This window comes from Equus quagga, chromosome 15, assembly GCF_021613505.1.
Source record: "Equus quagga isolate Etosha38 chromosome 15, UCLA_HA_Equagga_1.0, whole genome shotgun sequence".
Classification (NCBI taxonomy): Eukaryota; Metazoa; Chordata; class Mammalia; order Perissodactyla; family Equidae; genus Equus; species Equus quagga.
This window is the reverse complement of record NC_060281.1, coordinates 59,040,149-59,184,327: the sequence shown is the minus strand read 5'-3', so window position 1 is coordinate 59,184,327 and position 144,179 is coordinate 59,040,149. Positions and strand designations below refer to the sequence as shown.

Below are 144,179 nucleotides of genomic sequence, written 5' to 3'. Positions count from 1 at the left end.
AACACCCTGTTTTTACGTCTTCTCTGTACTCCTCACGGCCCTGTTTGTTAGTCTTGTTGGCGTTTTTCTTTTCTGTCTCATACCTGTAGAATGTAAACCTCTCTGAGGGCAGGGGCCTTGCCTGTCTAGTTCACTGCTGTGTCCCCATCCCTTTCAAACTGTGCTGGCCACGTGGTGGGAGCACCATAAACACAGGTGAATGCGGGTAAGATCAGCATAGGCCTCCTCGGAGCTCCCTCCTGGGTTCTCTCCTCCTTCAGACTGTTCATACTGCTGCTCTGAAACACAGACCTGCTCTAATGCCCTCGTAATGCCAAAGAATAAACTCCAGATTCCGCAGCCAGGCTCGAAGCGTCAGCTCCTCACCTTTCTGGTGCCTATTACGTGGCAGACACGCCAGGCACTTTGCATTTTACTAAACACTCTCCTTCAAGACATACGTCATTTTTACTTTTCTTATGATAGCTCCTCCTTTTTATCTCCTCCCTCTTTTTATCAGCCTAGGTAAGTCCTGTTTATAGAGATCTAGCTCACAAATCATCATTCCTGACCCCTCAGGAAAAGTAAATTGCTACCTCCTCCAAGATCCCTATTTTGGGTTTATATGTATATGATTTGTTTACAATTCCTAACTCACTGTTACGTTATAATTATTGATTTACAGTATCTCACTCATTATCTTTACATGCCTTGAAGGCAAGACCTGGCCTTACTCTATCTAGCAGAGTGCTAGCACATCATGGGCACTCAATAAATCTTTGAGCTAATTTAATTGCTCAAAAAATAGCGTTTGCTAGAGTGTATGGTGTGGTTCCTATGTGCCAGGCATAATGCTGAACATTTTACGCAGATTAATCTATTTAATACTCGTAACACAAAGAAGTTGGTACTACCGTTATTCCTATTGTATAAATGAGTAACTTGAGCCTTAAATATATTAAGTAACTTTTCCCAACCTAAAATTACTTGAAAAATAGTGAATTGGTTAAATATTGGGGTCCACATATTTCCAGCTAACACTTTCTACAAATATATCTAGCTGGGAAATGGTTTTCTGTTCTCTGGAAAAGAGATAAACATTAGGTGTGTCTATGTGCACGAGTGTGCATTTCACATGTCTAGCTTACACATCTCCCATCTTCTTTGCTTTTTCTTTCTGTTTATGCTTTTTCCTGTCATTTCAGAACTTGAGCTGGTTCCTGATCCCTTAAAGTCCCTCTCAGAACTTTTTGTCGTCCGTAAATATATCGTCTAAGATTTTCTTTTTTTCCTTGACAGAAGATATTCCTAAGAATCTTCCTTTCCTATTGTCATCCCTGCTTGACTCTTTTTCCTTCCTCTGGAGACTTTGTGAATGCTATGACATCAGCATCAAAATCAAGCCTCCACCCCTGCCCCTCAGCCCCGCCATCACGCGTTGAATTGATAAATTTTTAGTATTACAGGTTTAAAACCACAGTGACAGCATAGTCCGTGTACAGTATTTACAGGGGGCATCTAGTCTAAGTGGCGAGGAGACAAGGTTTGGAGAGAGAAGAACTCAGTGTGAAATGTTCCGGTGGTGTGAAATAGAAAGGAAACAATGAGAATGATACCCTCTCCAAACCCTGGGGTCTGGTTTGGCTCTAGTCCAGGGGGTTAGCTGGACCGTGAGCCGTTTCCATAGCAGCTCAGGTTCAGCTCTAACATCAGTCTCCACCGAGACCCGAGAGAATGCACTTTCCTTCTAGGCCATCCCAAGGCCACTCCACGGATTCAGTTTTGAGTGGTAGCCTCTGGCTCACCCTGCTTTAACCTTGTATCTCTTTAGCTAATCCAGTGAAGGAGGGTAAGGTAGAGGCCCACTGTCTCATGACCTTTAACAAGCTCTTCCATTAATTGCAATGGAGGTGGTCTGAATTGGTGGGAAGAAGGAAGCCTTGGGCCAGTCACTTAGTGGGTAAGCATGCCTTTCTGCCCACCTGAGTTTCTCCTACTATGACAATGGGTGACAATATTGACATTAGATAACTAGTTTGGAAAGCGGTTTTGTATACATTCCATTTCATTGTCCAGGGTTATGCAAGGAAATGTCAGTAACAACATTGTTTAGCTTCTATTTATTCTGGAGGGAAAAGGCTTCCATTTTCATGTTGTTACATTGCCCTGCCTTTGCCTCCCCCTCCCTCTGTCTTTCCCTGCAGGGCTGCCGAGGTCATGGCTGGTCATGTGCTACCACAGGATCTTATTCAGTGTAATTGTGTAAATATCTTCAGAAAGTCAATTAATATTTTCTAACTAATATTATGCCTTTTTGTTTTCAAATAAAGATGTGAAGTCCGTGGGAAACATTTCAATTCAATTATGGGCAATTTGTATTTAGACCATAGTTCAGCTAACTAGCCTTTCTTTCCCTTTGCCAGATTCTGCTTTGTCTTTCAGTAATGGTCAATTGTATTTATGCCCGATTTAGCACTCCATTTGTCTTAAATATCTCAACTTTCTTGTGTTTGTATAATTCCTTTTAAAGAAATATGTATGAAAGCATTTATAGTTTGAAGCTGTGTTTTTTGTTTTAAAAATGAACCTTTAACACTTTGCTCCCTTAGCACTGTCTTATTTGGGAGGCCACCGTTTTGTGGCAAAAATACAAGAAATCTTGTTTTAAATCTATTTATTCCTAGAATAAAAGTGATAGTATTGTATAGGAATATATTCCCCAAAGTAAGATAAACACATACATTAGTAAATTCCACATCTGCATATGTTGCAGCTAGTACTTTTGAATAATTCTCAATTATATATTTCTACCCTCATTTTGATTTTTCTGCAAGACTTGCTTTCTGCAGTTTGAATTGCTTTATAAGTCGTCCTGTCCTTCAGATGCCTATAGCTTGGAGCTGGCATTTTCTTAGCCTGTCATCACGAATTCATGTGAACTTTTGGCCTGAGTTTCAGGATCAGAACTTACTTTCTGGGGCTGGGAAAGCTGCAGCCTGGATCGTCCTTCTGGTCATCGGGACCCTCCCACCTCATCTGCTTTGAACGGAACACTCTCTTTAGAATGCTTTCTTTAAGAAACTTGGAGATGATCTTTTCTCTTTGAACGTTACTGAATATTTTGCCTTCTGGAAGCCAGCTGATCTTGTCACATCCACCGTGGCAGAGGGGAAGGGGAAGGAGTTCCGGAGACACAACAGCCCTCTTCGGAACAAAGAAAAGAAATTGTTGTTTACTTAAAAGTCGGGAACTGGATAAACACCCAGACTCCTGCAGCTGCTCTGCTGGGGGATCAGTTCAGCTGGGAACGCTCTGCTGGTGTCTCAGCGGCACCACAGGCCCTTGATTAGCAGCTTGTCCTCGCAGTACGAGGAGCGCTGGCCAGGGAGGGTGCTTTGCTTGCTATGCTTTTCTTGTGAGAAAATAATAATACATTACAAACACGGTTTTGAAAAGGTAAGTACATTGGTCATTGAAGAATAGAATTGGAAATAAGTGGAATCCAAAACGGAAGGATTTGTTTCATCAAAGAACATTAGCACCGAAGCCTGAGACCTGGCCGGCTGTGATCTTGAAGATCACACAGCTAGTTAGCAGCAGGGCGCTGCCAGCCTCCCTTCGCAACGCTTAACTCCCGTCCTGAACAGTGTTCTTTCCACCACACCGTAATAAAAAAAATGGAGGACACTGCTGCCTTGAAGAAGTCTTACCCACTGCAAAAAGCATTTATCCATCAGATACTTTATTTAAAAATAAACTGTAATAATTGTGGCCGACTTCTGATTTCAGCCAAGGTCAATAAACTTCAGATAGCTGGAACCATTCCATCAGTTGCTATTTAAAGCAACGAGTAAGAACATATGGGTCAATGTACATGGAGTGTAAAGAATCACATTTTAATAGATCACTTCCTTGGCCAGTTGAATGCTTTAAAACATGGTTTGCTCTTTCCTATTTATATAAATGAGGATACACTGAAATTTGCTTGGAAGAAAGAAGCCTCTGGCTATCAGAATACTCTACCCCCTTTACTCCCACCAATTCCCTTCTCTTCCCAAAAACACCTGTGAAATTATGAGAATCACATATATTCAAGTGGTTCTGCTTAATTCTATAGCATATTTTAAATATATTTGTATTTAAAGTATACTTTTTTATTTTTAAAAATTTTACGTTTTAGGTTTGCAGTTGAAAATTAAGACGTGGAATTTTATATCTCCTGCTCTGGACACTGATGTATCATATCGTATAATCGTGTTTTTATAGTCTTGGCCACGGGTTTTAAGTTTGGTAAAGTGCTGGTGAACACTCTCGGCCTTTGCCAGCGTACACTTGGCCCACAGAGCTTTCCTTGCTTCTCTCCACTTTGCTGTGTGACTCCCCAGCCAGTTCACAGGGTAGAACAATTACGGTGGATCTGGCTCTGTTGACGGAGCATGTTGCGATTAAGGAGTAGCTATAACAAACCTTATTATTTGCACTTTTGCCCCCAAAATCTGGGAGTAGTTTTTGGCAGCTTCTGTCTTGCTCAGGGCTGTCTATCAAATTTGGTGGTTTAAGGTTATTTAGTGCTTTTTCTGTCCTCTGCACTGGGTTCACAATGAAGAATGTCTTCTATCAGTAAAGCTCAAGTTGAGCATTTTTGTTTTTTAGCTTTGTTTCCTCGGTGCTAGTTTGGATAAGAGAAATAAGAAGCAATCTGGCTTCTTACCTGTGTTAATCTGGACATTTCTCAGTTTGGATGATGAAGCTCTTTCCTCAGGTCTGCCGCAGGACTGTGCTGATGTAACTACTGTCCCTCAGGGCCTAGTAGGTCTGTGGAGTCCTACTTACGTTCACACGGGGTTCAAGGTCTCTACTCAGTGCCAGATGGGAAAGTAACACTGGGTGTGTGCACGCCGTGTTTCCCCTCTTTCCTAGGAAAGGGGAAACTCCACACTGCCTTCCTCAGATGTTGTCCATGTTCACACAGGAAACTAGAGTTCCTGCCTAAAACCCCTCTAAGACTTGTCAGGATATTTTCAATGGCCTGATTTCCACTGGTTTGAAGGTGCAGGATGAGCACTCAGGGTTCCAGGCTAAGATCTGGGCCATTGTGACTCTCAGAATGCTAAGGAATGAGAGACCAGAAAATAGATTCCACGCTATCTTCTTGGAGATGGAGGAAAGCTTATAGAAAGAACAATTGCAACGGTCTCCACTCTTCAGATCCTCTATTTGTTCTTCTCTGTAACTCAGTGAGTCATCATGGGGACAGCCAGGAATGATAAGACTGTACTAAAACTTCCAGTCCTTGAGAAATGTAAGACTCCGAAAGACTATGACCATCCTGACGTTCTGCGTCACACCTTTGAGACTCTATCTAACCTTCACGAGCTGCTTCCAAATCATCTGATGGAGCTGTTGTATTCCTACAAGAGTGAGGAGGACCGAGAAAAATGTATGTGGGTAGAGCGTGGGGGTGAAGTGTAAGCACACACTTGATCTTGATACACACTGCCGCTCCTTTCAGCCATAAGTGAGCACTTATTCTCTATCTTGCAGATGTGGTCAGTCCTCAAGTCTCCTGGCCCCCTTTGTACTAATTGTGCTGTAGGGGCCCAAGCACCGACTCACCATCACTTCTTCGTGTTCCTTTTGTTTAAGAAGTCCTTCATGAACCAAGATAGGTCTAACTGTCACTCTTCTTTAGGTAAAGCATACCAGTGGAAAGACGGAAAGCAGATTCAAAGTGGAAAATATCCCACTAAAATTACAATTTCAGCTGTCAATTTGATTTCACAATTAGTGAGAGAACTTCCAAGTTGAAGGTCAGGCTTTGAAGTTTATTCTTCGCTCTATTTCCTACCACTCTTTTCGCCTTTGCCAGGATTATGCCACCCCAGAGAGAAGCTGGGCATTTCCCCTGAGGGTTATAAGCAGCCTTCACTTTTTGCAGTTTGGAGTAGCTCACCACTCCGGGCATTCCGCCAGGACAGTTGGTAACTGGACTGATTTGCAGAATTGGGTGGAGCCTGTCTCCTGTGTTGTTCTTGTTTAAGTAAAGGGCAAAGGTAGGTGGCAGCCACTTGTGTTCATGAACTTAGGAAGCAAAGTAGTGGCTGCTACAGTGATGAAGACTTGAGTCCTGGTGGGAAGGCGGGTACTGGGCCAGTGATTTTAAAACATTATGGCAAATTTGACCGTTGACATTTTGATTACTCCCTATCCCTGAATCCACAGTATTGTGAATCAATCCCAATATGCAGATTACATAAAAATCATCAAGAAAAATATAAGCAACCTAATAGAACAGGTGAATGTTACAGACAGGCAGTTCACAAGGTGAAATACAAATCGTCGGTAAGCATGAAAGATGTTCAAACACTCTGGAAATGAAGAAAATAAAAGATAAATCAGGAGATATTTTTAGTTCATCATACTGGTCAAATTTAAAATGATCAGTAACGATGAACATGTGGGGAAATTAATACCCTCACAAACTATGGATGGCATGTTAATTGGTTAAGGCTTTTTTGAGAATAATTTGAAAGTCTTTGTAAACATTTTAAATATATGTTATTGGCTTATTGAATGAGTTGAACTTGATAAAGAGTAAGCAGAAAATAATTTTTATTATTTTTATTTTTTCACAACTTTCCTCTTTGACCCATTCTGTTTATCTTCTCTCCTCAGCTTTGGGTGAGATTACGAGCAGATCTCATAGCTTTCCTGGTCGTATTCAGATAATAAAAAGTGCATTCTAATATCCAAACTCTACCACCATTACCCAGTTTAAAACCTCTCTCCTCCCCACCGCTCTGGCCTGATTGAGACTCAGAAGCTGGGAGTGAGGGCCTGGCAGTGTGCTGGGTTTCTTTTCTCTTTCTTTCTTCTCTTCTCCCTCACTGGCTACTGTTACAGTGACAAGGTAGGGTGGAGGAGTTGAAAAGCTCTTCCTTGACTGGTAAAATATCAGATTGTGACCTGGCATTCGTGCTCTCTGGGTTGGCAGCTTTTAAAAGCTGACCTTTTCTCTCCGGGGGCATTTGTGGGTTCTTTGGCAATTCCCCCTTGCTGGAGGTCTCTCACTTACACAGGTTCCTGCTGACACTTCCCCTCCTCCGTCCCCACTCCTGCCCCAGCTTTTGTATGGTACACTTCCATCCTGTTGCAACTGAGATTGCCTCACCCTTTGACAGAAGCCCTCTTGAGATCCTATTAAGATGACTCAAAACCAACTACTTTCCAGGGGGTTTACATATAACCCATAGAAAATGTGCACCCCTGTCCTCCATACCTTCAGCCAGTTGGTAAAGTACAACTGGCTTACAACACTGACCTGTTTTCTCTGTGGCCACTTCCCCCTACACTTTTCCAGGTATTAAGGCTTGAATTGTGTCCTCCAAAAAGGTATGTGGAAGTCCTAACCATCCCCGCCCCGCCCCCTGTGCCCCAGGACGTGACCTTATTTGGAAATAGGCTCTTCACAGAGGTGCTGACATAGTTAAGTTAAAATGAAGTCATACTGGAGTAGGGTGGGTTTTTAATTCAATATAACTGGTGCTTAAAAGAAGAGAGAGACACACGGGGAGATGACAACAGAGGCAGAGATTGGAGCAATGCATGTGTAAGTCAAGGAACACGACGTATCACTAGCAAACACTCGAGGTTTCAGAGGAAGCATGGCCCTGATGACACCTTGATTTTGGACTCCTAGTCTCCAGAAGTGTGAGACAATAAATTTGCTGTTTGGAGTCACCCAGTTTGTGGTGCTATGTTATGACAGCCCTAGGAAACTAATGCATCAGGTGCTAGGGCACACAGCCCAGTTCCCCAGGCAGTTCTCTTAAAGTACCTTCATTTGCCAGGGGGAGGAGAGATGCTATACTACACAGCACTACAACAACTCTGCCTAAAGAAATCTTCAAGTGCCTTAAAGAACATTTAGCTTTTCCTTATATAGGCAGGTATGTTATGCATAGGTGGGTATGTGGCACCTACCGGATTTTTCTCAGATTGTGTGGCCTTAGGGCAAAACAGACAAAAGAAAAATTCTTATTTTTTTTTTTTTTTAAAGATTTTATTTTTTCCTTTTTCTCCCCAAAGCCCCCCGGTACATAGTTGTGTATTCTTCGTTGTGGGTTCTTCTAGTTGTGGCATGTGGGATGCTGCCTCAGCGTGGTCTGACGAGCAGTGCCATGTCCGCGCCCAGGATTCGAACCAACGAAACACTGGGCCGCCTGCAGCGGAGCGCGCGAACTTAACCACTCGGCCACGGGGCCAGCCCCAAGAAAAATTCTTATTTTAACATTCCATTACATATACATGTTCTTCAACTTAGCAATTCTACCTCGAGTTAGTATCCTAGAGAAATGCTCACACCTGTGTACTCAGATGCATGAAGGAAGATGTGCACTGCAGCATTGTTTATAATGGTGGGAACTGTAAACAGCCTAATGTCATTCAATAGCAGAATGATTAAATAAACTGCATCCATACTGTGGAATGCTATTAAAAACAAAGTTGACATTAAAATATCTACAAAACATACTGTCAAGTTTTAATAAACAAGCTGTGGAATAAGAACCAATGATTCCATTTATGCCAAAGGAAGACTGTGTATTTGTATGTACTAACTTAATGAGCAAATTCACCTGTTATTTTTCTCTCAAAATGAGTTTATTCAGGAATAGCCAAAAGAATTGCAATTCAGGATGCGCATGCTATGGTGAACCATGGACAAGTCTGGAGAACAAAGGGGAGCTGCCTTTATAGAGAAAAAGGGGGAGTGGGAGGGGCTGTTCTAAAGGAAAGTCCATTGGAGGAAAGTAACAGTTCAGGGCAGCAACAGCTTCTCATTGGCTGAGCTGCAGTGTTTCTGATTGGCTGAGCTGAGGCATTTCTTATTGGCTGAGCTGTGGTGTTTCTCATTGGCTGAGCTGAGGCATTTCTCATTGGCTGAGCTGTGGCATTTCTCATTGGCTGGTGTGTTGCTAGGCAGGGAAAGAAGTCTTCCTTCCTAGTAAAGTAGTTGCACTTCCTGTCAGATGCAAGATATTTCTCTTTCTGGTTGGACTAATTGATGATGTGTGATAAAACGTGGGAGCTCTCCCTACAGGCCTTCCTGATCCAATTTAAAGTTCCTTTTATTAAGAGGAACAGTACAAATATGTATGTAATTGCATAGAAAAGAGTTCTGGAAAGAGACACTCAAAATTCAGGATGGTGGCTACCTCTGGAGAAAGAATAGAGATTAAAAGAAGAAAGATGTTCCTTCTATGTATACTTCTTTAAGTTGTTTGATTTTATTTATTCCAATGAAGATCTTTTCATGTATTTTTGTAAATAAAGTGAAATTGTAAAATGGAAAATGCAGGGAGTGTTTATGTGAAGTGGGTTTGATTTTCTAGTGATTTTACAGTTATATTTTGGTTTAGATTTTGTTCCCTGAGCATCCCAATGTAGGCATTAATAGATATTGAAAATCCTTTAGCAACCAGTAGTGTTCCTGCCATGTAAAACTGCTGCCCGTTATTGTTGAGGTGCCTTTGTTTCAGAGGTGTTTGGCCACAATGATTCTTTGCTATGGTTGGAAACAATGGAAAGAGTTGCAGGATGCACCTGATGTGAACTGCGTTCGCTGTTTGGGAGGAGGAAGCGTTTGCTCTGAGTCCTGAGTCTGTGCTTTGGAGGATCTGGGCCTGAGGCAGAATCCAGTCAGTGAGGGGATGTTAGCCTTTGAGGTCCTGAATTCTTCACTAAAAGGCTGCTTTCTTTCCAAAATACCATTTCCAAATGTTCAGTGATTGCCTTGAAACTGCATCCTGAAGTGACCCTATTTCACACTCTCATCTGTCAGATTATGAATTTGATAACAGATATGCGTGTCTCACTGTCGCTGTGTCTAAAGCCTTCCTTCTAGCAGAAATTTCATCTGACCTTAAACACAGGGCCCTGCCCCCTGCCATCCCCCGCTCCATCTGCAGGGCAGCTCTGCCTGGATTAGACTATATTTGTTACACAGAGCAATTACAAGGACAAAGAAAAAGAACCAAAGATTTATAGCTAAAACCCAAGGCTTTTCTTCTATATGTTAAATAAAAGCAAGTTAAGTCATAAGAACAACATAAAACTAAGAGATGAGGATCCATTATATTATCTGAGTAAAGATATACTGCTGTCCAGACAATTGTCTTCAAATCATCACAAGCCTCTGTGAGAGGTCCTCCTCCTCCTGCCCGTGCCCCAGTGCAGCCACGTGCGGCTTATCCTGAGAGCTCCTTAGCACTTGTTCTATGATGTTTAATACCTTCTCCATACCAGTTCCCTAAAGGACTGACTGGCGCCAAACCAAAAAATAGGAAGTGTGAGGAAGTTTAAAGTTTTGTTTGTTATTTTTAATGCTTAAGAAGATGCCTCTCTTGGTTAATTCACTGCTTTTTCCCACCAAATACTTTGGGAAATTGCCTAACTGGATGGTGGGGACATCCAGGGAGAGGCGGGGTGGGCAGGAAGGGTGGTTTCCACAGATCAAGTGGGCTTGAGGAGGAGGCCCAGGGGGCCATTTCAGAAGCAGTGTGTGCGGTTCCCGTGCCGGCAGTCCACCAATGGCCACAAAAGTCCCTAACTTTCGTTTACACATTGAAGAAGACAAACCATCTTAAAGCCCAAAGTTTTAAGTTACTTATTTTTACTGTCTGTAGTAAACACACACACACGGTGGCTTGTGTACTGGTTTATACACCTTATCTATGCTGGTTTGTATTGTGATTACTAATTCATCCATCCATTTGTCCGTCCATCCATCCATCAAACTTGTATTGCATTCAACGCATTAAAATAAGAAATTGAAAAAAAACATACAAGCAGTTTACAGTCCACTATCTCCAAAATCTCAACTATAAATTTACAATCAATGTTATTTTACTTCCAATAATTTCTTGAGGCTTTCCTATGCTCATTGTACTTTCTTTCAAAACCAGAAAACTTGCTTATAATTTCAGATGAGGCTGGCCATAAGACCCAATTAAATATTCAAATTGAGTTCTGAGTCTTTATCTTATTTTGGTGTGCAGTACTAAATATAATTATTCATACTGGAGAATATGAGAATTTGTAATTTTTGTTAAATGTTATTCTATCTAATTTATCCATAGCTGCTTACAAAAAGGATTTGAGGCAGTTTACAATGTTAAAATATGTGTATACAATAAGGCAATCAAAACCAATTCATTTGAAGCAAAAAAGAAATAAAATTTAGTTGGATGTCACCAAATACCCAAATTGAGTTAAGTAATTTAACTGAATATTAAATTTAGTTTTGAAATTCTGACAACCAAAGCAAACTCTATGCGATTCCCATTGTTTGAATGTGCCTGTGAGAGCTTCTCGGTGCCCGGGGGTGTGACGGTGCTGCTCACAGCAGGGCGTGGAAGCCGTCTGGGCTCAGCCCTAGACTAGTGGGCAGGAGCCCCGGAGTCCAGCCCTGTTCCTGACTCATCCGGTGGTTTTCAGGTCTCTAAGGATCAATTTATTCATCGAGTCATTACACGTTTAGTCAGATTGCCATGTTATGATCCCTTGAGCCAATTCTTGGTTCTTTGGGGTCTCTAACAGTTGCTCCGTCTGGGAGGAATCATCAGTGGTCCAGCCTGACAATAACAGGGACTGGCGAGTGCTGATCCAATTCCTATGGAGGGTCACACTGAATCTCTCTGAGGCTTAGCTTCTCTTCCTGCATTCGGTTTATGACAGCTCTCTTATTTTCTACGGCACCCACATGGATTACAGAGCTACTCACAATGTAGCCTGCAGACTGGCTTTGGTTCTCAAATTTACCAGCTGGCAAAGAGATAAGAAGCTTCCACTACAATATAAGTCAGCTGTGTCCCTAAACACACTATGTAGTTCAACCGACTCTCCTTTCTTCCCTTCTTCCTTCTTTTGTAGCAAGATCGTTTTGATGAAGGAAGCAGTGTATTGAATTACATTCTGGCACAAGCTCTTTGTCTCATTGCAGGTGGGCAATTTGCTTAGGGCCAGTTGAGGTCACTGTGAAGCAGTGGATGTGATGTAAATGCAGAGTGTGGCTAATACCTCTGAAGACAAAAATAATGGCACAGTAATGTGCCATTAGTTTGAGAATCATGCACAAATTCCACAGATAACCTTCAGTATTTCTGGTGGTACCAGCAAATCTGTTTGCTCATTCATTCATTCATTTATTGCCGTGCATCTATAAGATGTCTAGGACCAAGCTAAGGTCTACATGTTACTCAGTAATATTTTTGGAATGAAGGAATGGCAAGAGCTAAATAGCAATTATTAAGTGGCATAAATATTCTTTCTCAAATTAATGCTATGTCACTCTTGCTGTGCAAAGATGGAAAGGAATGCTGAATTGCATTAATGCTTATTCTACTACTAGGTGAGAAGAATTCTGAACTCTCTGGCTTAGAAAGGATCTTAGCAAGACATAAGTTTCCAAAAGAGATTAATCTGACCCCAAAGCCAAGCAATATGCCCCTGTGGAAAAGAAAAGCTGTCAACAATGTAAGTCATGGGTGGAAGAAATGCTACTTGTGGAATAAAAACACAAAGGACCCTCCATTGTCAACCATAGTTGTCCGGTAGGTGTGTAATCTTGTCCCCTCTTTATGTCTTAGCTAAAAAGTGACTTAATGTGGTCTTTGAGATATATGGTCAGCGTGAAAACAAGCACTGCTCTGTATAAAAGCACACGAGCCCTATTTTCACACACCTCAAGTGTCTGGAGGACCCCTCATTAGGAGAAAACTCATGGAGACAGGAGCAGATGTGTGGGTCCCCCAGAGGCCATTGCATTCTAGGTTAGTGAGATCCAGCAGGGCTGGAGTGGGATTTTTGGAGAGGGACCCAACCACTGAGCTGTGGAGCTTTTATGCTGTATGCGTCAGGAAGCACCAGCGCACCCCTAGCATGACCAGGGGCCTAGGATACAATCCTATGAATGGTAGAACCTCGGCTTTATCTCTAGTCTGCCAGATTTTACACTGACAGAAATGGGAGGCCATTGCAGGGTCTTAAAAAGAGGGATGACACCTCCTGACTTGAATCCTCCCTGGCCTCTAGGGGAGCAAGGATGGAAGCAGGAGCGGGATCCTGGCCTCTGGACCAGGCAGTAACAGTGGGGCTGTGGAATTGGTTGGATTCTGGCACTCAAAGCTATAAGCTTTGGTTCCTTGGCAAGTTATCTTTGTTGGTACACTTCCTTCCCCGATTATGCCAGACAGATGGTGTTTCTATGTTTGTTTTAGTGTTGCTACATGTATTGTTGTACAATACCTAATAAGTGCTTCCTACATTTTGCACATAGTAGGTATTCAAAACATGTTGCTGCCAGGCTGACAGGAGGAATGTATAATTAGCTATAAAGACAGTGTTCTTTCTGCTTTGAAGGTAACAAACACAGGGAGAGAATTCCAGCTCATGAATTTGCCTGTACCGGAAGCACCCACTGGGGTCATTGCTCCACTGAAATAATTTCCATGTCTACTTTTTTTTCAGTGTCCTCAGTGGCATAATTTGACAATTCGATTTAAAAATCTGTATTTAAAGAAGGGAAAGACATGTTATAAAAGAATTAGAACCATATATTTTCTTCTTAGACAATGCAAGGCACTGAATCTTTGTCCAGATTAAAGGTAGAAGTTATTTTAAACAATGATCCCTGACTACTCAAGCTAAAATTATTTGACCATACTTTGGAGACCTATAAATAAAGAAAAAATAGGTGAAGTTTCACAACCACAGAAAGTTTATACACCTCAATTTCAGACCATAATGTCTTCACATGAACAAATATATCTTACTTTACATCCTGCTTTGTTTCTGAAAATATAGCTAGGTTGTTAGAACATAAGAAACAATACTTATTTACTCATATTTCCTTCTACAAACATTTATTTTCTTTCTTTAAAAGTGAGGCTGGTAAAAGTAGGCACCCTTGACTTGTTCTCAATCTCAGGGGGAAATAGCTCAGTATTATGTTGGCCATAGGTTTTTGTAGATCATCAGTTTGAAGAAGTTCACTACTGTTGCTAGTTTGCTTAGTTTTTATCATGAATGGATATTGAATTTCGACAAATGCTTTCTCTGTATCCATTAAGTTGGTCGTATTTATCTTTTCTATTAATATGGTGAATCATATTGCTTTTTAAAAATATTTTTTATCACGGTAAAATGTACATAAAATTTCCCATTGTACCCAGTTTTTAAAGTGTACAGTTCGGTGGCATTAAGTCCATTCACATTGTGCAACCATCACCACCACCCATCTCCAGAACCTTTTCATCTTCCCATTAAACAATAACTTTCTATTCTCTCATCCCCCCAGAGCCTGCAACCACCATTCTACTTTCTGTCTCTATGAATTTGCCTATTCTAAGTACCCCAAATAAGTGAAATCATACAATATTTGTCCTTTTGTGTCTAGCTTATTTCATTTAGCATAACGTCTTCAAGTTTCATCCATGTTGTAGCATGCATCAGAATTTCATTCCTTTTTTAGGCTGAATGCTGTTCCATTGCATGTATGTGCCACATTTTGTTTGATCCATTCTATGGACATTTGGGTTGCTTCCACCTTTTGGCTATTTTGAATAATGCTGATATAAACATGAGTGTGCAAAGATCTGTTTGAGTGTTTACTTTCAATTCTTTTGAGTATATACCCAGAAGTGGAATTGCTGAATCATATGGTAATTCTACATGTAATTTTTTGAGTAACTGCCATACTGTTACCCACAGTGGCTGCGCATCTTCCATTCCCATAAGCAATGCACAAGGGTTCACATTTTTTACATCCTTGCCAACATGTGTTACTTTCTGGATTTTTTTGATTATTTGTTTTTGTTTTTGATAATAGTCATCCTTATGGGTTTCAAATAATATCTTGTTGTTTCAATTTGCATTTCCCTAATGATTAGTGATGTTGATCTTCTTTTCATGTGCTTATTTACCATTTGTGTATCTTCTTTGGAGAAATGTGAATTCAAGTCCTTTGCCTGTTGTTTAATTGGGTTGTTTATTTTTTCTTGTTGTTGAGCTGTAGGAGTTCTTTATATATTCTGGATATTAATCTCGTATCAGACACATTGGCAAATATTCCCTCCCATTCTGTGGGTTTTCACTTTGTTGATAGTATCCTTTAATGAACAAAAGTTTTTAATTTTGATGAAGTTCAATTCACCTATTTTTTGTTGTTGCTTCTGTTTTTGGTGTCATATCCAAGAAATCATTGCCAAATCCAATGTCATGAAGTTTTTCCTAAGAAAACTTCTAAAGAGTTTTTTTGCTAAGAATTTTATACTTTTATCTCTCTTACTTTTAAGTCTTTGATCCATTTTGAGTTAACTTTTTTATATGGTGTAAAGAGTCCAACTTCATTCTTTTGCATGTGGATATCTAGTTTTCCTAGCACCATTTATTAAAAATACCATCCTTTCCCTATTGAATGGTCTTGGCACCCTTGTTGAAAATCATCTGCTTATATATGCAAAGGTTTATTTTGAGTTTTCTGTTCTATTCCATTGGTTTATATGTCTACCTTTATGCTGGTACCACATTATTTTGATTATTGTAGCTTTATAGTAAGTTTTGAAATCAGGAAGTGTGTCTACCAACTTTGTTTTGTTTTTTCAAGACTGTTCTGGCAATTTGGGGTCCCTTGAGATTCCATATAAATTTTGGATGGATTTTTATATTTCTGTAAAAACACACCATTGGAATTTTGATTGATTGCATTAAATTTGTAGCTCACCTTGGGTAGTATTAATATCTCAATATTAAGTCTTCCAATCCATGAACATGGGATATCTTTCCTTTTATTTATGTCTTACTTAATTTCTTCCAGCATGTTTTATAATTTTCATTATACAAATCTTTTGTCTCCTTGGTTAAATTTTTTCCGAAGTATATTCTTTTTGATACCATTGTAAATTGAACAGTTTTCTCAATTCCCTTTTTGGATTGTTGATTGCTAGTGTATAGAAATGCAACTGATTTTTGTGTGTAGATTTTTTTTCTCCCCAAAGCCCCAGTACATAGTTGTATGCCCTAGTTGTGAGTCATTCTAGTTCTTCTATGTGGGATGCCGCCGCAGCATGGCTTGAAGAGCAGTGCTGGATCCACACCCAGGATCCAAACCAGAAAACCACAGGCAGCTGAAATGAGGTGTGCAAACTTAACCACTCGGCCACAAGGCCAACCCCTGTGTGTGGATTTTGTATCCTGCAATTTTGATAAATTTATTTATTAGTTCTGTCTTTTTTTGGTGGAATCTTTAGGGTTTTCTACATACAAGATCATGTTACCTGCAAACAGAGATAATTTTATTTCTTCCTTTCCAATTTGAATGCCTTTTATTTCTTTTTCTTAATTTCTCTGGTTAGAACTTCTAGTACTATGTTGAATAGAAGTAGTGAACGCAGGCACCCTTGTTTTGCTTCTGATCTGAGAAGGAAAGGTTTCAGTCTCAGAAAGATGTCATCTTGTTGGGGTGCTGATCTCTAGTGTTTTCTGTTTGCGGGGGTGAGGAATGCATTCACAGAAACTTTTCGTTAGATATACTTAAAGCTCCAAGGGTGGTATGGCCCAAAGGTGAGTGCATGACAAGGTTGGCCTTGGGAACAGCTGGCTACTGACTTTCCCCTCTGAATTTCCCTCTAGAATGAAGGTTGTTCAGTAGTAATGTTTTGCACCAGATTTAAAAAAAATTAAGTATAAAACCAAAGTATGATTTTAACCATGGATGAGTATGATGTTACTTGTGGGTTTTTCATAGATGGCCTATATTATGTTGAGGTAGTTTCCATCTATTCCTAGTTTGTTGAGTGTTTTTATCATGAAAGGGTGTTGAATTTTATCACGTTTTTGCAGCATCAAGTGAGATGATCATGTGTTTTTTTCTCTTCATTCTGTTAATGTGGTATATTACATTGATTGATTTTCATATGTTGAACCATCCTTGCATTCCAAGACTAAATCTTACTTGGTCATAGTGTATAATCTTTTAATATGCTTTTATATTTGGGTTTTATAGTTATTTTGTTGAGGATTTTGCATCAATATTAATAAGGGATATTGGTCTGTAGTTTTCTTGTAGGGTCTTTGCCTGGCTTTGGTATTAGAGTAATGCTGGCCTCATAAAATGAGTTAGGAAGTATTCCCTTCTCTTCAGTGTTTTGGGAGAGTTTGAAAAGGACTGGTGTTAATTCTTTTTTAAATGTTTTGTAGACTTCTCCAGTGAAGCCAGCTGATCCTGGGGCTTTCTTTGGGAGGTTTTTAATTATTGATTCAATCTCCTTATTAGTTATAGCCTACTCAGATTTCCCATTTCTTCATTATTCAGTCTTGGTAGGTTGTGTGTCTAGGAATTTGTCCATTTCATCTGGGCTATCCAATTTTTTGGCATACAGTTGTTCATAGTAACCTTTTGTATTTCCATGAAATTGGTAGTAATGTCCCCTCTTTCATTTCTGATTTTAGTTATTTAAGTCTTCTGTTTTTCTTGGTCAGTCTAGCTAATAGTTTGTCATTTTTGTTGCCCTTTTCAAAGAACTAACTTAGTTTTGTTGATTTTCTCTGTTGCTTTTCTATTCTCTTTCTTTGCTTTAATCTATATATTTTTTTCCTTCCTTCTGCTAGCTTTGGGTTAAGTTTGTTCTTCTTTTACTAGTTTCTTGGGGTGTAAAGCTAAGTTGTTGATTTGAGATCTTTCTGTTTTTTTTAATGTAAGCACATACAGCTATAAATTTCCCTCTTAGCACTAATGTTTTTCATCTCATAAGTTTTGGTGTCTTGTGTTTTCATTTGTCTCAAGATATATTCTAATTTCCCTTGTGATTTCTTTGATCTGTTTGTTGTTTAAAAGTGTGTTATTTAATTTTTACATATTTGTGGATTTTCCAATTTTCTTTCTGCTGTTAATTTCTAGTTTCAGTCCACTGTGATTAGAAAAGATATTTTTCATGATTTGAATCTTTTAAAATTTATTAAGACTTGTTCTGTGGCCTAACATATAATCTCTCCTGAAGAATGTTCCATGTGAACTTGAGAAAAATGTGTATTCTGTTGTAGCTGGGTAGTGTTCTGTATACGTCTGTTAGGTCCAATTGGTCTATAGTGTTGTTCAAGTCCTTTATTTTCTTATTGAGCTTCTGTCTGATTTTCTATCCACTACTGAAAGTAGGGTATTGAAAGTAGGGTATTGAAGTCTCCTACTATTATTGTAGGGCTATTTCTTTTTTCAATTCTGCCAATGTTTGCTTATATATATTGACATTCTAATATTTGGTGTGTAAATGTTTATAATTGTTATATCTTCTTTCTGTATTGACCCTTTGTTCATTATATTATGTCCTTATCTCTTATAACAGTTTTTGAGTCTATTTTGCCTGATATTGGTATAGCCATCCCTGCTCTCTTTTGATTACTATTTGCATGGAATCTTCTTTTTCATCCTTTTACTTTTAACCTATTCATGTCCCTAGATGTAAAGTGAGACACTTGTAGGCAGTATATAGTTGAATTCTGATTTTTTAATTCTATTCTGTCAATCTGTGTTTTTTTGATTGGAGAGTTTAATCTATTTACACTTAATTACTGATAAAGAAGCACTTACTTTTGCTATTTTGTTTTCTGTATGTCTTATATTGTATTTTTTGTCCCTTATTTCCTCCATTACTGATTTCCTTTGTGTTTAGTTGATTTTTGGCAGTGACGCATTTTGATCCCCTTATTTCTTTCTGTGTATTGTCTATGGATATTTTCTTTGTGGCTTCTATGAGGATTACATATAACATCCTAAAGTCACGATGATCTGTCTTAAATTGTTACCAACTTATCTTCAACTGCATACAAAAACTACTCTTTACAGCTCTGCACCTCCACTTACCTTATTAATGTCACAAATTATATTTTTGTATATTGTATACCCATTAACATAGATTTATATCTTATGCATTTGTTTTTTAAATCCTGTAGAAAGTGAAAAGTGGAGCATTTAGCATTTCTTATGGGGCAGGTCTAGTGGTAATGAATTACCCTAGCTTTTGTATAGGAATCTATTAAATTTTTCCCTCATTTTTGAAGGACAGTTTTCCCAGATGTAGAGATACCAGTTGATGATTTTTTTTCTTTCAGCACTTTAAATATATCATCCCACTGCCTTCTGGCCTGCAAGGTTTCTGAGGAGGAATCTGCTGATAGTCTTATTGGGGAATCCCTTCTATGTGATGAGTTGCTTTTCTCTTGCTGCTTTCAAGATTCACTCTTTGTCTTTATCTTTGACAGATTTGATTACAATATGTCTCAATGTAAGCATCTGTGTTTTTCCTACTTATGGTTCATTGAACTTCTTGAATTTCTATATCCATGTCTTTCCTGAAATTTGATAAGTGTTCAGCCATTATTTCTTCAAATACTTGCTCTGTCCCTTTCCTTCCTCCTCCTGGGACTCCCATCGTGTGTACATTGGTCTGCGTAATGGTGTTCCATAAGTCCCTTCAGCTCTGTTCACTTTTCATTCTTCTTTTTGCTCCTCAAGCTCAATAATTTTAAATGACCTCTCTAAGTTTGCTGATTCTTCCTTTTACCTATTCAAGTATGCTGTTGAACGCCTCTAGTGAATTTTTAAATTCAGTTATTGTAATTTTCAGCTACAGAATGTTTTTTACATCTTTGTTGGTATTCTTGTCTGTTCATATATTGTTTTCCTGATTCCTTTATTTCTTTGCCCATATTTTCCTTTAGCGCTTTTGAACATATTTGACAGCTGTTTTAAAGGCTTTGTCTAAAAAGTCTGATGCCTGTGTTTCTTCAGGGACTGTTTCTGGAGATTTTTTCCCTTTCAATGGGCCATGTTTCCCTGTTTCTTTACTTGTCTTATGACATTCGTTGAAAATTGGGCATTTGATAAAACAGTCCTCTCTCCCAGTGTTGGCACACTGGTGTGTAAGACCTTCTCTAATTAATGGGCCCATGAACCTTGAGATCCACCCAAGCCTTCCCATGTCTTTTCTGGGCATGCTCCTTTCTAGGCCTGTGTGTATATTTTATTTTTTATTTTCCCCTGTTTGCAAATGTCTTAATTTCCTGAAGAATCTCACTCCAGCTTTTCCTCAGGGCCTTAAATGCTCTATTGTATTCCTCTGCTTGTAATCTCTTTTTCTGCAATTAGCTTGTACTTTTCATGTGTTTCATTGCCTGCCACTACTCTCTGTGGTTTCTAGCCTGAGGTTCAAACTTTGCCAATGTTTCCTGTCTGAACTTTGAGTCAGGCGAGATATCAATCACTCCCTCAGACAGCCCAGAGGCAGCATTTGGGCAATGCTGCAAACGAGCTCCATTCTGCTCCTATGTCCCAAGGGAGGCAGCCAGGAATGGGGCCGATTCTTCCCAACCACACCACACAGGGCAGTGGGGAGGGCAAGAGTGAGTGAAAACAACACAAAATTTCCTGTGACTTTTAACATGATTTTTTTCTCAATTGGACATTGGCTTGCTGTAGATGTTTGACTGGTTCCTGTAGTTGTTTACTTAATGTTTCTATGGGGGAAATGAGGGCCTGAAACTTCCTAGCTCACCATCTTGCTGATATCACTGTTTATTCATCTTTTCTCAATGTTTTTTTTCTGTTCTTCACATTGTTTAGTTTCTATTGATTTATCTTCCACGGTGACTCCTTCCTTTGTCTAGATTCTCTCATGAGTCCCTCCATAATTTTTTTTAATTTCAGATTTTCAGTTGTAAATTTATTTGGTTCTCTTTTTGAGGTTTGTGTTTCTCTGAGAATTCATATACTTTTAATCATTTCAAGTGTGTTTTTCTCTACTACATGGAGCACAGGTATAAGAATTGCTCTAAAGTATTTGTGTGACAATTCTAACAACTAGGTCATCTCAAGATTGACCGGTCTTGTCTTTTTTCATCTGAGAGTGTTCATTTTATGGTCTTTTGTATGTCAAATAATTTTAGATTGCATTATGGGCATTGGGAATATTATATTCCATGGACCCTGAGTCCTGTTAAAATCTGGAGAATATTGATGTTTTTGTGGGTCCTCTTACAATTGTCAGGAAAATGTTGATATTTTTGTTTTAGCAAGTAATCAACCTGATTAGGTTCAGACTATAAGCTCTGTCTTGATCTTGTATAGGTGGTGGTGAAAATCCCAGTTCAGTTCTCGAAGGCTTTACTATGGTGATTTGAGTTTGTCTCACTCGTGAACCTTAGACTTGCACAGGCTCTTAGACAAAATCAGGGGAACGTCTCTCTCTCTCTCTCTGCTCTGGGATTTTCCTGTCACTTTCACTCTTTAATCCCCAGGGGATTCTTTTGCTGGTTAAAAAGATGTTTTTCTTTACCTCGAATTTTATTTAGCCACCTATGCCATGGCCATCACTGCACTGCTCCACAACGGAGGTCTACCCTTGAGGCATAAGTCACATGTTCAGGAAAGAGATCCCAGCAAGTGTCTCCTTATTTCCCACAATCTGAGAAACTCAGCCCTGCACAGCTGCTTCTCCATACTCTGATGCCTTAACATGATCCATCTGCTTTTGTTTAGTTTTAGCATCATCAAGTAGCTGTTTTTCATATTCTGTGCAGAGATTTTAGTTGAAGTTAGTGGGAAGGATGGGCAGTAGTTGTTAGCTCATGGTGACACAGTGGAACTGGAACTCTGTGCAACAACAACACAAGCTGGGAGTTTGACTCTGGAAAAGCTACTCAAATCTCTATGCCTCTGGATCCCTGCTTGTAAAATGGTAGTTGCAACAGTACCTACCTCATTTTTAATTTTTGGTGGTGTTTATTGAGGATAAAATGTGATTATGGGCATTGAGTACTAATAAGAAACAGTAAGTGCTCAATAAACATTAATGGTTACTACTATTCATATATTTTTCTATGAGACTGAACATTTTGGATTGAGATTACTGAAATAAAAAAATTAAGAACTAAAAAGTTAGAGGTTTGAAGGGTTGGCTACTTGGATGCTGACGCTTGAAGGAAAGGTTAAAAAGGAAGGAGGAGGGGCCAGTCCTGTGGCCAAGTGGTTAAGTTCAGCATGCTCCACTTTGGTGGCCCAAGTTTGGTTCCTGGGCAGGGACCTGCACCACTCACTGGCAGCCATGCTGTGGCAGTGACCCACATACAAAATAGAGGACGATTAGCACAGATGTTAGTTAAGGGCAAATCTTCCTCAGGGTCGGGGGGAAAGGATATTTAGAAGAGCAAAATATTCCATGCCAATTATGTAGCCATGGAATTACCCCCTCATCCTTGTCAACTGATACATATAGCAGTAATCAAAACAGAAAGTTGCAAGGACAGTTAAGGCAGCTTACAGGTATGCCTTTTATAAAATACATTAAACAAGAATGAAAACTACTTAATAAATAAGGAGAGACTTACCAATACAGAGCATTGCTGTCCAATGAAATGACCCAATTCTCCCTTCATGCCTTTTTATTAAATTATGGGGAAAAAATGAAACTATGATTCTTATTTATTTTCTAGTATTACTCCTCCTGTCATTTTCTCCCTTGCTAGGTGGCTGAATAAGAACATGCAACCTAGTGAAGATCTGGAGTCGATAACCGAGAGGCTGTCAGTGTTTGGACCAATTCAGTCAGTTACCCTTTGTGGCCGGCAAAGTGCTGTAGTGGTGTTTGAAGACACGATTTCAGCTTGTAATGCTGTGAATGCTTTGCAAAGCAGGATCCCAGGCACAATGTTTCAGTGCTCCTGGCAACAACGATTCATGTCAAAAGACGTAAGACTCCCTATTACCAAAAACCTATATAAATTCTTAAAGCTTGTTTTACATAATTTGTTTTTAATCAGGACTCTAGTGAAATATGATCATCACAGATGATATTTTAGCACTGACAAAAGGCATAGTAGAGTATATTTAGATCAAGTATTGGAAATCAGGAATAAGGGCACATCCCTTCCTTGGAGACGCTTTACTCTGCTGCAGGAGGCATCACAGCTTTGCTCTTTTGGATAAGAAGTTCATGACTGCGTTCACGGCTTCATCGGACAGCACTGTTCCCTGGAGGACACTGCTTTCTTCAACATTAACAGAATGTAGCTTTTCTTTCTCCCTATTTCTGATGACCTGTTTTGAAATTCTCAAGACCTGTCAAAACAAAACCAACAATAAGGTTAAGAGGTATTCTGACAGGAGTGGGTTGTTTTATAATTCTGATTCTCGTTTCTCTATTGTTCATTTACCCTTGTTACACCTTAAGATGTATGTGTGATATAAGACAGTAGTTCTCAAACTTTAATGTGCATACAAATAATCCCAGCACGTGTGGGAAGAGCTTGTGATCACACATTTCTAAAAGCTCCACATAGATACTAAAGCTTCTGGTTCCAGGACCATATTTTGAGCAGCGAGAATATAAAAGCAATCAGTCACTAGCTTCACATACAAAACCTCAAGTGCCATATGGTAGGAATCTCCAAAAAGTCAACCTCGCTGGTTCTCACTGGCTTCAAGAATAAAAGCGCTCAGCAAACACTGCCTACCACCCCCCTCAAAGTCATCCCCAGGAAGAACTGTCCCTCTGTCTTCATGTCACAGAAATGAAATGACTATTTGATAAGTTTTGTAAAAATCAGTATTTCTAATATTATTATGGTTATTTTTAATATCAAATTTAGATGTACTTAAAGTCAACCCAGATATGTCTTGGTTTTCTAATTGCTTATGCTCTTAAGGCAAATAAGTTATTTCCATGCCTCCTACAAGTAAAGAAAATGAATCCTAACATTTGAGGGGAGCTTTGCATATGCTTTCAGTCTGGTCCAAACTTCTTTCTGAAAAGTACGATCAGGAAAAACTTCAGTAACAAGTCCTTGAGCACATGCTTCTTCTGCTGTTAACTTCTTTCCAAAAATAAGCATCTCTGTTGCCTGAAATGAAAAGCACGATTAGGACATTACCTTAATTAAACAAGGCTCAGTTAAATTCAGAATTAACTAAATTTCAGTAGACATAGGGAAATTTACTTATGGCTTTTGAGTATTTCTCATGAAGGGAGAAATTAATGACTTCAATAGGCAATGGTGTGTGCTGAGACCATCTTAGGCTCCTAGCAGGTTTGGAGGCTTGTTGCCTCTGTGGGTGTCTGCGTTGGAGAGGCAAGAGTAGGGAGCCTGGGGCAGAAATGACCTGAAGCAGATGCTGATGCTATAGCCCCTGGCAGCTGTGATTTTCCATCTTATACACTATAAACAATTATAAAAGAAGAAACAAAAATCATCATCATAAGGAATGCCACTCCACTTTTAGAAACACTAGCCTTCAAAATCCGCTAGGCATTCTACCCAGTGGTCCAGCGCTGACAGTTTTCTTTACCTGCACGGGTACTCAGGTTAGTTCTACTTGACCAAAGGAAAGGGAAAAAGACTAACGTTCAGTTTCTAACAAAACCGAGGTCATTAGGTGGATATCCTTCTCTACATTTGCAATTTCTCGTCCAGAAAAGTAAAGACTATTTCAGAGCCAAATGCTCTAAGCCTTAGAGTTGGTTCTGCCCAAACTTTCAAAGTTAAATCTGTATAACAATTCAGGGTAGGTGACAGAATAGATATTTAAAATGTATATATTTTCAACAAAAACCTAATAGCAATGAAAATAGGCTCAATTCCCACTCTCCCCTTTCAGATCTCAAAGAGCATCTTCCCCCAGCCCCTGGCTCTCCAGTCTTGTCATGATCCCCTTGGAGTCATGCACACACAGCCTGGGCAACTAGGTTTCCATGAACACAGTGACAGATCCGAACAGCCACTTAACCACTCCGGGAGCCTTAATACGGCAGTCAGACAGGCTGGTGGAAAGGCTGTAGTGACTGGGAGTGGCTTCAGAAGTGGTAGACGTCCATGAGGCCTCACATCTACTGGTACTTCACATGACTCTGGAAGTCAAGATGTCCTCATATCACTTTCAAATGGATGCTGCTCATCCATAAGGAAATTAAGTGGACGAATGAGCTCAGCAGACTATGGAGGCTGGCACAGCCCTGGTCCTTCAACTGACTAACGCCACACAGCTGTAGCGGATGAGGCCCATGCTGCTCACAACGCAGCTGCCCTGGGCACAGCTTCAAGAGCAGCATCCCAGTTTCGGGAGTTGCAGAGAGTTTTTAATTCTCCCTCATACTAGACATTTCCCATAGCCCAGCTCCTCTATACTTCAAACGAAGCCTAGAGTTAGGGAGCAAATAATTCACTTCTCTCTCTTTTGTCTACATTATTGAAGGAAAGAAAACTAGTAGGGATTACTTTTGGAACAGAGATGACTTATGAAAATTTATTCTTAAGGCTTCCAAAGGTTACCTTGGTTGGGCCCATTATCTTCGGAAAAGTGTAAGAGGAGCATCCTTCTGGATGTAAGCCTAAGCGACTAAAAGGAGTATGAAATGTTGCCTATTTGGAGAAAAGAAAGGAGAGAAAAGAAAATCATCTTTTCACATGTGATTTTTAAAAATCACTATTTGTCTATATCTTCACAATACTTAATTGAACAATACTTTTTAAGAATCATGATTATTGTGGTATTATTATATATACACAAAATTCACTCTCTTAAAGTATGCAGTTTGATGAGTTTTAACATATGTATTCAGTTATGCAATCACCACCATAATCAAGATGGAGAATATTTCCATCACCCCAAAAAGTTCCCTTGTGTCCCTCTGCAGTCAGTCCCGTCCTCTCACCCGCAAGCAACCACTGATGTGCTTTCTGTCCCTATGGTTTTGCCTTTTCTAGAATGTCATATAAATGGAATCACACCTTCTGTAGTCTTTTGTCCTTTTGTAGGCTTCTCTCCTTAGTGTAAGGCTTCTGAGGCCCCAGGCTGCTGCATGCATTAGTAGTTTGTTCCTGGTTATTTCTGAGTAGTATTTCATTGTATGGATGTGTCACAATTTGTTCATGCACTCACCAGTTGATGTCATTGGTATTATTTCCAGTATTTTGGCTATCACAAGTAGGGCTGTTATGATAATTTGCGTATATGTCTCTGCAAGAACCTATGTTTTCAATTCTCTTGGGTAAACACCTAGGGGTGGAAGTGCTGAGTTGTGTGTAAATGTAACATTTAACTTTATAAGAAACTGCCAAACTATATTCCAAAGTGGGGTACCATTTAACATTCCCACCAGCCGTGTATGCATTCCAATTGCTCCACATCCTTGCTAAACCTTGTTATCATCAGTCTTTTTAATTTTAACCATTGTAGTAGGTGTGTAGTGGTGTCTCACTATGGTTTGAATTTACGTTTCCCTATTGATTAATAGGGTTGAGCATCTTTTCATGTACTTATTAGCCATTTGTATATCTTCTTTGGTGAAGCAACTGTTACAATACTTTATGCGCTATTTTTAAGTTACATTGGTTATACTTTTATTATGGAGTTGTAAGAGTTCTCTATATATTCTGGTTTCAGGTCATCTTCTTAATGGTGTCTTTCTCATACGTGTTTAAGAGCCATTTATACATATTATCTGTGGCCTATTTATTCCTCTCCATTGCTCATTTTTATGTTAAGGTGTTGATCTTATCACTTTATAGATGTAGTTTAAAAAATATGTTAGCGAGATTAACTTTATTATATTAGTTGAAAAATTGTTTCCTCAATCTGTCATTTGTCTTGATTTTGCCCCAGAGGTTAATTGGCTTTAAATACTAGAATCTACCTCAATATTAGTTATTTAGAATATAAAGTCATTTTCAGCTTTTTCTAGATTTAAGAAATATTTTTGTGTGCCTTGATGAATAAAAAGTCTTTATGAAAGGAAATTAATTTATAATTGACAATATGTAACTAATATGTATTCATTTCCGATAATCAGATATGGTGTTATTTTGCAATTAATATTGTTAAAAGATATAAATACATCATGTATGCAGCAAATAAATCAAAATAATAAAAATATAAAGTTATTAATGTCACCTATCTTCTTTTTTTCCCCCCAAAGAAAGCTTATTCAAGAAACCATACTAAGAAATCACAGCCTAAGGAACATAAGCAGGAAACTGGAAAAAAATGCCGACATTAGATATGGGGCCACAAGCAAGTACATACAAAGCCGACAATAAGCAGCATTTAACTTATTTATAAGCATTATTGTAAGTAGGCATTTAGCTTATTTCAGAAATAGAGCAGTAGATGCTCTGGCATCAGACTGCTTGGTGACTGCGAATTTCTTCACCCCTCTGTGCCACAGTGTCCTCATCGGTAAAATGGGGATGAGAGTGCTATCTCATAGGGCTGTCGTGTGCATTAAGTGAATATTCATACTGTGCATCAGTGGAGTGCCTGGGACACAGTGAGCGCTCAAATATTCATGATGCTTGTGATTTCCACCTTTTTATTAACTCACAGAGGAAATGTACCATTTGTTGACAGAGAAGCTAACAGGCATTAACTATCGTCCACAATAAAGAATAGTGCGGTTATATGGGTTAAATGTTAACCTACCTTTAATACGGTATTTATTCATGAAGCCAATAATGGTAAATCCTGTAAATGAATTCCTCTTCACATGTTCCTTCTTCTGCATCTTTCTCTGATTTTACATTGAACTTTGGTTTAATTCAGTTGGGTGAACTCCTATCAGTGGTCACTATTTGTCAACTATTTTCTTTGGGCCAATCTTTTAGCATTTAAACTATATATGTATATATATATATATATTTTTTTTTTCTCTCTGGTTTCAATTTTAACTCCAAATTGTAACATAAGATAGAAGTCCTAGAAATCTTTAAAAGGATGATGTATATGACAGGCATTTTGAATTCAGTGGGAGAACCAGGGCAAGGTTCAAATAAGATAATATTTACTCTCCAAGTACCGAAGAATGAGACCCCCAAGTTCAGTTTGGGAACTCCTACTCCTGTTCACACCAGGTCACTTAATCTGTCAGCTAACACACAGACTGTGACCAAAGACTACTGATTTCTCCCTTTGAGCAGAAATGTCCACCTATCAAGGTTAGTTGGCCTGACACCTAGAATCTCATTTGCTATTTTTATGGGAAAATTATTAATAAGAAATTCGATCTGACAACATTGCCAATCTGATCGAACGGAATCCAGAACTCTAATTTCTGGTCCTGTCTATCATTGGGGAAAATATCTCTAAACAAAATTAGGAATCTCTTCAGCAGTAAAAACTAAATGTTTCCCACAAGGCTGAAGATCAGCCAGTTTTATCACCACATAAGCAAGAGTCGCTCTAAGAATCTGATAAGCCTACAGGCGGGATGAGTTCGACAGCAGAAGTTCTGGGCTGAAAGTTCTAAGATGAATGTTCGTCACCCCTTTGTTTATAATGACAAAAACGGGAAACAGCCTAGGCTGCCTGCAGTTGGGCCTGGTGAAGTTAGGTAGGTTAAATAACCCAAATGCTAGCACTGGTTAGCTCTGAGTGTAGGAGAAGGAGTGATTTTTAACTTAATTTTTCTCTTTGTACTTTGTCATATTTTTCAAAATTTTATTTTCTACTATGACATATATTACTACTGAGTAAGAAGAGAAATTAAAATCTATTAATTCAGTGGTGAACACAAGGCTGAATTGTTTTTTGGGCAAGTAACTTCTCTGAGCTTCAGGTTTCTTACCGGAAAAGAGGCAGTGAGAGTAGATTATGCTCGAAAGTCCCTTCTCATTCTAAAATTCTAAATTCCAGAATTCATTTACTTGGAAAAAAGTATCAAATAGTCCACTTGCATAACCTGCAAAGTTATTTCTTTCTCCTTGATAACAGGCTTTCAAGGTCCTTCATATTTTAGAGTAATATGAAAATTGAATAACTATTGTGTAATTTGGTTAGAATCTAGAACCAAAGGAGTTGGGAACAATGTTCACTACACTACTGGTGTTTAGGAAAATGCAAGTTAATAATGAAGGAAAAAATAAAATGAGTCAAATTAGTTAGACTAATTCTTTGGGAAAAATTTAAATTTAGTCCATCCTACCATGAGCCATACCTAATCCATTTGCTACAGGCAACAGTAAAGGAGACGTCAAAGGATCTCATTTTCAATTGCATGACTTGATAAGTTTCTGGGAGCTCACTTACCCTGTCGGATGCATACACGATATCAAACAGCCCAAGAAGGGTGACGGCGATTCCCACAGCTGGACCATTCACCACTGCGATCAGAGGCTTAGGGAAATCTATAAAACAGCCTACGAATTCCCTACAGAAATGGAAATATAAAAGCAAGTTTAAATATTCCCAAGCAGCACTCCTGAAGTACAGGCAAGACAGTAAGAGTCTGAAACAAACTCTTCTGGGCGGGCGGGCCGTTTCCTCTACATGGAGCAGCCGTGCTCCCTGTCTCGCCACCTCCCTGGTCTCCCACGGAGGATGCATGCAGGACGCTCGCCGAACGGCACTTGATGGAAGCTCATAGAGTGAGTCCTGCAGTTCTGCCTTGGCTCAGATCTTGTATTCTAGGCAGTGAGGTCAGCGCTGTAAGCCAGCTGGACTTAGAGATCAGGATGGCTGACCGAGCACATGCTGCAGTGGTACAGCTCAGTGGGAAGCCGAGACTCAGCAGGGGTAAACGAGAGGGGAAGAGAGAGGCCTTCAGGACCTGGGCGTGGTCTGAGACTACTTCGTCTCCCTCCCCGGCAGCCGCGGAAGTCATGCCCTCTTCTGGCTGGACGGGAACGTGCTCAATTCCTCTGCCTCAATACCAGCGAATTTCACTTATAACTGTAGTTTGCTTTTACGCTTTCCAATCAAATCTTATGGAAAGCAGCAGGATGAACAGGTAACAGAAGTTAAAGGGATAGAATGAATGCCCCCGTATTGATAAGAGGCAGTTTGGAGAAATATGCTTGTTCAAAGTCACAATTAATTACACTGACCCAAATATTTATTTTACTTTTGCTCAACTAAATATCACTTTGATGAATAAGGATGAGCCCTCCGAGATCAGACAAATGTCACTCTTACCTCACTAAAATGAGACTATTTTTAGCTTTCTCCTGTATTTCGCCAGGGTGAGTATTAGTGAAGTTGGTCAGGTCATTCCCACTGGAGTAATAGTCACCATTTCCTGTAAATAAAATCAACAGACTTACCATCGACCCATCCTATAATTACCGAGTACCCACTATGTGCCAGGCTCTATGCACGTCCTGGAAACGCACGGGTGAACCAGCTATGGCTCTTGCCCGAACTTATGGTTTAAAACACACGAGGAAATGTAGGCAGCACAACTATGACAGAAAGGAGACGTGCAGGTGCTGATGTGCGAGTGCTAACGGCGTTTGCTCTAATCAGCGAGTTCAGGGAGGCACTTTCCTCAGGAAGGGACAACAGAACTGAGGCCTGAAGGACAGGCAAGGTTAGCTAGAAAAAGAGGGTTGGGAAGAATATTCAGGCAGAGGGAACAGCACGTGCAAAGTTCTCTGGAGGGGGGGTAACCCTGGTGTGTATGACGAGCTGAGCAGCGCCACTGTGCCAGAGTAGAAAAGCCTGGGAGAGGAAGCTGCTGCAGGACGAGCACAGGCAGGACAGACCACGGGTTTGTCTGTTAGGAAGTTTTGCCTTTATTCTAAAACCCACTGAAAGTGTTTTGTTTTAAATTAAATTATAATTTACATACAATAAAATGACCAGTTTTAACACTTGGTTCAATGATTTTTCATAACTGTAAATATTCATGTGATCACAATCCAAAACAAGATAAAGAACATTTCCATCATCCCAGAAAGTTCCCGATCCCCTTTTCGCCACCCTCCACACCCCACAAGATCACTTTCTGACTTCAATCACCAGAGATTAATTTTGTCTATTTTAGAGCTTTATCTAAATGGAATCATGCAATAATGTACTCTTTTGTCTGTCTTCTTTTGCTGAACTATGTTTCAAAGATTCACCATGTTCTTATATGTATCATTTATTTATTCCTTTTTATTTCTGAGTAGCATTCCATCATATGAATGGTCAATAACTCATTTATTCATCCGTCTATTAATGGACATTTGGACTTGTCCTGTTCTGGCTGTGACTCAAGCCACCATGCCTGTTCTTGCACAAGCGGTTTTAGGAACGAATGTTCAACGCATCTTGAGTAACTGGTGTGTCGTGGAGCTGATGTATGTTGAACTCCATAACACGTTGCCAAATGTTTCTCCAGAGTGTTCTCATATCAGAATTGTATGAGAGTTCCAGTTGTTCACATCATCACCAATACTTGGCAGCCTCTGTTTTTGGATTTTAGCCATCTTAGTGGGTGAAGTATCTCACTGTGGTTTTAATTTGCATTTCTTTGAAGACCATGACGGGGAGCACTTTTTTGTGTTTATTGGCAATTCACACATCTTCTTTTATGAAGTGTCCCAGTCTTTTATCTAGTTTTTTTTTTTTTTTTTTAAAGATTTTATTTTTTCCTTTTTCTCCCCAAAGCCCCCCTGGTACATAGTTGTGTATTCTTCGTTGTGGGTCCTTCTAGTTGTGGCATGTGGGACGCTGCCTCAGCGTGGTCTGATGAGCAGTGCCATGTCCGCGCCCAGGATTCGAACCGACGAAACACTGGGCCGCCTGCAGCGGAGTGCGTGAACTTAACCACTCGGCCACGGGGCCAGCCCCTCTTTTATCTAGTTTTTAAATGTGGGTGTTTATCTTATTAATTTGTAGGAGTTCTTTATATATTCTGGAATATTAGTCCGTAATCAGCCTTATGTAGGGCAAGTATTTTTTTCCCAGCCTGTGGCTTACATATTCATTTTCTTTTGGTAAAGCAGACATTTAAAATTTTCATGAAGTCTAAGTTGTAAATTGTTTCTTTTATGGTTAATGTTTTTTGTGTCCTGTCCAAGAAATCCCTGCCTACTCCAAGGTCACAAAGATATGCTATGGTATCTTCTAGAAGCTGTATCTTTCTGGGTTTAATGCTTAGATAACTTTTGAGTTAATTTTTGTGTGGTATAAGATGGGATTGAAGTTCCCCTATGGATATTCAGTTGCCCTGGCACTACTTGTTGAAACATTTTTCAACAGATTTCTCTACTGAATTATTTTGGTGCCACTGAAGAGTTTTCAATGGGGGAGAAATAAAATTTTTTTTGAAAAAAAATTATGTTGGATGTAGTGAGGAGACTGGACCGGGCATGGGAGAAAGGAGATGTGGACAGATTTGATAAGGGCTTATTTAAGTTCAGAAAAGAGTCCACAGTGGCTTGGACCAGTGCAGAGGAGACAGGAAAAAAAGGACTGATTTCAGAGATATTGATGGAGTGAAATGGGATTAGACTGCACATGGGAGGTAAGAGAGGGACAAGTGTCTATAATGAATATTAGGATTCTGATCTACATACCAGCGGATGGGGAGTCACCCACTGTGATTTGGAACACTGAAGAAGGTCCAGAGAGAGAGATGTGGAGGTGACACCCATGAGGAGGTGCCAAGTGGGTACACCAGTCTGGAACTCCCTGAAGCGTCCTGAAGATGCAAACGTGGGAATCACTGCCATGTGGACTTTTGCTGAGTGGCAGACATGGATGAGAGGGTCCGGGGAGAGCATAGGGTGAGAAGAGAGGAGTGCTTAGGACTACGCCTTCAGGAACTCTCCCATTCGATGGCCACAGAGAGGATGAATCTGCAAAGGGGATCAGAGCAGCCAGAGCCAGGAGGAAAACCAGGGGCAAGCTGTGCCCTGGAACCTAGAGATGTTTAAGAAGGAGGGAAAGTCAGGTGAGGCCTGAAAAATGCCTCTGGATTTAATGATATGAGGTCAGTGGGGGCCTGTGCAAAAAGGAGAAACCACACTGGAATGGCGTCCACGGCAAATTTCAAAGGAAAAATTCAAAGGACGTGTTTGTTTTGTAGTAGGCCTTTGGACAGTCATATTTAGGGTATTGAGAAACATGGAGGTATATTCTATTTCAGCAGTATTTTTACGCAACAGATTTGTTAATTTTTCCTATATTTTTACCAGGAGCAAACAGTGTCATAAATACTATTTTCAATAACTTTATGAGCTATGAAACTTTGTTTCTAAACAAATTCTTATGCAGGTCCTCAATATATATAAAACATATTAAGAGCTGAGCTGTCCTGTGAAAGATGGCTCAAAATAGAAGTGACGGGCAACAAAAACAGCCTGAGAGAGGGTGGGGAAAAAATGAAAGAAAACCATAACCATTAAAGAAATGATGCTGGGGCCGGCCCAGTGGTGTAGGGGTTAAGTTCACACACTCTCCTTCCATGGTACGGGATTTGCGGGTTTGGATCTTGGGCGTGACCTACACGCCACTCATCAAGCCATGCTGTGGTGGCATCTCACATACAAAAAATAGAGGAAGATGGGCACAAATGTTAGCTCAGAGACAATCTTCTTCACCAAAATAAAAAGAAAAAAGAGATGATGCCATTATAAGCAGTAAAAAGAAAAGACATTGCTAAAAACACAATCAGTAACCTAGAGTACAGGATTGAGACAACTGAGCAAAATAAATGAGTTATTAAACTCTATTAGAAAATAGAGTTAAGAATTCAGAGAAAATAATGGATAATAGTCCCAGCAGACCAGACATTTCTTTTCCATAACTAGAATTTCTTTGAAAGAGAACAGATCAATTGAAACAAAAATATTGAGAGGTATTATCAAAGAATACTTAAAATAAGGCCTTAATAATCAGTTTAAAGAGGATATGCATTTCCTAGGGAAAAGTGATAATGTGAAAGTAACCCTTGGTCTTCCAGGGAAAAAAATGATCTGATAAAGGTGCTGAAAACAAAAATAATGATAGTGAAACCGAAGACAGGGGAGTTCAAGTTTCCCTGGATTAGGGTGAAATTGTACTGGTATCTACAAGGTTCATGTGGGAAACAAAGTAATCAAGTTTCTGAGCTTGCCTTGCAGGAGAGCAGGAGGACCACTGAAGAGAGAGGGGCTTGCTGACAGCCCCTGACTAACCAAGCATCGCAGAGGGGCACGGAGAAGCTAAAATGACCGAGCATAAATTTTAGATGTCACAGACTAAAAGTCCACTGTATGCAATACAAAGACACCCCCCCACCCCTGGGAATTTGCACACGTGACCCATGAAGAAATCTGAAAGACAGTCAACGCCTGTGCAGAGGACTCTTAAAACTTTAGCCCTGAAGGCCACATGCTCCCCTCTCCCCTACCTAAAACTCCAAATAAAAACCCTTCCTTGTAGCTTTTCAGGGAGTTTGGGATTACAACGTTAGCTGCCCATTCTCCTTGCTCAGCACTTGGCAATAAAATCCCTACTTTCTTCCACTACACTCAGCGTCAGAGACTGGCTTGCTGCGCAAAGGTGAGTGAACTCACCTTAGGTTCGGTAACAGTAGCCTCAAACTTCTCCTGCAACATCCGACACTAGAAGATAATGGAGCTCCACTTAACAGACTACACACTTGGAAGAGAGATGTGAGGGGTGTCAGAAATTCATGCTAACCTCCTCACCTTTCACAAGGGAAACCCACAGACACTGTGCCAGGGAGTAATACAAGGTGGAGACATCAGTGTGCACCATATGAAGCTATAAAAGTAATTCCTAAAAGCAGTAAAAAAACTTCCAAAGTATGAGAAATAAAACACACAGAAACAAAACAAGGAAAATACAGTCTATGATGTAAAAATAATCAAAGGAAGCATTGTAAATAGAAAGCATGAAAGATGCCAAACTAAAACCTAGCCTATGCATCATATACATATAGCTAAGCAGGGAAACAGATCTTTACAAGAAAAACTCAGGCTGGAGCAAAGGGGGAAGATCCATATTTGTGCTGTATGAGACACAGCCAATAAAAAAATAATTTGATAAAGCAGGAAAAAAAAACCCCACAACTAGAAGGACCTGCAACTAAGATATACAACTGTGTACAGGTGGGGTTTGGGGAGATAAAGCAGAGAAAAAAAAAATAATAATAATTCAAAAGGCATAAAGCTAAAAGGATGGGTAAAGCTTTTCCAGACAAGTGCAAAGAGTACTGAAGCAGGTGTTATGGTATTAATATTTGATAAGGGTGATTTCAAGGCAAGAGCGTTAAATGAGACCAAGACGGCCATTTTGTAACAAAGGATAAAATACACAGTAAAGGCCTACCTACTCATAAATCTTCCAGTGCCAATAAGATCAACACGTGCTTTAAGGCAAAATTTTTTTTGACACTAAGGAGAAACTGACAGAAACACCATAGTAACAGATGCCTTTAATTTACTTTTTTTCAGTCCAAGACAGATTAATTAGAAAAAAAACCAGAATTTGACCAATTGAAATAACATAAATTAGAAAGGTAAGTCTAAGATATATTTTTAACTCTACACCTTAAAAATAAAGAATGAACTTACTTTTGAAGTGTTCCTGGATGATATAAAAAAAATTGGCCATTTTCCAATTCTTTATCCTCAAGGTAGGGATTTCAATATATAGCAATATACACAAAATTTTAATAGATTCTTAAAAAGTAAAATTAGTAAGACTGGTAACCTCTGATTATAATACAGTAAAGCTAGGAATTAATAACCGAAATGAAAAACCAAAGAAAAAACCTCTTTCTGGAAATTAAAGGAACTATTATTATTATTATATAACGCTTAGATGAAAGAGGAAATGGAAACCAAAAAGTGAAAAATACATGGAAAATAACTATAGTAAAAGCACCATTTATCAAAATTTAATCATTCAGTTTTTCTCACCTGTAAGATAGGAGTAATAGGGTCTAACTTCATGGGGTTGTTGTGTGAAAGTTTAGAAAAATTAACAATTATAAAAAGCTTTAAAAAGAATTAAAGTGCTTAGAACAGTGCTAGGCAAAGTATTTTACAAATGTCATCCACTATTATCATTATTATTAAACTCAGCAGTTTTACTTCTAGGAATGGACCCTGCAGATATATTTGCGTGTCAGCTGAAAGGCGTACATCTAAGGATACTCACTGCAGCATCCTTTTAACAGCAAAAGAGAGTGAGTACAACCTATGTGCTCATCAACAGCGGGATGACGAACTCAATCGTGGAATCAAAAAAATGTAATACTTTGTAGTCCTGAAGAGAACAACTTAGATGGAAACAATTTTTCAGGACATGTTGTTAAGGAAGGAAGGTGGGTATAACATGTGTGTATTATATGCTTCCTTTTCTGTTTTAAAGAAAGTAGAGGGAGACAAGCACACATGTGGGCAGTTACACAGACAGCTTCTGGATGGCATCAGTGAAAACGGAATTTGTCTAGGGAGCAGGACTGGGGTTCCAAGGAGAGTGAGATTCAGTTCTGTTATGCACCTTTTCAGATTCTTTGGATTTTTTTAAATTCATGTGCCTATATTATACTTTTAGTTAAAAAATAGTTAATAAAAAAACATAAAACATTCTTCTCCTGTACAAATTAAATCAATGCCACTTCTCGGCCACTGTTTTTGTTATCTCATTCTCCTAAATTACCTAGGTGTATACAGGAGATCCCAGGGCATCTTCAATTCCTCCCTCCCTCATGCCCACGAATCAGCCATAGACTTCTCTCTCTCCTCCACTGTCTTTTTTTACTAAAAGCTATCTGATACCTCTCTATATTATTTATGTTACAAATTTAATGAATATTAAAAGAAAATAAAATCACCCCTGCTTCTGCCATGCCAACACTCAGTAACAGCTGCCATCTCTCAAGTGCCTGCCGTGTGCCAGGCCCCCAACCTGCACTATCTCATGGCATCACTCGGCCACTCAACAGGGTTAGTAAAACACTGTCTTCTCCACGCAGGAAGCAGAGGTCGTCTACAAGTAGTAAGGAGTGAAGCCAGGATTTATACGCAAGTTGATCTGAGTCCTGAGCCTAAGTCGTAACCGCTATACAGAGTGCCTCTTCTGATTCCAATGATTTTCATTTGCCAGGTTCTCATTAGTCCAGGTCCATGGGCACCCAGAATATTTGCCAGTTAAAATGACAGTACTGATATAATTTTTAATAATTTTTTATTATAGCTTAAACATTTCCTATATTGTCTGTCTTCACAAGGATAATTTTTAATGCCTGTGAAATATATACTCTAGTGGATGTTCTCTAATTTTCTTTATTATTCTATTATGGCAACATATTTAGAATGTTTTAACATTTTTACAACTATATGAAATGCTGCAATAATTATCTTTATTGCATAAGACCTTTCCTTTTTCTTGCTTAATTTCTCTAAAATAAATTCCCATAAATGGGATTCCTGTGACAAAGGATGTGTACATTTTATATATTGCCAAAGGCCCTTTTCTTTAGCTATTTACACTTTTTATAGCCATTTACACTGCTGTCAGCAAGGTATCAGAAGCATTTATTCTACCATAACCTTGTCAAAACTGGGTATAATTAAAAATGTTACTAATTTAGATAAGAACAAGCTGGCATCTCATCATTTTGATTTGTATTTGTGATTATTAATGAGGTTGCATTTTCCTTGTTTGTTTAATACCGGGACTTTCTCATAGAAATTGTCTATTTGGTTTACTCACTGATTTATCTAGTAGGTCTTAATACTTTTGTTCCTAATTTGTGTCTGCTTTTTACAGGATAAAGATATCAATCCTGTTTCTATCATATTTTGTATATATTTAAGAATTAGAGTATCTCAGTACTGGAAAAGATCTTAGAACTTATTTACTCCATTTCTTATCTAGTAGGAAATCCCCCAAAATAGAAATTTAATTAAGAAATTCAACAAAATGTCTTACCTGTTAGAACAGTTATGGTTGAGTCATCCTGGCTTGCAGCTTTAAGTGCAAGTATGATTTCTTGATACATCTATGTAAAGAGGGAAGACAAGGAAAAGCAAACAACTCTGAAAATGGTAACCATCACCCAGTGGGTTCCCCAAATGAGCATCTGCAAGCCTGCTCTCTGCAAAGTGCCAAACATCTATGCTGGTTGTATTTATATAACCAAAAAGGTGGCCCTATGCACTGGAGAAGACTTCCAGTCCTTCAAGAATTATGTGGTGTGCATTATGTACCCAGTGCTACAGCAGATGCTGGAGGATATATATATTCACGTTTTCCAAGTGAACAAACTGGACAAGACCCTTGAGCTTTTGGAATTAAGAGAGGGGGTTAGCTCTAAAGTGGGTGGAAAGCACAAAGCAGAAGGCAGCTCGGAGGAGGTACTGATGCTTCTCTAGGGCGGGTAGGATGGGAGGTGGCCAGAGAAAGCTTTCCATCAAGAAAGAAAGCAGCATTTCGGTTGGGACCTCAAGAAAGAGCACAAGTGTCACAGGCAGTCTGGGAAGTGTGAGTGTTAAAAGGCTGGGATTTCCAAGAGGGCAATGGGCCTCATATTGGAAATCAGCAACATCTCTAAAAATCTTGGACATGTAGCTGTTATAGCTTTTAATGCATTTAAAACAGGTACACTTCCTACCTTAGATGCGACTCCAATATGGGAGAGAATGATGCAGAGGGCTGATATTTACAGACACAGAGACACTGAAAAAATAAATCAATGGACTCTACATAATATATAATATATGAATAAGATGAAATCGTTTCCACTGAGGGAGGGACAAAGGAAGTAATTCATTATTATTACCGTTATGATGACATAGCATGACAGGGTAATGGCAAGAGCCAGGGTTAGGAGACGGACAATCAGAATTTCGACTTAGGTTTTCCTGCTTATTAGTTATGTGAATTTGAGCAAGTTACTACTTAGCCTATTTTACTGTTAAATAATAATAACGTAGGCTTTTTGTGGAATTAAATCTCTGCATGGCAAGTGCTGACACACATTAGGCACTCTAAGGAGTGGTGACTATTTTTTTTACCATGATTACATAGAAATGAGTCGGGGAAAAGGAAATAAAGTTTTGAGAATCAAATGCTTCATTAATTGAATGTCACAGCTTCTATGGACTTCTTATCTAAGACTATTATAAGTTAGCATATTCCTTCTACTAAATGCAGATGATAAACCCAATGGAAGGGGTTAGAGACCTCTCGAATTTTACTCCTCGTTCAGCAGCAAGCATCCAATTAATTCCCTATAATTTTCAAGGGGAAAGGGCTGAAAGGGTTATTTTTTAATTGTGATTTTTTAATTGAAGTATAATCGACATATAACATTATATTAGTTTCAGGCACTCAATGATTCGATATTTGTATATATTGCAAAATGATCACGACAATAAGTCTAGTTAACATCCATCATGGTACATAGTTACAAAAATTTTTTTCTTGTGATGAGAACTTCTAAGATCTACTCTCTTAGCAACTTTTGAATATGCAGTACAGTATTATTAACTATTGCCACCATGCTGTATATTGCATCCCCACTACTTACTTATTTTATACCTGGAAGTTTGTACATTTTGATCCTCTTCACCCATTTTGCCCACCCCCCGCCCCCCTCACCTCTGGCAACCACCAATCTGTTCTCTGTATGTATGAGCTTGGTTTTGTTTTGTTTTAGATTCCACATAAAAAGGAGATCATAAGGTATTTGTCTTTCTCTGTGTGACTTATTTCACTTGGCACAAAGCCCTCAGGATCTATCCATATTGTCACAAAGGGCAAGATTTCCTTCTTTTTATGGCTGAGTAGTACTCCATTGTGTGTGTGCACCTATACACCACGTTTTTTTAATCCATCCATCGATGGACACTTAGGTGGCTGAAGTGGTTATTTTTATTTTCATCCCAGTTCAGTGACAGATTGAACTAGCAGACTAGTTGCCTCTGCAAAACAGCTCATTTCAAGCAGAGCTGGGTCATGATCTATTTAAGATAAAGTCCTTATCCTTCCTCCCTCTACTCGTACAAAATAAAGCTCCACGCAAGCAGAGTAGTGCTCACTCTCAAGTCTAAGGGACATGAAGATACTTCCAGGGACAGTCAATACCAACCTTAGAGAACCTCTACCCAGATTCTCTTTTATCAATGTATGTTTCATTTGTGTTCATTTCTTTGTGCTTCCATCATTAGGAAAGTTGCAGTGCCTTTTGGGCATGTAGGACCCACCTGAAGCTCACAAATTCTAAATAATGAATACAAGTTTTGTATGAAGAAGTATCCACAATTACTGATCTTCCTGCACAAATCAAACGAGATATCAGAAAAATAGGAATGATGTGGAAACACTATAGCTTTTGAGAGAAAGAAAAGAAAAGCAGGACAAACCTCCAGGGTAGCTAATGTTACCTGAAGGTTGACTGCATTCTTTTTGGTGGGCCGGTTCAACATGATCTTTGTGATGCCGTCTTCAGAGGTCACCACCAGGGTTTCATACCTCGGTTGTTCCCTGTCTGCTCCAGGCTTCCCTTGGCTAGAGGACTCAGATGAAGAACACAAACTGGACACTAAATCCACATAATTCTGCCTGGCAGTTTCCTGAAGAGAAGATGACAAATCGCTTCAGCCAATGGTCAACGGACAAGTATCTTAAGAAACCTCCTATGCTAATAAATAGCACCTTGCAATGAAGAGAGAACAGAGGTGCTGATTCAGCAGAGGCACCTCAAGATCCCGAAGGCTCCAGTTATCATCACTTGATAACGAGAAGCACCCAACGTCCTTTACGAGTACAGCCAGTAAAACAAACTCAAAGTAACAAGTAAATTTACCTTGGGCAGGTTGCCAAGAGTATTCCATGCTTCCCATTTGGCCTTCCTGATCAAGTCATAGATGCCTGGTTTGGGCATGTTACAAAGTCCTTCAGTGGCCTGTGAAAAGGAGAGGGGCAATTACCGGTCAATGCGAACTGGAGCCTTACCCATCTAAGATCCATAAGACGCGCAGGGGAAGCATGAACGCGCCTTCCCCTCCCAAACACTGTCACAAGGCACGGACCTTGGTCTGAGCTTTCCCCTTGCCCTCTCTTTCATGCTGTTGCTAAATATGCAGAAACAACAGGAGAAAGACTGGAGAAACAAAATATGCTATCAGCTGTCGATCCCTAAAATAAGTTATAACTGCCTGCATATGACAATAATGCAAGATATGGGTTTTGGGAAAGCACTTTTTAAAAAATTCTAATAGCTCATTAGTTTTATATTGATGATCACATTTTTCACACACAATCAAAATATTCAAGCCAACAATCATCACAGGTAACTAGGCAACAAACATTTGGGACCCAAAGCATATTCTGAAAGCCACTCAGAGCTGCAAACACCCACCACTACTTCAATGGCCGATTTCTGGTAACTGAGCACAGAGCTGTGGCTGGGGAGCAGGGCGGGGCTGTCAGGGCCGCTGGCCCTTAGGGGACTTGACTGAGGGACCCGCAAATAGAAAGCAAAGTGCGACTAAAGTTTACTTGTTTGAGGGTAGGTGGAGTGAGTGTTTTGAGATGAATAAAATATCCCACTCAGTTACTGTTTAGAAATGGCAATTTAAAACTCCACTTAATAACCACACTGCAAATTTTTTAATTTTGTAATATAATTAGCCACCTCTGAAAAACAAAGGCAGTAAAGGAAGCTGAGACTTTCCAAAGACAAAGAGACAAGAGTCACCTGCAGGAGCTAGCCCCTGAGAAAACAGAGGCAGCACAAGCCACGAGACTCGCCCACGTCTGATGCCACATGGCAGGCCAAGGGTTTCTGAGACCACCCTCGGGTTCATCATCTGCTCGAGTGACTCACAGAAAGCTGTTTTACTCACAATTATGGTTTGTTATGGGGAAAAGATACAGATTAACATCAGCAAAGGAGGAGATGCATACGGGAGTCCGAGGAAGTAAGCCCCTCCACACTCAGAGTCAGGACAGAGGATGTCTCAGGATGAAGGTGTGGCAACGCACACGGAGTACTGCCCCCCAGGGAAGCCCATGCAAGCCTCAGCATTCAGAGTTTTCACTGGAGCTTCATCACTCAGGCATGCCTGACTGGGTAACCCCAAGCCCCACCCTAAACCACACTGTTGCCCCCTGGTGCAGGCAGCCCCACCCTAAATCACACTGTTGCCCCCTGGTGCGGGCAGGCCCACCCTAAATCACACTGTTGCCCCCTGGTGCGGGCAGGCCCACCCTAAATCACACTGTTAGACGGTCCAGGCAAACACACACACTCCCACCAGGCGTGGTGTCTCAAGGGCTCAGAGAGCACCTCCCAGAAGCCAAAGGGCAAAGGCCAGACCTCTTCTTGGGCAAAGTTAAATTCTTTACACACCCTTATAAAAGTAAAAGAGGTTCATACCAATAGGCAGAGAAAAACAGGTAAATACACAGGAGCCGAGAGGGGCTGACTTCCCAGGGTAGTCTTTAGACATTACAACTTAAAAACTTAAGTTTTAGAACTTTGTTATAAAATTCTACAAAAGTAGAATATGATAATGAATTCCCAATACTCATCACCAACTTCGACTACTATCATTTTTTGCCATACTTGCTTCATCCATTCTTCTTTCTTTTTTTGCTTAATTATTTTAGTCATCCCCAACACCACACTATTGCACCCCTGCATACTTAGTATGCCTTCCTAAAATGTCAACATTTTCTTATATAACCATGATGCCCTTTACAGTAATTCCTAGGTATTATCTAACACTCAGTCCATCTTCAAATTTCCCCAATTGTCTCAAAATACCTTTTTCAGTTGATTTATTCCAATCAGCAACCAAATAAGGTCTACACATTTGGTTGTTTCAAAAATCTTTTAAGTCTGTTTTACTCTGGAATGATCCTGAGGGGTTACTTTTTGCCTTAATAGTATTTCAAAGTCTAATATACAAAACTCTCATGTATACACTCTTTAGAGGAAAGGGAACAATACAAACCCTAAAAATATTAAAGCTGCATTTTAGTAAAACACGGAGCAAAGCTATGTGAGGAGTCATCAGCCTCAAATGTCTCTAAATTATATCAGACCTTAGACATTTACCTGCTTATATAGCGCATACAGTTTCAGCTTCACTTCATTTCCTGGATCCTTCTTCAAGAGTTTCATCTGATTCACTGCATTTTCCAAGTCCTTCTGACTGGCTCTCATTGCTGTTCCACCCACGTGCAGCTTAAGTGCTGGGAAACGAGCGTCCTGCACAGGACTGGAAACAGGGAGACTGGTTTCTAATTGTTCCCAGCCCCTACCTTCAAAATGCTATGTTGCTCTATAAATATTTTCCCTATACTTACCCCAGCAAGCTGGCTGCTGATGGTTAGTGGTTTCCCGAATGATCCCTAGATAAGAAACCAATACGGAACCTAACTGTAGTAATTTTTAAATAAAGAAAAAGAAAGCTGCAACCCAGCACGGTTGGGTTGTAAGTCGAATTACATATAGATAAAAGCAGCCAGTACTGGAATGTCCACATAAATTTTGGCTCACTCAAAAAGTAGACGAAGTGTGTGCAACAGAGACGTGAGCAGGAGACTGAGAGCACAGGGTAAACTGCACAGAAAGAAGCTAGTCATGATCCAAACTCCAGAAACAGCTTCTGCGTTTACTGATTAACAAAGTATAAACTATTATCAGGTCAATGTTTTTCTCTCTGCTCAGAAAGACATGTGTCCCAACATATACACAGGTGGAAGGAGGGGAGACGGGTGAAGATATTAGAAGTGTTCAAAAGGACAGAGGAGTAGTTGCTGGCATTCCACACAAGGACCTTAGCAAGGTGGGGGACCTACCTGGGGGAAATCGACCTGCTGTGGACGCTAGTCTGTGATGCCAGCTGAGCAGACATACCCAATCCTCACCCCACAATGTTTAACCAGCCAGGAAGAGAGCAGAAACAGCAAGCACGCCCAGGTAAGTCAGTTTTTAAGCACACACAGTAAGCAGAAGGGAGGGGAAAACTTCAAATCATAGTGCTGAGCTCACAAGCAAAACCTGAATTTTCACAGTGATGTCTCAATAATAAAGCTAATGACATTGTGGGGCCCAGGGCAGGCCACCCCAAAACATCCCACAACGACATATTGATTATTTGGAATTAAAGTTACTTGAGAAGCAAAAAGGGCATTCTGACCCTCTTGTCTCTGTTCCACCTGAAAGCAGGAAATGAATCTCCCACCAAGAGGGGTTCTCCCTGCCTCAACACAGAGCTGGGGACTCAGGGCAGAGAGGCTGTGTGAACAAACCTTGCTCGCTCACCCTCTCAGACCTAAACTCTGTCTAAATTCCTCACTAATTACCTACCCTACACCTAAGTTGGTCTTGACAATTCCTCACAACATTATTTCTTTGTGTAAAAAGATACACAGACTGTCTGCTTCGTTCACTCTCTGAGTATCGTTTTCATGATTCTCTTGTGGGCATATAATTAAATTGGGTTTTTTCCCGTTAATTGGGTTTTGTGTATTAGTCCAGCCAGAAGAACACAAGAAGAGTGGAAGGGGATTTCCCCCACCCCAACAGCATCAAAGATGATTAAAATGACACAGGTAGAGGTCAGCCTAACAAATGTATCACCTTTTCTGCAATTATGTAACTTTCAAAGAGTACAATGGACTCTAGGTTCAAACCTTGAAATATTAGTGTGTAATTCAATAAAATCAGCTTTCAATAAGCTTAATATTAGGTAATTGAATTAGGTTTTTTTCCCCCCAAAAGGGAAAAACTCTGCATCCTACATGAATTTGACACCTGGCAAGTTCCAAGTAGAAAACCGAAAGGAAAATTAACATCCATTGAAAGCCTAAATGCAAATGTGCAAGTTCTCACAAAATGTGGTGCAAACTTATTTATTTCAAAATAAAGTGAGTTAAATACAAAACACAACCATTTAATATATAAAATAGGGAACATTGCTCGTAAGTCCACCACCTCAAGGCAACTGATGTGGATTAAGGCTGCCCCAGCTAGAGAAGCCCAAGGTGACCTGGCCTACATGCCAAACTATATGACCCAGTGGACTTTTTTTATGGTATGAATTAGGGCTGCCCCAGGGAGAGAAGCCCAGGGCATACTCACCTACATGCCGATCTATATGGCCAGATTCGTATCTAAAGTTATATGACCGCACAATAACCAGACCCCATCTGCACTGAAATCATTTAATGACTTTTCACATCATCTTTTCTGTTTTCCAGTAAAAATAAGTCACGTACCCATGCCTTATAAAATTAGCCCTAACCCTCAATTCAGGGCAGCAGCAGGAGCTCTGACTGCCCATGGGTCCTGTCCCCATGCAGCAGCAGCAGCAGCTCTTCACTGCCCATGGGTCCTGTCCCCATGCAGCAGCAGCAGCTCTGACTGCCCATGGGTCCTGTCCCCATGCAGCAGCAGCAGCTCTGACTGCCCATGGGTCCTGTCCCCATGCAGCAGCAGAAGCTCTGACTGCCCGTGGGTCCTGTCGCCATGCAGCAGCAGCAGAAGCTCTGAATAAAAAGAGCACTACTGCCAGATCTAGAGAGTCCAAGAAACCTTTCTTTCAACTCCTTGGCTCACCGACCCCGCATCAGCAGCCACCAAGTTCCAGGGCTTTCTTGTTCCCTATGCATAGATTCGATTTTGGTTTCTGATGAGGATTTTTAGGCTGCTTAATTTTAAAACGGTTTATGATGAGGATTTTTAGGCTGATTACTTTTTAAACTACAGATAAGAAGCAGGCTCCAAGGAGTGGAATTTGCTTGCCCTTTGATCAGAGACAGTTGCATTTGTGAACAAATCTCCATGCCTCCCTCTCTGCGCCAGGAGGAAGGGGGGATGGCCTTATTTCTGGAAGCTCTTAATGGGGAAGGCAAGAACTTAAGTTGTTTACTGTCTGGCAACCTCATGTAACTGACCTCCCCACCCCAAAATCCTCTTTTGTCTTTAGTTGAAGATAATATTTGAGCGGTGACTTCTGCCATTTACTCAATCCGGTTTGATTCTTATCTAATAGTCGTGGGACCGCCCAATGGCCGGACCCTACCGGCACTGGTACCATTTTAACTTTTTTTTCTTTGTCTTGTAAAGAGATGACTCACATACCCATGCCTTAAATCTAGCCCTAACCCTCAACTCGGGGCAGCAGCAGGAGCTCTGACTGCCCGTGGGTCTTGTCCCCACGCACCAGCTCTGCCTGCCCGTGGCTCCTGTCCCCATGCCAGCGGGGGCAGCAGCAGCGGCTCTGCCTGCCCATGGGCCCTGTCCCCATGCCAGCGGGGGCAGCACAAGCGGCAGCAGAAGCTCTGACTGCCCATGGGTCCTGTCCCCATGCTATTCTATACTATTCTCTAAATAAGAGCACTACTGCCAGATCTTGAGAGTCTAAGAAATCTTTCTTTCGACTCCTCGGCTCACCGACCCCGCATCAGTTTCTACGTAGTTTCTGTATCCTGCCATTTAACATTACAGCAGAAGTATTCTCCAAAAAGCAAATCGTTTAACCCAACACTGACGACAATGACTTGCATTTTCACAGCGTTCAGCAAATAACCAAAGCGTGCCTGGATTCCACCTGCTTTCAGCAAACCGCGTTCCCACCCAGCAGCAGGCTCGGCGGGCGGCGTGCAGGGCGGCCGAGGGGACGCACACCCGGCGGGCGGGAGGCGGCTCAGACCTCCCGACGCGTCCTTCCCGCCCCTTCCGGGCCCCACCGTGGAGCGGGGTGCGCGTCGAGGACGGTCGATGTCACGCTCTCCCTGGAAACCGTTAACAGCCTAACCCTGTTGCTACCGAGACAGGACAACAGAGAAGGCGACGACTCCTGCAAGGACGGCAGCGTCCCACGGGCGACCTCGGGCCCCGGGCTCGGCGCTTACCTCCTGACAGCGCTCGCAGCCCAGCGCCGCGCCAGCCTCACGGGCGCCCCAGCCATATTGCCCCGGCGCGGACGTGGGCGGACTGGGCACGGGACCGGGGAGGCGGGGCGTTGGGAGGAGCGACGCCGGGCACCGGAAACCTAGGACTCCGCGGCGCCGCGCCGCCCCTCGGGAGCGGCCGTGGGAGGCGCTGCTGCCCCCAGGCCGGCGGCCGGCGCTGCGTCGGAGGCGGGAGGGGGGACCCGAGGCGGGGTACGCGGGGGAAACACGGTATTCGCCCCGGAAGACGCAAGGTCTGCAGACCCGGCGGCGAGCCTGGGCATCGGAAGTGTCTCTCGAATGTCTTCAGCGCATGCTTTCATGGCAGTAACCATCTGTGGCTGTCTCTGAGTTCTGTCGAAGCATTTAACAAACTGTTATTTGGAAAAGAGTTCTTAAGAGTTGGAAGGGCCTTTGGCTCTCACCTCGCCCAGATCCAGGAGAACCGAAAAGAAAAGAAAAGAAATCACTGCTTTAGCCCGCGTGCTGGAGGTGGAGTATCCAGGCGCGCCTGAGGCCGGTCAGACTTGTAAGGAGGCTGACATTAGCGGACCACCTATAGTGAGCCGGGCTAGTTGCAATTCTCTCCGCAACCCTGTAGGGAAAAGGTGTTGCCCCATTTCGCTGATATAGAAATTGAGGCTTAGAAAGCGTGATTAAGGTGACTGGTCCAAAGATTTGGGACTTGCAAGTGTTCCGGAACCTGGTTCATTCTGCCGGTCGCATGGAAAGCCAGCCAATCACCAAGACAAGGAGTTTGCAGCGAGAAAGGGTTCATTCCCCAGGCAGCCAAGAGAGGAGAGGGGAAAACAAATCTCAAATCTGCCTCCCAGAAAATGGGGATTCGGGCTGTTTATGGGGTAGCGGTCAGGATGGTCCGATGGCTGCGTAGATGACTGGAGGTAAGGAAGGGTGAGGTAACTGATGATCCCTGCAGGGTGGTCAAGCTTCGTGGCTCTTCACTGGTGCACGTTCACAAAATGGTGGCGTTGGCGTGATCTGAGGGTGGAGTTTCAGCTCCCGGGCAGGAGGTCACCTATTGGACACTTGCACAGATCCAGTTGGTGGGTTAGTGGTCTCCCTTGGCCTGAGCCGGACAGGAGTTGACCTTAGTTCCTAAAACACAACTCAGGTATCCATCACTGTGGTGACCCAGGTGTCAGGGATGTTACCTAAGGAACCTAGTGGGCGTTGGGTAATGTGTTGCCTAAGCAGCACAGCTAACAGTGGGCAAGAGAACAGCTAAAGGCAGCAGTTAATAATTAACAAGAAAAACTTGACCTACTTGCTACATAGTCGTTAATGGCTAACTGTCCACAGGTTTCACAAGCGGTCAGAGTTGTGATTCAAGTCAGTCCTCATAAGTCCCAAGTAATTGTAGGATGTTAGTGGGGAGAGAGTCCCAGGCAAGTTCACTCTGCCATGATGCTGATGTCACTCACTTATCTCCCTCTGAGAACTATCGGAATTGGTAGATATTACTGTGGAAGAAATGGCTGCTTTTTCCAGAGTCATTCCAATTTTTCTTGTTTACAGCAAAGCTTAACTTACAACCTGTCCAAATGCATAGAAAAGAACAAGAACAGGCTATAAGACAAAGTCAGCTGAGGAGAGCACAAAATAATCCTAAGTGGGAAATAAGTAAGAGAAACCTTACATAAATTGGAGAGGAGAAGCCCTGTAGGGAGAGCTCTCACACTCTATCATATATTGTCAGTTACACCAAACAGGAAGAGACAAGAGCTGGCATTTTAGACAGGAAGTAGAACTACTTTACGGCTGAAGAAGGATTTCTCTCTCCACCTGGCAACAGCTCAGCCAATCAGAAACACTGCAGCTCAGCCAATGAGAAGCCGTTGCCTCCCTTAACTGCTACTTTCCCCCAATGGACTTTGCTTTAGAATAGCCCCTCCCACTCCCCTTTTTCTCTATAAAGGCAGCTCCCCTCCTTTGTTCTCCAGATTTGCTTATGGTTCTACATAGCATGCACATCCCAGACTGCAATTCTTTTGGCTATTCCTGAATAAACTCATTTTTGAAGGTAAAATAACTGGGGAATTTGCTTTTTAAGCTGATATATATGGTATCAGAAAAGTGGGATCTGAAGGAGGCAACCCCCAATAGTTGGCAGCCCCCAGAACTGAGCAAGGTACCCACACTGAGCCCCTGTGCTCATCGCTTCTGTGAGTTGCCGCCTGCCTCTGTTTGGTGAATCTTCTCTCGGATTCTGGGCTCTGCTCTCCTTGTGTTCTGAGCTCTCAGACCGTCTTCAGGATCAGGAGAGGCTTTGTCCTCTCAGCACTTCGTCCTCCAGGTTGAAGACTCTGACCTTGGGTTTAAGGCATCGTCCTTGGTGAGTACTCAGTTATTTTCTGAAGGAACCACAGTTCCTTTTGGGGCTCAGCCTTGCCTGGAATCCAGGAGTTTTCTTTGGTTTTCAGATTCCTTTTGGAGTCAGGGCTGGGAATCCAGCAACTTTCTTCTGTTCTTAGACTCCGTTGGGGATAAGGGCTAGGACTGTAGTGACTTTCTTGGGTTTTCAGAGGAAATTTCAGAAACGGGATCCCTGCCATCTCAATGTTCTGAGGGAAACTCTCCTTCAGGGACCCCTGGTCAGCTTTATGTTGAAGAACTTTGGGGCCCTTACATGTGCGTTTTTAACTAAGTGGGCTAAACAGACCAAATGCAGTCCAGAATTGCAATGGCCATGTGGGGGAACTTTCGATCTCTCCAAACTAGCTTTTCTTAAAACCAAATTGGAAGACCACAGCTCTAAAGTTAAGCAAAATGAATGGTATGTCTATTTTCATTGGTGCTTGGAGGCTTCTGGATGTGCACAAAGCTCTGAAATCACCTCACGGCATGGAACCTTGTCTAAATTAGCCAAAACACCTAAAACACTGAGGGAGAACAAAATGGTTTCTGAAGCCTCACGTTCCCCCACCGTCTTTGTCTTGGGTGCCATCTTGTCTTCCCACACTCCTTTGTCTCAGGCTGCACCCCAGCAGCCGTCTTGTGCTCAGGCTCTACCCCTGACATCATCTTCCTCTCTTTCTCTCTGTGAAAACGTGCTCCTTTAAGATCAGACCCCCTGAGGATTCAAATGGTTGTCGACGAAAATAATCCATAACCAATCTATAAATGAAAATTTGGGTGAGTTTATTCTGAGCTGAAATCTGAGGACCATGGCCTGGGGACTTTCTTCCCTAAGAAAGAAAGGGCACCGAAGAAGTGGGGCACACAGAGTGGTTATATACCCCCAAACAGGATATTACACATATGATTGAAATGTCCCTCCCACAATAGTCACAAGATTGCCCTTTCGGCACAGCACTTGATGGACACAGCAGGTAGTGGGTCTGCTATCTCGGAGGGCGTAGCAGGAGGCAAGTCTATTGTCTCGAGCTGGGCGGTCACAGGTGAGCACAGCAATCAGTTCCTAGCCTAAGGAAAGATGCTTAATCCTTAAGGAAATGCCAATGTTGGGAGGGGGAGGGAAGTTGCACCTTTATCTCAGGGGCCTTTGCTCTTGCCATAGGGAATATCTAAAGCAGATGTACAATGCATGCTCAACAGCTACGGTCAGGCCATTTTGGAAAGACAAGGTCAGGCCAAATTAGGTTTATACCAAATGGCTTCCTCATATTCTCCAATATATGCTATTGCTTGCCATTTTTATTTGTCATGGTAAACCCCTAGTTACTATTTCTAAGTTAACTGGAGCAAATAAACAACTAGAAGGAAAAATTTAAATAGCAGTTACCCCAGACTTTTGATAATAGACAAAATGACTCCAACAACAGCTCTAAAAGGATCCTTAGAGCATGCAAATTAAAATATTCAGTAAAAGACTTTGGCCACTTAAACAAGTAAGCTCACCTTAGCCCATCTGCCAGAAATATAATTTGGATCCAACTGTTCTTTTGAGTTCTATATTACTGTACTGAGTCATAGCCAAAGTTTTAAAATGAAAGCAATGAGATCTCCGTTTATGTCTGTCTATGTGTCTATGTATGTTTTGAAAATGTGATATTTTCTACCTTTGGATGGTGTTGCCAAAACAAGTTTATAAAGAGCTCTGTTTAGTTGGCTTGAAATTAAGCACTTATAAATTAAGTATTCCTAAACCTCAGAAATAGAAAGTAGACCAAATGTCTTCAAGTTTATATGCTCTAAGATTAATCTTTATTAAACAGAAGCTAGCTTAAGGTTATTGGTTTAATTGAAACAGACATGTTTTTAGAGTAATCAACACTGAATATAATGCAGACATACAACTTTCATTCTTTCTGGGTTTATTAAATTCATGTTATTCTGTTATAAAATTTATCAGCAAGAAAGTAACTCTGAGAAATTTTCTATGAAATAGGCATATGTTTCTAGAAATTTATAAAAGGTGTTTATAAACTCACCGAGTCACAAGATATATATAAAATATAGGTCACAATTGCTTACTTCTTAGTGTTTCACTAGGAATTAAGGATTCTAGGGGTTAAGAATTCTAATCAACATATGTAATAAGGTAAACATCTCCATATGCAAGGAAAGTAGGATGTGTATTGTGATAAAACAAAGTATGAGGAATAGAAATGCATTTTGTTGAGGGAAAAGAGAATAATTTTGTCCTAAGGAACAGCTGGTTATTTTGGGATGGGAAAGAGGAAAACATGGGACAAAATCTAAATGTAAAAAAGTCTAGAAGTTTTGTGGAAAGGAGTCTTGGGAAAGTAATTTTAATGTTTAGTCAAGCTGGCTAAGATGAAAATGAGTTTTAATACCAAAATAAGCTGATGGAAAATTAAAATTTGGCTTTCTTTTCTGTTGAAAAAAGATTTGGGCCAGCCCCGTGGCCAAGTGGTTAAGCTCACACGCTCCACTTCAGCTGCCGGGATCCTGGGTGTGGACCTATGCACAGCTCATCAAGCCATGCTGTGGCAGTGTCCCACATAGAAGAGCTAGAATGACTTACCACTAAGATACACAGCTATGTTCTGGGGCTTTGGGGAGAAAAAAGGGGGAAGATTGGCAACAGATGTTAGCTTAGCAACAATCTTTAAGAGAAAAGATTTTCTTGGGCTATAGGTAAAATTTTGATAACAGATTGTAAAAGCTTCTTTACCTTTAAGTAATACACCTAGAACACAGAGACTTTGTGTTTTATCAAAATAATTTCCAGTGTTGTTTCCATCAAATCTTTAATTACTTAAAAGAACTGAGTCTTCTTAGTATTAAAAAAGGTAGGTTTTGCTTACAATCATGTAACCATTTATATTTGCCTTTGAAAACTTTTATTTATATTTTGGTCAAATAGATGCTTACGTATTAATTCATAAGGATCTGTGATCCCATTTGGTCAAGCGTCCAAACCTTTTGATATTTTTGACAAGCTTCCTAAAGTATTCAAATTCTAAATGAAGTCTTTTTGACCTGGATGTAACTTTGAGATTTTCTAGTAGGCATCAGGAACATCTCAAAAGATTTGTTTCCTCTCCTTATAGAAAGAGAGATATTACACTAATTAGGCTTATTTGGTATGTCAAGTCACATGAGAAGCGTGGTCAAATAAGCAATAATAAGCATTTTTAGGTTATATTTTATGGGTGAAGGTTACTAAAAAGTGCTCTAGAAATTGGATAAAATTCCTAAAAATATGATATGTCCTAATATAATGTTATTACCTGTAATTCTAGCTACTATCTAAGATGTATGTCATAAAATACCCAATTTTCCTTGTCAGTTGCTTTTACCCCTTGCTTTTTGTCAGTTACAGATAGTTATTCTTTTACTCTGATGCTTTTACAAATATGTTTCATTTTCAAAGAGATTCGTGGAAAGACTTTGACAAGAACTCTGGAATACAGGTTTTGATAACTTTAAGATAACACTGAACTGGGCAGCAGTTTCTAGAACTTGTGTGGAGGACTAATTGTTTTGATGCTTTGTTTTCCAGATGTAAAAGACTCCTTTTCTTCATCCCCTTTAAGCTACCTATAACTTATAGCAATTTGGTAAAGTGTATCTTTGCAACAAGAGTTGAAGCATTTATCTTTTTCTCTCTACCTGATCCCTGCAGAATTTGGAAACTCTTAAGTATTCTTTTCATGATAATATATGCATTTGCATGGCCTCAGTGAATGTCTGTTCTTGTAACAAGATCCAATTGGAAACATTGGCTGTGTTACTAAGGCTTTGACTAGAGTATTATATTCAAGAAAGATGTGCATAGACTCAGATATGACCAGGGAGCTTTAAGGAACTGCTTGAAAAATTGGCCTAGCACCTTGCTTACAAGGTTGCAGTGAAGCAATCTTAAAAAAGAGCTTATATGGTCAATCACTATTTTTTCTGCCTTTGTACAAATCATCAGGCCAAGTTTAATACAAACAAATTAGTTTTACTATGATTATCTTTAATAAAAATGGGAGTAGTTGTGGAGAGGGAAATTATGCTCGTACCTTTGTAGGTCTTAAATTCTAGTCCTCTACTTAATCATCTTTAAGGTTTTGGTAGATTCCTGTAAGTTTGACTGGATCCTAATTCTTCTAGTTTCTTTAAATGTCTGGCTATGATACTGCAAACTGACATTTCCAATTTTACTGCCCTTGAAATATCTTTGGAAGGGACATACCAGGTCCTCCTCATTATCCACATGTACTCAAACTTCAGGGATTCAGCCTTGGGTACACATCGCACAGTTAAAGAAGGCTCTACCTGACTTCTGGTCCTGTGCGAGTGCTGGGACCTCCAAATCAAAAACACTGGTAAGAGAAGCAGCTGACATCTGAGGCAGACAGCTTTCTCAAGATGACTGGACCAGTCCTGTATACCTTTCTTTCACTCTTGTTTCTTACCTTGTTTTCTCCATCTCTTTCCTGGAAGAGCAATGACCTTGTCTGCGTTTTTCGATCTTTTGAGAAAGGGGAAAACCTCTCTGATTGCTGGATCTGTTATTAGAAACCTTGGTCTGTCCAAGATAGTAATGACCCCTTAGTTCACCCCGTATGTGATTTCACTGGGATTCCAGATGCTGTTGTTTGTCTAAATTGCTCTCCTGGCCCATTTTACTGAGTCAGGACACTAAGCCTGCTTAAACTTGTCCTTTGCTTTAATTTAACCCAAACTTGGAAGGGGAAAACAAGATCTTTTGAATATTTGTATAAAAAAGTTTTGTGGGACCATCAGTGTAAGTCAAATTGTTTGTATATTTCTTAACATGTTTGTGTATTTAGGCAAGCCCTTGGGATATAACAACATAGTGTCTGAGACTTGCTTATATAATGCTAATGCCTTTATGCTGATGAACGAGTCTATAGATAATATCACTTATATGGGAACCTTATGTACACCCCCGGTGACATCTTCGTCTGTGGTGATTTCAGTAATGGCCTTTACGCCTGGGCAACTCATTGCTTTGACAACCAGAGAATACAAAGACAGTGTGCTCTTGCCATATTCACTATCCTGTTCTCTCTACATGACCAGAGACCTCTCATTGATCTCTCCGATTAAATCTCCATAGTCACCGTAAACGAGAACTCCCAGGAGACGTATGTGACTCTGGGTTTGCCTCCATGGGGAAAACAGTTTCAGCTCATCAATGGTTGCTTAACTCATTGGCCAAGGTAGTTTTGGGCAATCATAGTGCTTTTGATTACTCGCTCAGCAAGGAGATGTCTGTGCAATGGCAAACACCTTCTGTTGCACATGGATAAAGACCTCTGGGGAAGTAGGAACCCAATTACATAAGATTAGAAAGCAAACATATTAGTTACAACAAATTTCACCTGACAACCAACTTTTGCTTTATTCAGCTAGTTAACTTCAGATCTTGGCTCCTGGTTTAGAATCATTCTGTAGTCTGAGTTCATATTATTCCTTTTGATCTTAATCTGTATACTTGTTGTGAAGTTCTATCCCTATTGCCTATCAAAGCTCTGTAAAAAGGGCATGCCCAATAAGATGATGCTTGCTCTGCACTTAGAGATGATCTTTGATGCCTACAACATTGGAGAAACATAGACTTTAGATGAGAAATACCTGAGAGTTCTCCCTCCTAACCTTCTGTGTACTCGGATATGGCTTAAATGGTTTCCAACCACTATGCACTTTCCCTCCAACATGGGACACAAAAACCAAGAAAGGTTCTTCCTGCCACCAAGGGACAAGACCACATGTACAGAGGTCCTATACCTCTGTACTAACTGTTGATCGGCTATGCTTTTGTAGAAAGATCTTGACCAAAAGTGAAATGAATAAGAGAAATCTCAACTAACTTGGATCTGGAAGGCTTGCAGGAGGAGCTCTCATGCCCTATCATACATCATCAATTACTTCAAACAGGCAAAGATATATGCTTGCATCTTTGACAGGAAGTAGAACTACTTTACTACGGAATGAAGATTTCTCTCCCCAGCAAGAGCCCAGCCAGTGGGAAATGCTCTAGCTCAGCCAATGAGAAGTCATTGCCACCCTGAACTGTTCCTTTCTGCCAATGGACTTTCATTTAGAATAGCTCCTACCTACTCCTCCGTTTTCTTTATAAAAGCAAGCTACCTTTCTTAGTTCTCTGGATTTGCCTATGGTTTGCCATAGCACGCACATCCTGAATTGCAATTCTTTTGGCTGTTTTTGAATAAACTCATTTTGAGGGCAAAACAACTAGTGAATTTTCTCTTTAAGTTGACATAAGCTATATATTCAGCACAATGTTACATAATTTACATTGATTCTAGGGCTGAGAAAGAGGTCAGGGAGTGGCATCCATGGTAGGTGGAGCAGATGACATCTTTATCGACTAGCAATGCTGACCCAGTCTCTCCTTTCTGTATAAGAAGTAAATTATCCATAAATCACCAAGTTAAGACTTTAAGAAAGATTAAAAAGATACAGTTGATCATCATTATTCTCAGATTCTGTATTTGAAAATTCAACTAAAATTTATTTGTAATCTCAAAATTAAAACTCATGGGGCTTTTGCAGTTATTCAGACAATGTATACAGTGTGGCAGAAAGTTTGAGTTTCCCTACATGCGTGTTCCCAGCTGAGGCTGAGCAAGGTGATGCAGTGACTTCCTGTTCCAGCTCTCATACTATAAGTGTCCTTATTGTGGACATTAAGTATCATGTTTTCCCACATTTTTATGTTTTTTGTTGGTGATTTCACTGTTTAAAATGTCCTCCAAGTGTAATGCTGAAGTTCTGTCCAGTGTACCTAAGTGCAAGAAGGGTGTTATGCACCTTATGGAGAAAAAATGTGTGTTGGATAGGCTTCCTGTAGGCATGAGTTATCCTACTGTTGGAATGAGTTTGACCTTAATGAATCAACAATATATATTAAATAAGATGTCTTTAAACAGAAACACACATAAAACAAGGTCATGTATGGATCAGTAGATGAAATTCTTGTGACCAGAGGCTCACAGAAACCTAACCCTGTATTTTCTCTAGGAGCAATGTGGTTCACTCCTCGCTAATTCAGTGTTCACGGTGACTCTAGAGAATCTAAATTCCACAAATAATGAGAATTAACTATATATGCAGTTGGCTTAGCCTGAGTTCTCTCAGAAGCAGACCCCAAACAAGGAGTTTATTTGGGAAATGGTCCCAGGAAACATTGGTGTGAGAGTAGGGAAGTAAGACAGGGAAGCAAAGGTAGCCATAAAGGGTAAATTATCAGCAAATTACCTCTATGGGCAATTGAGGCTCAACCTGGGCAACTCTGGGAGTCACTGAAGAACCTGTGCCTTGGAGTTTAATTCCATTATGGTCCAAGAACATACTGTGTATAAATTCAGTTCTTTTAAATTTGTTCAAGTTTGTTTTATGGCCCAGTGTGTGGTCTATCTTGGCAAATGTTCCATGTGTCTTAGAAAAGTTTGTATTCTATCAGTTGTTGGGTGGATATTCTTTGAATGTCACTTACTGATTTTCTGTCCACTTGTTCTATAGATTGATGAGACACAAATGTTGATGTTCCTGAGTATAATTGTGAATTTGTCTATTTCTCTATTCAGTTCTATCAAGTTTTGCTTCATGCTCTGTTATTAGATGCGTACAGGTTGATGACTGTATGTCTTCATGATGAATTGACCTTTTTATCAGTATGTATTGTCCCTTTTATCCCTGAAAAATAATTTTTCTTGATCTGAAGTTTAATTTATTTGATATTAATATGGATAGTACAGCTTTCTTTTGATTGGGGTTTGTGTGATTTATCTGTTTCAAATACTACAGATACTAGAGAATACTAAGGATACTCCTTGGTATCCTTTTAATATATGTATATCATTGTATTTGAAGTAGGCTTCTTGTAGGCAATATATGGTTGTTTTTTGTTTAAATCCAATCTGACCATCTTTATTTTTTAAATGGTGTGTTTAGATCATTTACATTTAATGTGGTTACTGATGTGGTTGAATTAGGCCTTCCATTTTATTTTTCTGTTTGTCTCCCCTGTTTTTGTTCTTCCTTCCCCCTTCCTGCCTTCTTTTGAATATTTCTTAGTATTCCATTTTAATTCCATTCCATTTCATCTGTTACCTTTTTTGTCTATATTTCTGTGTATATTTTTCCACTGGTTGCTCTAGAGATTATAATATACATGACTAAGTTTTCACAGTCTACTTAGAATAATATTTTACAGCTTCAGGTAAAACATAGATTTGCAACCATATAGGTCTCTTTTTCCTCCGCCCTTTATCTTATAGTTGTCGTATGTGTTATACTTACATACAATACATTGATACCTTCCGAGACAATGTTAAATTTTTTGCTTTCAAACTTTGTACATATTTTAGAGAACCTTAAAAAGGAAAAATATCATTTAACCAGACTTTTATTATTTCTATTGCTTTTTCTTCATTCCTGAAGTTCCAAGTTTCCCCTGGGAACATTTGCCTTCAGGCTTAACTTCCTTTAGCAATTTCTCTTAGAGCAGATACACTGGCAATGAATTTTCTTTGTTTTCCTTCATCTGAGAATAACCTTATTTTACCTTCATTTCTGAAGGATATTTTCACTGGACATAGAATTCCAAGTTGACATTTCTTTTAGCACTGCAAAGATTTTAGACCACTGCATTTATGGTTTCTGATAGAGATCTTTAGTATTCTCTAGTATCTGTAGTATTTGAATTATTGTTTCTCTATGTGTAATGTATCATTTTGCTATGGAGATTTTCAAGATTTTTCTTTATCTTTTGTTTTCAGCAGTTTGATTTTTTATGTGTATAAGCATGGTTTTCTTTGAGTTTATCTTGTTTGGGACTCACTGAACTTATAGAATCTATAAATTTATGTCTCTCACCAAATTTGTGGAGTTTTTAGTCACTGTTTCTTCAAACATTTTGTCTGTCACAATATTGTTCTCTTCTTCAGGGACTCTAATGATATTGATATTGCCCCACAGATCCCTTTGACTGTTTATTTGTGTTTGAATAGTTTTTCTGTCTGTTCTTCAGACTGAATAATTTCTATTGATCTGTCTTCAAATTCACTGATGGTTTTCTCTGTCATCTCTATTCTGCTGTTGAACCTCCCTAGTTCATTTTTTTCTTTTAGATATTTTATTTTTCAGTTCTAAAATTTCTATTTGGCACTTTTTTATAGTTTATCTCTCTCTGCTGACAATGTCTATCTTTATTTCCATTTCAGAAGTGCTCACATTTACCTCATGGAGGAAGATTATAATGGCTACTTTAAATTATTGACTCCTATTGGTTTTATTTCACCTTGCCTCATGAGTTTGGTATCTTGCATTTGGCCACTTGGATTTTCTCTGTCTGTGATGCTTTGTACTCCAGCTTGTCTGTTGTGCTCCTCCACCCTCATTGTCCAGTCATACATTGGGCAGTCCTGCATTTGACAATACCATGTCAAAGGGATGTCTTGGGTCCTCAGCTAGGCTATTAGATCTTTGCTGATTAGGTTAGGACTATTGATTCCTTTTCTATCCCCTCCCCCAACAGTGTCTTCAGTGTGTTTGATCATGCAGGACAATTTGAATTAAATTGAAGTAAGTTGATTCTTTGATAGAAAATTCACAAGTTGAATTTAGCCAATATACTTTGTCTATTACAATGTGATTATTATCTTGAATAACTCTTTTCATTTTAAGCATCAGTGGAATTTTATGGAGCAGAAATGTAGTGTACATTTCATACTTCCCAACATTTTTAGTCCAATTATAATTGGAGGCAGTGCTCATAAATCTAATTCTACACCTTACAGAGATTCCATAGGTACCCAGGCCAGATGGGATTAATGTATTAAGTGTTGCTGTCAATCACAGAAAGTTGAAACAAAGCATTTATTAACGTGATTGATATAACAGGAATGATCTGCCATTCATCTGCTATGGTCAACTGCTTCATGAAGATGTTGGCACTGTTTAGCAAGGCTGGAAAATTGATTGATTCACTCATTCTTCAATCAGTCCTTCAACAGACATTATTGATCATTTAGAGTGTGTCAAGCAGTAGCAGAGGACTCTGTTGGAGTGAGACTGAGGCTTTCATGCAGAGCTCTGGGTACTCACAGAGTGAAGAGTGTGGAGGAGAAGCTGTGGAGAGTTAGGTCTCTGCTCTTTCTTCTGATACAGAGAAGGGAGAGTGAGGCTCCAGCAGAACTGGTCCAAGAAGCCATGCACAGGGAAGGGAGGGTCTTAGGGTCTATATTTGCTATAACAACAACAACATCAATAAGAGTTCAATAACTCAAGTTCAACAATATCAATAACCCATAATGTGCCACATGTATTATCCAAAATTACCTTAGAGGTCAGTACAATTATTTTTATTATTTTACAGATCAAGAAATTAAAGCACAGAGAGTCTCTAACAGCTTGCGCAAAGTCTCAGGGTTAGTTAGTGGCTGTCTGATCTGGAAGCTCAGACTCTGAACCACAATGTTCTCTCTGCTGGTTACTCTTATGGTGAGCAGAGAACCAAGGACATGGATATTGTGAAAATATACAGAGTTTCTGGTAAGTAATACCTTTTTAAAAAATAAATCGGAAAACAAATATTGTATCAAAAAATCAAACACCATATTATTTTAATCCAAATGAGTCTAATCTATGTTAAATTGAATTTAGATAAATGAATTTGCTATAAATGGAAAAGGACCGCGGATTAGAGAGGTACTGATGGAAAACTTTCAGGAAAATATATTTAAGGGTCTAAGACCATCTGACGTTAATATTTGGAGATTTTTATTTTCTTAAAGGAAACAGATGAAATTAATGAATTGTAATTATTGGTTTTTTTAAACTGTAGTAAAATACGCATAAAGGAAAATTTACCTTCTTAACTGTTTTAAGTGCACAGTTCAGGAGTGTTAAGTTGTGCGTTCAATCTCCGAAAGTCTTTTCATCTAGCAAAACTGAAACTCTGTACCCATTAAATCACGGTTCCCCAGTCCTCCCCACCCTTCGTCACTGGCAACCACTATTTTACTTTCTGTCTCTGTGAATTTGACTACTCGAGGTACCTCATAGGAGTCAAATCACACATGATTTGTTTTTCTGTGAGTGGATTATTTCGCTTGCTGTAACGTCCTCAGGTTTCATCCATGTTGTAGTGTGTGTCAGTTTCCTTTTTAAAGCTGAGCAGCACAGCATTATACATGTGCACCACGTTTTCTTTATTCCTTCAGCTGTTGATGGACAGTTGGGTTGCTTCCAGCTTTTGCCTTTGTGAATGATGTTATATACCCAGTATATACCCAGTTGTCGATTACTTTTAACCAATTTCTCCAAATATTTGTGAGTCTCTTTCCAAGAAGATAAGCTGTATGTTGTAAGAAATGAGGAGAATAGATAATTTCTGCAAATTTTCTGGGAAAAAACCTCTCTTGATCTACAAATTGTATGAGCTAGCTTTCCATTTTCTACTGGAAAAATAAGACTAGAAAATAATTGTCCTTCATTGAACCAATTGAGTTAAGAGAGTTATGATAACTATTCTCACAGGCCCATAATTTCTGCCCCAGAGTAAGTCAAAAGGCTATGAGTACCTGCCCGCTTTGGATGGGGATGATGTCCCACCACGGTGAAGACATTCAGCTGGAAAGCATGGTGCTCCCTTGGTCATCAATTTTCAATTAAATAAGGAGCGCCATCCAGACAACCGAAGAGTACCCCTTCAGGCAGAGAGCTGGAAGCAGTGTGGGCAATATCTGAATTTTGCCTAGTATAACTTTGTTTTGGAATGAAGGGTCCACAAAAACCCTTTGATCCAGTCGCTGACCTCTGATGTCCTGCAATTTCTATCTCTTTTCAATTAAAGGAGCTGAAGTTTGGTCTGAGAAGAGACATACCTTCTTGTTTTGCAGGTCTTAGGACAAGGGAAGTTGAGGAATCTTTTCTTTTTTCCTCCCCTCAAAAAGAGGATCAAAGTCAGTACTAGTTCATGTGGCATATTTTTATTTGAATTAGAAAGGATGACACAGCTGGGCATATGCAGCCCCATGAGCACATGGCTTAGCCAGCACCTGGCTTAGCAAACTGAGCTGGCTGGACCTTAGCCCCTACTTGTCCCTTTGCCCAGCAGTGCTTAGATAACAAATATTCTTACACAACTGTACTTGTTCCAAAACATTCTCGTGGTCCCAAGTGCCAGGTACATTGTGAGACTGAACAAATGTTCACAATGCAAAGTGCTTGTTATTTGGCTCAGCAAACAGCAAGAAACTATTTGTATAGGCAGACCCCGAAGAGTTGGAGACGGGAGCTGCCTTGTGGACTGGAATGGTCAGGGAAGGCCTTAGGAATGTGGAAAGAATGTGGGTACGTGGGGAGTGGGGAAAGATGCTCTATTTTTAAAAGATATTTTATCTACTTTTATGAGTGAAAGTCCAGACTACAGGGCAAATCGTGGGCTTTAAATCAGTAGTATGCACTATTGTGGGAAATACACCATAGTATGCACTATTGATCTTCTTTAAGAACTCCGTAGAAGATAGGCAGCTCTAAAGTTATATGTTTTTCAGAGAGTCCTACTGTATAATGTACTCAAGGGAATAAGGACTCAGCAGAAGGATATATTTTTAAAGAGAAATAGTAGATAAGACATGAGATGATCCATGGGCTTTTTCACCTTTTCTCTCACTGATGAGTATTTAAAGACAATAAATTCCTTCTTGACTCAAATAAAGTAATGGCAGATACACCAAAGGCCACAAATCTTGTTAATGTAACTGGGGTTAATTTGCTTAATTGTGGATTTCTAGGCAGTGATTTCTTAAACTTTGTACTCAGCTTTATTAGTTTTTAGAAGCCAGGATCAATTTCTCTGTTGCTGCTATACCTTTTTGAATTCATATTAAGAGCTAATTGCAGATCTCAAGCCCATTTTAAAAATATTAAATTGTTTTCTGGATAAGTTTATTCCTTTTTATTGAAATTTTCCACAGGAAAATGTTTACTTTTTTGGATCAATTACAGATATTGAAAATTGGAGTTCATTCCTTTATGTCTTCAAGAGGGGCTTATTGAGCAGTTACCGTGTGCCAGGCCTGTCCTAGGCACCAGGGGGATGGTGGTGAACCAGACAGAGAGAGTCTGCTTTCATGGAGCTCACATTCTAGTGGAGGGTGGAAAAAAATAGTAGGCAGACAAATAAAGCAATTACCAGGTATTAAATATTGTGTAGAAAATTCATCAGGGTACTGATTTTAAAAGGTTCTGGGAAGAGGTTTGTCAAGAAAGACTTCTCAAAGGAGGTCAGATTTGAGTTGAAACTTGGATAATGGTAAGAAGCTAAATACAGGAATACCTGAGGGAAGAATGTTCCAAGCAGAGGAAACAGCGGCCAAGGCCCTGAGGCAGGAAGAAGGTTGGTAAATTTAAGAAACAGAAGAAAGATTAATGTGGCTTGAATCTAGCAAGTGATGGAGAGAATGGGCAAAGCCAAGAAGGAAGAGAAGGAAATGACCAGATCATTTAGGACCTTGTAGGTTATGGATTTTATCCTAAGATTAAAGAGAAGTCATCAGAAAATTTTAAGTAGGAAGATGTCTTGAAAAGACCAGTCTGGCTGCAGTGTTGGAAAATGGATTTAGGAGAGAAAGAATAGTTAGGGGGTCAATGTAGTAGTGTAGATAACAGAGGAATTTGAAACAAGGTAGAACAGTGAAATGGAGAAAAGTAGGTCGATTCGGCATGTGCTTTGGAGGGAGAGCCTATAGGACCTTAGGATGTTTGGATGGATATAGAACATGAAGGAAAGAGAGGGATTAAGGATAACCTCTAGGTGTTTGGCTTGAAAGATGTGGTGATACTATTGAGATAAAACTGGAGAGTAAGAGAGGAACAGTTGAGTGGGAATGAAGAATCCGTTTTAACATATTAAGTTTAAGAGGCATATTAGAATAAAATTATGTAATAATTATATAATAATCTAATACGATGCAACTGTTATAAAAAATCCGTATTAAACTTTCAAATGTAGGTGTTAAGTCACAGTTAAGACAATTAAATTCAACCGCAGTTCTTGAGCACCCAATTGAGCTTGGTACTAAGAGTGATCAAAATGAACAAGACAGTATCTCCACCCTCAGCAACTTCCCATCTACTGCGAGATTCAGATAAATAGGTAAGTTAATTTGGAAAGTTAACTTGTTCATATTTGTAAATTTAACTATTAGCAAGTAGCCCTGAAAGCCCCATGGCCTGTAGAAATGCACCAGGGAGGTAAAGGCCTCCCTTGCGGGCTGTTGGGAAGGTGTAAAGCGTCTGGCTGACTTTGGGTTTTAGGGGCTGCAAAGCTGGGTTGTAGCAGGGAGTCACTCCTGTGGCTTTGCCAAGGAGCCAGCTGCTTCAGATCTTGTGTGCATCTTGGCAGTGTTTCTGGTTTTAAGGTTTTCAATGAGCTCAGGTGGATTTCTGTCTAAGGTCCAGGTGGTTATTTTGTAGTATCATTGAGGTACAATCAAAGAGAAGTGAGAAAGAGACAATGAGAATTCCCTCCTAAGTGATGAGGGCTTCTGAAAAGATCCATGAGGAGCTAAGATCTTAGCAGGGCTTGGGAGCATGGGCAGGCCTTACACAGGTGGAGTGAGGTAGGGAGCAGTTGTGTCCGAGGTGAATGCCTAACCCAACTCCCAGCTGTAAGAGGGAGTAGGGTGTGTTCCAGCGATGGTGTAATCCTAGTTAAATTAGAGGAAAGTATTTTTGCTGAAAATACAACCTCAGGGCAAAACTGTTGGCCTCAAAAGATCCATGCTTGAATCAGCTCTTTGTGAAATGTTAAAGTGACTGCTTTCATTATCATTGTATGAGAGAAGTTCTAAGGAGAGAGTTGGCACTGACCTGACCTAATCAAGATGGCGGTCCTGCAGAAGGACATCAGCAGCCTGTCACTTACACTGCAGAGTTCAACGCATAAGGTTTTTGGGAAATTCAGAAACAACTAAAGTTGTTTATTTTTGAATCCCCTAGTCAATGTGCTCAAGGTCAGATTACTCAAACTGTTTACTATTTTCTAACTGATGAGTTTAGTTGGAAAATGTAAAGTATGATTCACTGTGTCCAGACTGCAGTTGTCTTCTGTCCCGTCTCTCTCCTTTCCTGTAAATCGTGTCTTTGCCTTTGTCCCTTTGTTACCAAAACCTCTCCTTTCCTGCCAGTCCTGTCTTTGCCTTTGTCCCTTTGTTACTGAAACCAAAATGGGTTCCCTCCTGGCAAGTTAAATCAGACTCTCCACTAGAAGTAGTTGTCTCACAAAGTAAAGGATATTGGCAGCAAATAGGAGACCATGAGGAGCCATTTCCAGAGTCCTAGCATCCCCAAACAAAGGGAAGCATGGACATTTATTTTGGGTGGGGAATAAATATTCAAAAGGGAGAGCTGGGCATTATCTTGCACAGGCTCAGTTGGAAAACATGCTTCCTCACACACTGCAGGTTACAACAATAAGGCCTAAGCTCCTCCTGGAGAGATCTTAGCATTGAAAATCAGGCAAAAGTCATGGGCGTGGCTCTCCTGGTGAGGCTAGGTCTGGTTCAGGCTGGTTGGTGATTTCATCTCCCTAACGTAACAAAAGGAAAAAGAACAATTTGGAAAAAGTTAAAATATCTAAACACACCCTTGAGTTCTTCAGGGTAGCTAGTCAGTGATACCTTGACCACAGTCTGTGGACTGTGTCTCCCCCATATGAACACCAGGTCTCTAAGTTTTTCCCTGGCCCCTGTTGCGTCCCTAGGGTTGCAGCAGACGGGGATCCAGTGCATATTGGTGTCGACATGCAAGCACTGTGGTCTGCTGAGGGGGTAATATGGTGGCAAGAATAGCCTCAATCCTTCAGATGTTCTAGAAAGCACCCCAAATAAGATTGGTCATATTTTCTCTAGGAAAAAAAAAAGAATGGTAGGTTTTGCTTTCCTATTTTTTTAAATTAGTAAGATTCCTGTCTTTTCATTTATTTAATGAATGAGAACAATCTGATTTACTTGTTACTGATGTACAAGATCACTCTGGTGTGGAGGATGGATTGGAGAGGTTGACAGTGTGGAGCTGGAGAGCCAGTGGGTGACCACCCTGGTGCCCTGGAGATGGTGGAGCCTGGCTAGTGGAGCAGTGGAGGGGAGACAGAACTCACTCAGAAATTTAGTTTTGGGTCTATTAAGTGTGGGATGATTGTCAGAAATACAAATTGTGATATAAAGTAGGGAGTTGGAAATATCGGTTTGGAGCCCAAAAGTCAGATTAGAGATATTTTCTGACTGGTTACTGCATATAGAGAGGCAACAAAATTTATATAAAAGGACTCTTGTTTTAATATGATTGATGTATTTCTAAGAAAATTTGAATTATGAAAAATTATGTTATAAAACAGTATTTCAGTGGGAAAAAATATCAGAGCAGAAAGTTTCAGACATACAATAGCACTTTTTCCCCTGACAGTCATCTCTATGATAAAGGTTTTATTATTTATATTTGCAAATTGTATTCCCTAATGGTAAAGTGTGTGTTATTAAAAACTCAAAGAGAAAAGTCTAATTTATCTTGTATCCAGACATCTTTACAATGTTTTAAAACTGTTTGGTAGTTCTTACTCTTTTTTTGTTACTGAAAAATTCTATCCTAAACCCATAAGGTGGGTAGAGAAAGGCTGGTGCCTGTGTAGGGGTGTGGTGGGGACTTTTACAATTGTGTTGTTGCATTGTAGGAGAATGTCCTTGTTCATAAGAAATATTCACTCAAGTATTCAGAGGTGAGGGATTATTATAACAACTATTCTTTTTTTTTAGTTTTAGGAATATCTTAATCAGTTTATTTTATTTATATTTTCCTTTTTATTAGGCATGAGAGTACTGCATAACAAAATACCATCTAATTCAGTCAGAGTTCTTCAGTAGATATAAAGTAAAATTTCTAAGTGTGGAAAAGCATAGGTTAGTTGGCAATGTTTTTCTTTCTTAGTGGTACATGAAATAATAGTGGTACGTTAAAAAATAACTTTACAATAGATGGCATCTTCAGTTATATGAAATATAGTGGACGAAACATTTTGAACTTCTCTTTAATAACATAGTATAGAGATATCATTTATCTAAATATTTGAAAGCCATAGAGAGATTTCTGGCCTATCAATATGGCAATGAAGTGCCAGAAACTCAGGGATACAAAGAGCCCTCCTCTGATTTTTGATACAAATAGCATTTCTTGAGCTGCTGAGGTCTAAAGTAGACTAGTGCAGAGCTTCCCAAACTTCAGTATGCATGAGAATCACCTGGAGAGCTTGTTAAAAGAGATCCCTGGGCCCACCCCAGAGAGTCTGACACTGCAGATCTGAGATGAGGGCTGAGAATTTACATTATTTTTTTTGAGATAACATTGGTTTATAACATTAAATAAATTTCAGGTGTACATCATTTAATTTTGATTTCTGCGTACATCATGTTCACTGCCCAAAGACTAATTGCTATCCATCGCCACACACATGCGCCTAGTCACCTCTTTCACCCCCCTCCCTCCCCACTTCCCTGCTGATAACCACCAATCTAATATCTGTATCAGTGTGTTTGTTGTTATTTTTTTTTTAAGATTTTATTTTTTTCCTTTTTCTCCCCAAAGCCCCCTGGTACATAGTTGTATATTCTTCGTTGTGGGTCCTTCTAGTTGTGGTCTAGTTATGGCATGTGGGACGCTGCCTCAGCGTGGCTTGATGAGCAGTGCCGTGTCTGCGCCCAGGATTCAAACCAACAAAACACTGGGCTGCCTGCAGCGGAGCACGTGAACTTAACCACTCGGCCACGGGCCAGCCCCTGTTTGTTGTTATTTTTTATCTTCTACTTATGAATGAGATCACAACGTATTTGACTTTCTCCCTCTGACTTATTTCACTCAGCACAATACCCTCAAGTTCCATTCATGTTGTCACAAATGGCCAGATTTCATCTTTTTTATGGCTGAGTAGTATTCCATTGTCTACATATACCACATCTTCTTATCCATTCGTGCCTTGATGGGGACTTAGGTTGTTTCCAAGTCTTGGCTATTGTGAATAATGCTGCAATGAACATACGGGTGCACATATATTTATGCATTCTTGTTTTTGTATTCTTTGGATAAATACCCAGCAGTGGAATAGCTGGATCATATGGTAGTTCTATTCTTGATTTTTTGAGGAATCTCCATACTGTTTTCTATAGTGGCTGCACCAGTTTGCACTCCCACCCACAATATATGAGAGTTGCCTTTTCTGCACATCCTCTCTAACACTTGTTATTTCTTGTCTTGTTAGTTATGACAATTCTGAGGGGTGTGAGGTGGTGTCTCATTGTGGTTTTGATTTGCATTCCCTAATAATTAGTGATGTTGAACATCTCTTCATGTGACTGTTTGTCATCTGTATATTTTCTTTGGAAAAATGTCTGTTCAGATCTTTTGCCCATTTTTAAATTAGTTGATGTTAGTTAAATTAGTGTTGTTAGTTTCTTTGTTGTTGAGATATATGTTTTTTATATATTTTGGATATTAACCCCTTATCAGATATATGGTTTGCAAATATCTTCTCCCAATGGTTAGGTTGTTTTTTCGTTTTGTTGATGGTTTCCTTTGCTGTGCACAAGCTTTTTAGTTTGATGTAGTCCCATCCGTTTATTTTTTCTATTGTTTCTCTTGCCTGCTCAGACATGGTATTTGAAAATATGCTGCTAAGACTGATGTCAAAGAGTGTACTACCTATCTTTTCTTCTAGAACTTTCATGGTTTCAGATCTTTCATTCAAGTCTTTGATCCATTTTGAGTTAATTTTTGTGTATGGTGTAAGATAATGGTCTACTTTCATTCTTTTGCATGTGGCTGTTCAGTTATCCCAACACCATTTATTGAAGACACTGTCCTTTCTCCATTGTATCTTCTTGGCTCCCTTGTCAAAAATTAGCTGTCCATAGATGTGTGGGTTTATTTCTGGGCTCTCAGTTTTGTTCTGTTGGTCGGTGTGTCTGTTTTTTGTGCCTGACCATGCTGTTTTGATTATTATGACTTTGTAGTATATTTTGAAATCAGGGAATGTGACACCTCCAGCTTTGCTATTTTTTCTCAGGATTCCTTGGTTTATTTAGGGTCTTTTGTTGTTCCATATAAATTTTAGGATTCTTTGTTCTATTTCTTGAAAAGTGTCATTGGTACTTTGATAGGGATTGCATTGAATCTGTAGATTGCTTTAGGAAGTATGGACATTTTAACTATGCTAATTCTTCCAACCCAAAGAGCACAGAATATCTTTCCATTTCTTTGTGTCTTCTTCAATTTCTTTCAGCAATGTTTTATGGTTTTCAGTATATGGGGCTTTCACCTCTTCCATTACATTTATTCCTAGACATTTTATTCTTTTTGTTACAATTGTATTCTTAATTTCTCTTTCTGTTAATTTGTTGTTAGTGTATAGAAATGCAACTGATTTTTGTATGTTGATTTTGTATCCTGCAACTTGACCATATTCATTTATTATTTCTGAAAGTATTTGGTGGATTCTTTAGGGTTTTCTATGTATAAAATCATGTTGTCTGCAAATAGTGACAGTTTCACTTCTTCTTTTCCAATTTGGATCCCTTTTCTTTCTTTTTCTTGCCTGATTGCTCTGGCTAGGACTTCCAATAATATGTTAAATAAGAGTAGTGAAAGTGGGCATCCTTGTCTGGTTCCTGTTCTTAGAGGGATAACGTTCATTTTTTCACCCTTGAGAATGATTTTAGCTGTGGGTTTGTCATACATAGCCTTTATTATGTTGAGGTATTTTCCTTCTATTCCCATTTTTACTCAGAACTTTTATCGTAAATGTATGCTGTATCTTGTCAAATGCTTTCTCTGCATCTATTAAGATGATCATGTGATTTTTATGCTTCATTATGTTAATGTGGTATATCATGTTGATTGATTTGTGGATGTTGAACCATCCCTGCATCCCTGGAATAAATCCAACTTGATTATGGTGTGTGATCTTTTTAATGTATTGTTGTATTTGATTTGCTAGTATTTTGCTGAGGATTTTTGCATCGATGCTCATCAGTGATATTGGCCTATAATTTTCTTTTTTGTGTGTTGTTCTTGTCTGGTTTTGGTGTCAGGGTAATGTTGGCTTCATAGAATGAGTTAGGAAGCTTCCCCTCCTCTTCAATTTTTTGGAAGAGTTTGAGAAAGATAGGTATTAAGTCTTATTGGTAGAATTCACCAGGGAAGCTGTCTGGTCCTGGATTTTTATTTTTGGGGAGGTTTTTGATTACTGTTTTGACTTCCTTACTGGTGATTGGTTTATTCAAATTCTCTACTTCTTGATTCAGTTTTAGAAGGTTATATGATTCTAAGAATTTATCCATTTCATCTAGATTATCCAATTTGTTGGCTATAAAGCTTTTCATAGTATCCTCTTATAATCTTTTGTATTTCTGAGGTGTCTATTACAATTTCTCTTATTTCATTGCTGATTTTACTTATTTGAGCCTACTTTCTTTTTTCTTGGTGAGTCTAGATAAAGATTTGTCAATTTTGTTTATCTTTTCAAAGACCCAGCTCTTGGTTTCATTGATTTTTTTCTATTGATTTTTTTAGTCTCTATTTTGCTTATTCCTGCTCTGATTTTTATTATTTCCTTCCTTCTGCTGATTTTGGGCTTTGTTTGTTCTTCTTTTCCATTTCCTTTAGATGCGCTATTAGGTTGTTTATTTGAGATTTTTCTTGTTTGTTGAGGTAGACCTGTATTGCTATAAACTTCCCTCTTAGCACCACTTTTGCTGTATCCTATAGATTTTGGCATGCCATGTTTTCATTTTCATTTGTCTCTGGGTGTTTTCTTATTTCTCCTTTGATTTCTTAATTGACTCCATTGTTGTTCAGTAGCATTTTGTTTAATCTCCACATATTTGTGGCTTTTCTAATTTTCTTCCTGTAGTTGATTTCTAGTTTTGTACTCTTGTTGTCAGAAAAGATGCTTGGTATTATTTCAATCTTCTTAAATTTATTGAGACTTGTTTTGTGGCCTAATATGTAATCTATCCTGGAGAATGTTCCATGTGCATTCAAAAAGAGTGCATATTCTGTGGTTTTTGGGTGGAATGTTCCATGCGTATCTACTAAGCCCATCTGGTCTAATGTGTCATTTAAGGCCAATGTTTCCTTATTGATCTTCTGTTTGGTTGATCTATCCATTGACATAAGTGGAGTGTTAAAGTCTCCTACTATTATTGTGTTACTGTCTGTTTCTCCTTTTATGTCTGTTAATAATTAATAAGTTAATAAGCTTTATATGCTTAGGTGCTCCTATGTTGGGTGAATATATATTTGCAAGTGTTATATCTTCTTGTTAGATTGTTCCCTTTATCATTATGTAGGGCCTTTCTTTGTCTCTTGTTACAGTTTTACAACAACTATTCTTAAGTGGTTTGGGAAAAAAGTTCTTTGTACTGTACTTTCAACTTTTTTGTAAGTTTGATATTGTTTCAAAATTTAAGAAATAAACTAATAGTTTTCAGCTAATTCATTTGGACTCTCTGGCTGCATAAACTAAAACATTTTCTGATGCAAGTAATACAAAAGAACTTGAGTTAGCATAAACAAAAAGGGAAATTTATTATGAGGATTTAAGAATGCTTTATGGAGTCCAAGAACAAGAAAGAGTCTCTGGTATGAATAGGAACCAGGAAGTGAATGTGATCAGGACACTCTTTTCCACATCCTGTCTTCACTGCTCTCTGTATGTCCTCTTTATTCTTCTCTCTGCAGGCTGTTCTCTCCTGCTTCTCAGTAAAGCATGGGTACCAACTGCTCCAGAGTTTTGTGTATCAGGGTTTAGGTATACAGAAAAAGACTAAGGTAGGGGCAAGTCCAAATATCTGTGGAAGGGGCTTTGCTTAGCCCAGCTCAGGTTAGGGGCTTTCCTCTCTCAGTCAGCCGTTGCCAGGGAGTGAGGATCCCATTTTACTAACCTGAACTTTCCTAAATGACCACAAGGGACAGAATGGTAGGACACAGGGGCAGTTTCAAGAAAAAGGGAGAAGTTTCCAAAAGGGTACTCTGCAAAGTCTAGAATAGGCTTTTAGATCACTAGGAATATAATTATATTGTCCCACATATAATGTCATTTGTTTTCCTTTCTCTTTTCTTAATATAACTCTTATTTCTTTTTCATATTTTCTTTTGCATTGGCTACAATTTCCAAAATATTATAAAATAGTAATGGTTACAGAGGACATTCTTCAGGGTTTTAAGTATGATGATGGCTTTTGGTCTAGGAGAGAAAATCTTTTCTATATTAATGAATTATCATTCTCCTTCTAGTTATTGAGAGTTTTAACAGGAATGGATGATAGATTTTATTGAATACTTTCTTAGTATTAATGAAAAGATTCTCTTTTTTACTGATGTCTTGCATTAAACCAATACATTTCTTAATATTAAGCTATTCTTGATTTCATAGATAAGAACAGAGATTGGCCAACTGCAGCTCCTGGGCCAATCCAGTGGCCCTGTTTTTGTACTGCCCTTGACCTAAGAATGGCTTTTACATTTTGAAGCATTGTAGAAAGAAGGAAATAAAGGAAGGAAGAAAGGAAGGACAACAGGAAGGACAACGTAAGAAAAATATGCAACAGAAAATGTAGGTTGCCCTCAAAGACTAAAATATTTACTATCTGACCCTTTATAGAAAAAGTGCTTACCGCTGAGTTAGATCTTGCTTATAGTGGAGGATTAATGTTCTAATATATTGTTAAATTCAAATTACTTACATTTTAATGGAAACATTTACATCTATATTCAAATGTGATATTTACCTTTCTAATTTTTCTGTTTATTATCTTTGATAAGCCTTGGTATCAGTTATTCAGGGGCAATTTTCCATGCTTAAGAATTGCTTAGATAACATAGGATTATCTATTCCTTCAAAGTTTCAATGTCATCAAAGTGTAAAACTATCTGAGACCAGAGCTTTTGAGACATGTGTGTATATATATATATATTTTTTTTTAATTTTAGGAAAATACACATAAAATTTACCATTTTAGCCATTTTTAATCAGATAGTTCAGTGGCATTAAGTACATCCACATTGCTGTGCTGTCATCACCGCCATCCATCTACAGAACTTTTCGTGTTGTAAAACTGAAACTCCCTATCTTCTCTCCCCTCAACCTCTGAGAACCACCATTCTACTTTCTGTCCCTATGACTTTTACTACTCTACGTACCTTACATGAGTAGAATCATACAGTATTTATCCTTTTGTGACTGTCTTATTTCAAGGTTCATCCACGTTGTAGCATATGTCAGAATTTCCTTCCTGTTAAGGCTGAATAATATTCCAATGTATGTATATACCATGGTTTATTTGTCCATTCATCCATCAATGGACAGTTGAGGTGCTTCTACTTTTTAGCTATTGTGAATAATGCTGCCTTGAACATGGTTGTTACAAACATCTGTTTGAGTTCTTGCTTTTAATTCCTTTGGGTATATATACAGCAGTGGAATTGCTGGATCACATGGTCATTCTATTTTTAGTTTTTTGAAGGCACACCATACTGTTTTCCGTTGCCACTGTACTATTTTACATTCCCACCAGCAATGCACAAGGATTCTAATTTCTCTGCATTCTTGCCAACACTTGTTGTTTTTATTTTTTCTGATGGTAGCCATCCTAATGCATGTAAAGTGGGATAAATATATGGCATATAATTTTTATTTATATATAAAAATAAATATATTTATAAATAAAATATACACATATCTAATCTCTTTCTCTTTCTTTTTCTCTCTCAGTTAAACCTACACAGGTTTTTGATTCTTGTTTGGTGATTTTACTTCCTCATTATTTATTTTCCTGAAGAAAAATCCCTATTTTGCTTAGTGTTTCTAAATGTATTAGTGTAGAATTACACATAGTATTTTAAAAATCAACTTCTTGCCTCCCACCATCATATTTTCTATTTACATGTTTTCTTATTTTAGCTTTTTGTTTCTCTATTTTCCTCTTACAACACAACTAATTAGGATATATTTGGATATATTTGTCAATTCTATAAGTGTTCTGTTTTCTAATTTTTTAACTTCTACTGTAGACTTTTTTTGTTTTTTCTTGTGCTTTTCTTGAAGATGCCTCTTTGTTTTGTTTTTCCTTACTTTTTGGGCTGATTATTTATTTTCTTTCTTTCAAGTTAATGAATGTATTTAAGTGTGAGAATTCCCTTTGAGTACAATTTTGACCACATTCCATATGTTTTGGATGTCGTTTGAAAATGGTCAGTAATTTTAAATTTCCTTTTGTCTCAAGAGGAGAATTCTTTTAATCTCCATGTGATAGTTTTGCTGTGTGTGTGTGTATGTATAGTGTGTGTGTGGTGTGTGTGTGGTGTGTGTGTGATGTGTGTTGTATGTGCACGTGGGTTCTTGTTACTTCCTTTGTTCTCCTTTTCCCTTTTTCCACCTCTCTCTCCCCTTCCTCCTTCTCCTTCTCTTTTATATGTACACTATATTTGGTTTCTTTTTATCTTGTGTGGTGATTTCAATGATAGATGGTTGTTTCTAAGTTTGTTAAGTATATACTTAAACATGCATTTCTTGACTTATCAAAATCAAAAGTAATCTACATTTTAAACTCATCCCTGTGTATGACAACACATTTATCATGCTTTTGTTTCTCTAATCCTTTCTTTTTGAATTTCTAGTCTTTTAAAATTTGTTTAGGGGTTACAAATACGGATTTCTCTTTCTGTCTGGATGTGTAGGTTTTTTAAAAAGCATTTTTTGGTTGAAATACACCATAATTATAGAAAAATACCTAAAACATATGTACAACCTATCCAAAAATTATCACCAATTTTTCATTATTAAAATTTTTTTTTTTTTAAAGATTTTATTTTTTCCTTTTTCTCCCCAAAGCCCTCCGGTACATAGTTGTGTATCCTTCGTTGTGGGTCCTTCTAGTTGTGGCATGTGGGACGCCGCCTCAGCGTGGCTTGATGAGCAGTGCCATGTCCGCGCCCAGGATTCGAACTAACGAAACACTGGGCCGCCTGCAGCGGAGCGCGCGAACTTAGCCACTCGGCCACGGGGCCAGCCCCTTAAAATATTTTTTAAGAATAGTTTTGTCTTGGGGCTAGCCCCGTGGCTGAGTGGTTAAGTTCGTGCGCTCCACTTCAGTGGCCCAGGGTTTTGCCAGTTCAAATCCTGGGCCCGGACCTAGCACCCCTTGTCAAGCCATGCTGAGGCAATGTCCCACATAGCACAACTAGAAGCACCCACAACTAAAATATACAACCATGTACTGGAGGGCTTTGGGGAGAAGAAGGAAAAAGAAAATCTTTTTTAAAAAGGATAGTTTTGTCTTTTGTAGTCATTTTAGTATCATCCCTATAATGACAATTTTAGCTTAGTGCTACGCTTTAGTTTCAGGGCTCAATGAAATTATTTTTATATTACACCAGTAATTCTCAATCTATGTAAAGTGGTAGGATGGGACTCTAATAAAGTCTTAGAGGCTCTGATACGTCTTCCAAGGATAACGCGTGTGTTCACATGTGCACATGTTGCATATACTTTTCAGGGGACTAAAGGGTACCATTCAGCCCAGTAAGGAGATATGGACTTTGGTACCTTTTCTTTACTGAGTTCCCACTTTTCATTTATCTCCTAGTCTGTTGGAGTATGACTTAAGCCATGTAAGGCACATTCATGGTGAAGTCCAGGGTCTTCAATCTTTTCTTGGTAGGTTAGCACAAAAGGAGAAGTTAGGTGACTTGGCTAGAACTTCTGTTCACGTTTCCTTGCTTGGACTAGGGAAAAAAATTTGAATGATTCATTTCTTATATGCTTGTGTATGTGTGTTTATAAATGGATGCCTATATCATCTCCTTTGTGAAATTTTTCTTATCAGATAGATTCTAGTTAACAGTGTGCTTTCAGAAACTAACTGCAGCATAGGGTAGGGCAGATCACTGATACTCCTGCTGATTATAATGGACAAGAAAGAAGCCTATAATTTAGAGAGAGATGCTCAGTGAAGCAGAAAGGTAATTAGAAAGGTACACAGTTCAGGCAATGCAGAGTAGGTGATTGTGTTCTCTTTCTCTTAAAAGGGACTGTGTGCAAATTATAATAAGTAAGAAAGCTAACTTAGGGAGTAAAACATTTTAATTTACCGAAGGATGAGTGAGGCTGAATGAGGCAAAATTTTAACTGAAATATGACTGACTTTCATGTTATGACAGGGTTGAACATTGGAAAAATAAAAGATTGACTGTAGACAGAGGATTTATAAATGTAACAGCAAGAATGGGGATAATTAGATGTAAATTACAAGGAGAACAAAGAATGGTGTCATGTGTAGAATTGATCATTTTCATGCCCCAATTTCACAGGTTGAATTGTCAAAGTTGTCCTGTCCTTACCTTCATCCTCTTGCCTCCTCTCCTCTCTACCTTCCCTTTCCTGTTCGTAGCTCCTTAATTAAATTTGGTTACCAAAGTATTCCCCCACAGGCAGTAATGGCTTATTTTTAACAGAAAACATATATTAGGAAATATAAATGAATCTCTAATAAAAGAGCTGATAATGTTGTGAGATTAAGATATTTTATATTGCTATAGTTATATTATGTATGGTCCAATAACAAAGGTTATTAGTCAATACATGGCAATCGGGACATTATTTTGATTAGCTAAACTCTTGAGGATCTGTGCTGGAATTTTACTATATACAATAACTGTATTCCAAGATGAACCCTCATAAAAGCTATAAATAAGAACAAACCATATGTGGCTGGCCTCTCATTGGAAGCTGTTAGTTTGCCAGTACTGACCTTGTAGCAAGAATTTGCACATCATTGCATTCCACCAAGGAATCTATTACACAAAGTATTAGTGAGAAATGTATATCATACTGATTCCCATTAGAATTTTTTTAATTTTAAGTTTTTATTCAAGTTATATATGTGTATGATTTAAAGAGCCACCGAATATTATAAGGTTTGTCAAGGCAAAGAGCAATCTTCGACACCCCCTCACCCCCGCGACAGGTACTTTCAACTCTCTTAGTTGATTTTCTCACTGCCCTCCATCTTTCTAAATAGTATCCTTATTTTTGCTTTTTGCTTTTTGAGTCTTAGGTATTTGCCTATTGACTTCCCACTTTTGAAGATAATGATAACATATAAGGGGGGGTTTCCCTAAACTCAGGCACTCAAAGGAGAGTGAGAACAACACCTTGTATGTATGTTGGCACAATTTAATATTTGAAAAATTGACATCCATGAAGTCACTATGATACTGCAGTAGTTCCCAGACTTTGCTGTGCACCGAACCCTCTGGGGAATCTTTAAAACGTACTGATGCCTGGCTCCCACACCCCAACATCCTTATGTAACTGGTGTGGTATGAAATCTGGGTATTGGGAGCACTTAAAGTTCTCCATGCGATTCTAATGTACAGCAAAGTTTGAAAGCCTGTAAAGAGAGTGGCTAATTGGAAATATGGGCTTGGAGTCCACGTAGTTGTACAGGTGAACATATCTAATTCAAGGTAGAGTTGCAGGAGTGTGATGAAATGTAAGTGCTTCAGAGGAAAGCAGAAGGTCAGACCTGAGTCTCAACAAGTGATGTGATGAAAGTCAACCACACTGCCAGACCCAACATGTCTTTTAATTACTTTTTATGACGTGTAATTTTGTGTCTCTACAAATATGTATTAGGTAGTAAATCTGAAATTAATGACTTTCACTCATGTCTTGCTGAAATCTACCAAAATACCACTAATGCCTCAGAACTTGTCAGCGCCTTCAATAGTTCTCAGGCATTTACAAACTGTAATGTATGATGCCCAAAATTTATGCTTCCCTTGTCACTGTGCATGTTTTGATCTCTACATCTGGTTCCCAGAGATTAGAAAATGTTCTCTATAGCTAGAGATGGAAGGTGTGGAAATGCAATAGAGACAGGGGCCAGGTGATTTCTAGGAGCAGCACTTTCCCTTATGGCTGTGACGTCTAGAAAACCTTTCAGTTAGGAAAATATTATTGAAAAAGACCTTTTCACAAGTCCCAATCTATAAAATGATATGATCAGCCAAGCCTGGGCAGTTTTCCTTTTAAAATTTTTGTTTCTTTTACATAAAATATTTTTTTAATTAAAGTAATACTTATACAAAGTTTAAAAAAGTCAACAGGACTATAAAGCTCATAATGAAAACTAGCTGTCCCTGATACGTCTCTCTCCCGGGTATCTTGAGGCTGTTTTCTCAGAGGTAATGCTTTTAACTCCTTGAGCTCTTTCTTCACTTATTTCTCAGTAATATTCTTATTTTAAGTTTCTTGATATCTGCATTTTAGAGATTAGCAGTTGATTTCATGCTGTAGAAGGTAAAGAGTTTTACTCTTTTCTCTCCTCTCCCTTCATTCAATTTTCCTCTCCCAATGAAATTTTATTACAATTTCTAGTTAAATCGATACTCAGTCATTATTGTAATTATGTAAACTTTGTTCTCAGGTGAGCTGAAGTGGGAACTAAGGTGGGGAAAGAAAGGCCTTTAGAGTCCACCACTGCAAACAGGGCTGCCTTTGTGGTTGGTCCAATATAGGTTTACGTGATAAAAAAATCTCAGTGATGACAAAGACTTTCAGGTTTCCTAGTGAATAACTTTCTTTAAGGCACACTCTTTATGAAGTTTTGTTTTAACAAATTTTAGGGGAAAATCATAAATAAAGCCATCTCTAAAACTATAATTGAAGTGGGATCTGAAAAGTAGCTTGTATTATTCATCCATGCACATTTTTAATTCAACTGAATAAGTTCTGATTTCTTTCAGGAATTGAAATAAATTCCACCACCACCGCCACCAATAATAACAACAACAAAACAGCGGACGAGAGCCTATATTGAGTAATATCGCGTTGAGTCATTTCAACATTTAAATAATATGTGCTCCTCATTTTGCTGGGAATTAAATAAATAGAAGTCTCAAGGCTAATTTTGTTCATTGTGTTCATACTAGTTTTGTAATGTTTTCACTCCTGAGTACCTAGTGTTCCCACAGCATTCTGTACTTCTGTTGCCATAACACTTATTGCATTGTTTTAAAATTTTGCAATTACCTGGAATCGCTCATCGCCTCATAAGCAATGAGCAAGCAGGGCTGTGGCGCATTCGCTTTGAGTCCTGAGTCCCTAGAACAGGGCTCAGCACACAGGAGATGCCCAGTGTCTTTTTCTTAAATAAATAGTAAGAGTCAAGATACGTTCTCTGAACGACAGGGATGTTCAGTTTTGTTTTCACACAGAGGCGTGGGTTTCTTAGCCCTGGAGATGGACTCTAATTTTGCTGATGGCGTTGACCCTATAGAGAGAAAAATGATAAGACACCTTTGCTCTGATTCCTGCAGGGTTACTGGTCGTTCACTACAAGTCCCCAAACTCCTGAGCCCTTCGTCTTTAGTTTCCTTGCTCTGCACAAGGATCAGGACCACGAGGCAATTTTATTCTAGGTTAATAATTGGTAATAACAGCTCCAATTAAAAATAAATAAGGTGAGAAGCACGAACCACCTTTTGGAATGTGATATCTCAGCAGAAGGACACCCTGGACAGAAAACCACCCTCCTTCCCCAGAGAAGCAGCTGCCTCCTTGAGAGTGAACACAAAGGGAGTGTGAGGGTCGAGTGGACTCTGCATTTATAGCCAGGTTAGTTGCCCCTCAGTGATCAATGAGATATCGAATATTGGTGCCAGCTTGCTTTCACAGCTACTCTGGGGAAATACACTGGTTTAAAGAAAATACAAGTTATCAATTATGCCATCAACTACAGATAACCGTTGTTATCATTTTTGTGTATATCCTTCCAGGTTTTTCTATTTACTTTTTAAATGGGATTATGCTGTAATATGTTTTATAATCGTTTTTCTTTTAAAAATCTAGTACAAACATTTCCATATAGCATTATGTATTTTCCCATAAATTATTTTTTAATTGATTTCTTCTCTGATCTTTATTTTTTCCTTTCTTCTACTTACTTTGTGCTTATTCATTCTTTTTCTAGTTTCTCAGATAAAGCTTAGGTGATTGCTTTGAGACTTTTCTAATATATGTGTATAGTGCTATAAATTGATCTCTATTAAATCTCATCCTGCAAATTTTGATATGTTGTGTTTTCATTTTCATTCTAGTAAAAATACTTTCCAATTTCCCTTTTGATTTATTTTTTGACCCATGGGTTGCTTAGAAGTATATTATTTGGTTTCCAAATATCTGGGAATTTTTTCAGAGGCTTTTCCACTATTCATTTTTAATTGTGGTCAGAGACGGTACTTTGTATGACCTGAACCCTTTACAATGTGCTGAGACTTGTTTTATGGCTCAAAATATGGTCTGTCTGGTAAATGTTTTACATTCACTTAAAAAAATGTATATTTTACAATCATTGCATGAAGTATCCTATAAATGAATTCAATTAGGTCAATCTGTCTGACAGTACTGTTTAGGTCTTCTCTAACCTTACTGGTTTTCTATTTATTTGTTCTATCACTTATTGAGAGAAGGGTATTGAAATTTCTCACTATTTTGCTGTAAATTTTTCTGTTTATACTGCAGTTCTATCAGTTTTTACTTCTGTATTTTGAAGCTCTGCTATTAAATGCATAAATATTTAGGAATATTATCTCTTCTTAATCAGCATCTTGACCCCTTTATCATTATAAAATGACCCTCTTTATCTCTAGATTTATTGCTCTGAAATACTTTGTCTTATAACAATATAGGCACTCTGGCTTTCCTTTGATTAGTGTTAGCATGATATATCTTTTTTCCATCCTTTTACTTTTAACTTATTTGTGTTTCTTTACTTAGAGTGAGTTTCTTGAAGTCTGCATTTGGTCGGACATATTTAATTATTTAATTCAATATGACAATCTCTGCCTTTTAATTGGAGTGATTAGACCATCTACGTTCAATGTGATTATAAATTGGGTACAAATCGTCCATCTTGCCATTTTTTCCCTATTTTTCCCATCTGTTTTTCTTGTTGTTGTTCCCTTCTTCCTCTTTTTTCTGCGTTTTTGGGGTTATGGTTACATTTTATCTCATTTTCCATTACATTTTACCCCTTTTGCTCAATTATTAGCCATGATTAGCTGTAACTTTTTGTTGTGTATTTTAGTGGTTGCTTTGGGCTTGATAGCATCCATCTTTAACTTTTGTCACTGTCTACCTTCAAGTGGTATTGTACCACTTCACATGTGGTATCAGAATCTGAAAACCACATACTTCCATTTCTTTTCCCCTCTCCAACGTTTGTGCTATTGTTGTTGTATCTTTTACTTCTACTTATGTTATACACGCTACAGTGCCTTGTTATTGTTAATTATCTTTTAAAGAGATATAAATAATAGGAAAAATAGGCATTATATTTACTCATGGAGTTACCATTTCCGGTGCTCTTAGTTCCTTTGCGTAGATCCAGGTTTCCGTCTGGCATCATTTTCCTTCTGCCTCAAGGACTTTTATATTTCTTGTAGTGTAGGTCTACTAGTGATATATTCTTTCAGCTTTTGTATGTCTGAAAAAGTCTTTATTTGACTTTAATTTTTAAATTTTAGAATAATTTGAGATTTACAGAAAAGTTATAAAAATAATAGAGAGCACTCTCATATGCTCCTCACACAGTTTCCCCTGATGCCAATACCATGGTACTCCTGTCAAACTAAGAAACCAACAGTGACACATTACTATAGTCTAAACTGTAGATTTTATCCAAAGTTCACTTGTTTTTCCACTAATATTCTCTTCCTGTTCCAGGATCCCAACTAGAATCCCGCATGGCATTTGGCCATCATGTACTCTTGGTCTCATCTGGTTTGTGACAGTTTCTCAGCCTTTCTTTGTTTTTCATGACCTTAACAGTTTTGGGGAGTACTGGTCAGGTATTTCACAGAATGTTCCTCAATTTGGTGTTGTCTGATTTTTTTTCATGACCAGGGTCATGGGTTTCTGGGAAGAATACTACAGAGGTGAATACCTTCTTATCATATCATATCAGGGGTACGTTCTATCCACATGACTCCTCACTGGTGATGTTAACCTCATCACTTGGTTAAGGTGGTGTTTAAGGTAGTGTAAGGTAGGGTAAGGTAGTGTTAGGTAGCTTTATGCACTGTAAAGTGACTATTTTCCCCTTTGCCTACTCTGTTCTTTGGTGGCAACTCACTAAGTCCAGCTCAAGCTCAAGAAAGAACAAGGAGGAGTATCTACTTAAATTGTTTGTAATAGTATTTTTTCTGTAAGGAAAATTCACCTCTTCTCTCCCATTTAAAAATTTATGTTATCATTTATTTATATCAGCATGGTAGACTGAATGGTTGACTTCCAAAGATATCCATGTCCTAACTCTGTAAAGATATTACCTTACATGGAAAAAGGAATTTTGTGCATGTGACTAAGTTAGGGAACCTGAAATGGGAGGTTATCCTGGTTTATCTGGATGGGCCCAATGAAATCATAGGGTCCTTATAAGAGGGAGGTAGGAGGGTCAGATTCAGAGAAAGAGCCAAAGGAAGCAGAGATTGGAGTGATTGGGGCAGCCTCGAGAAGCTGGAGAAGGCAAGGATTCTCCTCTGGATCCTCCAGAAGGAATGCGGCCCCACTCAACACCTTGATTTTGGCTCACTAAGACTGATTTTAGACTTCTGACCTCCAGAACTGAAAGATAGTAAATTTGTGTTATTCTAAGCCACTAAGTTGTGGTGATTGTAACAGTCAGACACTGATACAATTAGCATCAACTCGTGTATGTATTTAACTTTGGATTACCATTTTTGAAAGATGTTTTTTTTGGGTGAAGAATAGTTTAACAGCAGTTTTTTTTTTCTTTCAGTACATTAAAGGTATTACTTCACTGTCTTCTGAATTTCTTTACTTCTGGCGAGAAATCTGCCATCATCCTCATCTTCGTTCCTCTGTAGGTAAGGTCTTTTTCCTCTAGACACTTTTAAGGTATTCTCTTTATCACTAGTATTAAGCAATCTGATTATGGTATGCTTTGGTATAGTTTTCTTCATGTTACTTGTGCTTAAAGTTTGTTGCTTCTTGGACATGTGGATTTATAGTTTTCAACAAATTTTTAAAATCTTCAACTATTTCTTTGAATTTTTTTTTCTGTCATCCCCTCTTCTCTCATTTTGAGTCTACAATTCCATGTACATTAATCTCCTTGAAGTTGTCCCACAACCTACTGGTACTCTGTACACTTTTCAATCTCTTTTTTCTCTGTGTGTTTTATTTTAGGTTTCTAATGCTTTGTCTTCAGTTTCACTTATCTTTTCTTCTGCGGCGTCTAAACTGCTGTTAGTTTCACCTAGTGAATTTTTCATTTCAGACATTGTATTGTTATCTCTAGAAGTTTGATTTGGGTCTTAACATGTTCAGTTTTTCCTCCAGTCCCCTGAACATATGGAATACAGTAATAATGACTGTTTTAATAACTTTATCTATTAAATCTATCATCAATATCTTTTCTGAGGCACTTTTGATGGACTGCTTTTTTCTCTTCATAATGAGCTATGTTTTCCTTCTTCTTTGCATGCCTGATAATTATAATTGGATGCCAGGCATTGTGAATTTTACCTTGATAAGTGCTGGATATCTTTATATTTCTATAGATATTCTTGAGCTTTGTTCTAGAATGTGGTTAAGTTATCAAAGAAATTGTTTTATTCTTTTAGACATTGCTTCTAAGCTTTGCTGGGGATGATCAGAACACTGTTTAGTCTAGTGTTAATTTTCCCCACTATTAGGACAAAACCCTTCTTATTATCACATCTAATCTCTGTGAATTATAATGTTTTCCACTCTGACTGTTGGGAGCAGGCACTATTCCTGGTCCAGTGAGATCATTGGTAGTTGTTTCCTCTAATCCCTTTGGGTAGTTCTTTCCCCTGCGCTGGGTAGTTTCCTCACGTTCATGTACCTTGGGCGAACCATTTGCATATTAATGAAGTGGTCTCATTCAGCTCTCTCCTTCTGGCTACTCTGCCCTGTGAACTTCAGCTGCCTTGGTACCCCTGGACTCCTAGCTCCATTTCCTCAACTCAGGGAGACCGTTGGCCTCTGATTGAGTTCCCCCTTTCTGTGCCATGGTCTGAAATATTTCTCAAGGCAGTAAGATGGAGTAATTGTAGGGATCACTTTATTTGTTTCCCTTCTCTCTGGGATGACTGTCCGGTTCTGCCTATTGTCCAGTGCCTGAAAACCATTGTTTCATGTATTTTGTCCATTTTTTCCAGATGTTTCAGGTGAGATGGTAAATCTGGTCTCACTTGCTCCATCCTGTCTAGAAGTAGAAGTCTTCTTATTCTTCCCACAAGTCACTTTTAGTTGAATGGCTGAACTGTAATTGATTTTAAAAGCCTCTGTTGTTTGTTTGTAATTGCTGAATCATATTTCATTGTATTGATGTGTTATCTGTCATTTAATAAGCAACCTATTTTTTGACATTTGGGCCAAGTTTTAGTTTTCCTTTTTGTAAACAGAGCTATGAGACTATCTTGCAGCCACATATTTGTGATTTGCATGTTTATTTCCTTACAATATATTTCTTGGTATGGATGACTGGCTCGAAGGGTGTGCGGCATCTCAAAACAGTCATTATATGCTGCCAAACTGTGCTCCAGGGACATAAAACCAGCTTATATGTTGCCCACATGCGACTTAATTGGATGTGGAGCTCTCCTCAAAATCGTTTTTTCTCTTGACTATTTTATGTCATCTTCTTTTGTATGTACCTCTCATATTGGGGGGACCCTCTGTTATTCTGAGTTCCAGATTTAACAGCACATCTGACGCTCTGAAATATTGATATTTAGATCATTCTGTGGGTCAGCCCAGTCTTGATTAATATGATTTTCTTCCAGCTTTAGCACTTTCCAGATTCTTTTGCTTATTAAAATTCTTCTGCTTCAATTAATTTGGTTTATATGTACTCATTTCTCTGCTTACACCAAAAATATTTATTTTTCTAGTAAAAAATACAAAGCTTTGTATTGGTCTTACCTATATCAATATTAGTACTCAGAAATCAATTTTAAGACTATTCTCCCATGGGTGGAATCAGAGAATAGCAATAGACAAAAAATTATACCCTGACTATTGAGGCATTGTTATTGGACCAAGATTTTGCCTGGGACCCTCTATCTTTAGGATGAATTATTTCTCTCCAGCCTCTTTAGTCTAAGGGGACCTACTCCACCAGCACTTGAACTTGCTCTTTCAGTAGAATTAAAGCAAGCTGGGACTCATGACTACACATACAGCATAATCTTCATAAGAGGAAACTCCTTGTATTCAGGGTTATCTATACATAAGTCTAACTTAAAGGGACAAAATGATGAGGTATAAGGAATTTTTGTTTATTTGTTTTTACTTTTGGAGCCTCCAGATTTGATGTAAAATTTGCAGTTAGAACAGTAGAAGCTGCTTTAAGAAGTGTTGTTTTTCATTTTTCACCCATAAGATTATCTCTAGAGACGGACACACAGTATAAATAATTGGGTAGGAAAGTTCAAAAGCATCTGGTAGGGTCAGAGCCTATCCTCAGCCTTTTGACTCTCAATTTTATGCTTCCACCCTGAACTGATCAGCCTGTTCAGAACAATTAACAATGGCTAACATGCCCAATGTTACTGTGAGTCATTCTTTTTAAAATTTGTACTTATTCTGCATTGCATAAGTTCTTTTGTTCATTGTACATGCATGCAGAAGAACAATAAATGATCCTGGAGGCAGGAGAAATCTAAGTGAGCCCTCACTCCTTTTATAGATGAGAAAGTTAGAGCCAGAGGAGGGAGGAAGCGACTTGCCTGAGGACACAGAGCTGGCCATGACTGGAGCAGGACCTCATTTAAGTAGACCACTGCTCAGCCAATGACTTTCTCATTTCCTTAATTAAAGAAGAAATAAGATCAGTGTGAGCATCTGTGTGAACATGTGTTGGGCAGGATGGGGGAGGCAGGTAGAGAGGAGGAGACATATAGAAATTAGTCAATCTTTAAACTATGAAATAACAGAACTGAAAGGACATGACCACAGTGGGTTTAAGTATATGTTCTAGACAATCTATTTTCAAAATAAAACACTAAAAGAAAAGCTACACACATTTTTTCAAACCCCTTAATATTGAGGCCTAATGCTGTAGTTATTACATTTCATATTTGTGCGAAAATGTGTGATCTGGGCTGTAAAGGGAAAAACCCCCATATTTCTAGCTCCATAACCTCTTAGTAGGTGCTATAGACTGTCTGTGTCCCCCCAGAATTCAATCCCCAGGGTGATGCTGTTAGGATGGGGGGCCCCTGGGAGGTGATTGGGTCATGACAGTGGAGCTCTCAGGAATGGGATTAGTGCACTTATCAGAGCTCCAGAGAGCTTTGGACCAAAGAGCTTCCTCACTCCCTCTGTCATGTGAGGACACAGCCGGAAGATGCTGTGAACACCAGGAAGTGGGCTCTCAGCAGACCCCGAATCTGCCAGCATCTTGATCTTGGACTTCAGCCTTCAGAACTGGGCGAAATAAATGTCTGTTGGTTAAGCCCCCTAGCCTGTGGCAATTTGTCACAGCAGACTGAACAGACTGAGACAGCAGGCCCTCAAATTAGAAACATAGACAAAGGTAGGCAAGTGAAATGTCGACAAAAATAATCCATAACCAATCTATAAATGAAAATTTGGGTGAGTTTATTCTGAGCTTAGATCTGAGGATTAGAACCCCGGGCTTTCTTCCCGAAGGAAGAAAGGGCATCAAAGAAGTGGGGTGCACAGAGTGGTTATATATCCCCAGAGAGGATGTTTCACATAGGATTGAAATGTCCCTTTTACAATAGTCGCAAGACTGCTCTGTCGGCACAGCGATTGATGGACACAGCAGGTAGGTCTTCTGTCTCAGTGAACACAGCAGGGTGGCAGGTCTGTTGTCTCCAGCTGAGTGGTCACAGGTGAGCTGGGTGGTCAAAGGTGAGTGCAGCGATCAGTTCCTAGCCTAAGGAAAAATGCTTATCCCTAAGGAAATGCTAATGTGGGGGGAAGTTGCACCTTTATCTCAAGGGCCTTTGTTCTGGCCATAGGAAATGGCTAAGCAGATATACAATGCGTGCTCAACAGCCACAGTCAGGCCCTTTTGGGAAAAAAAAACAAAGTCAGGCCGAATTAGGTTTATACCAAATGGCTTCCTCATATACTCCAATATATCCTATTGCTTGCCATTTTTATTTGTCAGAAACAACAGAGAAAGGAGGCTTGACGCCGTGTCCCTCTGATCACCTCCCAGTACAGGAGTCCACCAGTCCATGAAATTCCAGAAACAACATCTGACCTCAGAGTGACTACCGGTAAGTCACGCTCCCCAGCCTGAAGATGAGCCCTTCACCCCTTCCTTCATTGGGGTGGCGATGAAAGGCTGTGGGGGAAACAAGCCCCCTGTAGCCTTCCCACCAGGGACACTGATTCCTGTGGGATGCTAAAAAATGCTCAGGGTCTTGCTTGGAGTAACTCTTTGTTTTTCTTCAGAAAACAATTCAACAAATTGGTTTGGAGAGCTTACTCTATGTCTGGTATTAGATTAGATCGGGAAATTCCATGGTCAGTAAGATATACATAATGCCCACCCTAAGGGGGTTTATGGTCTGGAGGGGGTAGCCAGACATTACTTAAATAAAATGATACAACTCACCTGCTCTTTGACTTCTTTTCCTTCATCTCTGAATTGATTACATGTGCAGATATACATATCTATAATATGTATATATGTGTGTATGTGTATATATCTGATAAACACATATATATAAGGAAAATTGAAAAAGCTATTGCTTTTTCCCTCTTGGAAATATAGGGATAAGTGTTTATTAAATACTGAGTATCTTCTTTTCTTTTTTTTCCTTCTTAGCCTCTTCCTCTCCCTCTTTCTGTTTTTCCTTTTTTCTCTTATTTTGTCTCCCTTTTTTCTTCTTTTTCCTTCCTCCCTGGGGAATTGGTGGATGAGAAGAGGAACAGATGGTGCCCACTGATGAACAGAGTTACATTCCCTTTCGCGGCACGGACATCACGGGGATTTGGGTAACCTGTAGGCATCCACTGTCACCCTGCGGGGTTCCGTCCAGTGTTCATATTACCCTCTTCTCTTCCTCTGCCTGGCCCCCGAGAGCCAGGAGAATGTGGTCCCCCTTTGCTTCTCCAGCATTATTTCTCACTTGTCCCACTAGTACCAGTATGAATGTTAGAAAGCTCTTTTAGATATTTTTTTTGAAAAGCAACCATTTATCGGAACAATACAAGAATGTGAAAAGAGAAAAGAGGAGGGTGGAAGAGGGGGAGAGAATGAGGTCTGAATTGGATGTCAGTTGTGGAAATGCATCAATTCCTTCTTTTAAACATTTACATTTAAAAGGTGAATATCCTTAAAAAAAATAAAAAGCAGACATGTTTCACTGAAATAAAACTAAGAAACACAACCAAAATTCTGTCACAAACCAAAAAAGTTGGTAGAGAATTCAATTTTCCATTTAAAAATCTTCCATTGAGTCAAAACCTGCCTCCTTATCAATTCCAGTCATTGGTTCTAGATTGACCCACATGGTGGGCATTTGATGACAGCTTCATTTGTCTAAAAGTTTCTTTTCCAGCCTCTCCTCAGTTGGCTCAGTTTTTGAGTACCCTCGGAATCTTTGTTGCTTTCAAGTTTCAGTACCCGACCGAGTCAGAGCTCAAACTGGGTTTAAACCCTAGCTCTGTCACTTACTGTATTTGTTAAGTGGGTTTCCAAATTTGTCAGATGGCATTAAGATAATGGAATGTAAGGGAAGACAATGGAAGATAACGGCATAAGTGCTTGAAAGAATGCCTAGCCCATGGTAAATTGTAGCTACCACTATAACCATTACAATGATTGTTTTTAGCTGTCTTTGTCAATGTCCCTAGCCACAGCACTCCAGATGTGGTCTGACAGCTTGAAGTAGAGCTGAACTGCCACCTCTACTGCTTTCTTCTGGACAGGGTACTTCTGTTAATGTAGTTCATGTGGGTGTGCAAAAAGACTCACATTTCTTCGTCTTTAAATATCAACTTAAATTCAAATTAAACTCTATTCAAAGTTCCCATTCTGCCTAATGCAGAATTTCAACACTAGTCCTTAATGGGGCTCCATCTCCTCCTCTAGGGTCACAAGCTTACCTGATTGGGAGAAGACGGATCCTCTTAGTCACAAGTCTCTGGCAGCAGCTACATTGATCACACCTGCACCAGTTTTCAGGGGCCTCTGGGAATTGTTGCAGAGGTGAGACCACCTGTCAGCCCCTTGGAGGTCTGCCATCTTCCCAGAAGGGCCACCAGGCAATGTGGTCTGGCTCCTTTTCTCTTGGGTCCAAAGTCCCTTGTTTCCACCTAGCCTGGTAAAAAATGTCTTCTGCAATTCTCCAGCTACCTTCAAACTTCATCCCCCATTCCTCCTCTTTCTCATCAACCCTTGAAATGGCCACTGCAAACACCTTAGGCTTTCACAGAAGACTTTGACTTTAAGCCACAAACTTCAACCTGAGGTAGGAGAGACAAAGCCAGCCTCTCCACTGATATGGGGAGAGCAGGAACAGGAGCATGGGGGAAAACTATACTATACGCCCAAGTCCCTTTCCACAGTGTCCTCTTATTAAGAAGGGTTTATATATATATTTTAATCCCTATTTCTTTTATTGAAACAAAATTCACAAAACATAAAATTCACCATTTTAAAGTGTACAGTTCAGTGGTATTTAGTGCGTTCACAATGTTGTGCAACCATCACCACTATCTAGTTCCAAAACAATTTTCATCCCCTTGAAAGAAAACCCCATTAAGTGACCACCAATCTGCATTTGGTGTCTAAGGATTTGCCTATTCTGAATGTTTCATACAAATGGGAGCACACAACATGTGGCCTTTTGTGTGTGTCTTCCTTCACTTAGCACAATGTTTACAAGGTTCATCCGTGTTCTAGCATGCATCAATATTTCATTCCTTTTATGACTGAATTATATTCCATTATATGTGTAGATCACAATTAGTCTATCCATTCATCTGCTGATGGGCATTTGAGTTGTTCTACCTTTGGGCTATTGTGAATGGTGCTGCTGCGTACATTCATGCACGAGTATTTGTTTGAGTATTAGTCCTTCATTTTGATTCCAAGTGGGGACTTTATTTATTTATTTATGTTTAGTGCAGAACACTGGTCCTGAGCTAACATCTGTTGCCAATCTTTTTCTTTTTGCTTGAGGAAGATTGTCACTGAGCTAACATCTGTGCCAATCCTCCTCTATTTTGTATGTGGGATGCCGCCGCAGCATGGCTTGATGAGCACTGTGTGGGTCCACGCCCAGGATCTGAACCTGTGAAGCCCAGGCTGCTGAAGTGGAGCACACAAACTCAACCACTATGCTGCCAGGCCAGCCCCAGGGGACTTTATTTTTGCCTTGATTATTTTCCACATTGTAGATTTGGCTCAACTGTCTTGCTCAGGGGTTCTCAATCTTGTATGCTCATCATCTGGGAGCTTTTGAAAAGTATATGCTGGGACCTCACCCCAGAACAGTTAAATCAAATCTTTAAAAGGTCTCCCACTGACTCTACTGTGCAGCCATGGGGAAAAGCACTGGCCTCCTGCCCAGGCTTCGCAGGTTTTGCCATGCATCAGATGCGCTTGGAGGGTTTGTTAAAACACAGGACGCTGAGTTTCTATCTCAGTAAGTCAGGGATGGGGCATGCACATTTGTATTTCCAGTAAGTTACCAGATGATGCATAGGGCCCACTCTTTGAAAATCACTGGGCTGTCACCCATCAGAAGGGGGTTGGGGGCCTCAGAATCACCTGGGAAGGTCTGTCAAGTCATACCCATCGCCTTATGTTATCTTCTGGTGGGGGGAGGTGGCCTCTGCATTTTAGAAACTTCCTAGCTCATTTTGCTCAACCCCTTCTTCTCCCACATGGAACTGAGAACCATTGTTTCAGTTTCCACGTCTTTCTGGATACAGCTTCTGCCATCCAACCTGTTCCCTGCTCTGCAAGCCTTATAAACCCTCATCCTTGTATTCACACTGTTCCTCACGTCTAAAGTGACTTCCTCCGTCCACTGTTGAAGCCCAGCCATCTTTCACCAACTAAAGTGTCACCCCGATATTTTCTCTGATGTGGTCTCCGACCCTCTTTTATCTCTCCCATCTCTGAATTCTCATTGTATCTGCAAGGCTGTGAGGCACTCGAGTGTAGAACATAGTGCTTAGTGAGGTACCGTTTTCAATTATTTATGGATTGTTTCATCTGGGTTATGAGCAGCCAAGCTTTGTATTTCTTTCATATTTTCTTTGCTGCCTTTTGTTGTGCTTTGTGTTGATTAGGACCTCAATACAAATAATCATAAATGGTAGAGTGTTTATCTAGGAGAGGATTTGCCCCGTCATCCTATTGTGCGGGCAAAGATTGCTGAGTTAAGGATCTTGACCTCTACCCAAGGGATTCTAGGCACTGATATACCGTGTAGAGAGGTAAACACCCCTGCAAAGAGGCTCCCCAGCAGAGGGGCCAGGGGGCAGTGTTTTTGCAGTAGAAAGCTATGGTACTGGGTCTGCTTTCCCTCTCTACAAACACTGGTCATTACTAATTAAACAAGAAAAGCACTTAGAACGGTTATTTCCCTTGGAAACCACATGAAATCTCCTTAGGTGGAATAATGAGAAAAACTCCTGTTACTCCCAGAAGCAAATTGGATAAAATTTAAAATAAGGTATAGTGATACCCAAAAAAATGGTGGCCACCACATTCCACTTTTTCTTAAAAATACCAGCAATTTTTGCGTTATACAAACTCTTGGTACTGCCATTTTCTTCTGATGTTGCAATTACTATTGCTAAGGTCATTAATGCCTTTATTGCAAAATGCAATGAATACTTTCCTGTTTTACCTTTTTAATGGTCCCTGTAACTCTCATTTCATATATCCAGTTATTCAGCAAACATTTAATGAGACCAGATACTGCACTAGATGCTAGGAATGCCAGAGCGATCAGGCAAGAAAAAGGAATAAAAGGAATCCAAATAGGGAGGGAAGAAGTGAAACTCTTGCTGTTTGCAGACAACATGATCTTATATATAGAGAACCCTAAAGAAGCCATTGGAAAACTTTTAGAAGTAATCAACAACTACAGCAAAGTTGCAGGGTATAAAATCAATTTACCGAAATCAGTAGCATTTCTATACTCTAATAACGAACTAACAGAAAAAGAACTCAAGAACACAATACTATTCACAATCGCAACAAAAAGAATAAAATACCTTGGGGTGAATTTAACTAAGGAAGTGAAAGACCTATACAATGAAAATTACAAGGCTTGTCTGAAAGAAATGGATGACGACGTAAAGAGATGGAAAGATATTCCATGCACATGGATTGGAAGAATAAACATAGTTAAAATGTCCTTTCTACCTAAAGTAATCTACAGATTCAACACCATCCCAATCAGAATCCCAATGACATTCTTTACAGAAATAGAACAAAGAATCCTAAAATTCATATGGGGCAACAAAAGACCCCGAATTGCTAAAGAAATCCTGAGAAAAAAGAACAAAGCTGGAGGTGTCACAATCCCTGACTTCAAAGCATACTACAAAGCTACAGTAACCAAAACAGCATGGTAGTGGTACAAAAACAGATGCACAGGTCAATGGAACAGAATTGAAAGCCCAGAAATAAAACCACACATCTATGGACAGCTAACGTTCGACAAAGGAGCTGAGGGCCTACAATGGAGAAAAGAAAGTCTTTTCAACAAATGGTTCTGGGAGAACTGGAAAGCCACATGTAAAAGAATGAAAATTGACCATTCTTTTTCACCATTCACCAAAATAAACTCAAAATGGATCAAAGACTTAAAGCTGAGACCTGAAACCATAAGGCTTCTAGAAGAAAATGTAGGCAGTACACTCTTTGACATCAATATTAAAAGGATCTTTTCAGACACCATGTCTTCTCAGACAAGGGAAACAATAGAAAGAATAAACAAACGGGACTTCATCAGACTAAAGAGCTTCTTCAAGGCAAGGGAAAACAGGATTGAAACAAAAAAACAGCCCACTAACTGGGAAAAAATATTTGCAAGTAATACATCTGACAAAGGCTTCATATCCATAATATATAAAGAACTCACACAACTCAACAACAAAAAATGAAACAACCCAATCAAAAAATGGGCAGGGGACATGAACAGACATTTCTCCAATGAAGATATACAGATGGCCAATAGGCACATGAAAAGATACTCATTATCACTGATCATCAGGGAAATGCAAATCAAAACTACACTAAGATATCACCTTACACCCATTAGAATGACAAAAATAACTAAAACAAATAGTAACAAATGTTGGAGAGGTTGTGGAGAAAAAGGAACCCTCATACACTGCTGGTGGGGATGCAAACTGGTGCAGCCACCATGGAAATCAGTATGGAGAGTCCTCAAAAAATTGAAAATAGAACTACCATAAGATCCAGCTATGCCACTACCAGGTATCTATCCAAAGAACTTGAAGTCAGCAATTCCAAAAGTCCCATGCACCCCAATGTTCATTGCAGCATTATTTACAATAGCCAAGAGGTGGAAGCAACCTAAGTGCCCATCAACAGATGACTGGATAAAGAAGATGTGGTATATATATATACAATGGAATACTACTGAGCAGAAAAAAAGAACAGAATCATCCCATTTGCAACAACATGGATGGAGCTTGAGGGAATTATGTTAAGTGAAATAAAGCAGATAGAGAAGGACAATCTTGGGGATCTCATCAAGATGGTGCTGTGAGCAGATGTTGAACTTGCCTCCTCCCATGAACACAACCAGGTTACAACAATTTGGGGAAGAATCACCCTGGACTGAAAACTGAAAACTGGATAAAAAGAACCCCCATGACAAGGGATTGTCCTGACGAAAGCAGAAGAGGCAGCAACTCCAGCTGGAGAGGAAAAAAGCTATCTTTGGGAGCAGCGGAGCTTCTCAGCTGGCCAGGCGGGAGCCACCCTAAGGTACAAGCCCTCCCTGGAGGAGTGAGTTCTGGAGCGGGGGCAATACTGCTATAACCATCCTTCGGACTTAGCCCAACTGAGATGGGGGTCTTACTGTCTGGCTTTGCTGGCTATTAACTGCAGCAAGGACACCCCCAGAAAAGCTATTGGCTGAAAGCCGAAAAGATCCGGGTCTTAAAGGGCCCACGCACAAACGCACTCATTGCAACAACCTAAAATGACCAGAGAGAAGGCTGACTGTCCTTTGGTGAAACGAGACTCACCTGATGGGCTCTGGGGGCATCTTGGTGAGAGGAGGGTCCTCTCCAGAGACTGAGGCATTGGTGGGGGCCATTGTTCTGAGCTGGTCCAGGTGTGCTGATACAGACACCAGTGGGGGCCATTGAGCTGCATCCCTTGGGCTGTTAGCCCAGGAGTCTGCCACACCCACTAGACCACAGATTTAATCCAGTTCAGCCAGGGCAGGCAACCCGCCCTAAGGACTGGCCCCACCTAACAGCAAGCCCTCAGACTACTTTTCAGCCTGCATTGACTGAGTGCCTTGATCCTCTACAGGCAGGCAAGGGTGTCTGCCTCTGTGGGGCAGGGCCTGTGAGAGGACCAGGTGAACTGTGAGGGGCATTGGAGGAGGGGTGGGGGCCTCTGCAGTGTGGTGTTGGGATACGCACCAGGGGGTTGAGAAGTGTGCACAGACCAGGACTGTGTTGACAGTGTTTGTGGTCTGGTGGGGGGTGAGGCTTATCAGTGGCAGAAGACTTGTGCTTCACAAATAGCCGTAAAAAGGATCAGCCCCACCTTCCAAAGCCTGAAACAATTGACTGCCCCCATGCCAAGGGCTAGCCCCACTCAGCTACACTCCTAAGAGAACTGACAACAGCCTTGTTGGCCTCAGGCCTATCACAACTGTACGCTCCTGAGTCTAGCAACCAGCTACACTGGGTACCAACCCAATTAAGAGGACAATTGCAATAAGAGTGTGCTGATAGACTTTGTAGCCAACAGTGCTGAGGCCCCCAAAACCGGATTTACAAACAGCTGGCCAGGGAAGGAAAGATCAGACTCCCTGGGTACCTGCAGTGGGAGCAACCTTGCCACAGCAGAAGAACACAAGTAGCCCACAAAGGGGTCACTCCTGGTTCTTATGGACTGGTGATGAGAGGGAAGCACACTGCTGGGCCTCATAAGGCATCTCATACATAAGGCCACTTCTCCAAGGTCAGGAGACATAGCTGACTCACCTAGTACAAAGAAAATAGCACAGAGAAAGAGTCATAATGAGGAGGCAAAGGAATACTTTCCAAGCAAGGGAACAGTACAAAACCCCAGAAAAAGAACTAAGTGAAACAGAAACTAGCGACCTACTCGACAAAGAATTCAAACAAAATATAGTGAGGATGCTCACAGACGTGCAGAGAAGAATGGATGAACACAGTGAGCACATCAGCAAAGAATTGGAAGATATTAAAAAAAAACAATCAGAAATGAAGAATACAATACTCGAAATGAGAAATTCACTAGAGGGACTCAATAGCAGAGTAGAGGAAGCAGAAGAACAGATCAGCAGCTAGACGAAAGACTAGAGGAAATCACCCAAGCAGAACAGAAGAGAGAAAAAGGAATTAGACAGAATGAGAACAGTGTAAGGGAACTCTGGGACAATATCAAGCGTGCTAACATTCGGATGATACGGGTCCCAGAAAGAGAGGAGAGAGACAAAGGGGCAGAAAATTTATTTGTTGAAATAATAGAGGAAAATTTTCCTCACCTGAGGAAGGAAACAGACATCCAAGTTCAGGCAGCACAGAGAGCTCCAAACAAGAGACGCCCAAAGAGGCCCTCGCCAAGACATATAATCAAAATGTCTAAAATTAAAGACGAAGAGAGAATCCTAAAAGCAGAAAGAGAAAGGCCACAAGTGACATATAAAGGGAAGCCCATCAGGCTGTCAGCAGACTTCTCAGTCGAGACCCTACAGGCGAGAAGAGAATGGCACGACATATTTAAATTGCTAAAAGGAAAAACCCTACAACCAAGAATACTCCATCCATCAAGGCTGTCATTCAGCATGGAGGGAGAGATAAAGAGCTTCCCAGACAAGCAAAAATTAAAGGAGTTTATCACCAAGAAACCAGTTCTGCAAGAAACCTGAAGGGACTTATTTAAGTGGGAAAGCAATGACCACAAATAGAGATAAAAAAAAATTATCAAAAAACCCCAAAACAACAACAACAACAAAAAACAGGCAATAAAATCACTTGTAAGGTAAAAGTATAGTAAAGGCAGCAGATCAACTACTTGTGAAGATAATATGAAGGTTAAAGGACAAATGTACTAAAATCACCTATTTCAATGATAAGAGGATAATGGATAGACACACACTAAACAAAAGACTATATATGATGTGAAAAACATATAATGTGGGAGGAGGGGAGTGAGAAAGTAGAGCTTTTAGAAAGAAGTCAAGCTAAAGAGTCTATCTACTCAATATAGACTATTATATGCATAGTATATTAAATAGGATCCTATGGTAACCACAAACCAGAAACTTATAACAAGCAGGAAAAAAAGTAAGACAAAAGAAATCAAACATATTACTAAAGATAGCCATCAAACCACAAGGGAAGAGAGCAAGAGAAAAAGAAAGGAACTGTGAAGAACTACCAAAATACCCCCAAAAAAGAGAAAAAGTGACAAAATGGCAATAAATACATATTTATCAATAGCTACTTTAAACAGTAACACAATAATAGTAGGGGATTTTAACACTCCACTTACACCAATGGATAGATCATCCAAACAGAAGATCGATAAGGAAACACTTGCCTTAAAGGACACATTAGACCAGATGGACTTAGTAGATATATACAGGTGATAAGGAAACACTCGCCTTAAAGGACACATCAGACCAGATGGACTTAGTAGATATATACAGAACATTCCACCCAAAAACCACAGAATACACATTCTTTTCAAATGCCCATGGAACATTCTCCAGGATTGATCACATATTAGGCCACAAAACAAATCTCAATAAATTTAAGAGGATTGAAATAATACCACGCATCTTTTCTGACCACAAAGGTATGAAACTGGAAATCAACTACAGAAAGAAAACCAGAAAAGCCACAAAAATGTAGAGATTGAACGAAATGCTACTGAACAATGATTGTGTCAATGAAGAAATCAAAGAAGAAATCAAAAAATTCCTGGAGACAAATGAAAATGAAAACATGACATGCCAAAATCTGTGGGATACAGCAAAAGCAGTTCTACGAGGGAAATTTATAGCAATTCAGGCCTACCTCAACAAAGAAGAAAAATCCCAAATAGACAATCGAAAAGCACACCTAAAGGTACTGGAAAAAGAACAAAAAACAAAGCCCCAATCAGCAGAAGGAAGGAAATAATAAAAATCAGAGCAGAAATAAACGAAATAGAGACTAAAAAAACAATAGAAAAAATTAATGAAACCAAGAGCTGGTTCTTTGAAAAGATAAACGAAATTGACAAACCCTTAGCTAGACTCACCAAGAAAAAAAGAGAGAAGGCTCAAATAAATAAAATCAGAAACGAAAGAGGAGAGATTACAATGGACACCTCAGAAATACAAAAGATAATGGGTGTTTGACCAAATATCTATGAACCATGGCTCAGCCAAGTTGATACAGAAAATTAACCATAAGGGCAAGGTGCCAGGGAAACATTTAGAAGACATCTTTAGTGCCCACCTGTCAGACACCAGTTAGACCATGTGCACCTCCAATTAGAGAGCAGCAAGACATCAGTCAAGAGTGCATGGCATTCCTGAACCCAGGGCTCCCGGAAAGCCGCTCCCTTCATGTTTGTCTTTTACTTTTCACAACATGCTTCACGGTTGAAGAGAGATTTTCATAGTGCATCTCCCAGGATGAATTTGGCACCAGCATTTCTTGAGGACAAGTGACTGCAGGGGTGTGTGTGTCTATAAAGACACAAGAAATAATCCTCTGGGTCCAGGACTGGAGAACAGGAAGAGGAAGGGGGGGAGGCACCACAGAGGAGTTTCTGGATTTCCTGCTGAGGATGCACCCCCAAGGGCTGCTCTGGTGTCGGGGCATGTGGCAGGGGCGAGAGTGACTGCACTTCCTTTAATATCTTGGCTTTCTACCAAGTCACATTTTCACCAACTTGTTGTTTATTGCAGCTATTTACAAACCCTCTTCAGTTACTGGGTGTTCAGCAATGTGATATTTACACATGTGTGACTATAAATATACATAGTAATTGAAACAAACTAAAATGAATTATGGAAGAAGAATTCTTTTTGATAATTTCACAGTGTGGAAATCGAAGACCTTTGGAGAGTTGTAAATATACACTTTGGGGATCACAAGAAAAATGACTTCAAGAGTACCATAATACTTAAAATCATCGCTAGTCTTCCTTCCACCCAGGTCTGGCTTGAGGTCAAATAGTAAATGAGGGAGCCCCTTGCAGCTCTCGCCCCATGTGCAGAGACACGCATCGCCTTCTGTGCTGCGCGGCCCCGTCAGTGGATCTCTGCTGCATGCCGAGTCCTTGAAGAGAGGGATCGCGGGAAGTGTATGTGCCCAGCACCTGCACAGTTATAGGCAGTCTGTAAATGTTTGATGAGTAAATGAACAAAGGAATAATGGCAGTTTTGCTGTTGTTTGTTTATACGTGGGGCAGGGTAGATCTGAGGTGGTAAGAGCCTGGGCAGCCTCACGAGAGCCTCAGACTCAGCATGTCCAAAATTGAACTCACCTTGTTTTGCGCTCTGCCCCGCCTGCTTCTCCAGCTCTGCCCCCACCCCGCCCCCCGCCACCACACAGTTAGTCATCAAACCAGAAATCCTGTTCTCCTCCTTGACTCGCTGCCCCCATCTCCCTCGTTCAGCCATCGAGTCTTGGGATTCTACCCCTTGGGTCATCTTGGCCCAGCCCCTCTCCCCTCCCCCACCTCTGGCCTTGCTGCTCGTTGCTCTTCACCTGGATCCTGCAAGAGCTTCCTAATATGTCTGCCTCCCTCCAGGTGGCCCCCTCCCCGTCAGTCCCATCTCTGTCAGGGACCTTTTTAAATAAGTCGCATCACGTTACTTCCCTGCCTCACACCTGCCCGTGGTTCCCGGACTGTCAGATGAAGCACAGACTACGACGTGGCCCAGAACGCCCTTTGCGGTCAGCACCTGCCCACTCCTCTTGCTCCATCTTGTCACTCCCCGGCAGTGGCCTTTTTCTCCAATAATACAAGCAGCTGCATCTCCATACAACTGCCAAGCTCTCCCCTTCCTCCTCACTCAGCTAATCCCTGCTGTGCTACTGGTCTTTTCTTGTTTCATTGTCAGCGTCTCTTCCCCCTTACTCTTTAGGGACGTTTTCTCTCCACCATTATGTGCAGGACTGTGGATCTGCCACTTTCAGGCTCTGCCCTCCCTTGGCCAAGGGGAAGGCGTGGGCCTCTCGCTGGGCCCCTAGATCCTCATCTCAGGATTTGGAAAGGTGACAGAAGCGACACAAGGAAGGACAAGAAATGCTCGGAGCTCCTCCCCTCAGCTGTGAAGCTCTGGCAGATGCCGGTTGGACCCCTGGATCCCGATGGGCTCTGACGCCTGCCTTTCCTGGGTCTGTCTTCATCAGAGTCTTTCTAATATGATCCATTTTGCTTGAGTTGGCCAGAGTCAGATTCTGTGCTTGCAACAAAAACCTCAAATCAACAACCTCTTACCCAATACAGGGCAGCTTCTGGAAGCTTCCAGATGCCCAAGCTTGGCCGAGAACTCTCTGTCCTCTGCTCCCAAAGGCCCCCACCAGTCTTGGTATGCTGTGAATGCCTTTATAGCCCTGATGCCTGGGGCCATCTCTGTGTCCTATTTGGCACGTGGTAAGTGCTTCTTGTATTCCTTCATTAAAAATAAGCAGAGAAGGGAATCAGGAAAGCACAATTTCACAGAAATCAAGGAAAGGAATAGTTACTTTTTCTCCATTTTTAATAAAAATCGTTAAAAAATATAGAATTTCTCTGCTCTGTGCAATATAAACTGAACAAAATTCAGCCCTTTCTTGATGACTCTGTGAATACCCTTGGTCTCTCTGAGCTGGCATGTGACGGCTGCCCTTAGGGTCTTCTGAAGTGTATCTTCTGCACCAAATGGCTCCCGAGCTGCCTTACAGCTGGGAGGTCTGTAGCCTCTGTCCTGGCACCACTGTAATAGCCCTTATTTGTTGATGTTTCTTTGGCGCATTATTTGACAAATTTTTATGGAAAGCATGTCAGGTGCTAGGCACTAGGCTAGGTATTAGAAATGCAAAGATGTTTGGCTACAGTTGTATGCTCAAGGAGAGCACAGTCTGGGGAAGGGGAGTCAGGCCATTGACCAGAAACGGTGTAGAGACAGATGTATGTGCTGGGTGTTACTGAGCAAAGGCTCACTGCCTGATGCGCAGAGAAGCCAATACTATGGGACCCGCTTTATAGATAAATAAAGAAAGAAAAGGCTTTATTGCGGGGTCCACCCACAAGGAGACAGGAGGCAAGGTTCTCAAATCTGTCTCCCAAGCCAAGGTTTGGGGTGAAATTTAAGGAGTTAGGGGCCACTAGGCTACAGCTGGGCCCATGTAAGCTGATTGGCTAGTCTTGAATCAGTCCATACATGGTCATCAAACCCGTTGAGTTGCTGGAAGCCGGATTTTCCTTACTGAAAGATTTCTCACTTTGTAAAGGGCTCAGGTGGCAACATTTTGAAGATTCTTGGTTCTGGGGACATCCTGGGGCTACGGGTTCCCACCTGGCACATGCACGGTGCTGTCTCTGCTATGGAGCAAGGTTTGATTAATCAACAACCTGTTTTAAGGAAGGAAAACTGGTTTAAGCTTGTCAATGTTTTATGTGCTGTTTCACTGGGGAGCACACAGGCAGGGAGCTTAATCCGGACTGGGTCAGAGAGCATTCTCTTGAGCTGAGCCTTAAGGGGAAGTAGAGTTATCCACGCGAAGGACTTTCTGAACTTGGGGCAGACATCTGTGTTACTGGACGCCTAGCCCTTCCCTTCCTCTGGGAACGGCGGCTCCTCTACTCCAGCTCTGAGCTTCTCTTGGGAGCGGCCTTATTCATGGAGTGCTCTTCCCCTGCCCCCTACTGTTGCTTGGTGTTATGGGTGGGATAAGAGGAGCCCCCCATCCCCTCGAGCACAAGTGATTAGTCAGGTAGGCATTCTGACACACTGAGCATGTCCGAGTCCTCCCGGAATGTCTTGAATTGTCAGTGAAACACAGAGTCTTTGTGAAGGTAAGAGAGCCAGATGTGGGACTCAGGGGTTTGCCTCCATGTTTCTTGCCCCATGGAGAAAGCTGTCTAGCAGTGAGGGGGAATGGAGGCTATGAAGGGAGGCACAGAGAGGAAGAAGACAGGGGACATCCAGACTCTGACTCCAATTATTCCTAACGTCCACACACACACACACATTTTTTCTTATAGCTTGCTGGTCGACCCTTCCCTGGATCACATGATGCATTCTAGTTCTTTCCAATAAATTCTTAATTGTTTAATAAATAATTTATAATAAATAACTAAATTCCTAAGAAATAGCTTAAGCTATTCTTGGGTTTCTGTCATCCACAACGAAAGAAGTTCTGACAAATGCTGTGTCCTCATATCTGGGGTGCTCTGTCGACGTGAGTCAGCGAGAGCTGGAGGACAGTGCCCCAGCCTGCATTATGGAGGAATGGTGTATGCACGTAGTGGGTGTTGTCGCTCCAACAGTGCTTGACATTTCTCAGCAGATGGACTTACAGATCTGATTTATCAGAGCCACGCTGGAGGCTGTAGTCATTCAGGCTCTACTACTTAGACCATGAAAGGAGGGGCTGTCAGAGGCTCAGTTTCCAGACCTGTGCCTTCAGTACCACGCACTGGCCGCCCAGTACAACCCCCTTTCCTTCCCTTGCCTCTTCCAGAGCCCGTCACCTCAGATCTCAGACTGTCCTTGGCTTCAGATGATCACATCCAGATTAGAACTGTCTTAACCCAGTCCTTGACTTCAACCTATTTCTCCAGAGTGTAGCCATCGAGGGTGTGCTTACTCTTTTCCTAGCCTATGACCTCTCTCTGGAGTCTGTTTTTAGTTTTGACTTTTTATGTCCCAGCTGAAAACTTAAAGAGACGCTTGAGCCACAAGGGGGCCTAAGCTCCCCGCTAGTGGCTGCTCAAAGGCCAGCCAGACACTCCTTGGCTGAAAGGCCTGTAATAATTTAAGGCAATCCTCCTTGAATTTTAGGAATGGCAGAGGCCCAGCAGGGCGCAAGAGATTATAAAGAAACCTCTGAATAGTGAAAAGCAAAAGTAGTTAAAAGGAGAAACATCTGGGGTCCATAAGGCGGGGAGGGGACAACTGGAGGGTGAGGGTAGCTCACTGGGGCCAACACCTAGTGGGATTGTCATCCAAGGCCCTAACTGTCCCAGACTGGTGTGGTCTGGGGAAATCAGGCTCGTGCCAGTCTCTGCTGTGAGACTCCCAACATCCCTGGAAGAGCATCCGCCTCCAGAGCTGGAGCTCAGCTGAGTCCCAGCTCTTAACAAAGCAGCTCAGGAGGCGTTGACTCCAGTCTTCGCGGTGGGAACGAAAGTCGGTCTAATTTTTAACACTGATGTCGATTCAATTTGTTCTTGAACTTTGCTCTTCCACTCCAAACCTCTCAGAGGTGTTAAATGGGCCAGGAAAACAGCAAGTCTTCATCTCAGAGCGCTAAATTGAACGGGTTTTCAATGGTCAAATTCACCTGGACAGAAGTAGGCCGCCGCGGATGTTCTTGTCCCTTTTTAGGATCTCCTCATAAAACAGAAAGAGGTTTCTTACTGCTTGGAAAGGCTTTCGGGAAAGACACCTTCCAGCAACACGCCGCCTCTCTCCGTTAGCAGGCAGAGCGCCGGGCACCCTGCCACCGTCCTCCTCCTGCTGAAGAAATCTGGGGGAGAGATCAGAGGCAAGACATTTTGATGAAACAGCTTTTCAATATCGAGTGGGCTCTCCCTTCTCTGAGGTGGAAGAAGCCCGGGGGACCGGGGAGGGCTGCGTGGTCTCATCCGGGTCCAGCCTGCAGCGGCGCGGGGCGGAGATGTGGCCGAGGAGGGAGGCAGCGGCCGGAGGGCGCCGGGAAGAGAAACAGCCCGGGAAATTCCCGAATGGAATCGACCCCTGCGTGGGTAACACGTGGTGGTCGGTTAAGTTGTAAAAATTCTGGGAAAAAGCTGCATAATGAACGTCCTGCTATGAAAGCAGTCAGTGAAACAGGTTCTCTAAGTCTCCGCAGAAGCCTTAGCGGGCGGCACAGGCCGGCGAGCTGGTCCTCACCGAGGAGCTGACGCCCGCATCTGAATCGGATGGATTCGGCGCCTGCGCTGTTCAGACCGCAGGCAGCCCGCTCGCTTTGTATTTGTGAGATCTAGATGTGATGGCTCTGAGGGACAAATCCTTTCTAGCTTCTGAGGGAAAGGGGCGCTGTTCCAAGGAGACCGTGGGAAAATCTGCAGGATATATTCCCAGTGCGAGTAAAGGCATATTTCAAAAGTATTAAATTACGTAGAGGCTTAGCTTGTGCAATATTGAGATTATGTGATGGAGTAGAAGGTAGAGGCCGGTAGCTGTGGAAGGATGAGATGCCTGGCAAAGAGGACCGTAAACGGCCAGAGGTAGCTGGGGAAGCTCCCCTCGTCTCAGCCTGCGGCGGGTGCGCGCAGCAGCTGCCCCTCTAGGTCTGTCTGTCAGGAGCAGCAGGCGGAAGGGTCACTGCGCTGATCTCGGGCTAGACTGCAAATGGGGAGCCTGGAAAACAGGCTCTGTGCCCACTCGCCCCTTGGTGGCTGCCAGCCTGGACCTCCAACGCAGAGGCCTGTGGTGCTGCTGCAGACCACTTGGGGGACCCCAGCATGGGGTACCAGGGGTCACATCTCCTGGGCAAGAGGCTAAGAAAGCAACAGTGGGGACCCAGGACCCCCAACTCCTTGGTCCAGGAGCCAGCTGTACGTACAGGCTTTCGGCAGAGCCGTGCGGGGAGGATGAGCGGCCACCCCAGCCAAGGCTCCGACTGCACGGCTTTGGCCCCTGGAGCCTGGGAGGAGCCCCTGGCCCCGGAAAACAGGGCCACAATCAATAATTTGTGAGCCTCAATCAACAATCCAGTAAACTGGCTTTTGCTGAATCAGCCTGTTAGTGAATTTGGTCATTTGGTGAATGGGTTTTTGAAGAGCTGATTTTTGGAGAAATGAGCGAGCACCCCCCAGGGCCCGTCTTACAGTCTCGTAGACACAGTTAGGGCGGAAAGTTTAAAGAGAGAAGCTCAGCTCAGCCTCTAGGTTGAGGTGGAGCTTAAAACTGATATGATGCGGGTGGGCAGAGTTTTCCCGCGGCCTCTGTGCCCCCCAGTCCTCCACGGCCCGGAACTCGGTGGTCAAAACGTGCAGCAGAGAAGTGCCCCTGGGAAGTGAGGGGAGTGCAGGTGTTGGGAGAAAGAAGAAAGGGAGAAACTGCTTTGATCTGCTGGTGGGAGTGGGAGGGCTCAGACAGAACATTCTGTGCCGCTCGCATCGGGTGGGCGTGTGGGCGAGTCGCCTGTGCGCGTCTCCATGCGCTGCTCCCTTTGCTTGCCGAGACCGTCATTATCGGATTATCCTTATGGCTGCCCAAATCTCCCGGGGGGAAAGCCTTCTCTGGTCAGACGGGCCTGGCGGGCTTGTCCAGGCTCTCTGACCGCCCTCTGCACTCGTCAGCTCCCTCTGGTCCACTTCAGTGTCTAATCAGAGCCTGTCGGTCCTGCTGTTTCTTCGTTCGCTGTTCACAGCGTGCTCTGCTCTCCACCTGCAGCTTCTATTCTATTTGCCCTGGGTTTTGTTGCTGTCATTCTTTTGCAAAAGTATGCTTTCTGCTCCCGAGATGCCCACCTTTCCCACGCACTTCTCCTCTAATTAAACGCACTTCAGAGACACGTTCCAGTTGAAAATTCTTCCCTTTGTCCAGCTGTTGGGTTGGCTCAGGGCCTGCACCCCTTCACCTGCCGCACACCCAGGGATGACGATGGCTTTCTCCTTTCCTCTTCTTTCTCTTCTGTAAAATGATGGGTGGATTGAAATATCTTTCCATTCTCTTTTTTGTTTTTAAACACCTTTACTGAAGTATAATTGACTGTAACCGTATCACCTTGAGTAGGATATGGGGAGACCACAGGCAGAGCAAGAGAGAGCAATCAGAAAGTTTACTGTTTTGTTATGCTCACTGCTCCCTGGGGAGGACACACAAGACCATGCAGGGCCACACGGAAGCACCAGGGTGGCTCAGGAGGCAGAGGGGGAGGGGAGCTGGGGACAGGAGCCTTCATGGTGGTTTCTGCAGGAAGGGACAGGTGAGGCGGTGTAAACAGCCTTAGGATTGGCCAGTTTGAATCGTTCAGTGAGCTCTGGGGCAGAGGGTGTCCCTGGTTGTTTAGTACCTGGTCCTGGGGTGATTAGGGTGGGCGGATGGTGGCCTGGAGTGTGAGAGCCTGATAAGGGAGGTGTTGTGGGTGTGGACTTAATTAGCTCAAGAAGGGGGATGGACTGACCTCTAGCCATGACCTCAAAACTGGGTCAAGACAGCATTTTAAAAAATTGTGTTATGTTGACGTAAAATAAACTGCAAGTACTTAATGCGTACAGTTTGATGATTTTTGATATATGTGAGCACCTGTGAAACCATCACCACAATCAAGATAGTGAACATATCCATCACCTCCAAAGGTTTCCTTGTGCCCTTTGGAATCCTCCCTCCCCAAACAACCCCTGATCTGCTTTTGTCCCCATAGAGGAGTTTGCAATTTCTAGAAATTTGCAAAAATGGAATCATACAGTATGTACTCTCTTTTGTCTGATTTCTTTCACTCAACATTCTGATTTTGAGATTCAGCTGTACGTTTTTCCTCTGTCACTCACAGCACACAAGAGCTCTGCCTGTGCCACATGCTACGCCAGCACTTGGCATGTCAGTCTTTTAAAGTTTATTCATTCAGGCGGTTGTGTGGTAGTATCTTATTAAATTTTAATATGCATTTGCCTAATGATGTTTCATGGGGAGCATCTTTTCATAAGCTTATTTGCTATCTGTAGATCTTTGGTGAAGCATGTGTTCAAATCTTTTGGGCATTTTTTAACCAGTTTAATGGAATTCTTGCTGTTGAGCGGTAAGAGTTCTTTATGTAATCTAGATACAAGTCCTTTGTTGCATATATGTTTTGTAAATATTTTCTCATCATCTATGTCTTACTTTTTTACTTTCATATTCATTTCCTTTTGAAGGGCAAAATTTTAATTTTGATAAAGTCAAATTTATTTGGTTTGACTTTTACACTTTGTGCCCTTTGTTTTGTATTTAAGAAATCCTTCTGAAACCCAGGTCAGTAAGATTTTCTTTTCTGTTTTCTTCTAGAAATTTTATAGTTTTGACTCTTAAACTTAGCTCTATGATCTATTTCCAGGTAATTTTTGCATGTGGTGCCAGGTAAGGGTCCAGACTGATTCTTTTGCAAATGGATACTGAATTGTCTAAAATCGTTTGTTGAACATATTATTCTTTCCCCACTGAATTGCCTCAGTACTGTTGTCAAAAATTGATTGATCGTATATATGTGGCTCTAGTCCTGAACTCTTCTATTCTGTTCATCAGTTTGTCTACCTTTACGCTAAAACCACAGCGTCTTGTTTATTGTGGCTTTATAATGAGGCTTGAAATCAGGTAGAGTTAGTCTTCTAACTTTGTTCTTCCTTTTCAAGTTGTTTTGGCTGTCCTACATCATATTCCTTGGAGCTGTGCCCATACCACACTGTTTTAATTACTGAGGGGCTGTAATATGTCTTCATGTTTATCAGGACTAGTTCCCTCAGGAGAGCCTGAGAGGGCAGGCCCCCCCTCCGTCTCCCTGCTCACACTTTGCCTGGATTCTCCTGTCCTGCAGGGGCTTAGGATAGAGTAGAGCATGTAGGGGAGAGAAGGCAAGAAGTGGCCTGCCCTGTCCTCACTGGGAGTTTTGGACCAAAATGTGCCTGCTAAGTCGTAGAGGAGCCAGATGGAAAGTCATGGTGAGATTCTGCCTGGAGCTCTCCAGGTCTGAACACTTCAGACATAAAGACCTTTGTTTTGAGAATGATGGTGAATCTCAGGGGGAAACGGTAGGAGAAGTTCTCATGGCTTTTCTTTGAAATTCTTTCGCAGCAGCATGACAGGATTTGTATAAAGAGTTTACTGGCAGGTTCTGCAGGAGAAAGCAAGACCAGGTTGTTATTTCAGGCTGCCATTGACCTCACAGATATGTGGTGTCTTTTCTTCAAGGATTACAAAATGCTTTACAAATGTTAAATTGCCAGACAATCGTTAATCCTTCCAGCTTCCCTGTGAAATGGAGAATACAGTTGAGTGGTTGAGATGAATGCAAATGGCCTCCCACTTGTGCTCACCCAGACTGAGCAGTGAACGATGGAGGAACTCCTCCTTACGTGCTAGCGGGATGTTGACGGGCGCCCAGAGCTCCTGTCCACGGAACACCCGCCATTCACATGCTTCTGCACATTGGCTATCCCACTGGCTCTTATTAACAGCCACACAGATGTTTCTCTGACAAACTTACACATCTTTTAGGAAAGAAATCCTGCAACTGCTCTAGGTAATCCTGTTCAGATAGACATATGTGTACTTTTTTCTATAAAATTTCCTTTCCCTTTATGTACAAATATGCACATTGACACATTGTTCTTCAGGAGACAGGAGTAATTGAATCATTTTCTTTATAGAAACCATAGAATTTTAGGGCAAGAAGGGGAATTTTCTCCCTGTTGACTTGTCTCCAAGTCATCTCCCTGTTTTTGTTTTATCTCTGAGGCCATTGACACACAGAAAGCTGAGTGACACCTGTAGTCCATAGAGAGGGCAGAGACAGGCCTAGAACCCAGCTCCCTGGCCTCCCTGTTTAGTGCTCTGTCCACTGGGGTGGAGTATACACAACACATGTGCGCTACCTCCCCACTCTCACGTCTGTGGCAGACGTCCACAATCAAGGCCGGCGTGGGTCCCATTGAACCTCACCATCTTTCCACCAGGGATCCAGGTAGTGCTTCTCTCAGTGGGAATTGGCACAGGGAGCGTGGTTATGGTGAGCACAGACCTTAGAGCCAGGCAGGCCGAGAGTGAATCCTTTGTCCGTTCATTAATTGCTGGGAGCTTAGACAAACTACTCAATCTTTCTGAGCCTCAGTTTCCTCATTTATAAAATGGGAACAGTAGTCATCCTTCCCCCACTTGTCTGAGATGAGGATTAACTGTGTTGAATCACGTGAAACAGCATACTTCTGGAGGTGCTCATCACTCGTGGGCTGTGATTTTGGTGACCACAATCGTAATGGTAACGAGGACTCTTTTGTGCCACCCTGCTCTGCCGAACTCCCATGACTGCTCTGAAATCAAATGGGTAATGCATCGCCTCATCCATCCTCATACATGCACCTGAGGGTGGTGCAGCCTTGCTCTTTCATCCTGTCTCTGCTTCCCTCAGCCACTGGTGTGCCCCACTGCGGGTTGAGACTGAATCTGGACCCTATCATCCTGATCAGTCTGGAGCTGTGTTATGGCTTGCATTGTGTCCCCTCAAAATGCATATGTTCGAGTCCCAACTTCCATGACCTTAGAATGTAATCTGATTTGGAATCAGGGCCCTTGCAATGTAATTGAGTTAATGTGAGGTCATACTGGAGTAGAGTGGGCCCTAAATCCAACATGACTTTATAAAGATATTTTCTTATAACAAGGGGACATTTGGACACAAACATGCACACAGGAAGAATGCCATGTGAAGACTGGAGTTATACTGCCACAAGCCAAAGACTACCAGAGCTAGAAGAAAGCCGTGGACAGATCCTTCTCTGGTACCTCAGAGGGAGCATGACCCTGCCCGTACCTTGACATTGGACTTCTAGCCACCAGAACTCGGTTTGTGGTATTTTGTTATGGCAGCGCTAGGGAACTAACATGGGCTGTAAATGAATTTACTCCTCTGAGCCCAGTTTCCAGGGGCTCAGTGACAATAACTGGGCTCCCTGAGTTGCCCCCAGGTGTCTCCCACCACCAGGAAGCCCACGGTTTAGAGCCTGGGGAGAATCCTCAGCACCCCATGTTGACGTTTTCTGAACTCATTGAGTACAGTATGGTCCTCTACTGTCCCCTTTAAGATGGAGGCTGCACCTGTCTCAAGCTTAAAAAGACTCTCGCTGAAACCAGATCCTGCTTGGGCCTTAAAGGCCCAGAAGGCGGGACGTCTTAGATGGATAGATCTGAACCATGGCAGCCTGCCGCTGGGCTCCTGAGAGCTCAGCCTCTGCCTGGCTTCCAGACACTACCGTCTGCCCTCTACCGCCACCCTACCATCAGACTTGTGTATTAACCGACTCAGGAATTAGAACCGAGCCTGCTGCGCCCTTTTGGGCACTGCTGGGACCACATGGTTGCTGTCTCTTGGCCCAGCAGTGTCACGTCTGCCAGGCTCCAGGCCCCTTCCTGAGCTCTGATTCTGTTGCTGAGCAACCTTTGATGGCTCCCTCTGGAGTTTCTGGAGGTAGGACCATTATGACCTCAGATGAACCAAATAGCCTACCTAAGAATTCAGTCTTTTGTTTTTTTTTAAGATTGGCACCTGAGCTAACATCTGTTGCCAATCTTCTGTCCTCTTTTTTTTTGCTTCTTCTTCTCCCCAAAGCCCTCCAGTATTTAGTTGCATATTCTAGTTGTAGGTCCCTCTGGTTCTTCTCTGTGGGAATGGCCTCAACATGGCCCAATGAGTGGTGCTATGTTGGTGCCCAGCATCCAAACCGGTGAAACCCGGGGCCACCAAGCGGAGCACGAACTTAACCACTCGGCCACGGGGCTGGCCCCTGGGTATCTTTTTATTCTTAAAAATGGCCATTGTAGAAAAATCAGGGGAGTATAAAGAAAAAATAACTTCTAATCACATGACTTAGAGACATGCACTATTAATATATTGGTTTACGTTCTTTTAGCCTTTTTTCTCACTTCATTCTTTCTTTGTTTAATTACTTAATTTTTATTTTATCAAAGTACCGAGCACAGAATTTTAAAAGAATCAAATAGTTCTAAAAGGCTTGTGACAATGCAGTGCTTCCCCGTGCCGCTCTTCCCCCAATTCCCACTCCGGAGACCATCATTTTCAATTCTTTTATCTATTTCTTCTGGCCTCTGCACATCTATTTCCAAAATTTAGACATTGTCTATTGACTGCCTATTGTGGCAAACAAAGATTTATCTTTCTTACGATGAATTTATCTTTGAGTTCCCTCCCCCACCCCCCACCTAGTCCTCTAATTTGGCAGAAACAATATTGAGAATACACGTAGTGGGCCCAGCCCAGTGGCACAGCGGTTAAGTTCGCACATTCAGCTTCTCAGTGGCCTAGGGTTTGCCAGTTCGGATCCCGGGTGTGGACGTGGCACCGCTTGGCAAAAGCCATGCTGTGGTAGGCGTCCCACGTATAAAGTTGAGGAAGATGGGCACAGACGTTGGCTCAGGGCCAGTCTTCCTCAGCAAAAAGAGGAGGATTGGCATTAGTTAGCTCAGGGCTAATCTTCCTCAAAAAAAAAAAAAAAAAAGAATACACATAGAGATAATTTTCACTGCTTCAAGTTGTAGTGTACCATGATCATATCTTCTCTTTTCCCTGAAAATAAGAGTTGCCTATGTCTTTATTTGCTTAATTTTCTTTGCGTTCATCACCACTTCTTCCCCTACATCTCAACATCTCATAGCCTCATGGTGCTATTTTCCTCAAGGCAGTTCACATCAAATAATCGATTGGTTCCATTTTTCCTTCCAAAGAGCCCTTCGGAGACCTCCCTCCCCTCTGCCAGGTGGGCTGCCCTCGGGGCCGCTGTGCAGCTGTGATCCTGGGGTTTGCCTTGCTCTCCTTGGAATTCCCATGGTCTTTTTCCTGTGTTGCATCCCTGCTTTCTTGGATGTCATGCCTTCCTCTTTCTTGTTGCACAAGTCATGTTGTTGTCAACATTAATGTTCATGTTTTTTAATGTAAATTTGTGTGCATTTGTATTGGGCAAATATGTAGGAATGGGATTCGTCTGTCTTGGCATGTTTTTTCAGCTTTACTTGGCACTGCCAGTTTTCCAGAATGAACGCACCAACTGCTGCTCTCACCAGCAATTCCAGTTGTGCCACATTCCCAGCCCTACCTGAGATTGTCCATTTTTAAATTTGAGCCATTCTAATGGGTGCGTATTGGTATTTCATTGTGTTTTTAATTTACATATACTTAATGACTAACTTAATGATGTTAAATATCTTTGGATCATTGTGTATTTTCTTTCATGGAGTGCCTATTTGAGTTATCGCCCATTTTTTTTTATTGGGTTATCTGTCTTTTTCTTATTGATTTGCAATAGATCATTTTATTCTAGATATGAATCTTTTATCAAATATCTGGTTTCTAATATTTTCTTTCTTTTGATGACGTGCTTTTTCTCAATGTGAGGAAATTCTTAGCTTTTCCAATTCATCAATCTTTTCCTTTAGGGTTGATTTTTAAAATGTACTGTGTAAGAAATCTTTGCCTACTCAAGAGACATGAAGATACTTTCCTGTTTTGTTAAGAAGTTTTATTGTGTTACCTTTCATACTTAGATTTTCAAAAGTCCTTCTGGACTAGGTTTTTGTGTATGGTGTGAAGTAGTGGCCAGGATTTATTTATTTTTCCATAAAAGATAGTCAATTGTGCCAGCACCATTTATTAAAAAGACCATTCTTTCCCTATCTGTTTCTGAACTCTATACTATCCCATCGGTCTATTTGTCTAGCCTTTCAAGAATATCATGTTATTTTAATTATTGTAGTTTTATAATAGACCTTGATATACGTTGGTGTGTGTCTTCTGTTTTTAAGATTGTCTTGGTAATTATAGGCCCTTACATTTCCACATGTATTTAGAATCAGCTTATCTTTCCACAATAAACCAAACCCAAACCAAAACAAAACAACAAAATCCTCCTGAGATTTTGATTCGGATCTCATTGAATTCGAGTTCAATTTGGTGCTAATGACGTATTTACAATATTTTTCTTTCATTCCATGAACATGGAAGTTTTCTCTATTTATTTAGGCTTTTAAAATTGTGTCTCTAAAATATTTTGTAGTTCTCTGCATAGAAGTCTTATAAATCTTTTTTTAGATTTATTCTACATATTTATTTTTTCTGATGCTATTTATATAGTATTTCTAAAACGTCATTTTCTTTTTTTAAAAATTGAGGTATAACTGACACATAACATTATATTAGTTTTGGAGGTACAACATAATGATTGATATTTGTATTTAATGTGAAATGATCACCCAATAAGTTTTGTTAACATCCATCACCACACAGTTACAAATTCTTTTTCCTTGTGATGAGAACTTTTCAAATCTCTTTTAACAACTTTCAAATATGCAGTACAGTAATATTAACTCTAATCACCATGCTGTACATGACACCCCCAGGACTCAGTCATTTTATAAGCAGAAGTCTGTAACTTTCGACCCCCTTCATCCATTTCGTCCACCCCCCACCTCCCACCTCTGGCAACCACCAATCTGTTCTTTCTATCTATGAGCTTGGTTTCTTTTTGTTTTCTTTTTTTAGATTCCACATATAAATGAGATCATATGGTATTTGTCTTTCTCTGTCTGACTTATTTCACTTAGCATAATGCCCTCAAGGTCCATCCCTGTTGTTGCTAATGGCAAGATTTTTTTCTTTTTTATGGCCAAATAATATTCCATTGTATATATATACCACAATTTCTTTATCCATTCATCCATCAATGGACACACAGGTTGTTTCTGTATCTTGGCTATTGTAAATAATGCTGCAATGAACATAGGGGTGTACATATCTTTTTAAGTTAATGTTTTCATTTTCTTCTGATAAATAACTACAAGTGGAATTGCTGAATCATATGGCAGTGCTATTTTTACTTTTTGAGGAAACCTCATACTGTTTCTGTAGAGGCTGTGCCAATTTACATTACCACCAAGAGTGCACAAGGGTTCCCTTTTCTCCAAATCCTCACCAACACTTGTTATTTCTTGTCTTTTTGATGATAGCCATTCTTTTTTTTTTCTCCCCAAAGCCCCAGCACATGGTTGTATACCTTCTAGTTCTTCTATGTGAGCCATTGCCACAGCATGGCAACTGACAGAAAGTTGATGTTGTTCCGCGACTGGGAAATGGACCCAGAATACCAAAGTGGTGAGAGTGCTGACCTTTAACCTCTAGGCCAATGATAGACATTCTGACAGATGTGAGATGATACCTCATTGTGGTTTTGATTTGCATTTCCCGGATGATTAGTGATGTTGAGCACATTTTCATGTACCTGTTTCCCATCTGTATACCTTCTTTGGAAAAATGTCTATTCAGATTAAAATGTCATTTTCTAATATCTATTTGGTAGTATATAGAAATCAACTTAATTTTTGCATATTGGGCCTTATTTCCAACATTACTAAATTTACTTCTTTATTCTGATAATTTATCAGTAAAGTTTTCTTTTTGGATTTTGTACGTATGCAAACTTGTTGTCTGCAAGTAACGATAGTTTTATTTCTTCCTTTTCAACCTTATACCCTCCACCCCTTCTTTCTTGCCTATTGCAAGACCTTCTCGCAAGCTAAGACCTTCAGTACAACGTTGAACAAAAGTGGTGATAGCTGACGTCTTTGTCTCATTCTTTCTCTCAGGATGGGGGAGGTGAGAAGTCAACATTTTACAATTAAACATGATGTTTGCTGTAGTATTTTCTAAATTTTCTATACTATATTAAGGAAATTACTTTCTTTCCTAGTTTGCTAGGACTTATTTGTTTAGGAAGATTAGCCCTGAGCTAACTACTGCCAATCCTCCTCTTTTTGCTGAGGAAGCCCAGCCCAGAGCTAACATCCGTGCCCATCCTCTTCCACTTTCCATGTGGGACGCCTACCATAGCAGGGCATGCCAAGCGGTGCCATGACCACACCGGGGATCCAAATCAGTGAACCCCAGGCCGCCAAGAAGCGGAACGTAAGAACTTAACTGCTGCTCCACTGGGCCAGCCCCACTAGGACTTATTTTTAATCTTAAGTGGGCATTGAATTTTATCATGTTTTTTCGTCATTTATTGGGATGATCATATGATTTTTCTATCTTACTCTGTTAATGTGCTCAATTATATTAATTTTCAAATGTTAAGCCAACATTACCTTCCTGGAATAAAACCTACTAGCTTGTGATGTATTATTCTTTTTATATGTCACTAGATTCATTTTGCTAATGTTTTATTGAGGAATTTTAATCTGTGTTCATGAGAGAGTTTGGCCTGTAATTTTACTTTCTATGTCCTTGTCAGATTTTGATATCAAGATTATGGTGTATTAGTAGAACGACTTGAGAAGTGTTTCCTCTTCTTCTATTCTCTCGTAGAATTTGCATATGATTGGCAATATTTCGTCCTAAACAGTCTAGAAGATTTCGCTGATGGATTTTCTGAAGTTTTCATTTTCATTATATTCTATAATTGGTGGGTACAGTGTTCTAGCTATGCCAATTAGGGCAAGTTAATTATTTGTGTTGTTCAAAGTATCTATATTTTTACTGATTTTTATTTTTGTCTTTCATGTTCTATTAGTTATTGAGAGAGGTGTGTTAAAATCTCCTACTATGATGGTACATTTGTCTATTTCTTCTTAGTTTTGTCAATCTCTGCTTTATGTATTTTGAAGCAATGTTATTAGATGCATATGGATTTAGAATTGTGATATCTTCCTGGTGGCATGATCACTTCATCATGGTGTTGTGACCCTCTTCATCTCTTGTGGTTGTTCTTGTCATAAAATCTACTTTGCTTGATTATAGAATAGCTACGGGGCTCTCTTGAAAATAGTATGTAGCTATGTTTTGTTTGTTTTTTGCTTTTTATGCAGTCTGATTATCTTAGTCTATTAATTGAAGCTTAATGGAGATATATTTGGGCTTCTATTTGCCACATACTATTTGTTTTCTATTTGACCCACCTATTTTGAACTCCTTTTTCCCTTGCTTTCTTTTGGATTAATCTTTTTTTTTATTACTCTATTAAAAAGTTCAATTTGGGGGCCAGCCCAGTGGTTCAGTGGTTAAGTTCACACGTTCCGCTTCTCGGTGGCCCGGGGTTCGCCAGTTCGGATCCCGGGTGCAGATATGGCACCGCTTGGCATGCCATGCTGTGGTAGGCGTCCCACATATAAAGTAGAGTAAGATGGGCACAGATGTTAGCTCAGGGCCAGGCTTCCTCAGCAAAAAGAGGAGGATTGGCATTAGTTACCTCAGGGCTAATCTTCCTCAGGAGAAAAAAAAAAGTTCAATTTGTTAGTTAAACATCTTCTTTTAGTACCTATCCCAGAGGTTATAATAATCATTTATGACCAATCACAGTCAAATTCTTTTACTACTTCCCTGTTAAAGCTGGGACTTTAGAATGGTTTGTCTCCATTTATTCCCCCTCTTCCTTTATGTTCTCTTGAATTTTAATTCGAGATATATTTAAAACTTCACAAGACATAACCACTATTGTTTTGTATGGTCAATATTCACGTATATTTTAAATATATGCCCTTTCCAGTGCTCTTCATTCTTTCCCTCATTTTTGCACTTCTATCTGGGATCATTTTCCTTCTGCCTAAAGAAGTCCTTTTAGTGTTTCTTTTTAGTGCAGGCTACCTCGTGATGAATTATCTCAAGTTATGTATTTTGCTGTTATTTTTTAAGGATATTTTTGCTGAGTATGTGAAGGAGTAAGAAATTCACTCTCCCTCTAGTGTGAGGAGTTGCATAATAAAAACGCAGATAACAGAGCGTCATGAAGAATCAGCCCCTTCCAGTGAGCCATGCCTGTTGTCCCCATCCTTGTGGGAATTTAAAAACTCTTCTTCACTATTAATTTACTGAGATTTTAGAAGGACTGAAATGATATGTCCAATCTCCCATGTTAACCCAGCATTCTTATTTTACTTTTTTCTTGAGATTTTTATCCACCAATTTTTTTTGCTGGTACATTCTAAATGTGAAGTTCTATCTATATTACTTTTGTCCTGCTGTGTTAAAATTTGCCACAAATATAGCAGCTTAAAAGAACATATGTTTATCAACTCAGTTTCTGTGGGTCAGGAATCTGGGCATGGCTTAACTGGGTCTTCTGCTCAGGGTGTTGGCTAGGCTGTGTTCTCATCTGCAGTTTGGTGTTCTCTTTCAAGATCACATGGTTGTCGGCAGAATTCGGTTCCTCATAGTTGTAGAACTGAGGGTCTCAGCTACCAGAGACTGCCTGCATTTCCCTGCCATGTGGTTCTTGCCACAGGCCGCTTACAACAGGGCTGTTTGCTTCTTTGAGGCCAGCAAAAACTCTCTCTCATCTACTAAGAGTCTTATATAACATAATATACTCATGAGAATACTATCCTATTGTATTTGCCAAGAGCATAACTTACTCTAGGAGGTAACATCCTATCATCTTTGCCACATAATGCAATCCACTCAAAGGAGGGCCATCCCATCCACCTTTGCCATGTTCCACTGGTTAAAAGCAAGTCAAATGCCTACACTTAAGGACAGGGGTTTACACAAGGAATGTGACTCATTAGGGGTCACCCTAGGGTGTGTCTGTTACACAATCTATACAGCATAATGCTCTGTTTCTTTCCTACAATGAAAGAAATGCTTGAATTCCCTTTATTTTGATGTTTTTAACACTTTTTCTCCTCTATGTCTTTTTGCTTACCCATCTTTCTCACAGATCATGCAGACAATTCATGTTACAATTGAGAAATCTGAAGCTCAAAGGTGAAATTATTTACTCCCCTTTCTCAGTCTCTTTCCCTAATTTCTATAAATCAAAATTTTATGATGAAAGCCCTTATAAATAATAAATTTATGCAAATAAAACATGTTTAGTATAGAAAAGATGGAAAGCACAGGTAAGCATAAACAAAATAAAAATCCTCTGGGATCATGGAATTTTGATGTCAGCTATTTCTAAATCAGCCAGTGTACTCATACTAATGAAAATGAATTCTTGTCCTGGACAAGATTCATAGCATCATTGATGTGGCACCCAGTAAACCCTAGTGCATTATTTCAGCAACTTGCTGACTAAGAAAACACCACTGTGGATGGGTAGTATTTCTTGGGAACCCTGACTATAACAAATGGGAAGTAATTTTTACCCTGGGGATCCTGGGATATCCCAGAAATGGAGTTCTTTAGGCGACTTTCATTTTCACCCATAACCAGGTCTATCCTCTTTCTGTTGAACATGTGTGGGTTTCTCCACTGGGAGTGATTTGGCACACCCAGGGGACATTTGGTTGTTGTGAGGTGGGGAGGAGAGAGGAGGGGAGAAAGATGCTACTGGCTTCTAGTAGGTAGAGGCCAGGGATATTGCTAAATACCCTACAAGGTACAGGACAGCCCCCACAGCAAAGAAGTAGCCAGCCCAGTGTCAATAGTGCCAAGGTTGAGAAGCCCCAGTGCTCTCCTTCCTTTGCAGTGAAGTGACCAAGTCCATGATGTGTCTAAAACTTGAGGGCATGGTTTCTGCCACACCTCCTTATGTCACCAACTTTGCTTCCCTGAGGCAACCAAACATTATTCATAGAACACCAACAACCTGGTTGTCATCTCTGTCATATCTTGGGGCAAGGTCTAGCTGGATATCTGTCTAAGCAGGGGGGTGATGACTAGGAGAATCCAGAATCCAATATTTGGTCCTGTCTTTGCCCTCTGGGGTACTGCAGGCACTGAGAGGACATAAGCAGCTATGGGCTTTGGGAGAAAATCCTACTGCAGAAATAAGGCAGCCATTGAAAGTGTGGAGACAGAACGCATCCTGAAGGCTCTTACACAATATAAGGTGGACAGAACAGGGCTGTGGGGCGTCCAGGAGAAGCGAATATTCAGAAGCCTGAGGGCAACAAGAAGGGAAGGGCCATATTCACAATAGCTAATGTTTAATAATAGCCGATACTTAACGAGTCCCTCAGTGGCAGGCAATTCACTAATATGCACTTTTCATCCCTTCTCTCCTTACTCCTCACAACAACTCTATGAAATAACTACTATTATTATCTCTGCCGAAGCGAAGAAACTGAGGCTCAGAAAAGTGAAGTAACCTGTCGAAGTCATGGAACCTGTAAGTAGGAAAAGGAACTGAGATGAAAACACAGAGTTTCTCTCCCAAGCGTCGGCTCCTGAGCAGATGAGGAGCCCCCAATACCATGGGCGGCTGGGCCCTGGGCACCAGGCAGGGGCTCCCTCACCAACTGGGCAGCTTGCAGGTTTGGGTGGGAGGTGGGGCCATGGCACAGCTAGGTGGGCCTGATGCTGACTCCCACGGCGCCGTCTCCGCTGTCTCTGAGCTCAGAGAAGCCCTGCACTGTTAGGGGAACAAAACGGGGTGACGCGGGAGGAAGGCGGAGGATTAAGGCCGGAACGGACAGTGTCAGCACTCCTGGTCGTCAGGTCCTGTGTTCCGAATCTGACTTTCCCTATACGGAGGGTCTGGGCAGCTCCAGCCCCTGGGCCTAGAGGAAACCCAGCAGCCACTCCGCCTGCTGCGTAAGAGGATGTGCCCGCTGATCAAGATACTGTTACCAACGCTGCCCTCAGCCAAACTGAGACACACCCCTGTGGTCTCTTCATCTCTTTCTAGAGAATTCTTTTTTTATTTCCCCTCCAATACACACTCTCAAAATCAAAGACACAAAATGATAAAAACTTGAGGCCTCAGGTTAGAACTGCGATCTTTGCGAATGCTTTGTCCTATAGAGCAGTTTGGTGCAACGAAGAGGACACTGGCTTCAGAGAAAGACAGACTTTAAATTCAGCTCTGCTCCCTAGTACCCACGGGGACCTGACCAAGCTCTGTAACCCCCTGGCATCAGTCTACTTATCTGTAAAATAGAGGTGAGAATCATTACAATAATAATAAGTGCATAATTCTATGCATGAAATTATAAAACATAAAATAATAGAATACATATAATATAATAAAATATAATAATATAATAAAATAATAATATACAAAAATATAAATACGATTACAGTATAAATATAGTTTATAAATGCAATGATAAAATGTTCTATAATATATGATTATATATAAATAAATATAAATGAAATAATTTCTGAGAAGAGTTATATTAGCTACTATCATTTGACTATTTATTAATGAAATGTTATTCTAAGTCACAAGGTTGGCAAGTCCTGAGCTTAGCAAATCAACCTGATTCAGCTTGATCACATTTGGGGAAAAAGAAAGATCCATGACAAAGTTCAGGAGATGCACATCAGGGACCATTGCAGGTTTCGCTGATGTCCTTGAGCGTGGGACTAGCTGGGTGCAGGGAAATCCCCAGGGAGGGGATGTCTAGGGTGACTCTTCTCGATGCTCCAAAGCCACTTCTTCTGACTTAGTGATACTTTATTTTCAATATTTTAAATTATGAAATATTTCAAACATCTCTAAGAGTACAAAAATGATGTAACAGGCACTTACATACTCACCACTGATGTTAACTGTAGGTGAAGATTTTGCATATTTGTTTAGGTCTTCTTAAGAAGCATTAAAACATTCCTGAACAGCTCTCTTCCCCCTTGGAGTCCCCCCTCTCCAGCCCTTCCCAGGGGTCTCCAAGATTCCCTCACACGTTTTGGCTCTTTTGTATCCATGAACAATTACAGCGTGCTTAGTTTGTTTAAAAACATAAAATAGATGGTGTAATCTCAGTAGTCATTGTAAATTACCTTTTACCCCCACTCAACAGTATGCTTTTGAGATTTAACCATGTTTGTATGCATATATCCATCTCAGTCAGTTTAACTGCTGGACAGTAGTTCATATACAATTAAGCATAGTCTGTTTACATGTTCCTCCTTTTGTTAGTACTGTTGAGTCGACTCCGACTCCTAGCGACCCCCTGTATAGCAGAGAAGAACTGTGCCTGGTCTTTTGCGCCCCCTGGGCTGAAGCAGTGAGAACAGGAATCTCACCCACTGGACCACCAGGTCAGGCTCTATATTCCTCCTACGCAGGAACTTTTAGATTCTTCTTCTCATCCTCCCTCCCTCCCTCTCTCTCCCTTTATTTTTTCTTTCCCTTTTCTTTTCTTTTTTCTTCCTCTATTACAAACAGCTGTGGACATCCTTTTAGCTGTCTCCTGGCTTACATGTATGAATTTTTCTAGGGTGTACCCTTAGAAGTGGAATTGCTTGGTTATAGAGCTTGCCCATCTTTACCCTGCTATTGCAAAATTGCTTTCCCAAGGGATCATTTCCGTTCACTCTCCCATCAACCATGCAAGAAGTTCCTGCTTCTCCACATCCTTGCTAACACTGGTGTTGTCAGACATAAGTTTGGCCCATCTGATGGGTGTGACATATCATCTTATTGTTTTAATTTGCATTTCCCTGAATTTTATTGATTGAACATTTTTTCATATGATTTCATACTGACACTGGTTTCTTTCTCTGTGAATCCTGTTTGTATCTTTTGCTCATTTATCAACCGGGCTGTCTTTCCCTTACTGATTGAAAGGGTTAAGTTTGTATATTCTAGATAATTAATCCTTTATCACATTTGTTGGATGTTAATAGTGTCTGTAAATCTTTAGGTTGGCTTTTCATGCTGTTTGTGGTTCCTTTATGATCCAGATGTTTTAATTTTTAAGAAAGTCAAATTTATATATATATATATATATATTTCCTTTATGATTTGTGATTTTCACATCTTAAGAAATCGTTTCACATCCAGATGTCATAAAAATATTTGCCCATGGTTTTTACATATTTCTTCTTTCTTTTATATCTAGGTCTTTAATCCATGTGGACTCTATTTTTGTGTATGGTGTGAGTTAGGGAGCTACTTTTATCTTTTGCCACATGGATAGTTGTTTGTCCCAACATCGTTTATTGAGTAGTCTGTTTCTTCCTCATTCATCAGTAGGGTTACCTCTTTCATGTACCAGATATACCACACACGTGGCATACCTTTTCAGCATGCTCCCGATGACTTCTAATTGCCATCATTTTATCTCTGTGCCTGAGGACTTTTGCAGAACTACAGAAGCCTGAAAGTTCTGGAGAATTAGTGGGAGCAGTTCCCAACCACAGTCTGAAAGGGCTTGGCTTATGAACATCCCAGTTCACTCCCTCCCTCCTCGGGTGAGATAATTCTGAGTCCTGATTGGACCTTTTCCCAGGGTTTCCTTGTGGGAGGTAGTTCCTTAGCCCACTGTTGTAGCTGGTTTAGCTGTGCACCCTTTACAGACTGTCTCTCTGCCTATCTCAATTCCTCATGTCTCCCAAATTAACTGCTTGCACTCCATTTCTTGTCTCAGAGCCTGCTTCTAGAGGAACTAAACTAACATGTGTGGGCCTGCTTTCAGGCTCTCTGTTTTGTCCCATGTTCTATTTGTCTGTCATAGTCCCCCTCAACTTCTTTATTATTATTATTATTATTTAATCAATTAATTTATTTTTTGAGGAAGACTGGCCCTGAGCTAACATCTGTGCCCATCTTCCTCTACTTTATATGTGGGATGCCTGCCACAGCATGGCTTGCCAAACGATGCCATGTCCACATCTGGGATCCCAACCCGGGAAGCCCGGGCCGCCGAAGCGGAATGTGCCAACTTAACCGCTGTGCCACCGAGCCGACCCAACCACTCAACTTCTTAAAGCTGTTGAACCCATCCCTGTATCATGTAACAGGTTGACATAAGAACAGGCCTCCCAAATCCTCATGGTATCCTCAACTTTGTTGTCTGCTACATGTGCTCATCTGTCGTCCTTAGCATTCTGCTTTGACTTCGATTCTCCTGGCTCTTGCCCTGTGATTCACCTCACCTAGCTTCTTATCCTGTTACTCAGCACAGCCTCATTTCCTTGCTGTGACTTTAGACTTGTATTTTTTTTTCTTTTTTGCTGAGGAAGATTCACCCTGAGCTAACATCTGTGCCAATCTTCCTCTACTTTGTACGTGGAATGCTGCCACAGCATGGCTGATGACTGGTGAAGGTCTGTCTGAACCTGGGATCTGAACCCAAGAACGTGGGCCACAGAAGTAGAGCATGCCAAAGTTAACCACTATGCCATGGGGCCAGCCCCCCTAGACTTGTTTTACTTAAGATAATTTGGATTTCCTTTCAGGCTATGGTCTTTGACTTGGGGAGGTAATGCACAATCTATCATGAAAAAAATGAAACAAAACTGGCAAAGGAGAAGACTGTCGATAATTGGTAGTTATCAACATGGTGCCGCTTTGGGTCCTTCCTGGGTCTTCGTAGTGTATCTTGAAGAAAAAGTTGCAGTTTCACTGTGCAAAAATGAGTAGAATCTTGCACTGACTTCACAATTTACTTTGTTAATCTTATGCATTTTTTGCTTTTCTATCAGGCTTTGGAAGATTGTGTGTACCCTTTGTCTTCCACTCCTGTACCCCACTGAAGCGATGCGGCCTAGAACTTTCTCATCAGTCATTCTTTAAACCAGAGCACTTGGGAACAATGTGAGCGCCAGGGGGAGGCCTCAGTCTAATTATCTCTGGTTTCTTTGGAGAAATTAGAAATTGACTTCAGAAGCTGCTGTGTATCATTTATAATCGTATGTCATTTAGACGTAATTCTTATTACACGGTGTGAGCGTAACCATTTTTAACTAATAATTTTGTTGTCTACTTAAAATCTTGAGTTTTTAAAAAAACAATACTGCTGTAATTAGTAGATGTAAATATCTGGACGCTCCAGACCCTACCCCAACAATCATGGTTAAAAACCTAAAGTCTCAGGGTGAGCAAAACCAGGAAAAGAACCTCCACATGGAATTCTTAATACTTTTTATTTCTGCCTGGGAGAGCTGCACGTTACTACAATACAGGTGAAAAATCTCTAAAAGGGAAGTGACCATACAATTATAGGAAATGGTACTAATGTCAGGGCAGGGGTGTGGTCAGTGAGGGTGAGAAAAATTAAAGGTCAAAAAGAGCCACCTAATACATTCCTTGGCTAAGTTTTGAGAACACCGGAAAGTGCTCATCCTGTAAAAACTCCAACTCTGCCCAATTTCCGTTTTCCGCGTTTTCTTTCTGGGCACTCCCACGTGATCCTCCTCAGCCCTGAGTGATCTGGGTTCCACCACACAGAGCACCGGAAGCGCGAGCTGCCACTCCACACTGTGCGGAGCATCCTACAGGATTAGTCTGAAGCTGTCCTGTTAAGTGTTTTTTGTAGGTGGCGCTGTTGTTTATCTATGATAAACATTATTCTAGTGACACAGATGGGAGTTTTACTTATTTTACATATGTTTCCAAAGTTAGCTTCAGACTCTTTCTTTTTTCTTTTCTTTTCTTTTTTGGTGTTTGTTGCAAATTTTGCTGGAGTTACCATTCCACTTTGCCTGTTTTCCCACAGTTGTTTTCAGATTTTCAGATAAACGACTTTCATTTACTTCTGCTTTGAGGCTCTTAGTACAGTGTTTTAAGTGTTATTTACACCAGAACGGCAAGCTAGCTGGTGTTGCCTTTTTCTGATTCACCCATAGTCTCCTTTGTGGGGGATCTGGTGGGTTCCCCACTGCAACTCTTTGGGCCCACATGCCAGCACCAGAGGGGCGCAGCCACGGGCCCAGGCTGGATGTGCCCGAGCTGTCCTAGCTCCCTTTCCTGTTCCTGGGGCTTTAAATTACACTTTTACCCCAAGGAAAGGCCCCTGGTTCCAACCACGAGATGTGATTATTCCGGAAGGCTCTGAGGACTCCAAAGAATTGTAATTAAAAGATTCCTTTTCAGATAATTGAAAGGTGGTGGCAGAGACCCAGGAGTTAAACACTTTTTAGACCACATTTATCTGTACACAGTTTCCTCTTTAAATCTCTACGCTTTGCCCGTGAGTCCTTCTTTTCTGGATGACCGAGAGCAATTCCAGTAAGCGTCTAAAGCGGTCGGTTTGGATCCACCTGAGGATCTTTGGGAGCCATCAGTCCATCCCACGGAGCAACACGGCACCTGCTCCGTTCTGCCCCAGCGGGTCCTGCCTGCCCTGGGCCCACGTGGCCACCAGGAGCGATCGCTGCTAAATGCAGAGCTTGTACCTTTCTTGCTACCTTTTCTCCAAGGATGAGGAAGAAACTTCTCTGTGCATCCGCCCTGTTCCTGCCTCGATTGATAGCACTCGCCACACTGCTTTGTCATTACCTTGGTGTCTCCCATTTCCCCGGGCCGCACGGGCACACTCAAGGCTCACAGTGGCACCACTCTCCGTGGAATTACTGCTTCTCTAAAGCCTTCCTTATCCTCCCTTGCACCCTTGGCTCTGATTATGCTTTGCCTCTGCAGTCTTCAAAATGTTCTTGCTGTATGGTCACCGGCTTTTTGTTCCTGCCCCTCTCAGCAGCCGAAAGTGGCAGTTCTGCCACCTTCAGTCCCTGTCCAGTGTCTGGCATATAATAGGCTCTCAATAAATATGATTGGCCAAAGGAAAAAGTTCTGGTATTATCTTTGTTATTTTTTTTCTCTTTTTTGCTCCAGATGTCACCACTGGAGTAACTGGGTCGAGGACAGACTTTCACCCCAAGTTAGTAAGTACAACTCTTCCAGGAAAATCTTAAGGGGTCAGAACAGTTCCCACAAAGTTAGTCTGTTCTTTCTCTTGTGTGGCCTTTCCCTGTAGTGACTTCCTGCAGGACAAGTTTTCTCAAAGATTGCATTAGAGGACATTTAGGTAGCACCACCTGTAGTCGCTCTCAGGACTATCTCTTCATGCCAATCTCAAGATTCTAGCCCTCAAGAATATGTTACAGGGTGGCCCCGTGGCGCAGCAGTTCTGTTTGCCAGTTCTGCTTCGGTGGCCCTAGGTTCACCTGTTTGGATCCCAGGTGCAGACCTATGCACCGCTTATCAAGCCATGCTGTGGCAGGCATCCCACATATAAAATAGAGGAAGATGGCACAGATATTAGCTCAGGGCCAATCTTCCTCAGCAAAAAGAGGAGGATTAGTTGTGGATGTTAGCTCAGGGCTAATCTTCCTCAAAAAAAAAAATAAGGAATATGTTATGCAAGCAGGTGCATGACAATGAGTGAAATATCTTCAATGAGTCCTCCCCCAACCCAAGTGTTACTAAGTGCTCATGTCTAGTAGATTCAACTTTCCTTCACTCATAAAATACAGATGCAGGAGATAGAAGAGAGAGGCTCAACCAGTCTTTGGACTCACTGGATCCCGGAGATGGATGAACTAGCCCTAGGCAGCATGCTAAGCACCAAAAAGATTATTGTAGCCGAGTCTCTGTGCGACGTGTTTTAGCATCACAGTGGGAACATCTCCTCAACAGTCAAATAATGAGATGGTAATGAAAGAGATGGAAGCTAAGAAACTAAGACAGTCAGAGTGACCATTGCAGAGAAGTTGAAGGAGGAAGCAAGAGGAAGGGTCAAAGAGAGGCAGAGTCGGTTGTGTTGAACTCCGGTATTGGGACTTGGGGTTTGAGTGTTACAGATTTTGAACCTATTCGAGGCGTATCCTGGTCAATTACTATCATGCCTAGTAAATTGAGTTTTGATTTCTAAACTTTAGCCTCCTGACTTGCCACAGTGCTCAGGCCTCAAATGGTACATGGGGCTTAAACAGCGAGGCTTAACCGATTTGGTTTCTGCTGGTCCTCAGTCTCAGCTTGCTGTGTGGACTGCTGGAATACCGCCCCAGAGCAATAACTGTGGGGGGCAGCATCAGCCCTCGTGTCAGAGTGCAGCCTGTGAATCTCGACATCACTTAAAGGCAAGTGTTCTTCCCTCCTCGGATACTTCCCCCAAATTAGGGGCATCTCTTGTGGCCCCTTGTTTGCAAATAAATGCTAACTAGTGCTCCAAGTCCCCGGTCCTTGTTCCCCCACAGAACAGGTATACCACCCGATAACCGAGTGGGCCCACAACTGCCACCAACTTTAGTTATAAAACTCTCTTCACGCCTGGATTTTGAGTTCCTGGAAAGCAGGTCCCCGGTATTATTTATCTTTGATTCCTCAGCAGCTTGCACGTCGCGTGTGTATAGTTAGGTGGAAGCTTGTAAGTATTTTTTAAATGATTAATCAGAGGAGACAGAAAGACTATCTCTGTGTAGCTAGAGGGGTTTATTGAAAAGTTTGCCATTGTGGTCAAAGCAACTGGGAGGGCTCGGAGACGGACATTTTGACCTGGGGTCTGGGATGATTTCTGAGAATCCTGAAATACAGCTGAGCATGTACTTTTGCACCCATGTCCTCTGCCAGTTTATTTCTAAATGTTCCTGACTGTCTGGTTGAAAAAGAATTAGTTATTATGTTCAAGAGTAGTTTTAAGGGTATATGCATATTTGAAAACACAGATCAAAGCATTTAAAAATTAGGACCGCTATTACAATATCTCCATCTGTCACTGTGCCTAAAAGTGATAAATTTGAAACACATCTTTGGAGCCGTGTCATAAACTCTGGGTCCTATTGAATGGTGAGTGTGTCCCAGGCAGCTGGGGGCTCTGTTTGCATGGCTTCTGTCACTCTGTCGTAGCTTCCTTTCAGTGCAGCAACATTCCTGGGATCTCTGAGCGTCTCCTCGGTCTTTGACCACTTCTAACTAGCTATAAGGCAGTTACTTTTTCTTCTCATGAAGAGGATGAGGAATGACCTTACATAGAATCGCTGTGACACCTTGTGGGCATGGCTAGGGATTGCATCCCAGCCCCCTCTGTTCTAAATAATAGCCCAATCCACACGTCTCGCCTTGGGGCAGGCTGTTGCACATTCTTTGCCAAAAAGCCTCACCATCCCCTCCCGCTGCTGCCCCAGGTCACTCCCTGGAGAGAGTCCTGGAATAGGAGCATTTGGAATTGGTGTGCTTGATCCTGTGACGAGGCAACCCTGTGAATTTGCTTCCCTCTTGAGGTGGGTTTCAAAAACTCTCTGTCCCGTCGACACAGGATTGGAGCGGCCTGAAGTGCATCAGCTTCCCGCTGGAGTCGGTGCAGCTCTTTCCTATCTCTCTCTTCACTTCCCTTGGTGACCTCTTTACACCAGGAGGCAACAGGTCTTTATGGTTCTCCTTCAGCAAATACACTTTTCTCCCCCAGAGAGATTTCCACGGAAACCAAACCAAGAGGGAACATTCTAGAGAGACAGAGTTTATCAAGCAGGGTGTGGCAAAAACTGCACGAGAGGTGAGGGGAGAAGGCATTTGTCTCAGGCTTACACTGGAAAAATATGGTCAGAGGCAACAGAAAAGCATGTTGAATTTTAAACTGTTTTTAAATGTTGGTATTTAATAGGAGTAAAAGACCCTAGAAAAATCAGAAGACTATACATATAGCACCTACTGTGTGCAAGGCATGATGCAAAGTGCTGGGAGGGGTCAGGGATCAGATGTGACCCTCCCTCAGGGAGTTTGCAGCCTCTCTGGGGAGGTGAGGTGAACATGGGTAATCCCAGCAAATGACAGGGTGGTACAGCAAAGTCGCAAAGGAATGGGACCAACAGAACCAGAAAAGAGGCGGGTATGGAGCTCCCTTTTTTCCTCACACAATCCAAACTACTCTTAGAGGCTGTAGGGGCATTAGCTGGCAAGCCTCTTTAAAGACCATGTGTCCTTGAGGCTCCCTGTCTGGGCTACTAGTCAGCACTCACGATGATAACAGGCCTGGGCTTGGCCAACCTGACTGCTTTCTCATGGGAGAGTTAACACCAAAACCCTCGTGGTCTGAGGGAATACGGAGGCCCTCCCAAGGTGGGGGGGCGCTGGTCCTTTGAATGCAGGTCATACAGGGACAGTCCCCCTTGGCAAGCAGGCAGCCTTTGTTCCTCTGCCTCCTTAAGCAAGCTTCTCTCAGGGGGCGGTAGCGGGTGCATGTTACTGTCCAGCCGGACGCCACTGGACCTTGGCTGTAAGTAACTCTCAATAAACTCATATGTCTCGTTCACTGTCTCCAGGTCTTTTCTTTGGTCTCTTGGCAACTGATCCCACAGTGCTCACCCAGATGGACGTGTGGTGGAACAGAGGTCCATCTTTTTTCCTTGGGTGCTCTATTACATTAGCATAAGCGATGAGAAGAACAAAGCCATGCCAGGGTGAACCGAGGGGAACAATCTGTAGCCCTGGTTCTCGACCCCAGTCACAGTGATGAGGATTATTTGGGGCTGGTTACTTTTAAAACCTGCAGACAGGAAAGAACCTGAAGAGTAGAATTTACTTACCCTTTGTTAAGAGACATTTACATTTGTATAGGAAATCTCCATCTATGAGGTGTCTCCCTCTCTGCACCAAGAAGAAGGGGGGATGACCTTATCTCTAGAAACTCTTAATGGGGAGGGCAAGGACTTAAATCTGCATTAATAACCTGACCCTTGTTTACTGTACTTGTCTGGTAACCTCATGTAACCGACTCCCCCCACCACCAACATCCTCCTTTGTCTTTAGCTGAAGATGATATTTAAGGTAGTGGCTTCAGCCATTTTGGCAAGTTGCTCAGGTTGCCCGAGACTCTCCCATGTATACATGTTATAAGGCTTTGTTTAATTTTCTCCTGTTATTCTGTCTCATGTGAATTTAGTTCATTCTCGGGCCAGAAGAACCCAGAGCGGGGAAAGGAAATGTCTTCCTCCTCTACAGTTTGGCGACTTGGACGGGATAAAATTTCACTGGCTGTGATGAGACTCAAGGCTGCCCCAGGGAGAGAAGCCCAGGGTGACCTGTTCTACATACCAATCTATATCATCCTCCAGGAGGCATAGGAGTCCTGACTTAATCCGATCTGATTCTTATCTAAAGTTATGGGATCACCCAATAACCAGAGCCCACCTGCACTGATACCATTTTAATGACTTTTTTTTTTTTTTACATAATCTTTCCTTTGTCTTGTAAAGAGATAACTCACATATCTATGCCTTAAATTTAGCCCTACCTTCAACCCGTGTTTGCAGCTCCTACTGCCCATGGGTCCTGTCCCCATGCTATTCCACACTATTCTCCAAATAAAAGAGCACTACTGCCAGACCTCGAGAGTCCAAGAAATCTTTCTTTCAACTCCTCGACTCACTGAGCTCACATCAAAAGGAGGAGTTTCAAAATATGGGAAATAGGAAGGCATGAGTTTATAGTGTTGATGATGGTCCACGGGGAAGACAGAGTTAGAGGACGTGGTTATACTGGCTCAACACAAGGTTGACATAAGGGAAGCCATATTGTAGAAAAGAAACCATATTGTAACTTTAAATGACCTCTGACTAACTAGCCCAGACATGCTCTGTAGGTTTTGTGGCCCCTCCCAGCTGCTTTAAGATGATAACTTTTGTTCTTTTGAGTTCCTTAGGAATGTGATGACCCCCAGGCAGAGAGCCTATGCTGATAGCCAGAGTCAATGACCAGTGAAAGACCAGGGTATAGGGCAACTGCTCCATTCTCTAATGCATATCCAGTAAAACAAAGGACTATCAGGAACTGGGACCAGATGTCTGCCCCACCCAAAAACCCACCACCTCCCCCACCTGGAGACCAGCCTGTATATAACTGGCCTGTAGTCTTTGTTCTGGGAGATGGTTCTTTCGGACGTGAGTTGGCCAGCTTCCCTCTTGCTAGCAAGCTGCAATAAAGTCCTTTCTCTCCTACCACCTTGCCTCCTGACTACTGGGATGCCTTGCAGCAGGCAGACGAGCTCACTTGGGCGATAAAAGTGGGACAGAGAGGACAATGGTTTACAACATCGGCTACACATGTGAATCACTTGGGGAGTTTTAACAAATGCTGATGCCTGCCCTACCGAGGAGGCTATGACTAACCTTGGTGGGGGGAGCTTGCGAATTGGGATTTCAAAATTTTTCCCAAACGAGTCTAGTGTTCAGCCAAGTTTTAGAACCCCTGGAGGATCCTATTCCTACCACTCTCCTCCTCCATATACTGCGACATACACATTCACACGAGCCCATGTGTTGTGACACACACACAGAGCCCTGTGCTTTCTCTTGTAATTTTCAGCTTTGCAGAAAATGGCTTAAATATTAAGTGGAGTAGGACAGAGATTTCTGAATACTGGAATTCAATAGGCACATAATTGTCTGTTTACTATGCTAACGAAGAGAGTGATGTGGCCTGGAGGCCTAAAGCTGCAAGGGATTACGGGAAAGACTTACAAAGAGTGGCTGCCCTAGTATGAGTCTGACTCTCGACGTATTTTCCTGCAACCAGCTGTGACTCTGACTCTGCGCCAGTTTAGCGAGGTGGTGTGTCTGCGCCAAGGATTGTGAAAATACACCGTGTTTTTCAGAGTCAGTTACAACACCCCACATGTCCCTTAGGTCCCCTTTCCCTGAGCCAGTGTTCCCGTGGCTGTCTTCTCTGGGCATTCTGTTCACACCTATGCTTTGCCTTCTGAATATCTGTTCGAAACCCAAGAGCTTAACCAAACAGGGATACCTTGTTCTATTTTCTGACAACAGTGGACTCGAGACCATAAAGGAGTATTGTGTTTCTATGGGGTTTTCTTGTGGTAAAATGTCTGCCATGATGTATAACATACTACTGGTTTTCCTTTGTTTGTGTGATAGTTTGTTGCAGTTGGTGAGGAATTACTTACTGGTGTGATTTTAGGAATGGTAGGAAAATCCTGTTTTTCCCTTACAACCAAAGTTACAGTTCAGGGAGATGAGCCCGGAGGCGGGCATGATGGAATGGGCTGGGGGTTGTGGCAGTTAGGAGTTATTGCAGTAAGACTGTGGGAGTGAAAGGAGATCCTATGCTGGGAAGTAGCAGGAGAAATAGAAGAGGGTGTTGTTGGTTCAGGGGACATTTTGAGGGCAAATTTGATGGGACATGGCACTTCTTAGGCAGGAAGGAGAGCGAAAAGCCTGGATGATCACAGGGCTTCAATCTCGTGTGAAAGGAAGAATGGTACCAGTGTGTACAGAATGAGGGCAGACAGGAGAAGGAAATGATGGTTGGCAGCTGACAGGTTTGGTTTCATACATATTGGGCTTGAAGTGCCTTTGAGAGTTCACATGGAAACATTCAGCAAGCAGTTGGAAGCTAAAGAGAAAGTTTAGAACTAGAGACACAGATTTACTACCTTGGACGTGATATAAAGTTGTGAGAGTATTAGAAACTGGCACAGGAGAATGGCTAAAAAATATGGCAAATAAGGCCAGAACTTTAGAAGAATTCCAAAATTTATGATATTGAACCGGAAAATGTGCCAATGAAGAACCAGGCAGAGGGTGAGAAGGAGGACCGGAGGATGACCTAAGTCGTGGAGGGAGAGCTTCTCAGGATGCTGGTGGTCAAGCCTCCGAGATGCTACCAGGAGCTCAAGGAGGATATTAATGGCTCTCATGGGAACCACGCTTATTTCACTTGGTCACTCCTTCCTTCTTTTCCTTTGGGTTCAGAACCACTTTTTTCTGGTTTCCTTCCAGATCTTTGTCCACTCCAGATCTTTGTCCAACCCCCTTGTTTCCTTTTCTTCTTCCACTCTTCCCTTAAGTATTGATGCTCTTGTTGGGGTTCTGTCCCCAGCCCTCTTCTTTTCTCAAGCCACACACTGTGCTCTATAAGGCCATGAGCACTGTAACCACCATCCAGGTCAAGGAATGGAGTCTTGGCAGCCACGTTCCCCAATGATCCCCAACCTCTCACTATAAGGAGCCACTCTCTGATTTTTACGATTACTACTTATTTATTCTTCTTTACCATTTTATCACCCAGTGCTACCACTATACACTGCAGTTTACGTCTGCCTTTTTGCTTTATTTCACAATGTCTCTTAAGTCTATTTTAATTCCTAGGTGCTGCCTAGATTTTTTTTTTGGAAAAATATCACTGTAGATGGTGTTTTCTTCTTCTCTGAGAGGCATATAATGTCTAGTTGTTTCTCTTTTTGTGCTGTTAGCAGCCACTGATAATCAATGCCTAGATTCTTTACTTCATTAGAGATTGCAAGATGGTGATAGTCCTATTCATCATTTCTTCTTTATTTATTAGCTGGAGTAATTTTATAAAGAGAAACTTTTCCTCGTCTACTATTTGATTACCCACTGGTAGAGTTTTCAAAGGAAAGACAGCATAATAGCTTGAAATCTTCCCTTTATTTTCTGGTTTTCAACATTGCATCAGCCGTCTAGCACCCTCCCAATGAAACTGACCAGGGTTAGGGTGTTTTTTGGGGGGAGTACGATTTATGAACTCAGGGATCAAACAATATTTGATGCATTTTGACCCACTACAGCAATTACCTTTACTGATGCTCAAATAGTTCGACCTTTGGTCAGTGGGAGTCTTTTCAGGTTGGTGCCCAGATTCTTTGATCAACTCTAGCAGTCTTTGATAGCTTTCTTGCCATATGACATGATTTTCCAGGTTCATCTTGTACATTTTCTGGCCCATGCCTGGAATCATGGGGCACAATCTGGAAATAGTGATGCTCATTGCTGTCAGTTAGGTCATCATTTCCAGGCCTTTTCTTTCTTTCTTTTTTTTTTTTTTTTGGTGAGGAAGATCATCACTGAGCTAACATCTGTGCCCATCTTCCTCTACTTTATATGTGGGACAATGCTACCACATGGATTGATGAGTGCTGTGTAGGTCTGCACACGGGATGTGAACCCATGAACCATGGGCTACCAAAGCGGAGCGCGTGAACTCAACCACTACGCCACCAGCCGTGCCCCACATTTCTAAGCCTTTCTAATGGGCAGAACTAGAATATTTAAAGATTTGAGGCCTGCCCAGTGGCACAGCAGTTAAGTTTGCATGCTCCACTTCAGTGGCCTGGGGTTCGTCAGTTCAGATGCCGGGTGTGGACCTAGCACCACTTGTCAAGCCATACTGTGGTAGGTGTCCCACATAAAATAGAGGAAGACGGGCACAGATGTTAGCTCAAGGCCAGTCTTCCTCAGCAAAAAAGGATTGTTGGCAGATGTTAGCACAGGGTGAATCTTCCTCAAAAAAAAAAAAATTAGAGATTTAAATATTTTAAAAAGTATCTCATGAGTTCATATTGTTACTTCCTTCAAATTCAGGAGTACAGGATAATTAATCTCGTCCATTTTACATTTGTATCAATTTGTTCCCAAATCAAGAATCCTGGTTCTCAAGGACAGGTACATGATAGAATTAGATGTCAGAAAGTTATTAATTTGCTTTCCCAAAACATTTTCAGAATAACAATCCCAACACTTTAAACATTAGAATTATTGGAAACAATTAAAATTAAATTTTTTTGCATATGCTTTCCCCCTTTTTTATGGTTGTACTGTAGTCTACATTGTCAAAACACATAGCTATTTTACTTTTTCTCTCTCTCAGATCTTTCAGTTAGTCTCCATTGTACATTTAAATACATGTTTAATGCTCACTGCCAGTATTGAAGCTGATGTCTCTCCAAGGTAATTTGGTTGATTAAAGCTTTTTCTCTGGTAGATCTTGAAGAAGGACTCCTGAGAACAATATTCTCTTAGATCTTGTGTGCTGATGACAATTTGCTGCTTTTGTACTTGAAAATAAGTTGGCCTGGATGTAAAGCCCTTGGCTTCCATTTTCTTCCTTTGAGCACCTTAAATATGTTACTACATTTTCTTCCAGGAAAAAGTATTGCCATGAAAAATCTGACGGCGATTACGTTTCTTCCCCTTATGTGGATAACTAAAGAAGTTTATTCTTTCTCTTTAAAGTCCAATAGTTTTACTAGAATCTGTCTTAATGCTGATGAGTCTGAGGCAGTCTTCCCAGGTCGGTGAGGCACCCCATCCACAAGGAGGTAGTTTCAAACCTCTTTTTTATTTCAGGAAGGTTTTCCTGAATTATAGTTTTAGTGTTTGTTCTGTTTTCTCGCTTTACTTTTCTTCTGCAGGGGCTCCTATGATTCATTCATGGCATTTTCCTCATCTGTCTTCTATATTCATCACTTTCTGCCTAATCCAATTTACCTTTCTCTTCTTTTTTTATTTTAATTTTAAATTTCTATTTCTGTTGAGACATTACCTATGTTTGTTTATTCTTATATTCCTTCTAGTTTGGTTTTCATTTATGAAATGATTTTTCCACATTTCTAATTCTTTTCTTTCTTCTTTACCCCAAAGCCCCATAGTCGTATATTCTAGGTGTAGGTCCTTCTGCTTGTGGCATGTGGGACACCACCTCAGCATGGCCTGATGAGCGGTGCCATGTGCGCACCCAACATCCGAACCAGTGAAACCCTGGGCCACTGAAGCAGAGTGCATGAACTTAACCACTCGGCCACAGAGCCAGCCCCTATATTTCTAATTCTTTACTGAGTTTTATCACTTTCTGAAATTTCTATTTCAGATGTATATTTTCCTTTTATATATTTTACCATTTTTTTGGTTTTTTTGCTCTTTGTGAAATATTAACTTATACTTCTGTCTTTGTTGGATTTTTTTGGGGGGGGACATTATTCTGCTTCTTTATATCTTTGAGCTCAATCATTTTTATCGGTCACTTTTATGTGAAATTAGTTTCCCTGGACTTTTAGAATGAGATGGGGATCAAGAGAGCTTTCCTTACTTCACGGACCTCCCTCTTGTATTATTTTACCCAGTGTTCAAAGATATGGCAGTTTGCCCCCTTATATTTCCTGGTTCTATTTCCCTCCCCGACAGTTATCTGAACTTTCTTTTTCCTTGGTGTCTGTTGTCCTTGTCCCCTCACTCTGGCTTGTTCTCCGAGTTTCTCCTCGGTGTGGGCATGACTGGAAGGGAGCTTTGCCTATTTTGTTTTCAGAGTTCATGGACCATCTTAGCTCCTGTGGCCTTCTTCAGGATCCCTCAAACTCATCTGCTGTTGGACCGTGTGAACTCCTTCCAGTTTCATTGCTGTTCTCCAAGTTGGCTTGCTGAGCTTTTCCTGTGGCTGCTGATGGCCATTTTGGAGTTCTTGGGTCCCTTGGATGCCCTGTTGCTTTCTTTGACTTCCCCTGCTTCCGGTGCTGCTGCCATGCAGATCTCGTCACTGCCAGAGACGTGTCTACACCTGCTTGGATTTTGGAATCTGTGGAACATTTTTTCAACCTAATTATATTGTAGGTATTATCCGTAGGCCTTTTGTTTTGCCATCCTAGTTTATTTTACTACTTTTATGAGGAGGGGGTGTTCAAGAGGTTAAAAATATGCTGCCACCACTGCCATCTTTTCTAGCCCTATTTCTTAAATGATGATTTTGCCCAGATTTTGGTCCTTGACCCTCTATTCCTTTTACATGTATATTTTTAAGTAAACTCATCACATCTTTTATCTTTATGCCCTCAATTTCTGGAGCCGTATCTCCAGTGTTAACTTCTCTCTCAAGCTTGAGTCCATTAATCTCCACTCCCACTGGGCGTCCTCACTTGGGTGCCCCATGAACACCTTAAAGATAGATCCTTATTATTGCACCTCCCCATATGCTCACACCTGTTTCTCTTTTCTTGGGAAAAATACTTTTGTGGGGAGGATTTATTCTTCTAACCAATTCAGTGCTGTTGGCGAGAGATCCTCGCATTGTTCTAAAATATCTGGAATAGAATTTACTTGGACACTGGTCTATTTACTTTGTGGTCTAAAGGCACAAATAAACTTTATTAAAATAAGACTCTTTCAGGGTGGCCTCGTGGCATAGTGGTTAAGTTCTGCACGTGCTGCTTTGGGGGTGTGGGTTTGGATCTCTGGCGCATACCTAAACCACCCATCAGCCATGCTGTGGCAGTGACCCACATGTAAAATAGAGGAGGATTGGCACAGATGTTAGCTCAGGAGTAGTCTTCCTCAGCAAAACAAAAAAAAAGGATTCTTTCAAGGAAGTTGCTTATTCTGTTTTCCTTTCTTTTGGTACTATAACATTTAAAGGTTACAGGTATTTCTTACTATAAAAGCAATACAGATTTATTATAAAAAATTTTAAAAAATTTAAAAATTGGAAAAATGTGGAAGTCTTACAATCCTACCACCCAAAAATAATTGCTGTTAACATTTTGGATTTTTCTCTTAAATTTTATTCTGCTTGGATGTATATTTCTTACAGTTTTTGGTGAGCATTTTCTTATGTCATTTAGTAATCTTTAAAAACAATTTTTTAATGACGGTGTAATATTCTATCATATGGATGCACCATAATTTATTTATTTATATTCTAATTGGTTGTCTAAGCTGTTTTCAGCCTTTTTGCTGTTATAAACAGCACTGCAATAAAGATGAGTGTATATAAAACCATGTATCTCTGATTATTTTCCCTTAGGATTAACTCCTAGAGGTGAAATTGTTGAACCAAGGGGTATCCATATTTTTAAGGTTTCTGGTGTACATCACCAAATTTTTCTCTAAGAATTGCACACCAATTTGCTATCCTACCATCAGTGCATAAAATTCAAAATCTCTTCATGCTGCCATTAAAAAAAGTCTTGCCAATTAGATAGACCAAAAGGCATTTCACTGTTATTTTAATTTGAATTTGCTAGGCTGCTAGGATAGTTCAGTATCTTATACATAAGACTCAATCATATTTGTTTTGCATGTTGCAATGCTTGAAGGACTTCTTCAACTGCAGTCTCCAGGTCATCATCAAAATCGTTTGTTGAAACAATATTTTGAATGAGTACACATTTTACTAAGTATATATCCAGTGGGATTTTAATATGGGTCATTTTTAAATAATAAAGTTATTTAAAATATTGTTAAATAATGAATGGTCACCAAATTGTCCCTCACCTGCTGACAATAATAGCGACCATCATTTATTCTATACTTGCTAAGCACTTGACAAACAGTGCCTCATTGCACACGGCCTTATGAAGTGGGTGTCTGTGTGTCCCACGATTGAGTGAGCCTTAGACATCATAGGCACTTTGCCCAAGGTTGCATAGCTATTGGGTGATAAAGCCAGAACTGAAGCTTGCTTGCAAGCTCACTTTAAAGTCCACCTTCTGAACTATTATACTCTGGGGCTTTTCCTCACTCAGGGGTTTGTAAGCCTGCTGCACATTAAGATTACTGGAGGACTTTAAAAAAGTACAGATGCCAAATCATATAATCCAGACAAATTGCATCAGAGTCTCTGGAGTGGTACCCAATCACTTGTATGTTATAAAGCCTTCCTAAGTCATTGTAATGTGCAGCCAGGGTTGGGAGCCACTGCTAGTAATTATTAACCAGTGTGCTTAAGGAAATAGTCTTGATTTGTCAAGTTCTAATCCTCAATGTTCCATACCATTCATATCCCAACCTGTGTGTTGGAACAAATCCCTTTCTTGTAAGAGCTGATTGATAAAGCCCCCAGTGCATGCAGCAGAAAGCACCCCTCCCCCTCCCACCCACCCCCCCTGCCACTCCAGTGCCTTGGATTTCAGCTGGCGGCAGAGGGCTCAGAACACTTGGCTCTCAACCCCCACCCAGTGGTGATAGGCTATAACTGCAACGGAATAATATCAGAAGGGGAAAGACCAACCTTCCAACATCAGACACTACATCAAATCTCCAGACCAGGGAGAAAACAAAATATGGATTCCCTGAACACTCGAGTGGACAGCATAGAGGAGAGGATCAGCATAATCGAAGATAGACATTTGAAGTGCTCCAGACAGAGGAGAGAGAACAGAGGCTAAAAAGAAATGAAGAAAGTCTCCAAGAAATATCCGACTCAATGAGGAAATGCAACAAAGAATTATAGGTATTCAAGAAGGCGAAGAGAAGGAGAATGGAGCAGAAAGCACGTTCAAAGAAATAACAGCAGAGGACCTCCCAAATCTAGGGAAAGAGAGGGAAATTTGTGTGGAAGAAGCTTCCAGGTCTCCTAGATTTGTCAATGCAAAAAGACCTACTGCAAAGCTTATAGTAGTAAAACTGGCAAGAATGAATGACAAGGAAAGAATATCAAGGGCAGCAAGGCAGAAGAAAATAACCTACAAAGGAACCCCTATCAGACTTTCAGCAGATTTCTCTGCAGAAAACTTACAAGCTAGGAGAGAATGGAATAATATATTCAAAACTTTAAAAGACAAGAATCTTCAGCCAAGAATACTCTATCCAGCAAAAATATCCTTCAGATATGAGGGAGACATTAAATCTTTTCCAGACAAACAAAAGCTAAGGGACTTTGTAGCTATGAGACCCCCACTACAAGAAATCCTCAAGAAGGCCCTCATGCCTGAAAAAAGAAAAAAGGGAGAGAGGGGTCACAAAATACAGAGTAAGGAGATAAATAATTAGACAGAATCAGAATAGGATAGCAAATATTCAACTATAGCATTAGGCTAAAGGGAAGGAAAACACCAAAAACAAAGACAATCTTGTTACTTTAACCACAAACTCACAACACAAGTTGGAATAAAATATGAGAAAAACAACTTAGGAGGGGAGGAGGAAAGGGACTGAATTAGTTTAGACTAAGGAAATATGAGGCCATCAGAAAATGGGCTATTTTATGCACAAGATTCTGAATACAAACCTCAGGGTAACCACTAAACAAAAAAGCAGAACAGAGACACAGGAAATAAATAAAGAAAAAACAAAGAAACATATCATAAAAAAACTATGTAATTCAAAGGGTAGCCCAAAACATACAGGACAAGAAACAAAGGAAATATAGGAAAACCAGAAAATGAATGATATAATGACAGCACTAAGCCCTCATACATCAAGAATCACCCTAAATGTAAATGGGTTGAATTCTCCAATGAAAAGACATAGAGTTGTGAGATGGATTAAAGAACAAGACCCAACAATTTGCTGCCTCCAGGAAACACATCTCAGCTCCAATGACAAACACAGGCTCAGAGTGAAGGGGTGGAAGATGATACTCCAAGCTAATGGCAAACAAAAGAAAGCATGTGTGCAATACTTATATCAGACAAAGTAGACTTCAAGGTAAATCAGGTAAAGAGAGACATAGAAGGTCAATATATAATGAGCCAAGGGACACCCCATCAAGAAGAAATAACACTTATAAATATCTATGCACCCAACACACGAGCACCAAAGTTCATAAAGCAACTATTAACAAACCTAAAAGAAGATATTAAAAATAACACAATAATAGTAGGGGACCTCAACAACCCACTCACATCCAGACAGAAAATCAACAAGGAAACTGTGGAATTAAGTGAAAAGCTAAACCAGTTGGATTTAATAGACGTATAAAGAACACTCCATCCCAAAACAGCAGAATACACATTCTTCTCAAGTGCACACGGAACATTCTCAAGGATAGACCATATGTTGGTACACACAATTTAAGAAAATTGAAATAATAACAAGCATCTTTTCCAATCATAATGCTATAAAGCTAGAAATTAATTGCAAGAAGAATAAGCTTTCTCTCTCTCTCTCTCTTTCTCTCTCTCTCGTGTTGGCCTGGCTTATTTTCCTGAAGATGCTTTGTATTTTTCTTTAAAGACGTAATAATCAAGTTCTTTGAATTTGGCTGACCAATTTAGGGAAAAGTCTGAATGTTCTGAACTTTGTACTCTTTCTGGTAGGGCCTGTCCTCCGTAAAGACGTCAGTTAAAGCAAAGGAAAGAAGATCAGCTATTTTCGTAAAGAGTTTACTCCCAGGAGAACAAGACAGTCTTGTACTCTCTTTGCTTGTTGCAGGAATAAGTAAGTAACTACACAAAAGACACACCAAAAAAATGCATAAATCCCAGTGAAACTTGTTATCATTTATAGGTTCAAAAGGCTAAATTTGTACAACCATGCGCTTAAAGTTTATGTTATTCATCCTCTTATGTATTCAAAGTATTAAGGGAAAATACCCAAACTTGGATATAAAGTAAAAGAATGACCATGTCCCTTTGTTGTCATTCAAACGTTGTCTGGGGGGATTGTTCCCTTGTTTCACTTACTGTCTACTATTGGTTGGGGCTCAGATTCTGTGGAATAGAAATGTTAACTTGTAGATTTATAAGATGGAAATGATTTTTGTCCAGTAGAGGTGCACATGACTTCTCTACTTTGGAAAAGGTAGTGATAAAGGTTATGATTTTATTGCCCTATACACTGGTGGCCGGTTTTATATCTAACCTAACAACCTTATCACAGCGTGATTTCTTTCAGTGCCTGCCTGTGCTCAGTCTCTCCAGTTCTCTTTGAACCAGCTTTACAATTCTGCTACTTCCTTCATTAACAAATAAAGCAAATTTTGGAAGCATGTTCACTCTATATTTGTATAAGCCATGTTTTTAACTTTAAAAACATTATGCTTTGACACTAGCATTAGCATTATCCCAAAAAAGAATTTTAGGTAACCCCAATCTCATGTTCATATACAGAGCTTCTTTCCTTGGTGGCTGTGGGCTGCACTAGGCAATACTTTGGAAGTGTTTTTGTACTAATGTATAAGATTAACACCTTGTTGAGGAAGAGAGAACTGATCAACTAGCTTCAGTTTAGGGGAAGAAAAACCAGAGGAGGTTATTCATTGGTAAAACAAATACCATTTAATGATGCCTCTGCTTGTCACAAACACCACCTCCATTGCTGTCACGGCAATCACAGGTTCACCTTTGCTCAGGCACACAGAATATTTGCTGCATCTCTCTGCTGGCACAGGAGTTTTTCTGATGTTCTCTGCATCCACTCTGTTCCATTCCTATGCATCACAGAATCTGAGAGGTGGAGGCTCGGAGGCCGTCTGGCAGATGCCACCAGGGAGAATCAGTGAGGCTCTTTAATAAAGATGTTCCCGAAAGGTTAAGTATAAATTCAATTTTAAAAAAATCTTATTTCAAATGAGCTGGGATGTTTGCTTTATTGTAAAGAATAAATCACTCAATAATTGTAAAGAAATCACTGTGTAGCTCTATTTGAAAATGGTGTTAGGTTCTGTTTAAACATTATTAAATGTTTTAAAGAAAAATATATTGCCCTTTCCAAATATTGAGATAGCTTTGGAAAATAAAACAGTCATGAATTATCTGTGAAAGGAGAGTAAAAAGTGAAAGAGCTTTGCAAACTGTGTACTGCTACATTTTCACAGAAATGTTACTTATTTTCAATATAGTAATTAAATGTAACCTGAATGTCTCCAATTCTTCAGATAACTGAGGGGTCACCATTCCTTTGATATCCAAATAAAATACCTTGAGTCCACATCCCACGTTTGATTTTAGTAAATTCAGTCTCCTCCGAAATATCTCTGAGAATTCCAGAGAGAGTGTCAACAGCAGACTCCAGCTGTCCCCTTATTCTACACCACTTCTGGCTATCGGGCTCTCTCCCAGCCTTCTCCCTACGCCTCTTTATTGCCTTCTGTCTTTCTGTGGTCCAGTCCACCGACCAACATGATCACAGCCTTTCCTATATTTCCCAAGAAAATGCTAAAATAAATCTGACTCTAACTTAGTAGTTAATAAAGGTTTGCTGAAACCACTGGAGCATCCGGAGAGGAATTAAGATATAAAATAGGAGACAACTCACAATACGCCCTCCTCAGGCCCGCCTCTCGCCATACTTCTGGAGTCCACTTTACCTAGCCAGGGTCCTTTCTACTATTTCTTGCTCTTTTTTCCAGAGGGATCTGAAAATCATTCAAAATTAGATCATACTCTACCTTACAGAAGCTAGCCTTTTCTATTACTGTAAAAAGAACCTTTGTTCTCTTTTACCAGACCTCCCCATTCCAGCCAATACTTTGAGTCTTTCCTTTCATAACCAACAAGACTCTAAAGATTTGTCTCCCTAAACAAAAGACCAACTCCCCCTTTAGGGACCACCCCTTACCCTCCTCCAAGGAATAGGGAAGTTGCTCCAGCCATTTTTTCTGCCATCTACGCTAAGATGATCACCTAAATGGAGAAGCCAAATAAATTGCCAAGGGTGGGGAAGACTTTGAACCAACTTTTAGACTATGTGACGCTACTTCCTAAATGATTTTATTTTTATATATTAACCGCGTGTCTAATAACTTTGCTAAATTCAGCCATATATTCTAATAGTTTATAGATTGTTTTGAATATTTTATGTACACAATGATTATTTTCAAGTGAGAGTTTTACATTTTTCTATAGAAACCTTATACCTCTTATTTATTTTTCTGCCCACACTGCAGAGACTAAGACCACCAATACAAAGGTGAAAGAAGGGACAGTTGTGGACATTCTTGTCTGGTTCAGTCTGGAAGTCCGAGGAAAGTGCTCAATATTTCAACTTTATGTATACTCTTGGTTTCAGGTTTTTGGGTCTTCCTTTTTTCAGATTAAGGAAGTTTCTTTCTAGATCTACTTTGCTGAGTGTTTTTTATTCTGAATGGATTTGGAATTTTATCAAATACCTTTTCTGAATCATTTGAGGTGACTATATATTTGTCTTTTATTCTGAAAATGTGATGAATTGCATTGACTGACTTTTGAATGTTAAATCAATCTTGCATTCCTGGGATAAACCACACTTGGATTTGATTTGTTTTTATTTTGTTTTGAAGTTTTGCATCTTAGTCTATCAGAAATTGGCCTATAATTTTGCTTTCTTGTAATATCTTTGACAGATTATGGTACCAAGTCTTCATAAAACGAGTAGGAAAGTGTTCCTTCATTTCCTAATCTCTAACAGAGTTTGTATAAGAGAGGTATGATTTCTTCCTTAATTGTATGGAAGAATTTACCAGTGATGCCATCGGGACTAGGGCTTGCTTTGTGGAAAGATTTTTAATTATGGATTCAATTACTTTGACAGATATAAGACTACCTAATTTTTCTTTTTTTTGTGTGACTATTTTAGCACGTTGTGCTTTTTAAGTAATTTGTCCATTTCATCTAAGTTGTCAAATGTATTGGCACAAAATTGTTCATAATAGCCTTTTATTATTTTTAAAATATATACCAAATCTTGATATTGGCAGTTTATATTCTCTTTCTCTCTTTTTCTTGATAAGTCTTGCTGAGGGGTTATCAATTTTATTAGTCTTTCCAAAGAACCAGCTTTTGATTTGGTGATTTTTCTCTCTTGTTAATCTGCTTTCTATTTCATTGCTTCCTGCTCTTATTTTTATTTCCTCTCTTCTATTTTACCCGTATTTAATTTCCTATTCTTTCTCTAGCTTCTTTATTTTTGCATTTTTAAAAATTGAGGTATAATTGATATATAGCATTATATTAGCTTCAGGTGTACAACAAAATGATTCAATATTTGTATACATTGGTTGAGAAATATCACCACAGTAAGTCTAGGTAACATCCATCCCCACACAGTTAAAAAAATTTTTTTTCTTGTAATGAGGACTTTTCAGATTACTCTGTTAGCACCTTCAAGTATGCAAGACAGTGTTAATACTATAGTCCCAAAGCTGTACATTACATCTCCATGACTTATACATTTTGTAACCGAAAGTTTGTACCTTTTGACCACTTTCACCTGTTTTCCCCACCCACCACCCCTTCCCTCTGGCAACCACCAATCTGTTCTCTGTATCTCTGAGCTCAGTTTGTTGTTTATCTTCCATGGATAAGTGAGATCACACGGTATTTGTCTTTTTCTGTCTGACTTATCTCACTTGGCATAATGCCCTCAAGGTCCCTCCGTGTTGTTGCAAATGGCAAGATTTCATTCTTTTTTATGGATTAACAATATTCCACTGTATATCTATATCCATATCTATATCTATATATATCTCTTCTTTATCCATTCACTGGACACTTAGGTTGTTTTTTCTTTTTCCAGCTTCTTGACATGGATACTTGACTTACTGACTTTTCAGCCTTTCTCCTTTTCTAGTATAGGCTGCGGCAGACAGAGAGAAGTACCACTCAGATAATCCTTGAAGAAAGAACTTGTCCAGCTGCTATGAGTGTGGTTGTTTACAGCCTCCAGCTGTTCTCTTCCTCGGGTCTACTTTGGTTTCAAGCCAGGGTCTGCTCTTCTTGGAGAAGCCTCCAGGACAATGTCTGAGCAAAGCAGTGGTGGCTGACTGCAGGTTCCTCTCAGGGCAGCTTCCAGACAGTGACTGAAACAGACGGTGGGACAAGGGCCTAGCTGTTTCCGCCCAACACGGGACTCTTCTACAGGGCAGCCTTTGCTCTGGAGCTCCTTTTGGGGTGCAGAGACGTGGGGTCAAATTGACATTGCTATCTGATATAGGGTAACTTCCTGACCTGCAGGAAGTTATGGAGATGTTAATAAAACATGGCATTCCTGTTGACAAATTCATTGGCAGTGTACAAGGTACATGTGTATGAATATGTATATATATTCAAAAGAAAGCAAGAATGGAAGAAAAGGAGACTGAGAGTGTTTGCCCTCCAAAAATTTATGGTCACTTGCCCTGTTTCTGAGTGTTTTCTAATAACCTTAAAGAAAAACCCCACTGATTTCTAGCTTAGTTCCATATTTTGTACAATCTCAATCCTTTGAAATTTGAAAAGACTTGCTTTATGGCCTAGCATACAGTTCATCTTGGTCAATGTTCCATGGGCTTTTGAAAAGAATCTTTAGTCTGTAGTTGTTGGGTTTTGTGTATCTATAAGTCAATTAGGTCAAATGGGTTAATCATGTTGTTTAAATCTACTATATTCTGGCTGATATTTTTACCTTCTTGGTCCATCAGGTACTAAGTGAGATATGTTAAAATCTCCAATTATTCTACACAAATACCTGCAGTGGATGTTTATAGCAGCTTTATTCATAATTGTCAAAACTTGGAAGCAATCTAGATGTCCTTCAGTGGGTGAATGGATAAACTGTGATACACCCACACAACGGAATATTATTCAGCATTAAAAATAAATGAGCTATCAAGCCATGAAAAGATATGGAGGAAACTTAAATGCATATTACTAAGTGACAGAGATG

At 40.6% G+C, this 144,179-nt stretch overlaps 1 protein-coding gene and 1 long non-coding RNA gene across 7 annotated transcripts; one reads left to right on the top strand and one right to left on the bottom strand.

The window, feature by feature from the left end:
• Nucleotides 1–22,820: 22,820 nt before the first annotated feature.
• Nucleotides 22,821–46,813, bottom strand: ECI2 (enoyl-CoA delta isomerase 2). 3 transcript variants are annotated; one of them, XM_046639828.1, is made up of 11 exons: nucleotides 46,676–46,768; nucleotides 43,121–43,165; nucleotides 42,870–43,032; nucleotides 40,611–40,709; nucleotides 40,189–40,377; nucleotides 37,733–37,802; nucleotides 29,990–30,092; nucleotides 29,105–29,225; nucleotides 25,354–25,443; nucleotides 23,785–23,928; nucleotides 22,821–23,146 (listed from the first exon to the last, which is right to left on the bottom strand). In XM_046639828.1, the coding sequence occupies exons 3-11, from the start codon at nucleotides 42,975–42,977 to the stop codon at nucleotides 22,991–22,993; spliced, it is 1,080 nt and encodes a 359-aa protein (XP_046495784.1). In that variant the 5' UTR covers nucleotides 42,978–43,032; nucleotides 43,121–43,165; nucleotides 46,676–46,768; the 3' UTR covers nucleotides 22,821–22,990. The 3 variants fall into 3 exon arrangements, with proteins under 3 accessions (XP_046495784.1, XP_046495785.1, XP_046495783.1); XM_046639829.1 differs by lacking the exon at nucleotides 46,676–46,768 and adding an exon at nucleotides 46,326–46,426; XM_046639827.1 differs by lacking the exon at nucleotides 43,121–43,165 and having other exon boundaries at nucleotides 46,676–46,813.
• A 106-nt stretch (nucleotides 46,814–46,919) lies between these two features.
• On the top strand, nucleotides 46,920–88,103 carry LOC124226492 (uncharacterized). 4 transcript variants are annotated; one of them, XR_006885316.1, is made up of 4 exons: nucleotides 61,416–61,498; nucleotides 63,162–63,305; nucleotides 86,452–86,563; nucleotides 87,118–88,103. It is a non-coding gene; the product is annotated as an uncharacterized LOC124226492 (long non-coding RNA). The 4 variants fall into 4 exon arrangements; XR_006885315.1 differs by lacking the exons at nucleotides 61,416–61,498; nucleotides 63,162–63,305 and adding exons at nucleotides 81,036–81,196; nucleotides 82,060–82,147; XR_006885314.1 differs by lacking the exons at nucleotides 61,416–61,498; nucleotides 63,162–63,305 and adding an exon at nucleotides 46,920–47,616.
• The last annotated feature ends 56,076 nt before the right edge of the window (nucleotides 88,104–144,179 follow it).

What these genes read in the sequence shown, in the direction of transcription:
- ECI2 (XM_046639827.1), bottom strand. Translation starts at nt 46,731, where the DNA reads ATGGCTGGGGCGCCCGTGAGGCTGGCGCGGCGCTGGGCTGCGAGCGCT. An exon ending in TGTATGCGCTATATAAGCAG is followed by an intron (nt 40,710 to 42,869) that starts GTAAATGTCTAA and finishes TCCTTTTCACAG; the next exon opens with GCCACTGAAGGACTTTGTAA. An exon ending in CTCTTGGCAACCTGCCCAAG is followed by an intron (nt 40,378 to 40,610) that starts GTAAATTTACTT and finishes TCTTCTCTTCAG; the next exon opens with GAAACTGCCAGGCAGAATTA.